Source organism: Notamacropus eugenii, chromosome 2, assembly GCF_028372415.1.
Source record: "Notamacropus eugenii isolate mMacEug1 chromosome 2, mMacEug1.pri_v2, whole genome shotgun sequence".
Lineage (NCBI taxonomy): Eukaryota > Metazoa > Chordata > Mammalia > Diprotodontia > Macropodidae > Notamacropus > Notamacropus eugenii.
The window spans coordinates 278,333,168-278,477,346 of NC_092873.1; the positions used below are offsets into that span (position 1 = coordinate 278,333,168).

At 36.4% G+C, this 144,179-nt stretch overlaps 1 protein-coding gene across 1 annotated transcript; it reads right to left on the reverse strand.

Moving 5' to 3' along the window:
• Positions 1-11,998: 11,998 nt before the first annotated feature.
• On the reverse strand, positions 11,999-87,553 carry OLFM3 (olfactomedin 3). Its single transcript, XM_072644154.1, has 6 exons — positions 87,415-87,553; positions 76,035-76,181; positions 50,995-51,150; positions 38,831-39,050; positions 15,744-15,850; positions 11,999-13,380 (listed from the first exon to the last, which is right to left on the reverse strand). The coding sequence occupies exons 1-6, from the start codon at positions 87,541-87,543 to the stop codon at positions 12,703-12,705; spliced, it is 1,437 nt and encodes a 478-aa protein (XP_072500255.1). The 5' UTR covers positions 87,544-87,553; the 3' UTR covers positions 11,999-12,702.
• Positions 87,554-144,179: the final 56,626 nt, after the last annotated feature.

Below are 144,179 nucleotides of genomic sequence, written 5' to 3' on the forward strand. Positions count from 1 at the left end.
AGAAACCAATGATTTGGATAATAATAATAATTAATAAATGTTTTACCTCTTTTAATTATTCTCTTTATCCTGTATATATAGCTTGCTTAGTATATATTTTTTTGCCTCCACTAGATTATGAGCTCCTTGAGGGCTAGGTCTGTCTTTTGCCTCTTTTTGTATCCCTAGTGCCAGACACATAATGGGCACTTAATGAATGTTTATTGAATTCAATTAATAACAATAATTCATGTATATTTATACATAATATATACTTGCATATATATGATATATTTGTATATATTTATACAAAAACATTTATATAGTGCTTAATATGTGCCAGATACTATGCTAAGTACTTTGTAATTATTATGTCATGTGATACAACCCTGTGAGGTAAATATTATTATTTCCATCTTAAAGATGAAAAAACTGAGGCAGGTGGAAGTTGAGTGACATGACCAGGAGTCACCCAGCTTGAATTATGAGAGGCTAGATTTGTACTAAGGTTTTCCTGATCCCAGGCCCAGCACTGTGCTACCTAGATGTCCCTAGGATACATACAAAGATAACATTGATTGTTTTCAGTGTCCCAGTCTTCAAACCCCATTTGGAATTATCTTAGCAGAGATATTGTAGTGGTTTACCATTTCCTTCTCCAGCTCATTTTATAGATGAATAAACTGAAACAAGCAGGGTTAAGTGACTTGTCCAGGATCACACAGCTAATAAGTGTTTGAGGCTGGATTGGAACTCAGGAAGTCTTCCTGATTCCAGAACTGGCACTCCATCTACTGTGCCACCTAGCCGCCCAAGAGATAGCACACTTATCTAATTTGCAGATGAAACAAAGTTGGGAAAGATCATGTCCTCAGGAAGACAGTGCCAATATTAAAAAAAAAAAAGATCTTGACAGACCAAAAATATTCATGAGAATCAAGTAATATTTGACTTTAGGGAAATTATTTAACTTCTCTGGGTCTTAGATTTATCACCTGTAAGATGAGGGCATTGAAACATAATATTTTGGTGTGTGGTAGAAAGGAACTGGAAACAAAATAAATATACATTATTTGGGAATTGGCAAAACAAATTATAATATTCTGTCCCATAATAGATGTGGTAAGAAATGAAGAATATAATGAATATAAAAAAAATTGGAAAAACTCACATGAAATGATGCAAAGGAAAGTAAGCAAAGCCAAGAAAACAATATACAAAATGTCTATAACCATTTAAATGGAAAGAACAACTATCTCATATTTGTCAGGCAACAAATAATTTTCATAAGTAATAAGGACTTTTGGAATATTTACTAAAATTCTTTGGTAATTTATCATGCTTTTTTCATTTCTCTCCTGAAACTTAGCAGAGATAAGACAAATCTATAAAGAGAGTTATATACACATCTTGGTCTTACTCAAAGACAACAAATACTAGTTTGAATCTCATGTCAATTTGAAAAAGAACAGTAACCCATCCAAATATAAATAGCGAATCATTATTGGTTCAAATCTAGGTTTCCTATCATTTTTTCTTGCTTTCGGTATTTATTGATAGACAAAAAACAGGGCAGTGGTGAGGAAGATGGGAGACAAGACCTAGTTGGGTAAGAATGGAGAATCAAGAGGTCTAGCAATTGGCCACCCACTCAGTGATAGAGATTAGTCCTTTAACTGAATCCTTTTCTAGCTGTAACATGCACAAATCACATTTATAGAGTTAGTCATGAAGTCTTAGGTTCAGATCCCATCTCAGCTACTTACTAGGTGTGTGATCTTAATTTTTAGTGCTCTAGTTCTGTAAAAATGAGAGTGTTGGATTCAATAACCTCTAAGTTACCTTCCATCTTTAGATCTGTGATTTATGATTTAGAGAGATCAGACAGCCAACAACTTGAATGTTGTTTTAATTCAGGAGGAAAAATAATTAGATTGTGAAGGAAGGAATTATGTGAGAGAAACATTTAACTTTATTTTCTTTACAGAATGGGAATGGACAAAAGTAATATAGAGGAAGGGGGATTATACAAAGTTGTTATTATCGTTGAGTCAGTTCAGTCATTTCTGACTCTTTGTGACCCTATTTGGGATTTTCTTTGCAGAAGTACGAGAGTGATTTATCTTTTCCTTCTCCAGTTCATTTTACAGATAGAGAAACTAAGGCAAACAGTGTTAAGTTACTTGCTCAGGGTCACACAGCTACTAAGAGTCTCAGGCTGGATTTGAATAAGTCTTCCTGATTCCAGGCCATGGTCCTCTCTATCCATCGTGGCACCTAATTACCTTTCAAAAAGTCATATAAGTAACTTTACTCACTTCTGAATGGGATAGAATGCATCATAAAGAGCCTAATTCATTCCCTTGTAGTAAATTGAATGTCGTTTTGCTTTCTTAAAAGTTTGTTATTTCAGCAATTATACCATTATAAAAGATGAATAATTCTTTCTCAAAGTAGAACTATAAGACCGCAAGTTTGGCTTTCTTTAGAAAATTTCCAAAATACACATTGTTAGTGTATAAAGTTGTTGGAATGTTATTTATGTTCTCAGCTTTTTTCTTATAGAATGTTCTAGTTTATCCCTTTTCCTGAGATGACTGTTTATAAAGCACTGAACTTTTTGGAGAGCTCTAATCCTCATTCTGATGCTATCTGAGTGACCTTGAGTAAGCCTTTGAAATCAAGCTTTGTGTCCCAACTTGCTTATTTGAAAAAAAATGGAGCTTGATAACACCTGGTCTGTGTGTCTCAAAATTCCACATGGCCAGCTTGTTGGTGACAAACTCCTCCTCGCTTAGTCCTCAGAATATAGACTCAATCTGGCGTTAAGACATACTGGAAGCGTTTCCACTGTGGCAGAACCTGTCCTAGCTCACTCTCTGTTTGCATAAGCTTTGAAAAACCAAGGTCACCTCCACAACTTGATGAGACATTCAAGCAGGATGATAAAATAAGGAAATAGATATAAAGACTCTTTGAAGGACATAAAGAACGCTCAAAATATAAGGTATCTAAATGGAGAGCCACAGGAGGTTAAAAAAATACTTTTAAGTATGGAGTGAAGGCACCACATAGGATATATTTAGATGAAAATATGGGACAGTCATTCTGTGAGAATGAGAATAACAAAAATGCTCCATGATACACTGCTACTCTTGAGATAAAAAAGGGAGTGGAGAGAGCCCATTGGTTTTCTGAGGAATTTCTCTGGGAAGGCTTTAAGGTAAAAACAAAGATTTGTACATAGATAGAAGATAATTTATATTGTTGGAAGGAATACTCACAGATGAGATCATAGATGACTAAAAGTATCAAAGAAACTCCACCAGGATGCCAATTGGAAGAGAGTACCCCTGGCATAGGAAAGTCTGGACTCCATTTTAAGTTGTTCAGTTGTATCTGACTCTTCAGGACCCTGTGGACCATACTGCACAGAGGGTTTTCTTGACAAGGTTTTGGAGAGGTTTGCTGTTTCCTTCTCCAGTGGATTAAGGTAAACAGAGATTAAATCACTAGTCCAAGGTCACACAGCTAGTAAGTATCTGAGGCTGGATTTGAATTCCAGTCTCCCTGACTCCAGGTCCAGCACTTTATCCACAGACCCACCCAGCTGTCCCTTTTCAGTACACATAGCAAATTCAAGATCAATTGCTAATGAAGGTTAGTGAAGACCTCTGTGAGAAAGAAAATGTTTATTTACATTCATTATTTGGGTGTCAAAATAAAATGATGACCTGGAGGTATGTGTGACCAATCTAAGATTTTTAAAAAATAAAAAAGTACTATCCATGTTGGAAGCAGCCTTGATTTAATGCTAACCATTGCAGTTCACTCTGTAAAGATTCCTGTAGTTTTTTTTAAAAAACAAAATAAAACCAAACAAACACCTTTTATTTATTTTCTTCTTCTGGAGATTGTATATGTCAAATATAATCATTTCTAAGATACAAGAAACATTCTAGGCATCGTTGTTGCTTGTGGGTTTGTAGAGCATCTAATTTCAGAAGTCTGGAGTTAAATTTGATGGGCGACATCACTCTGCTCAGTACTACCAGCGTCTAATGGTGTTGACAAAAAACTAACATAGAATTTCTAAAGACTGCTCCTAAAGCCCCACAAGATGGTGGCCAAGCTTCATTTTGATAAATTCTAGGTCACTCAACTCTAGAGAAAACAGACCCCCCCTTCTACTTCTTCTGTAATAATTCAGTGACTCTGTTCTAAATGCTGAAAGCCTGGTTGGAGGGGAGTTATATCCCTTTTCCAGAGAGCTATTAAAGGGGAAAAACTCTTATTTTTAAAAGTTATATCATAGAACAAACAGCCCAAACTATGAAAACTTTCTTTTTTTGCCCATTGAAGCAAGCTGATATTCTGAGAAATTAGTGGGCAGAATATAGGAATGTTACTGGGAGAAATAAGGTAATATTCATTGACGGAGAAAGAGAAATCTATTTGTATAGATTAGACAGTCATTTATTTAGAGGAAACATGGCATAGAGATGGATTGATGGACTTGAAGGTAGGAAATCTGGAAAACCCAACACTAGGACTTACTGGTTGTTTATTCTTAGGCAAGTCATTTAATTTTATTCTTTCGATTTCTCCATCTGTATAATAGGTATGATATGTACTTTACAGAATAGATATGAACCTGAAATAATATTATATTTGTAAAATGCTTTACAGACCTTAAAACATAAGATAAATGACAATCATTATTGTTATTCTTTGAATGTCCTTCCATTTGGAACTATCTCATTTAAAAGTTGTTGAAATGGACCCTAACGCCAAAAACATCAATATATTTCATGTGATAAATGTTTGGGAGTTGGGAGTTGGTATATTACTTCATAACTTGGCAACGCTAGATCTATTTAGGTTGGTTTAAAGAACTCCAACCTTGAAGGAAAGGAGCTTTTTTTTCATTAATGGAATTTAATATTGTAAAGCCTATAATATATCAATTTCTATTTCTAAAATGTGCAGTGACATACATTGTTTTGAGTGTGCACCGTATGTTTGCTGCTAACAAACTAGCATTGCCCTTTTGGATGGTATTGACCTACTCTTTTACAATATTTTGGTCATGGTCTATTTCAAATGGCAGCGAACACCATTGACCATATTCTAGCATCAAATATGAAAACACAGAATGTACCAAGTTAGATGATTTTGTATATTTGCCAGGATACACACACACACACACACACACACACACACACACACACACACACACACACACACACACACACACACACACTCCTGTACCCACACATAGATCTGAGGGAGAGGAACCTAGTCATATGATTTTCATCATCATCATTATTACCACCATCATCTATCTAAGACCAAAAATTACACAGAGAAGTAAAGACATGTGGTGGGGGTGGGGGTGATGATGATGATGAAATCCTGTGACTAGGTGAGTATATATAGACATTCTTTGAAGGACTATGCACACATACACACACACACACACGCACACACTCACACACTCAATTGCAAAAGCTTGGAAACTTTATTATATGTAAATCAGGTATAATAATACCTATAATAATACCCCAAACCTGTTAAACAGTTAAATGAAGGCGAGATTTTGGCTAACCAGTTTGATCTTGCATTTTTGGAGAAATGAAACATTTCTGGAGAAAAGTTCATACATTTGAAAAATGTCAGATTAACTTTATAGTTAATAAATTGGGATAAGTTGTATTGCTATATTTTCCATCTATGATTTAGTAAATAAGATCTAAGGCAAGTAAGTGTTCTTAACTGGGGGTGGAGGCTGGAGGTGGTATCTGTTAACTTATTTTTATATTATTATTTTGATAATTCTACTTAAGTGAAATTCCTTTACTTTATAATCCTATATATTTTATGCATTTAAAACATTATTTTCTTGGCCTTACAACACTTCCAAAGAGGTCCATCACACACACACACGCACGCATGCACGCAAGCACGCACACACAGATTGAGGTTAAGAATTGGTGACCTAGAGTATTGTCTAAGGCACAGAGAAGTTGGGTAATTCCTCAGTAAGTGACAGAAGTGGGAACTGATCTCCAGCCTTCCTCACTCCATGCACAGTGTAACAACCATCATTGCTTACTATCTCTAACTTTGGACATGAAGGAATTGAGGAAATTAGGACAGCAAATGGTAAATTGTGGGAACTGAGTGAATCAAACTGCCTCCATTTTGTGGTTCAATTCTGCTCAGTTGCCATTTTATTCAATTATGGGTACAATTCAACTTCTATCTTGTAAGAAAATTTTATTCAGTTGTGGGATTTGGGAGAAAACCTTACTGCATTGTTTAAACCTATCCCTTCATGGCTAGAAATTTGGACCACCTCTACCTGCTTCTTAGAGACATTTAACCAAAGGCTTAGGTTATGCAGACCAGAAATCTGGTCGGATTCAAAGATTGATGCAAGGAGATTTCTCACAATTGTACACCTCAAGCTATTCACGTATCCTATCCGAAAACTAGTTTCATGCTGATAAATTAGTTATTGTTTCCATATTCTTTGATTATTTACAGACACTTGGCATAAATGGGATACTTCTTTTTCTGAATTCAGGGAATTGTACCTGTTTTCTCTTCCCCTCCCAACTTGAAAAGTCCTAATCTTTCATCCATGAGATGACCAAATCTTGTATTGTTTTCTTTTAATTAATTGACCTTATATGATTAATTGTTTTGAATATATAAAAGTCTGTCTCCTTCTGTATTTGGGATCCAGGACTAAATTGAGGAAAGGGGCTTGGGGTCTGGTCCTCATTTGTTAGACAATTGCCATGCATTGCTTAATAAATCAATATGCTCAGAAGTTTGAACCTTTATTTCCACAATTGTTTGGAATCTTTGTTTCCTCAATTGGTGCCTTTCACCACCAAAGGCACTAAAGAATTCATTTTTTTATACCCCAGGTTTAGAGTTTATATACTACTCTACTTGTCTAAATAGAGTACACATTAATTCAGGATACCTCATTTTGTTGAGTCCCAAACCTATTTTGAGTAATTATTGACCATAAGAAATTATTACCTATCAGATTTAAGGGAGATGTAGACAAATGTTAAACAAAGCTATCACACCACAAAGTTGTTTTCATTGTGAATACAGCCTATTGAACTAAATGGCTTTTATTACCTCTAGGTCTCTATGGAAATGAATATTCCCCAATAGAAGCAGCCAAGGATTAACACATTGCATCATCCTGTCTCACCATACTTTTAATTGATTATCATATAGAATTCAGAATATTCAGAGTTCCAGGAAACTCCCCTCAGTAACTCTTCCCATGGTCTGCTTATGAATTCATCTATGATTGTGCTATTAAAATATGTATTAGGAATATTAAATGTACAGTTAACTATGAGAATGAATCAAATCCCCCCACCCCCCAAGAAGTCAGTTGAATATCTCCTGTGCTGACTTGAAGAAATATGCAGATCATAAGCAGACAGGTTGGAATTCTTTCCCATGGTGGGTCTGTCTTGAGTGACAGATTTTCAGTTTGCCACCAATAACATCCATATTAGGGTTCTTGCAAAGACAATTTGATGTTTTTGTTTTACAAGGAGGCCAGGGAAGCTTTTTTTAAAAACCTGTCTTTCAAAGTGGACAAAATTTAGGGATTTTAGTAGACAACTAGGTAATGGAATGGATACAAGATAGGATTTACAATCAGGAGAACTTGAGTTCAAATACTGACTCATGCATTTATTATGTGACCTTGGGAAAGCTGCTTAATTAACCTCATTGTTTATCAGGAAAATGTTTATCTGAAAAACACCACAGGGTGTTTGTGAGTACGAGAAGTTAGAATATATAAAGAGCTTTGCAAACTGTAAAGTGATATATGAATGCTACCAATTACTAGATATTACGATTAATAGTAAGTGTCAAACTTACCTTTATTAAAATGCTGTTTATTTTGAGGGAACATAAAAAAACTTCAAGCTAACATTTTGGAATTATAAAACAAATCTTCAGGCTAGATCATCTATTTCTACTTAATAAATTTCTTTTGTAAGTTGGGTGTTACTTAGGACTTTCAGGAATGTAGAATTTTTACTTAATAGGAAAGAATAATGATTGGAATTCTGACTTCATTGATACAGGAAACTCTTAAGACAAGATGATTGCCTATACTGGTTGGCTTCTCAGCAACTTGCAGGCTTAGACAGTTGTCCATGGCATTGAGAAGTGATTCAGTTTCTTCAGGGTTACAAAGACAGTATTTGACACGTGAGCATCTCTACCCCAAATACTTCTGTCTAGTAGGCCAGATATCTATTGCTGCCTTTGGGAAAGGGAGCTAGAAAGACGTTGCCATCTTTTCCCCTTATTTCTAAAAAAACAAAAAAAAAACCCGAATATGGATTCATTATCAAGAATGTCACTGATATCATAATTAAGAGAAATTCGATGCTATCTGATTAAATGAACTGATTGACATATACAGTATAAGTATAAAACATCTTGGGTTATTTTAATTTCTTTATCTCCTTTCATATTACTTCTAAGTAATTATCATTTTATTTCTGTTTTGGTCTACATGTTAGGAATATATTATAAGATGAAAATCTTTTTCACAGCTGTCTTGTGTGGACTGATAAGCCACCAAACACAAAATAGTCATCCGCATCATTGTTCTATTGTGTCTTGGGAGGCAATGTTAGAACTGGAAGCAAAAGACATAGGTTTTAATGCATACCTCTTGCTCATAATCATTATTTGACCTTGGGAAAACACATGACCTTTGTGAATTCCAGTTTCCTGAGATGATTAGTATCTCCCAAGGTTTTTACGAACCTCAAAATGAATCCTATATTTAAAGTGCTTTGCACACTTTGAAGTATTATATGAATGACAGGACAGGGAACCAGTCTTGTGGAGTCAATGAAATTACTACCTCTGACACATATTGACTATATAACCCTAGGCAAGTCATTTAAGCTTACTGTGCACTGGGTAATTCTCCAAGACTGAAAGTTGCAAAGAAGATCAACCTGAATTAGTAAAAGAGGTTCCCTCATGCAGGAGTCCTTTACATAGAGATGTCAAATGTGTAGATCTGCATTACCCACAACACTCTTGAGAGCTAGAAATATAATTGGGAAATATTTAACAAAATAAATAAAAAAATAACAGGACATAAATAATGTTCATAAGTGGTTTTCTAAGTAAATATGTGGTTCTCAGAGATCCTTTTACATGATATAATGGCCCCCATTTCTATTTGATACCACTGCTCTATACTAATGAAATCATAGGTGCAGGCAATAATGGGAATATGATAACTTTGTGAAATGATCACTTATTAAATAGCGATTGTTATTGTTTCCTATGCTACCATTATACACCTCATTATGACATAGATATTTACCAATTATGCAGGTAATTTGATTTATTTCAACAGGGACATCAGTAAGGAGACAGTCAAAATGATTCATTCTAGGCTATGAATTACCTGGCACTACTGTTACACTGATTAGTGTGGCACAGTAGATCAAGTCCTGAACTTGGAGTCAGGAAAACTGGTACTCAAATCCTAACTTATATTAGCAAGGTTGCCATGGGCAAGTCACATAATCTCTCTCAGTATAAAATGGGGGTAATATACAGAATTATTATGAAGATCAAATGAAGTAATCTACCTATCCGTCTAAACATATATGTAAAGGGTTTTACAAACCTTAAAGTGCCATATAAATGTTAGATATTGTTAAATATCCATTTCTATCAACTCAGCTTTCAGAAATTTTGAATCATTCTCTATTAAGTGAATTCACTTGGTTAAATGTTTTAGAGTATCAGGTTTTTGAGTAAGTTGCTTTTATCTCACATTCTGACATGATAATCATTCATTGAGAAAAATTGAATTTCTATTTGAGTTTAATACAAATCACACAAAAGCTCATGTTATCCCCACTCAATGTAACAAGGAAGAAGTCTTAAATTGAGATCCTAAAGTGCTTTAAGAATTGTGCACCTGGCAAATGAACTGCAATTATCTTGGACTTGAATGTACCACATGATAGCAATTCTGGAAAAGGAAATGAAGCATCATATATCCAACTAAAGCCACACACTTAGAAAGCTTTTGTTTCAGAAGTTGATGCAGCTTTCTGCTTTCCTTATACAAAGGTTTGTTATCCCTAGTCGTCTATATCTGATGATTTTTAATTGGGCTAAATATAAATCCCTTGGTTGCATCTTCCAGGATTTTTCAAGTCTTACTACCAGGTATCCCACATTATTAACAATAAATCTTTTGAAAGAGAAGCCATTGATCTCTAATATAGAGTAGGGGAAGAAATTTTCAAATACAAGTGATTAGAATTTTCCCAAATTGAAAACTACAGACCATTCACTGAAATTTATGCTAGCTTCATATAAGCAGGGATACAATCTTCATTAAGGAATGAAGAACCAGTCTAATACAAGTAAAAAGATTTACACCTATAATTTCCAGTGTTAAAATATTACTAAATGATTATTTTTGTTGATGAAATTTAACTGTAGTTTGAGATGTTAAGTTTAAACATTAACATTTATTATACTTTGCATGGCTATCACAATTTGTTAGTGTAAATATGGAATTATGTTTATCTGAATCTAGCATATTGTTTTGTGTATTTTTATACCATATGTATAACATATATATGCATATATACGGTTTTAAAATTACAAAACAAAAGACCATGTGAAGTCCTTTATGTCTGACACTGGCAATATATTTCAGTTTCCCAAAACTGTATTTTTTAAGATGAGTAATGGTTATACGGAGGCATGTTAGCTATCTTGAAGTATCTGTAGGGCTGTCACCTAGAAAGATTGGACTTTTCTGCTTGATCTCAGAAGGAAAAACTAAAAGTAATGTTTGGAGGCTAAAAGAAGATCCTCACAATTCAATCTATCACAAAGTGGAATAAATGGTTTGCCTTTAAAAGTAGCATCTTTCCCCAAAAAGTAGGTCTTCCAATAAAGGCTAAATGATTACCTATCAGATGTATTTTAACAGAGATTCTTATTCAAATATGAACTGGGTAAAAGATCCCTGCTAATACCAAATTTCTATGATTCTATGATGTTTAGTTTTGTAGAATTATAGTTAAACTGTAATTATTCTATCTGTTTACATTAATTGCAAGTTCTGCATTTTAGCATAGGAAAATAGTACTGAAGTTTTTCTCTTGAGAGGGGTAAATTCACTCAGGAAAGATAATGGATTGTGTAAGATAAGCAAGTGGTGCTATACTCCTCCACTCTCTGTTGGAAACCTATATAATTGAAAGTCCAAATAATAAGCAAGACTTCAATTTTTGATTTCTATGGACCTGCTGCATGTCTTCCCAAAGCTCACATTACATTTCTTGAGAATATTTTGAGAAATCTGTATTCACAATGGTGTTATGTTCTTCCTGAAGAATGAGAATCTGTGTGTGTGTAATTATCCTCTTGCTCCTGCTTTGTTAACAGTCAATTAAGGGGTAAAATATTTGACCATAAAGAGTAAACTTTCCTGTTTGCCTGAGATATGGGACAATTAATTCCAATATATGATTCGCAGACTCAGCAGATTCTGCAGACAACCACAATGAATGGTAGAAAATAAATATTATATCAAACCAGCTATACTGGGCTACTTTTATCATTCTTGGTTGTTAATGATCCATTATACACAGGGAGGGGAAAATTCCTGTTTTGAAATTATCTTTTGTTTTATCTGTATATATCAAGTATCCTCCAGTAGACTTTAAGGTCCTTACGGGCAGAGTTGGTTTTTCATTTTTGCTTTTGTATCCCCAGCACAATGTCTTGCATGTGCTACCTAATTAGATGATGTTCCTTGAATCCGTTTGAATTGAAATGAATTGATGGAAAGGGAATTTTTCTCATTATCTTTTTGAGGTTTACAATGCTTACAGAAAGGGACCAAGCTGAGAACATAATCCCTTCTTGACTGTACTTCCAAACCCATCCATAGTCATCACTGAGATTCAACTTCAATGTATTTTATAAAAAATAGTACTTAGTTTACTTTCACAGAAGTGAAGAGATACAATTGCACAATGGTGGTTACAATGGTAGAAATACATATTGCCAGTAAAATGTTAGCAAGAGGTTTAAAAATGTACTTTACAGCACCTCATCAGAGAGTTAGGTAACAGCAAAATGATGGATAGTAATTTTTCCAAGTAAATCAGATCTTTGATTTTTTTATCTTTTAAGAAATAAATGGAGGGAAAAGTATTCTTTTCAGTTCCAGTTACTACCAAACATTTCCTGATGTGGAGCAACAAGTTGACAGATTAAAAAAGGACAGAAGTTAAAAAAAGACATTCATGCATTTAAACCACCATTAATTTCTGACTCAAATATAAGGCAGATCATTAATCTTTTGAAAACCATGACTTTAGTCACTCAAACTCTCTTTAGTGCTTTTCACACAAGGTCGTAATAGGCCTTGTAGATCCAATAATTAAGATGCATTTCCAACAGGTCATTTTAGGACAGTCTTGGGTGTTGGTTTGTTTCTTGTTTCTGTTTTTTTGATACACTCTATAGTATAAAATGCTTTTTGGCAAATGATGGAAAAAAAACACATACTACAGAAAGAAGTGAGATGCTTTAGAGTTTATCACAAATGACACTAAGATAATTGGAAAAATTAAAAAAAATAAAATAAAACTAAAGCAACACTTATGTGTCATCCTCAGTTTTAATGATGTGGAAAAGAGTGACATTGAACAGGACCTGATGTCCATTATTCCAGGCATATAGAGCTCTATCTCTTGCATTGTAGTCAAGCATGGATATGTGAAAGTACTGATTATGGAAGGGGATGTCTGTGTACTCGTAGGTGGAGGTTTTGGTGGAGTAAGAGTAATAAACCTTGGCTCCAGTTAAATGGGAGTTGGTGACATATAAGGTCCCACAGATCATGAAGGATTCTCCAGCACTCCTCTTGGGATAGCCAGTACTCCAGCTCTTCATCACCTCCAAGGTATCTTGGTTAAGCTGACTGATTACAATGTTGCCCGCATTCTGGTTGGTTGCGTACACTGCCCACAGTCCAATCTCATCAGCCATCAGATCAATATCAGAGAAGCCACCCCATGTGTAAGGGTAGACATTATGAAAACCAGCATACTCCAGGCTCCGCTGGGCCAGTACTCTCCCTGTGTCGAAGCTGTACTTGATAATGATATTACTCTGATACTTGTTAAAATAGAGGGAGCCATTGTAGACCACATGGTTAGTCCCTGCCCATTTGAAAGGGAGGTTGTATGTCCTTGATTCAGCTCCACTGACAAAGTCTGCAATTGATTTATATTCACGGACAATCTTATTGTTAGTGTAACTATCCATGTACCAAACCTGGAAAGAATAAAAAAAAAATTCAACTCAACTTATTTGTATACCCATCACAGAATCTAAAAACATGAAAATCAATAGATATTAATAAAGATTAATACGTATATCTGAAGATTTTGAAAATCAAAATTTTTTTCTTCCTTTGATCTACTATTTTATCTTCCCCTTGTAGAATATAGGCTCTTTAAGGGCAGGAACCTAGCCTTAGTATCTAGATAGTAGATGTTTAATAGATTTTTTGAAATCATTGAAATTAATTATTATGTTATAAGAAAGATCTGAGACATATTATACCTTAGTAGATGGCATTAGAGTCAGGAAGACCTGGATTCAATTCTTGCCTATGACACATTCTGGTTATGTGACCATAGGTAAGTCATATAACCTTTTAGTGTCTGTCAGCTCTCTAAGATACAGTTCATGATCTGCACTGGTATAGAAATTTGTTTCATTAATTGTTTTCCCTATGTCAATGAAATCACAATTCTTGATCCTCTTCAAAAAAAAAAAAAAGCATTTACAGACATTTTAGCCATCCCTGTGTTGAGAGGGGTGACAACAAGTGTTGGGAAGGGGAACAAGCATTTATTAAGCACCTACTATGTATCAGATACTGTGCTAATTGTTTTTACAAATATCTCATTTGATATGTATACTGAATAATTGATTGATAGCAAAATTTTCTCTTCTTTGCTATTGCCATTTCACATCTCACAGAACTGATCTTATGATAGATAGTACATTAAAGATGGAAAGGACCTCAAGGGTTATATGATCTAGTCCAGGGTGGGGAATCTGCAACCTTAAGGCCACATGTCACCCAGTGGGTCCTCAAGTATGGTCCTTTGATTGAACCCAAACTCCATAGAACAAATGCTCTTAATAAAAGGATTTTGTTGAACTCAGTCAAAAGGTCACACTTGAGGACTTAGAAGGCCACATGTGGCCTCAGATCCATAAGCTTCCCATCGCTGGCCTAGCCCCTTTATTTTCTAGATAAAGAATGTTAGGTCTTGGATGCTGACTTATGTACAGTTGCACAAACAATGCATGTAAGAAATACAACTTGAACCCAGGTCCCCTGACTCATAGCTGTTCATATAAAATTACATCCAAAATACCCGAGGTGATCATTTTCACTTGCATAATTCAAATGTGTTGACATAGTCATTGATGATTATGGGGGAAAAATATTACCTTGAATGATTTATATTTATTCTATCTCCTTGTCTGGAGCAAGAACCTGCACTTTACAAAAATGTCTAAGACTTCATTGTCTAAGGCCTATTTTTCAAGTGTCTTGTTTGCCTTAGGATTATGAATACATTGAAGCACCAACTCTAACACTTACTTTATGGTGCATTAGATGAGTTTTTTATGAGAAAATGCCTTATGATGAATATTTTTCCCTTTTTGTCCAGTAACTAAGACACCTTTTATCAGGTCCCCAAAGGGATAAATTATACTGAATTCAAAAATCCAGATAGCATTTTTCCAAAGTTCCAGCGTAGTGGTTTGTCATTCGCAATTCATAAAAATATCAGAGGGAAGAACACCAAAACCTTCAACACTGTTGAACTTCATACTACCTCAATACTTCTTCTGTAACCTTTCACCTGGAATTCTATCATAGCCTTAGAGCTGGAAGGCACCTTAGAGGTGAATTAGTCCAGCCCTCCGATGTTATAGGTGAGAAAACATAGGTCTATTGATAGTAAATGTCTTGGTCAAGGCCATTCAGATAGTGAGTGGTAGAGACAGTATTCATTCTCATATGCTCTGATTCTACCTTTATCACTCTTTTCACTGCATCTCTTTTTCTCACTTGTTGAGCATCATCTATTATCCTGTCATTTCTTCACTGTGTAAGTTCATTGGAGCCTGTAGAACTTTATAAAAAATATAGATCTGGGAGAGACCTTAGAAGTCATGCAGTCCAACCGCCTCATTTTACAGATAGGGAAACTCAGGTCTCAAATGACTTTGCTAAAAGCAAGTGCAGAGGCAGGTTTTGAACCTACATCCTGACTATCTCACTTTCCCCTGCAACAGGCAATTTCTCCTTCAATGAATTTGAATTTTAGAAATATAAATATAAACAATCTATATAATTTTTATGAGCTGTTTCCAAGGATTATTCATGCAATAAGACTAATGAAAACTAGATTCAATGAGATTGCAGATTTCTAGGGAGGCATATTGTGCCACAGTAATTTTGACATTCTCCTTTGGAGTGGCTACTATCATGATTAAGCAAAATATGCAAAAGAATTATATAACCCAGTAGAAAGTTTATATCCTTGTAAGTTAGAGTGTGAAGAAAATTTAAAAAAAAAAAAGGCAAAGGCATGGGGGTAGCAACTTACTCGGTTATTTTTCTCTGATGCTAAAGGATCTGTCATCCAAGCTCCAAATCGGGTTCCAGATGTCTTGACTGTAATAGGACCTGTGATTTTCATCAACTTGCCACATGCTGAAATTAGAAGAAATATAAATACATGTCATGGACATGGTCAACAATTCACACTCACGTACAGAGCAGGAACAAAAGGAAAATGTCCAGATACAATCATGAGTTTTTCTTTGAAATATCATACATGGAAAACACATGGAGCTTTGAGTTTACATTTTACCATTTTAGTTTTTGACCATTTATATTTTCATTGCTCAAGGGGTGGGGCTTCAGAGTTGACTTTAGGCTGAGAAGACTTGAAAGTAATTTGTTGTACTTTCTGGACAAATGAAAGAGGAGACTTATGCCAGCTCATCAACTCTCTTCTGATGTGCTCAATTCAAAAAGTACTCTTTGATCTTTCCCATTCTTTGCCATCCCATTAACCACTGACCACCACTACAAAGGATCAAAAAGTCCTCAATGATCCTGTGATTTTTCAGTTAGCAAATATACATTTCCTGAGAAGGATATCCCTGAAATAGAATTCTATGTAATTTCCCTTCTAGAGTACCTGAAACAGATGCTAGATTTTTGCAGCATAGAGAAGTCTAAACAGAATAGTGCAGAATAAGTAAGAAAACCCTCAAAATATAAGACTTGTGACTTTATATATTGCATAACAGTGTATTAGATTGCCAGGAGATGCTGAATGGTGAAAACGTAATGACTTGGCTGGAACTATGTAGTACCATCCAAGAAGGAGCTCAAGGGGAAAAAAATCCTTCAGAAATACCGAAGTCTAAGCAAACAACATAAACAGAAATCTGAAATATTTATTCTGAGACTGAAGAAGTGATTTTTAATAAAATCTGTGTAGTGAATTTATTTTTACCCAGTGGTATGTGGCAGTTAATGTAGACTTTCATCTCAATTTAAGGTATCTCATTTCTCTTTTATTCTCCTGTAACCTCTTGTCTGCATTAAACCTCTTTATTGCTTCCTTGTTCTCCTCTCCTTTCATCAAATAATGCTGCTTTCTTCATTACCACAGCAAAAAGTTTAACTATTTCTCACAATTTGAAAAAATGAAGTGACCAGATTCTAAAAACAAGGAGGGAACTATTTTACTTGGCATGATATCCATCATGGTGTGGAATTATCCTTCATTGTTTTCCCAAAAGAAATCAGTTTATTACGGGAAGAATCGGGAGTTGTGAATTCATGAGTGCTATGCAGAAGTGTTATTTCTTTCCACACACATATAGAGCAAGAACAAAGGAAAACATTTAGTAATTTTCATGCGTTTTTCATAGTAATGGCAGATAGCAAACAAATCAAACATTGAGATGGGGAGTTCAAATTTTAACAGTTTTGGACTTAGGCATTTATATTTTATTTGCTCAAGAGGTTACAAAGTGGACTTTAGGTTGGTGTGAATTTTTCCCTCATTGCTCTCCCCAAAGGATCAATTTTTTAGTGGAAGAATTTTGAGTTGTACATTCTTCAGTGTTATGTAGAAGTGTTATGTTTTTGGCCCATTACTTCCATCATAATTGATCAGTTCGGTCATTTCTAGTAACTCAAAATAACGAAACTGAGCTTCCAAAACATACCCATCATCCTAATGAAACGACTTATGCTGGCATATTTTTAAACCATTTTTTTCCTAGTTTCCTTGAGGTGAGAGATTCTGTGACAAATGAATATTTCTTCCTTAGAACTCTCCTAAGACTTTGCATTTTTCTTATCATGTATTGTCAACAACAGCTGATCACTGGCACATCATTGCTTGGTAGGCAGAGCAAGCCTGAAACAGCTAGATGCCCACAGCACAAGGTTGTCTATATCGTTAACTAGAGTTGCCAGTTGTGCAAAACACCTACAAATCCTGCTGATTTATTATGTTTATATAACTGGTTGATACTTGCTTGATTCATCTCACTATGTTCCATCCCCCTTAATATGCACACACACACACACACACACACATATACACACACACATAAAACACGCACACACCACTGCTATTGATAAATCTCCTACACACAAGTTGATGTTTTTCTTCTGCATCCCAATTTCGCTCAGGTTTTCCCCCCTATCACCAAGGCCTAATTTCCCCATCAAAATCTGACTCCACAGCACTAGGCAATTGAAATAACTTTATTACCATGAAGAAACGCTATGCTGATCCAAGTTTTCATACCCATAATTTAAAATTTTTCTATCTGAATTATTTGTGCACATATTTCATCTCCTCAAGAAAACTTGTATTGTGTATTTTTTTATCTTTTTAGATACCTCAGTAATGTGCATTTCCAGTAGTAGCTAATAAATCTTGATTTGAATTGAATAAGTATGGATTATGAACTTGAGCTATATTAAGAATGATAATAATAGCTGGTATTTATGTAAGGCTTTAACGTTTACAAAGTGCTTCATGTATATTATCTTATTTGCAACCCCACAACAATCCTGTGAATTAGGTGCTATTACTATTCCCACTAAAATTTGCTATATTTTCATTAATAGTCTTTTTTTCCTCTCTTTCTTTCTACGTGTTTGTCCTAAAGGTTTTGTACAATTTTTCTTGTAAGTTTTAATAGATAAAATATAAGTATTAGAATAGAATTCTGAGAAGCTACCAAATGATTCACTCACATATTTAATCATTTAATATTAGGATTTGCCTTCTGATGTGCTTTATTTAGTTTTTAACTAATGAGCCAGAAGTCTACAGCCTTTGGGTTTTTTCTGTTCTATTTCACAGTCTGAACTACCTACAGCTCTTCAGGATCCATGTCCCCAATGGAGACAGAGCCAGAATATCCTCAGTTATTGCCATTGTGGAAGCTATTTGGAAATGTGAATGAGATAAGATTCAGGCAATGGATACTATTCCCAGGGATCATGACCATTCAAGCTTCCCTCTGGGGATTTTAAAATGATTTTCTCATTGGAAAGCAATTCTTAGCATGCAATAGCTTGAAATGCTTTATAGAAAGTCATCACATGGACCTCACATGGAGGCTATGTCTCCCTATCCAGATATATTGAAGTAGAAATCTCTTTAAATTAATACCACTTCTTAAAATATCAAAATAATTGAGTTAATGTGTACTGCCTGACTGTGTCTAATTCAGATAGTGACTGTAATATTCACTTGGGGAAGGGGAGCAAGGAGAATACATCCAGTGGTGTCTATTCTTTCCTGGAAGCTGATCTTCAGTCTGGTTAAGGAAAACCATAGAACACTCTTTTAATTTACCATTCTTTACTGGTTTTGAAAATTATTTTAGGTTTGATAATTACAGATGACAAAACTGCTTTGCCTATTGCCCATATCACCTTACTGTCCTTCACTTCATTTTTCATCTTCCTTCCCTTGTCAAGAGTCAAAGCCCTCTTCCTTTAGCAAACAGATTCAAAGGGTATCCATGTCTGTTGATGGTCATTTCTTTTATATTAAAAGACAGTGATAATGATGATGGCAATGATGATGTTCTGTGCTCAACAGGTTCAACACCCTTCAAAACTCTTATTGTAGAATCAACTTCAAGATATACAGGGGCAAGGCAGTTGAGTATCTATTAGAGTTTTTCCTTTCTTGATCCTGAACCATGATTCCCAGTCTATGTTTTTATATCTTTCACTGAACTTGCTTTTACAATGAATTATCATGTATTAAAGTATATGTTGATTTAATATAGAGGACCTTTTCAAGATCTTCATGGAACATTGATGCTTCTTTCTCTTCTCAATTCATGTTTGTATGTTCAACCACAATTACCTTCATGGTTTTCTGTTTGCTTATTATTCATCAGAAACATTGCAAAGTGGATTGAACAAAAGTTTCATGATATGATGTTCCTTGTTCTCTTTGGGTACATGTGGTGTACTGGAAACAGCACTGGCATGGAGGTCTGGAAGCTGATTTCAAATCTTGCTGCTGATATTATTACCTAGGTAACCTTAAGAGAGTTACTTCTCTTTCTTAGACCTCAGTTTTCTTATCTAGAAAATGAAAGTGGTCTGATTAGATGGCTTCTGAGATCCCTTCCAACTCCAAATCTTTGCTATTTCTCCTGTGACTTTTTTATTTGCTTCTCAGAGGTAAACTTGAGAACCAATCTTCCATTTATCAGCACCTTTTTTTTGCAACTTTTCTTCTTCATATATGACAAGAAAGGGTAGCGCTCTGTTCTGGCATTGATGTGTCAACCTACCACCCACTAAAAAAACATGCCACTATAAATTAAAAAATTGTGATTTTGTGTATACCCTCTACCTACTTTTTGCCATTCCAGCAGTGCCATTACAGGAGCAAGAGCTGGCTGCACAGATTTAAGAGCTATTTTATGATTTCATTTGGCTCATGGATCACTACAGAATCACTTTACAGGCAACATTTTGTTGATCAGCCTGTAGCCCTTACCTAGGAAGATCCTTGGACTGCAAAATCTGTCACTGGGCCTGTACCCAAAGCCTTATAACATGGTAGATAGAACATGTTAGAGCCTTTGCACCACTGCCATAGGTTTCAAGGTACCTGGATCACCTCCTTGTCATAATGAAAAATTAGAATAATGTTTTCTGTACATAATTATTTATTTTTGGAAGGAGAATGATTTACCAGGCATACAGAAGTTGTTGATGAGGGAACTCTTTCTCCCAATGCAACTCAATACCTTCTTTGCAACTTACGGTCCTAGAGAACTGGTCAGAGCACTAAGCTTATAAATGGTTTTTCCAGGTTCATATTGTAACATGTGACATGGGCAATACTTGACATCAGGTCTTCCTCAGTCTGAGGTTGGCTCTCTATTTCTATATGATTCTGCTTCTCATAATGAACACCTGACAAATATTTGTTCACATTGGAGTTTAAAGGAATGAAGAGGCTCAGTAAACAGAACCCTAGCTAAGGCAATCCGTAGTCAGATTTTAAACTTGATTGCTGTGGTTCAGTTGTTTCAGTCATTTCTGACTCTTTGTGACCCCATTTGGAGTTTTCTTGCAAAGATACTGGAGTGGTTTATCTGTTCCTTTTCTAGCTCATTTTACAGATGAGGAGACTGAGGCAAACAGGGTTGAGTGGCTTGCCCAGGATCACACAGCTAATATGTACCTGAAGCCAGATTTGAAATCAGGAAGATGAGTCTTCCTAACTCCAGGTCTGGCACTCTATCCACTGTGCCACCTAGTTGCCCTTTAAACTTTATGACTTTTACATTTTTTGTTTGTTTTCCACTCAGTTTCCCCATAACAGTTCCTTTAAAAAAATTCTAATTCTGTCTTCCCACCAGAAGTTGGGAGACTTAGATTAAGGAAGAGACAACTCAGCGGAGAAGAATATGATACTTACTTGTCTTAAAGTAAAGGGTATCACATGGAAGAAAAAAGACTTATTTTGATTGATCAGAAGGCAGAATGATAGAACTAATAGATAAAAGCCCCAAAGAGGCAGTTTCTGGTTCAGTATGTAGAAAAACTCCCTGACAGTTAAAGTTGTCCAAAGAAACCAGCGGCTGCTTCAAAGGTGGTGATCTCCCTGTCAAGAGAGGTCTTCTAACAGAGGGTATGTGGCCCCTTTTGGCAAATGTTGTAGAATAACATTCATACTTCAGGTAAAGGCTTGACTAGATAGTAGCTATAAGCTTTTTAAAGTAAAAAAAAATAATAATCTATGAACTCAGGAAGGAAGTCTTGCTGGCAACTGTGAACATGGATCCCTTCTCTCGTCGAATGGGCATTGATGACTAATTATAATTATTCAGTATTTGGAAGTAATAAAGCTATACTAATAATGTGTAAGAAACAATTAAATCAGCACTTTTTAAAATCTGGTCCTTGATAGACTGCTATACTAATTATCAACAGAATGGCATTGAGGAAATATCTAGGTATGGAGTTAGGAGACTTAGTTTTGGAATCCTGGGTGCACATTTTCCATGGGGCCATAAGCAAATAACTTAACCCTTCTCAGTTTGTTCATCAATAAAATGGAGAAGATAATATTTGTATTGCCTAATTCATAGGGTTGCTGTGACTAGAGTACTTTGAAAACCTTAGAGTATTATATCAAGATGAGTTATTATTTCCTGTCCATTGATACAGAACATAAATGTTTAAAAAAAAAAGGCAGGGAAATCACTTTTTTTCTTTCTTTCAGTGTATTTAGCCAACTATCAATTATTAAACACCTGTTATGCACAAGGCACTGTGCCAAATACTGGGATTCAAAGAAAGACAAAAATCAGTCCCTCCTCCTAAGGAACTCACAGTTTAATGGAGGGGGCTCACAGTGGAATTAAAAAAAAATAGTTTCTGTTCCAATAAGTGAAAGAATACTTTATTACCAAACTCTCACATCCTGCGCAGGAAGAGAAATGAAAGAGAGAGATATGTACAAAAATGGCCTGGGGAACAAATGTTCCCACAAAGGTAGAAGGCCAAAACCTGAGGTTTTTCTTGCTTCATTGCTTTCCTGCTGAGCCACCCAATTAGATATGAAATAAATAAAAATATTACCATCTTGTTAGACATTGGAACTGTATAAATTTGATATTTGAAAAACCCCACACAGACAGTGATGAGTTCATTTCTTATTTGATTGTTTGGTTTTTATAACATAAGATCAGATGTGAGAGACTTGTCAATCAGTTGTTTAGAAGAAATTTTTTAAAAGTCTAGTATAATGGTAAGTTGCAGGATCAGTCAAGCAAACCAACCATCTGTTTCCTTTCTTTTTTTTTCAACATATAATTGTACCAAACTACTTTGAAATATTCGCAAAATTATAAAATCTCAGAATCTCAGAGATGTAAGGGGAGTTAGAGGAAATATAGTCCCAATGTGTCCAAGAATAATCCCCTCTACATTATTCCCAAGAGACCATTCCATTTCCAATTGAAGAAGCCCAGTAAATGGGATTTTATTGCCTCCTCCAATAACATCCTAATTTGGGGCTGTCCTTATTGTAAGGAAGAGGGGTTTTTGGTTTTTTTTTTGGTTTTTAATATCTTGATAGTAAGTTTGAATTTGCCTTTTTGGAACTTCCACACATTGTTACTACTTGTATCATCTGTGGCCATGCAGAATAAATCTAATCTCACTTTCACAGATGTTGCCTACAGGTGTTGAAGATAGTTATACCCCTCTCCAAATATTATCTCCTTCAGCCTATAAGACTCCAGTTAATTCATCTAAACCTCACATGGCATGGTATCCTATCCACTTGCTATCTTAGTGGCCTAGACAAGCTAAAATTCTCTCCATTCAAAACCCAAGCTCATGTCCATATCATCATCATCATCATCTTCATCATCACCATCCTAATCATTTGTTGAGTACCTCTTCGTTTTCAGATACTTCTGGACACCATGGATCCAGAGAAGACAAAGTCCTTTTCTTAAAGGATTCACAACATATTAAACATTTATTTTCAAACAAAGCAGAGGCTAAGTATACAGTGAGTGGTTCAGGGGTTCCAGGTCAGAGTGATCACTTGATCTCTTGGGGAGAGTCTCACAAAGGTTCTGAGATCATATGAGAGATCCACAATGTACCTGAGGCTTTGATGATATTAGATTTAGAGGTGGAAGAGGGCTTTGAGATTGCCTAATCCAATCCATTCACCTTTTACATCAAGAAATTGAGACCTAATAAACTTGTCTAAGGCCATACAGGTAATAAATAGTAGAATCAAGTTTTTATCCCTGAGTTCTCTGATTCACATCCAGAGGTATTTCCATTGCACCTAATCATTTAGACCTGGAATAAAGAGCAGAGTAAGATTTTCAGTTTCAAAGGTTTTTGCTTTTTGTGTTTTTTTTGCAAAACAAAAACTTTTGCCATACATTATTGGTTAAAAGAGGAACTCATTCTCATTTTCACACTTCAAACTGAGGATTTTTCAAATTTCCTCCTTTTGAATGTATTGGTTAGCTCTGATCTTTGGCTTCATTCTTTAATTCTTATATATCTTCCTTCTCCTGAGATTTCTAGGATCTCATGATTAGAGTGGTTGGACTCGGTGTAATATCAGGTATCTTGACAAGACACTTTGGAGCCCCATTGTAGGAAAGAAAGAACAATGGTCATAAAAATAGAAGAGATAAAAAGCTTACATTTCCAAACTTCGTTAGGTTAAAAAAAAGATTTAGGCAACTTTTTTTTTCATTTACTGCATATTGTTTTTCTAGCTTGGAAATGATGGTAATTTTTTTTAAAAATAGGACTATTGTTTTTCCTATCCACAAGAATAAGGCCATTACAATAAATAATATTTAGGTCCTTTACTATATTTGATTACTGGCTACAAATAGAAATGACAAGGCCACAAATCAGACCAGTAAGCAGAAGCCTTTATAAAGTTATGAGGTTCCTCTCTACTTTCTAATTGCTACTTATATTCCTATTAAATATTAATTTTCATGAACTTCTATGTAGATGGAAAGATATATATGGGGACTCACTAGGTGGCACCAAACCATTGCCCTAACACAGTACTATGAAGTGTAAATTATTGGAGATAAAAAAAGTGAAATAGAAAGCCTGAGTCGCATCTTTTAAATACACACAGACACACAGACACAGATACACAGACACACAGACACACAGACACACACGCACGCACAACCCAAAAGGGGAAAACTTAAATCGTTGTGTTTTAGCTAAATTTTCAAAACTATGTAATTATAATATTTGTTTCAAAAAAATCTCACACCATTGAATGAATCACTCAGTCCATCCAGGGCAGTAAGCTGGGCACTTACGGAGTGGTGAAAGGATTATAATGACAATAGATTTAGAATTCAAAAGAACCTTAGATAGAAACTGCTCTTACTCTGTGGTTTCAAACCTGTGGGAAATGAGTCCTACACATTTTAAAGGATTCATTCAAGGAGACAAAAGTAGAAAGAGGCAGAAGCAGGAATGATACCAGGTGTTTTGTTTCCAAGTATGTTACCCTTTACTTTGCATTATGTTATCTCATTGTGTTTTCTCTTTTGGGTCAACAGGGAATATTGCTGCTAGAGTATTTATTTTATACTTTCCCCCAAAATCTTTAATTTCACAACAAAAATGAACAAGATAGTTATGTTGTTAACTAAATGTCATTAGTACTGATAGTAGCTTAAATTTCTATATGCATGATCCTCACAATAAGCATGTGAGGTACATAGTATAAATATTATATTTATCTTTCATAAGAGGAAATTGATATTTAGAACAATTAAGTGACACAGCTAGTGGATTTGAACGCACATCTCTTCTTACTCCAGTGCAGGGCTTTTGGGCTAACTTACAAAGACTGTCAATAAAAAACCAAAACAACAAAAGCAAAATAAAAACTGGTAGAACCATGGTTTTGAAATTTGAAATTACATTTGAAATGTAAATAATAAATAGTAACTGTTCTCTTTTACCCAGGAACCCTGAGGGTCTTCCCCTTTCAGTTTGATTTTTTTTTTTTTAATTAAAGGAACGATCACTTAAGTAACTACTTAAAGAAGCCTATTCATTGAATGGATGTATCTCACTCAAAATGAGAATCTGATGAGACCTACATCCTGGGCCATCTTTAGTTGTCCTGATGAATATCTGGCCTCTGGACCCAGATGGCTCTGGAGGAGAAAGTGAGGCTGGTGACCTTGCACAGCCCTTCTTCACTCAAATCAAAGTCAACTGCAAGTCATGTCATCATCTTGATGTGATGGTCCTTTTCAAGAACGAAGGATAAACACAACTGACCTTGGTCAAGTCATTTAACTTTTCTGATCCTCAGTTTCCCTCTCTATGCAGTAAATGGGTTGGATTAGATGATGTCTAAGCTATATTTCAGTTCTAAATATGCCACCTTCCCTCCTTTGATACTGCCACTGCTCTGCTCTGTTACAGCCCTTATTATCTCATGCCTAGACTACTTCAATGACTTGATGATAAGTCTGTGAGCTTCACTTTGATCTATCTTCCCCAAAGTGATTTTCTAGGTCCCATCATGTCAAACACTCCCCCTACTCAATAAACTCCAGTGTTTCCAAGATCAAATACAAAATCCTGCTTGGCATTCAAAGCCCCAATAACCTGTTTCCTTCCTATCTTTCCAGTCTTACACTTTCCTCTCCATCAGATACTCTTCTATTCAATGAAACTGGTCTCCTGGCTGTTTGTGAACAAGACATTCCATCTTTCTTGTCTTGACATTTTCTCTGACTGTTCCTCATGCTTAGAATATTCTCCCTCCTCATCTCTGCCTATTGACCTTCTTGAACTCCTTTAAGTTTTTACTAAAATTCCTCTTTTATAGAAATCTTTCCCACCCCCTCCTTAATTCCAGTTTCTTCTCTCTTTCTTTCTTACTATTTATTATGTATATAGCTTGTTTGTATATATCATTTTGTTGTCTCCCCCATTAGATTGTGATTTCCTTGACTGCCTTTTGCTTTATCTATCTGTCTATCATCCATCTATCTATCTATCTATCTATCTATCTATCTATCTATCTATCTATCTATCTATCTATCTCTGTCTATCTATCCATCTATCTATCTCCACTGCTTAGCACAGTGCCTGGTACGTAGTAGGTGCTTAATAAATGTTTATTGATTGACTACATACCAGCATCCTATGGTTTTAACAACATTAAACTCTATGAGGATATTTTGTTACACAGTACAAACTGTGAGTGGAATAGGTGATGGGTAGGAGCCCAGATACATTGGTTATACATTCTTTCTCTATGTTTCTGGGAAGTCTCTGACAGTTGAGCACTCCAACTGGTATCTACCAAGTTAATTGGAATTCCTTTGGTGAACTGCACACTGAATGGCAAAATGTTCATATCAGAAATTGTTCAAGTTATTCCTCACTACTGGGCCCATGAATATGGGATAGAGCAAAAGCTAATATCTCTATGTATTTAAACAGGGACATTTCCCCATTCCTAAAATGCATATATTTAGCTTCTTACATTGTTGTCTATACTCTCAGTATTATAATATCCTCTCTTTTGGCAGGGAAGGTATTTATTTGGTTAGTGGCTATTGTGAAGAGGAATTCCAGCTCTAGTTTCTTGGGACATGCACATTTGTATTTTAAATGAATACAAATACCTGTTTGTATTTGACTGTGTTTTGTATAATTATAGCCAATGGCTATATCCCACCCTACAGATGTGTCCTACACCTGGAAGGTGTTCAGTGTCACTTTAGAATTGACACACAGACTATAAGTCATATGAAGAAAAATATTTGCATAGTTCTATTTCTCTTCATAAAACAGAGATGACTTGAATCAAATGCTGATGGACACCATTAACCTTATGACTATGTTATTATAAGATATAAAGATCTTACAGCAACACTATTTCAAGAAAAGGAATATAAAATTCTTACCTTTTGCATTTAAAACCTTTCATGGTGTGGCCCACATCTACCTTTCTGACTTATTTCATAGCTTTCCCCTTTACACACTCTGCATTCCAATTGCACTGGCCTACTCATAACTGGCTTTTATGATCCTAACCACCATGCTTTTGGAGAGGCTAGCCCTTGTGTTTGGAACCTATTCTCTCTTTGCCTTCACCTCTTAAAATTCATCAGTTTTCTGATGTTAATTAGATCTTTCCTGATTTTCCCCAGTTGCTAGTGCTCTTTTACCCCATCTGATGTGCTGTGTCACCCCTAGACCTGTCATTGACCAACTCCAGATACCAGCTGAGGAAATGACCCCTCTTGCAGTAGGGACAGCTTTACATCCAATCTCAGCAGGAAGTAGCTATAGAAGAAAAAGACCTTCAACCTCTTACCCTAAGATTTTCGGCCTCATTCTGTTGAGGAGGGAGTGATGGGGTGCTTGTGTTCAAGTTCTACACTAAGATATTGTTCTGTTTGTTTATTTTGTGTAATGCCTGTTATATTATAAAATTCTGTTGACACCAGTTGCTTAAGATATTGTTCTATATGCTTATTTTCTCTTATTCCTGTTATAATGCTTTTGATACCAGTTGCCCCATCGAACCTGACCTATGTAATGAATAAGAAAGATCTTGGGGCTGCATGTAATGGTAATTTAAATGAAAAATCTTTCATACTCATTAATAGGCCCATGTAGCCTGCCTGGGTCACATGGAAGCCTGAGTAGCCTGTGGTAGGAGGAGTTTGCTGAATGGGGAAGAGGCAGAGCTAGAGCAGACCTGAGAGGAAGTTAGTCATGAGAGCAGTCAGAGCTAGAAAGGATGCAGGGAGCTGGCTAGTGTGAGTGAAAGAGCTTGTTTGTGATTTTGTTTGATGGAGCTGGTATGTGGGAAGCCTAGCAGGGAGAAGGCTTGGGGATGGTGCTGTTCTCTGCATTGTTACTGGGTATAGATTATGATGGATTTGGCTTTCTGGTATCTGAATAAATGTTTTGGTTCTGCCTTCCATGTGGAGAGTGGTATTTCGCGATTCAGAATTGCTCAGGGATATTCATGGCCACCATGAGTGCTGTGAATATTGCAGTGGTGCTACAGTGGGCAACACTTGAACCTCGTTCTAATATGTTCAGAGTTCTTAAATACTGGCTCAAAGATGGAAAAATATAAATATACACTCAGTTGGATCTAAATCCTTTTATCCAATAGTGAATTCTGAGGGCAAGAGGCTAAGAAAAATGGGGAAGGATGAAAAGAAGAAAGATAAATTAAGGATAGCAGTGGTCTTTGCTTCCAGTGAAACAGATTTTGATGAAGAACAGGAAGAGAAAGAGAGAGAGAGAGGGAGAGAGAGAGAGAGAGAGAGAGAGAGAGAGAGAGAGAGAGAGAGAGAGAGAGAGAGAGAGAGAGAAGCATAGAGTTATACCCAGTTATCAATCATAACTGTGAATTAATTGGATGAACTCATTTATAAAATTGAAGCATATAGCAGAATGCATTAGAAACCAGAATCCACTAAGAAAATAACACTTGTAAAAAAGAAGACATGCACAGAATTAAAATAAAGAACTTTTATCAGAGACACCTGCTACAAAATTTCTGCCTCTCCCTCTCCTTTGTGCAAAGTTTTGTTTAGTTTTGTTTGTGCAAATCTTTATAATTTTATGCAATCAAAATGATCCATTTTAAATCTTATACTACTCTCTATTTCTTACTTGGACATTAATTTTTCCTTAATCCATGGATCTGACAGGTAGACTATTCCTTGCTCTTCTAATTTGTTCCTTTCCTTTCTTTTCCTTTCCCAGAACCTTAATCCTACTGCACTCTGAAGCCCATAGATTGGACAACACTAGGCCCCTGCCCAACTCCACTTAAGGGGTGTTTTCTGGACCCTCCTGGCTTAAGAGTGATTACCAATAATAACTGGTGCTGTTGCCCTCCCAGTTTGATTTAGCTATTTTTCTTTGCCTCATTAAAGGGGCCATCCCCTGACTACTTCTTAAACAGGCCTATTCACTGAATGGGTGTTACCTCACCCTAAGTGAGTACATGAATAGGCCTTGGCCTAAAGGGGTCAAGGTCTCCCATTGCATTCTGGGCCATCTCCAGTCATCCTGATGAATATCTGGTCACTGGATCCAGATGGCTCCAGAGGAGAAAGTGAGGTTGGTGACCTTGCACAGCCCTCCCTCACTCAAAACAAAGTCAAGTTCAAGTTACGTCATAATTTCTCTAATGGCATGGTCTTCTTTGGCAATGAAGGGTGAACACAGCAGCTATGTGTGCTTTTACATTTTGTCAGGAAAAGAACTATGGGCTGGTGACAAGTTGAGTAAGAGATAATACTTGGATGGCTTATACATTTCATGGCTATCCTTGCAATGTCAAGATAACACAAGCAAGGACTTCAGCACGCTCTGCAATGACTTTGGGGGATGTGGAAAAGAGTTACACAGGACAGGGAGGCATGAATAGATTATGATCATCATTAAAGGAAACATTTATATTATTGGAACCACAGTGTTGTATGTTAGAGATTTAGAGCTGGAAGGGGCTTTAGAGCATTGAATTGTTGGACTGATGAAACTGAAACTTATAGATGATAATAGTTTGGAATCCTTGATCCAGAGTTGGAAGGACTCTCAGCCATCGGTTCTGGAAATTGAGATAGAGGGAGATTAAGTGACTTACCCAATTTTGCACAGGTAATAAGCAGGATTTGAATCTAGGTCCATGGATTTCAAACCTTTTCTTCTGTACTCATATACCCATTTATGTGAGTGTTTGAGTACTGCATTCTCCACTCTGCCCATTGAGGAATATGGAAACTTCATGAAGGCAAAGGCTATTTTATTTTTCTGTTTATGTCCCCAGGACCTGGTAAATGCTTAGTCATTTGCTGAATTATTGAACTGAAAGAGCCTTACTCCCAATAATAATTGAAACAACTTGGAAGTGGTGGCTACACAGGTTATCCCTTTTCATGCCTAAATACCCAATGCATCTAGTAAATACCAGAGCAGAGGCAGAGGGCTAGAGATGCATTGCCTTGAGGCTGTAATGCTGAGAGGTATGCCGGATGACCAAACACACAAAAGGCAGAACTTCCAGGACAATAAGGCTAGGTAAGTCCAAAGTGAACTGTTAGAATTCAGTCCAACGTTCATACTAAAAACCTGTGCACTCCAATATCCCACTAACCTTCACATACCTTCCTCTAAATCTCAGGATCTTTCTAGGTTAGTGCATTCTATTGTCTGCCACACTGTTTTAGGAGAGTCCATCTGTCCATAACAGATGCCTAGGCTCTACATGGTGGGAGGGGCTGTGGGCTAGGATTTATGGTATGAATCCAAGAAACAAACAATGAAGTCATTGCCACAGCCTGAGCTCTCACACTGGTGACAACAAATCCATGGGAAGCAAAAAAAAAGGTTCTTATATGGCAAATCAACAAGGACAGCAGCCAATATGGACCAATATTCTGTATTAGTATTAACTGAAAATATAGCCAGATACCTTAGCCTGTAATAGTTTTATGATCTCCACACCACTTGACAAGGACTTACTCACAGTAGGCACTCTATGTAGGTTTTTTTTTTTTTGTTTGATTTGAGAGTCTCCTCTTTCCCCCTTGGTGTGATGCCAGTTACATTGGAACAAAAGGGAAAAAAAAAAACCACATCCAACTAGATGATAGGGATAGGTCATTTCAGGACATTTGCCTGTGCTTCAAAAAGGAAGATAGTTTAGATTTGTTAAGCTGGCACTGAAAGGCAGAATTGGGAACAAAGATCAGATGTTACAAAGAGGTGGATTTTTAACATGGTATAAGGATAAACTCCCTAATGATTAGAACTATCCAAAAATAATTCAGATAGAGTTCTTTATCACTGAAGATCTTCAAATAGAGATTGATTAAACTTATCCTTAGTGTTATAGAGGGGATTTCTGCCCAGTAGACTAGAAAACTTTTGAGGCCCCTTCTAAACCTTAACTTTTGGGATTTTATAAATATGCAATTTTCCTTTTTATTTTAGACTGAATCTGTGATTTTATTGATGTAGGAAAACCATAGTGAGGAATCTCTCTGTACAAGTGCAAGCTGTTATTGGATTTGGAATTTATAGTCTTAGAGAGATACTGGGGGCACTAAGTGGGTAAGAGATGTCCATGAATACAGGATGAAGTTATAGCTAGCATCTCTATGTGTTTAAACATGTCATTTCCTCATTCCTGGAAGGCATATATTTAACTTCTTATATTGTTATTTATACTCTCAGTATTATATTGTTTTCTCTTTTGACAGAGAAGGGATTTATTTGGTTGGTGGTGGTTGTGAAGACGCATGTCTCTTGGGACATGCACAGTGCTCACATAGTCATATGTCAGAGGCAGGAGAGAGTGGCAAGAGCACTGATCCTAGAGGCAGAGGACCTAGGCTCAAATCTTACCATTGACCCCCAATACTTATATGAGCTTGGGCAAATCCTTTAATATTCCCTAGTCTCAGTTTCTTCATTTGTAAAATGTGGTGATTGTAATAAATATCCTCAAAGGTTCTTCCTATCTACATCAATGAACCCAAGTGTTCCCATGTCTGAGGCTGTATCTCTAGTATGTCATGATGATGCTCATATTTTTTCTTCATCCCAGCTAAAAATAGCATAACTTAACAAGTAATCCAGGCTATTCTTATCATGAAGACATGATAACAAAGAATTATTTAGTTTAAATCATTCTATGATAGATACAAATTCTCTTGTTTTTTCCTGCTATTGCATTTCTGCTGAAAATGAATGGATAAATATATATTATATAAATATATGTATGTATACACACATACACATACATGCACAAACTCACATATATATATATATATATATATATATATATATATATATATATATATATATATATTACAAGCTTGGCAATTATTCCCTTATTTCTATAAACAATAATTATAAAAGGCAATCTATACAGGCTTTCCCTACAAAATGATGACCACTGATATGGGATAAGAACTTGCATGATTTTTATTACTATTTTAGGGTTTCTCTTTATATTTTTTATTTCAGTGATGTCATTTCTCATAATTCATAATGGAAAACAATGTTCTGTAATGGCTTTAATAGAGAGTGTTCTATTGCACTAGAAATCAGTATAAAGTAAAGCTTCTAGATTTCATTTTATTGATGAAAGTGGAATACATGTGACATCTAAGGAATAGACTACTCTGCAACTGTCTCCTCCTATGGTGACACCACATTTTATTTATAACAATTTGCCTAGGTCTTTATCAGTGTGGTGTTATGGATGTTGCCTTGGCTTTGGAATCAGGAAGATCTTGGTTGGAAACTTACTCAGACACTCAGATCTCCCTGGGTCTCAATATCCTCATCAGCAAAATGAAATTTATCAGACGATGAGGTGTAAGATCTAAATTTTTCATCCTATATCTATGGCCATTCTTTAAAGTTGAAATACCATTTATACCCAAACAACTGCTATTTAACCTTTGATTATATAAGAGGAACATATGTAATATTGATTTAAACAAGACCATTTAAAAAATTTATCTCTAGGATGGAAAAGGTATCAAATTCATGCTTATGGGGATCAGTAGATTAGGGACTGGGGAAAAGGAGATTCAGTGGGAACATGGTAGCTATTGTGAAATATTTTAAGGACTGTCACATGGGAAAGTGATCAGGCTTATTTTGTTTAACCCCAGGCACCATGGATAGAGTGCTGGACCTGGAGCCAGGACGACTCATCTTCCTGAGTTCAAATCCAACCTCAGACAATCAACAGCTTTGTGACCCTGGTAAAATCACTTAACTCTGTCTCAGTTTCCTCATCTGTAAAACAAGATAGAGAAGGAAAGGGCAAACCATTTCCATTATCTTTGCCAATAAAACCCCAAATGGGGCAGGAAGAGTGGGACATGATTGAAAATGACTGAAGACAACAATAAAAGGAAAGACTAAAATAGGAGGAAATTGCAGAGACATACTTTGTCTTGCTTGTCTGAAAACGAAGTGACTTCCAAAACTGACACAGTTATGAACAGTTCAGAGAGGATTCCTCCAAACTGTTTGGAGGCAGCTGAATCTGAATGACCATTCATTTGCCATTTTGTAGTGAGATTTTTATTTATCTAATGGTCAATCTAACTAGTTTCATTGCACCCTTACAACTCTGAAATTCTGTGCATATTCTTTTTTTTCTCTTTTTCAGGTATTTCTAGTAACCACAGCTACAATTCATATAGCACTTTGAGGTTGGCAAAATGCTTTGCAAGTGTTAACTCATTTTCTTCTCAGCAATCTGGGATAGAGGTATTAGTATCATCTCCTGTTGGGATTGGAAGTTCAAATCCGTGTGGACGGTCTCGGGCAGGTAAAAGTGGGACTTCTAAATCTTAGAGTCTTACGAGGCCCTCCATGAACAGCGGGGATTCGAGAAGGTCAGACTGAGCTAGCTCGGCTAGCTCGGGTATTTCCGCCTCTCCCCGGGAGATACGTGATGGGTGGAGTCTCCCTGCCCTTGAGGTCGTCCCGGATCTGGGCACACTATTGTTATCTAACAGCACGGTATTCAGATGCAAACTGTGTGGCTGAAGGTTAAGTAGGATTGAGGAAGCCTGAAAGCTCTCTTAGCACGTGAGGAGCCAAGAGGACAGTAGGCTCCGCTTTTCTTCTTTCCTCTCTCCCCTCCCCCTCTCTCCCCGCTTGTACTTCTACTTCCAATCCCTTAAGATCCTAGCTTCCTTAGGAAATCTCCCCCTCTTCCTCCTAAGGAAGACCCCCCTGCACTTGTAACTAGACCCTGAAATAAAGCTCAACCCTTGTTCGACTCTGGAACGTCCTTTCTCTCATATGAGCATCCGGTTTTGGCCAACCAAAGACCTCGGAGGTGAGGTAAGAAGACTCGGGTAGCCCACACAGGCCTCTAGGCCTGGCAGTTGGCGTCTCCGAACAGGGACAGGAGCGCAGATATCCTGGGTGTTTTTGGGGAACACCCGGAAGGGGCTGTGAAAGAAGCGAGTCCCGAATCCTAGATTCGGAAGGAGAGAAAGAGTGAGAGAAGCTTCCCACACCCATGGGAAAAGGGCAGAGATGGGGAATCTATTGCCAGTAATAAAGCCAGAGGAACAGGAGGTCTGGGCTGAGAAACTTCACAGGGAATGCAGAAAGGCGAGCAGAAAGTTAAGGAGTGTAGAGAAAAAATAGGTTCGGAGCTCCATCTAGCAGATAGGACCTGCCTTAGCGGTCGCTCAGTACCCCGGCCCTGGAAGCTCAAAGAAAGCCAGAGACCAGTGTGGGGAATAGGAGGGTGCCAAAATACCTTAGAGACAATGCACCCAGTAAAGTGGGAGGCAGAGGATCACCAAGGGACCGTATGGCCGTTGGTGATTCCAGGACTTAGTTTTAACATCTGGGGCAGAGACATCATGAGCCGCCTGGGGATGAAGCTATCAAATTTTTAGTAAGGGCCATTGCTGTTGCTCTGGAGTCCCCACCCTTGAATTGGAAGTCAGACACCCCAATTTGGGTGGAGCAATGGCCCCTGACTCCAGAAAAACTCCAGGCACTACAACTACTGGTTAAGGAGCAATCAGCACCCTGGAATGCTCCTGTGTTTGTTATAAAGAAAAAATCCGTAAAGTTCAGGTTCCTTACAGATGTTAATCAAGCATTTGTAAGTACCTGGCAGCAGCTATACCAAAATAAACAGCCACTATGCATTCTTATCAATTTTACCTTAAAGGCGATCCTCGCTAAACAAAGAAGGGGAAAAGGTCGCCTAATACAATCAGAGCTAAGATCAAGAGGCCTAATACAATCAGAGCTTGATACAGCTGTCTCAAAAAGCGCACATACTACTCCAGCTATTAGACATTTTAAGATACTAATATGGGGTCGAGGGTATGTTTGTGTCTCCACAGGAAAAGGTAACGCGTGGATTCCCATTAGAAGGATCCGTAGGTGGGAACCGATGTCGGAGACGGCGGAGACGCAGGAGGCGGAGACCCCGGAGAGCCCGGAGACCCCGGAGAAGGATCATACACCACCTGAGCCTGCTGCTGACAGCTTTAACTTTGCTGCCCAGAGAGGAGGCAGCCCTCATCACAACTGCAGACACTGCTGCTGACAGCTTCCCATCTAGGCATCTCTTTCCACCGGCTGAAGGAGGACTTTGATATCACAAACCCAGGACATTGGGGGGGGAAGGGGTGACCAACTTTTCGCCTGTATACCACAGGCTTGGCCATTCAGGCTTGGCCGTTGAGATCCATTTGCATGACTGAGGGAGTGGTGATGTGTAGGCGCCAGCACTAGCTGCTTCTCTTAAAATATGCTTTGGGATTAGTTGATTGCACTTCCCCTGTTGTAACTCAGCCATTTAGTTTCATCTTTGTTTTATTTGATGCCTCCCTTTGTCAGTTGTGCTAGCTTCAGATTTCTGTGTGAATGAAGTCTTGTTGTAGGGTACTCATATGCTAAAGGCCTTCCTAATCCACTCAGCCTCCAGCCACTGTTTGCTCTAGAGCCAGGTGCGCTCCGCGCATAACAAAGAAGGGGAGATGTTGGGATTGGAAGTTCAAATCCTTGTGGACGGTCTCGGGCGGGTAAAAGTGGGACTTCTAAATCTTAGAGTCTTACGAGGCCCTCCATGAACAGCGGGGATTCGAGAAGGTCAGACTGAGCTAGCTCGGCTAGCTCGGGTATTTCCGCCTCTCCCCGGGAGATACGTGATGGGTGGAGTCTCCCTGCCCTTGAGGTCGTCCCGGATCTGGGCACACTATTGTTATCTAACAGCACGGTATTCAGATGCAAACTGTGTGGCTGAAGGTTAAGTAGGATTGAGGAAGCCTGAAAGCTCTCTTAGCACGTGAGGAGCCAAGAGGACAGTAGGCTCCGCTTTTCTTCTTTCCTCTCTCCCCTCCCCCTCTCTCCCCGCTTGTACTTCTACTTCCAATCCCTTCAGATCCTAGCCTCCTTAGGAAATCTCCCCCTCTTCCTCCTAAGGAAGACCCCCCTGCACTTGTAACTAGACCCTGAAATAAAGCTCAACCCTTGTTCGACTCTGGAACGTCCTTTCTCTCATATGAGCATCCGGTTTTGGCCAACCGAAGACCTCGGAGGTGAGGTAAGAAGACTCGGGTAGCCCACACAGGCCTCTAGGCCTGGCAATCTCCATTTTAGAGATGAAGAAACTGAATCAAAGATTATATTGCTAGCCTAGACAATTACACAGATACTAAGGGTTTGAGGCCATATTTGAAATAAGGTCTTCCTAACTCCAGGCTCAGCCATCTATTTTTCCCAAACTGTTATTTCTTCCCTGTGTTCACTCCCTCTATTGGCACATAGTCTTACTCTCCTCAGGGGAAACATTTTTCTGAAGTTAATGAGGAACCAAGTACTCCCTTGAGTGCCTTCTATGTGCAAGCATCCCTTTTTCTTAACAGCATAGAGTTAGTTCCTGAAGGGGTTTCACCTTCCCTCCCACTTCAGTCCATGGCCAACTGCTCATTTTATATCTGTGTTGTTGACATGAATCCCAGGAGGGCCTAAGTAAAATCATGAACTCGTAAAGTTTATGAAGTAGTCATGATTGCGTCTTGATATAGATACCAACAAAATTCAAGCCACATCCTACTATAGAAGAGAGTAATGGTTCTTTAGTCAACTCATGGACAAATACGTTGGTAAGTCAGGAATATTCTCTTTGGCTTTTATCCCCTCCCATGGATTTGGACCACTGACACCACCATTCTGAGGTGAGTATATTTTGATGGAGTATATTTTGGTGGAGAAGTTTTGCCCACTGCTGTTTTCCTGAGAGTTATAGGATATCGTCCTTCATTCTCTACATGACAGCTTGCCCACTATTTCAGTCACCTTCCAGCCAATGGGTCATTGGCTATATCTATCATATTCTTTTCCATTAACAGGGCTATTAGAGAGATTATACAGGTATAGTGATTCCTTCATTGTTTGTGGATTGAGTCCTGGCACTAACACTTCTGAGTGGCATGAACCTAGACAACTCACTTCACTTATCACTTACCTAAGTTTTATTTCTCTCATCAGTAAAGGAGTATCACAGAATCTTAAATGCAGAGGTGGAATGGACCTCATGAGCCACCTGCCCCATTCCCTTCACCTTACAAATCAGGAAAGTAGGATTCAGGGAGGATAGGTGACTTTCCAGAGTCACAAAGATATGTGTCAAAAGTAAAATTTTAATCCAGGCCTCTGATTTTAGAGTCGATACTTCTTTTCCCATATACATTGATATTTTCACTCCCTACCTCCCACAAATCTGTGAGAAAAGCACTTTATAAAGCTTAAATCATTGAACAAATTTATTGTATCTGTATTATTAAAGATACTTAGAGCTGGAAGAGACTTCAAAGGTTATATAGTACAAGCACAGATCTTCATTCTATTCTGTATTTAATTGTATTTGTGATCTTTGTACTAAAATGGTACCCAACTTCCCAGAAAATCAGTCATTTTCTAATCAAATATCATTAAGGACTCAAGTATACTTAATTCATTTCTCAGAAACGGACATAGATATGTTGGAGGATGTCTAGAAGAGGGCAATTAGGATGGTGAAGAGCCTTGAGTTAATGCTCATATAGTGATCATTTGAAAGACCTGGGCTAATTTAACCTGGAGAAGAGAAAACTCGGGGAAGATAGAACACCTGTTCTCAAAAATTTGTAGGCTTGTCTGCTGGGCTCCTCTAGGCAGAACTAGGAACAGTGCTTGCAAGATACAAAGAGGCATATTTAGGACTCATGACACAACAAAATTACCAAGCATTAAAGTTATCCAAAAGACTTTTGGGGGAGGTAGTGGGTTCACAAGGCTACAAGAAGAGGGGTCATTGCTCCCCTGATGAGACAATAACCTCACCTTGTACCAGTTGTAATGAGACTAAGATCAGAAATACATATCTCTGTGGAATAACAGAGAGGCACAAGGAGTCTGTCTACTGACTGTAGATAGCTATTGAAGCTGATCTTGCAACTTGCTCTGTGTTTGCCAGCTATATCCATATCAACCTCCTGTGGCCCTAAGGGGCTGGATCATTTTCCCAAGGTCATCCAACCAGTATGTGTCAGAGGCAGTATCTGAACTCAAATCTTCTGACTCAGAGACTGGATTGCTATCCACTCCTCCAGGATGACTCTCAAGGAACATTTGAGAAGAAGCAATGGGACATTATTCTGTTATTAAAAATGAAACAAAACAGTTTGCTTTTGAAAATGTTTAAATTAAAAGGTCTTCTGGAGTAACTCAATGGTACAGTGGATAGAGCATGGACCCTGGAGTCAGCAGGACCTGAATTCAAATCAGACCTCAGACACTTACTAGCTTTGTGACCCTGGGCAAGTCACTTAACCCTGATTGCCTCAAAAAAAAAATCAGAGGGACTTTCTTTTACCAGTCATATAGCCTCTGCTTGTGTTGAGTAAATTATTTTCATTATCTCAATACCCAAGGTTAATAAGGCTTTCATTACTTCTTAGCATGGCTATATTCAGTATTACAAAAGCAAAAACATTTAGTAAAGGTAAACACATAACTCAGAAAAGTAAATAAAATCATTCAACTTACTCAGCTTCTTCATGCAGTCTCGAAGTCTGGTTTCTAAGCTGAGCACCCTCTGATGCAATTCTTCATAGTCATAGGCCCCAATTTCTTCCTGAATTCCTGTGAGGACTGCAGACAGATTCCTAATTTCCTCTTTGAACTGGGTGATTAACTTGGCATCCGTTTTGTACTGTTCCAGGACTGGGATCAAGGGCAGGAGCTCATCCATCTTTTCTTTCAACTCCTGTGAAAAGCAGCCAATTGTTCATGAGAGTAGTTTAAAACAGATCACCCAGCTAAATCCCTCTAATATGATACTTAAGGGTGATTATGGGAATGGCTTCAGAATTCTTTATTGATTTTAGGTAGAAATTGGTGTTTAGGGAAAATGTAAGTGACCCCAGGATTATGAGCCATAAATCCACTTTTCCTAGTATGGCAGTACAAGAAGCTTCTTAGTTTGTTTTTTTAATAAAAAAAAAGATAAAATAAAACTTTTCTGAAAAAATCAATCTTTATTGTAATTAGAAAAATATGTGGTGGCAGAAATTAAGGATTCGTGTATTGGGTCCAAATTTTTCTTTGGTTTTGTGTTTTTCATGCTTTGTAAAATGAAGGCATTAAGAGAGAGCATAATATTGTAATTAGAGCTTGGGCCTTGAAGTCAAGAAGACTTGGGTTCATAGTCTGCCTCTGTCAATTACTAGATGCATAACACTGGTCAAGTCTTTGAACCTTTCAGTGTCTCCAGACACCAAAGTTTCTGGCAATTGCCTATCTGTATCTGAGCAAGGTGTTTCTGTACTGGGAGTTCTACAAACTGATGAAATCATAGATACGGACTGGACCGATCATTGTTCATTCAAGCAAAAGAAAAAAAAAATAAACAAAAAACCCCAAACAATCCTCCCCTCTCCCCGCAAACAACACCAAAATAAAGTTCTTGATTTTCTTTTAATTTGTGATTTGGGAACAAGTTTGGCATAAACTATTTCTAGACACAAAAGATTTATAGCTGATTATCAGTTATCCACTCTGAGTTGCACATTTTGGTAGACAACCTCTTGAAAATCTTGACAGGTCCAGCTTCCTCTTTCATCTCTCTACAAACGACTTCTCTCCCACAACTCCCCCCCTTTACTGTGACCTTCTCCCTCCAATACACACATACTGTCAAAGTATGTTATCAATGTATGTACTGAAATAAGACTATTTTTATATTAGGTTAAGTAAAACGTCAGCAGTAAGTCTGCCACAAACATATAAAAATCATGCAGTATTTCCCAAGGAGAGGCAACATGGCTTGTTAGATAGAGGATTGGCCTTGGGGTGAAGAAGGTCTAGGTTTAAGTTCTATTTTTGATAGAACTAATTGTGTGACTTGTGGGTAAATCACTTAATAGTACCTTAGGCAATTCCCTAAAGACTGTAAATTATAATCAAGCTATTTTTTTTCTTTTTCAGCTCTGTCATATCTATTTCCCCCCAAATAATTATTCCTTTGTCCAGGTTTCTCCTTGCTTTAGCACATAGTCTTGCTCCACTCTGGGGAAACACTTTTATGAAGTTATTGAACTACCCAATTCTCTGTGGAGTACCTGCGGTATACAATCACTTATTATTATTTTTACTATTAACAATTTAGAAGTAGTTCTTAAGGGTACTTCGCCATCCCTCCCATTTCAGTGCTTGACCAACTGTTCATTTTGTCCCTCTGTTACAGATAAGAATTCTAGGAGGGCTTAAGTCACTAAATTATCAAATTTATGAAGTAGTCGTGACTAGTTGGTTGACATTTGAAGCAAATGTCAACAAAATCTAAGCCATATACTACAGTAAAAGAGAGAAATGGTTCTAGGGTTAACCTGTGGCTCCACGCTCACAGAATGCTACAAATTATGTCTTTGGCCCAGGAACATCTTTTAGTCATTGGATCTGAACTACCGACACCCTCATCCCCCAAAGGACCCAGAAAGCTTTGGTGGAGCAGTTATGACCATTGCTAGTTCCCAATAAGTTTCCACATCAGTGGAGGGAATTTTCCAACTGGATGATAGACCTATATGAACTGTTTAGATGATAATAAAGCAGAACACAACTTTCCCAAGTCTTAAGAAATTATTGTTCATGGTGATGTATCTTTTTAATCCCCATTACTGAGGGAAGTTAAATAAAACTTGAATATGGGGATTCTGAGCTACAGTAGAACTAAAGCTGTTTGAGTGTCCACATTAAGTCTGGCACAAATATGGTGAGCTCCTGGGAGGTGGGGAGGAGGTAGGTGATGTACCAGGCTGCTGAAGAGCAGTGAGATGCTTCAGGCTAGGAATGGAGCAGGTGAAAGCTTCTGCTGTCATCAGCAGTATGATTGGGCTCATGAGTAGAGAGGGAGAAAGAAAGGAAGGGGGAGAGAGAGAGAGAGAGAGAGAGAGAGAGAGAGAGAGAGAGAGAGAGAGAGAGAGAGAGAGAGAAAAGAAGAAGAAGAAGAAGAAGAAAAAGAAGAAGAAGAAGAAGAAGAAGAAAAAGAAGAAGAAGAAGAAATGGTGGAAAAGAAGAGAAAAGGAAGTAAGAAATGGAAAAAAAGGAGAAAAAGAAATAAGACAATTGATTTTTGTACTATTTGAAATGACTTTTCCTCCATTTGCATGGGGAGCTGAAAGCTAACTGCATTTAGAATGACTGTTTGTCCTTTTGAGATAAATTAACTCTTTTAGGACACTAGTTTACTGCTCCCACTGATGGAAATTATTTTAGCCAACTGAGCACTCAGCATTTCAAATGTGTCGATTTGCCTCTCTAGATCAAGATACCTTTTATGTCAAATAAACCTCACTCCCTTTGCCTCATTTTAAGGGCCAGTCCCAATTCATTTTTTCAACAAGTATTTAAGAATTGTCGCTGCCAGCCTATCTGCTATACGTTGGGGATACAAAAGCCAATATGATTAGTCACTGTCCTCAAGGTGGTTATATTTTACTGAGGAGAGGGTTTGAGGAGATTAACATATAAATAATTAAGTTCACACAAAACAGGCACAGTAAATAGAAAAGCATTGTTTATTAGAAATATCTAGAAAGACCTCAGAAAGGAGCTCAGTCTTGAGCTGAATCTCAAAGGAAGTTCAGATTTCTAAAAGGTGTAGTTGTGACAGAATTGTGTTGAAGGTGTATGGAATAGCCTGTGTAAAAATGTGGTGGTGGTGGAGTATAGAAATGCTGTATACAGAGAGCATTCAGGAGGCCAGTCTGTCTGGTACGTGGACTATGTGAAGGAAAAATAATAAGAAATCAGTCCAGAAAAAATAGGTAGGAACCAAATTGTGACTTTCAATGCAAAACAGAGATGTTTATAACTTAATCCTGGAGAAAATGGGGAGACTCACAATACCTGTAGCTTTCAATAGCATTCCAAGAGAAAGAAAAGCAAAATATTCCTTCTGCTCTCATGAGACTCCGCCTTGTTTTCCTTAACTTTCAAAAACTGGTTGTCAGTTTTCATACAATCTTACAGTTTAAACTTAGCCTTACATTTACTGCAGAACGATATAATTTAGGGCAACAGATCATCATTATTGTGATCACTTGAGAATAATCCATAGGTGCCATCAGAATGCACATTGTACAGCTAGCTAATTTAAGCAGTGGGAAATTGCATTTTTAAATTACATTTAGAAGCTGCTATTACGATAAATGCATTAGAATAGCAGGAGATCCCATTGCTGCCCTGATATATGGATTGATGTTACTTGGGGAAATTTCCACTTACTGTATAGGCTGGGAAATTCTTGAATTTAGGGCATATGTGCAAAATGAGAGGGAGGAAGGAGTTTGCATTAGAAGTGAGATCTCTCAAAACATCAGACTTGAAGGGCCTGAAATGGAGAGCTAGCCTCATTTTTAGTGTCTCATTTGGAAATGCATTTATTAGCTACAGCATCATGTGATTCCTAAAGGATGGAAAGATGGCTCATTATGATTTTAATGAAAATAGTTCTTTTGGTAGCATTCAGCACACATCATAAGCACTATCAGGAAGACAGCATTGTTCTTAAATATGAATATCATTCTCAAGTGGAAATGACCAAGCTCTAAGAAAGGTAGGGGCCTGGGATGGCATGTCACAGTTTTAACAACTCATTTTCTTTCTGAAAGAAAACAGGGTATTTGTATTATTTTGACCTTTTAAATACTCCATAGTTTGATTGCTAGCAATCCATTTTCCAGCTCTGGCAACTTGTCAGAGAGAGGAAGAAAGAACAACCAGAACAAAATTGAATATTTAAAAGGTTGAAGCAGACCAACACAGAGATGGGCTTCATGACCTACGCTGGGCTTTTGTCCTCCTGGAATTTTGCTATTCTGACGAAAGGTGTAATATGAATACCTAATCCATAACCGCATGGCAGAAATCCTCCGGCCTAAAAATAATGACTGCTGGAATGAGCAAGAGTGCAATTGTTCTAACTTAAGTTTAGAAGCATTAATCTTTCTGATGAGCTGAAAGTAGGATACAAGATACTGTCTGCATCAGTTGATTGGGAAAATGAATTCCTTTTTATTTAAAAGTATTTTCAAAAGCAATCTGTCTTTTTTCTTCTTTTAATCAGGAGATACAGGGTCATGATGATAAATGTTTAACAACTAACTCTCAAAAAAAGATAACTGTAACTACAATACACTTTTATGCTTTAACTGCATCATTAACATTTTCTCCATCATTTTCTTGTCTGGACAATGAATAAAATTCCAAATAAAGCACAGATTCTTGTAGCTTTTTCATGTTCACCTTTACAATTTCCAAGATAAAAATTTTCCCAGCTAGATGGCTCAGTGGGTAGAACATTGGGCCTGGAATCAGGAAGTCCTGAGTTTAGATCTTCTAGCGTCAGATACTTCCAGCTGTGTGACCCTGGGCAACTCACCCTCTGTTTGCCTTAATCCATTGGAGAAAGAAATAGCAAATCACTCCAATATCTTTGCCAAGAAAACCCCATTTACAGTCATAAAGAGTCAGACATGACTAAACAACAAGTGTTCACCCTTAAAATTTAACAATTAACTTTCATAAGCCAATTGTAGCACACAGTTGAGGTGATACACTGCCTTTTTCTCTTAAATACATCACGAGCGTCAGCATGTCAAATGGAATAGAAAGTTCCCCTTGGAGCCAGGGAAGACCTGGTTTTAGACCCTGCCTCTGGCACATACCAGCTTTATGACCCTGGGGAAATCAATAAGCCCCTCATTGTTTCTGGAAGTTGCAGAGTGTCATAGAATTGGAGCTTTGAAAAGGAACTCAATGCTCATCTACTCTAACCTGTACTTGAAAGAATCTCCCTCTCTCAAATATCTCATAAATGTTCATCCACCACCTGTTTTAAGGCTCCTAGGATGGGTAACCCACTGCTGATCGAGGCAGACTGTGCCACTTTTGGAGAGATTGAATTATTAGGAGTATTTTTTGACATGGAGTATACACTGACCTCTTTTCAATTTCAACCTATTTGCTCTTGTTCCTGTTTTCTGGAGTCAAATAGAATTAAGTCTAACCCTTCCTCTGCATTGCAGTCTTTCAAATACATAGAGACAGCTATCATGTTCTCTCTGAATCTTCTTTCCTTTGGCTTTAGTGTCCCCAGGTCCTTCATCCATTCTTCATGTGACATTGTCATAGGGCCCTTTGACATTCTGATTTCCATCTTCTGGACAGTCAAAGGTTATCAATATCTTCCTTGCACCTTCTTTCCCAGAACTGAGCATAATACTCCAGATGAAGAATGATGAAGACAGAGTGCAATGGGACTATCACCTCCCTATTTCTAGAAGCTCTGTCCCACTTAATGTAGTCCCAAATCATATTAACTTTTTTGTTTTTGTTGTTGTTGCATTTGTTTTCTAAAATTTATAGATCGGCATTGGTAGTGCAAATTTTATTCTCCAACACCTTTCCATTCCCTTACTAATTATGCTTGACAAAGTATGTGGCACATAATAGATTTTTATTCCAAGCCAAAAAAGTCATAGACCATACTTAGAGATCTAGAGTTGGAGGGACCTTAGGAACCATGTAGTACAAGTTGATTATTTTTACAATGAGTAGAGACAAGAAAATTTAGACATCTCCACTCCAAACTTTCAATCATAAAGGGAAAAAAACAACCAGACTATTATGCCAATGGGAATTGATTTATTGTTAGATTTGGCTATTTTGAACAGTGCATACAGCCAATGTTCATTCATGGGTCTAAATGAAGCTTTCAGCATCTGTATTGATTCTCCAAGGTGCCAAAACATCCCTTTCTTTGGTGCTGGTTAGATTTTAAATCATCTTAAAGGTATTAGAAGAATGTGCCAGAGAAACTAATAGAGTGTCTATAATGTTCTAGTATTCTCTCATTTTCTCCTTCTTCCCTTCCTCCCTCCTTCTCTCTCTCTCTCTCTCTCTCTCTCTCTCTCTCTCTCTCTCTCTCTTTCTCTTTCTCTGCCTGTCTCTCTCTGTCTCTGTCTCTTTGCCTGTCTCTCTCTGTCTCTGTCTCTCTGTCTGTCTGTCTCTGTCTGTCTCTGTCTGTCTCTGTCTGTCTCTCTCTGTCTGTCTGTCTGTCTCTCTCTCTCCCTCCTCTGTCCTCTCTCTTTCTTTCTCTCTTTCTGTTTCAGAATTTTTAGACCACATTTGGAATTCACTTTAGAAACTGATGTAATTCTTTGTTGTGTGCGTGACTGTGTGTTTTAACCTTGAGAATTAGAACTGAAAATTATATTCTCAATTTGTAAATGACATTTTCAATAGATTTATTTTGCATTGAACCAGAAATTTCCCAGAAAAATCTTTGTGCTTGCTAGCTCTGTGACTCCTAAATATCCCTATTGTTCCCAAAGTTATCTGTGTTCTTAGTCCAGCACAAAACTCCAGTTCAAGCTTATGTGGATCAGTAGAATAGACTGGGGAAAAGAAGATTCAGGGGAAACATGGCAGCTACCATGAAATATGGAAAAGACCCTCATATTAAAATGTGCTCCAGCTATAAAGAAAAACTGAGACTGTTGGGGGACCTAGCGGGGAAGAGAAAAACAGACTGAATCTCTGAAACATCCTTACAACCACCATAAAATGGTGGGAAACATACTTTTCCTGTTATTTTGAAAGGGTATTTTCTGGGAAATTCAGATGTTTGAAAGGAATCTGTGAATCTTTTTGACCCATAAAGGAAGTGAGGAAACACTGAACACTTCCTTAGGAAGCTTCTCTCAGAACAATTTCGAAAGCCACTGAGGGAGAGTAGCCTGCTTCATGTGGAATGGCAACAGTCTGACACCCCACAGCAATATGTGCACTGAGTGCTTCCATTGTGGTGGAATATAATACCAGAGACCTCACAATGTAACAGCAAGATATCTGTCTTGGAAGTGGGGCTTCATTGAAAGGTTAGTGACCCTTGAAGGAGAAGATTGATCAAAAGTGTGTGTTATTACCACTTCACAAGTGATTAAAATGCAGTGCTATGAAAAGATTTAGTCAATTCCCATTGGAATAATTGTCTGGTTGTTTTTTTCCACTTTATGATTGAATAAAATGCTTCATTTTTAGGAGACATATTTTATTCTTGAGAGGTGGTGTGTCAGTGGAAAAAAGACTGAACTTTTTTTCCACAAAAGAAAAACAAATAAACAAACAACAAAACTCCAAGTGTCTCCCAAAGAGAACAGTTAGCTTATTAATTATGATAATGTTCAAGACGACCATTCCTTAAATTAAAATATATATATATATATATATATATATATATATATATATATATATATATATATATATATATATTCTCAAATACTCCTTAATGATACCAATGAGATGTTCTGAGCTGTTCTGGCTACTGCTTTCTTTATAGATCTTAACACATAGAAGCTAATAACATTTTCTTCTGTATTTCTTCTTCTTTCAAACACCTCAGATTTTTGCTTTGAGGTTGGCATACAGAATCAGGAGGATACATTTATATTCTCAGTTTTGCCACCAACTGGTTGCTTGACTTTAGACAGGTCACTTAAACCATCTGAGTCTTATTTGTAGAATTGGTTTAATACCTAATACTTAGCTTTGCTTGCTTTTGGTTAGGTTCAGATAAGAAAAATAATTCTAGAATTTCAGAGTTAATGTTGTTTCCTCATATCAAAGTATGGATTCAATCTACAGAATTCCCAAGGAATAATTATCCCTTATCTGCTTAAAGACTTCTGAGACAAAATCATGATTTAGCAAAAAAATTCATTCAATTTTTGGACCATTTCTAATTGTTAGGAAATTTTTTTCTTATATTTGGTCAAAGCATATCTCTTTGCAACTTTACTCATTGGTCTAGCTCCACTTTCTTGTAGGAAACAGGAGAGTGAAAAAGATTAAATCTGTCTATTACGTTGCAAGTAATCAGACATTTGAAGACTGCTCTGATGTTCATCCAAGTCTTCTCTTTTCCAAACCAAATATTCCTTGATCCCTTAAGCTATTCTCATGTGGCATATTCTCATGTCCTTTTCTGAACATGCCCTAGCTTTTCTTTCCTAAAACAAGGTCAACAGAACTGGATATGAAGAAGATAAATATAAGATAAAAACATTTTTCTATTTCTTATTTTAATTTATGACTGGTTACATGTAATATATAATGCATGTTACATGTTTTCTACATAATATATACAATATCCATGTGTGCATGTAGGCAGATAGATGAAAGTTGAAGAGCTATTGAGGTGTATCTACCTAGAAATTGAATGGAACTGACACAACACCAACATCAGAAATCTCCAAACTTGTACAACCATAGAATTCCAGAATTCTGAATACTTTGAAGAGGTATCCTTGGTGACATAACCATTATATTTCTATTATTTTATATTTGATTTATGTTTTATATTTTGTTTCTCTTATGTTTTCTTGTGCTATGAAAGCCTGAAAGACAAAGAGTTTTCCCCCCTTGTACTTAGAAGTCACTGATTGTATTAAGCACTCAAATTTTTTTCCAGTTACCTTCTTGCATTATTAAACAGGAAAGCCAGAAAGCATATTTAAAATTCCCTCAAAGAGGCTTAGTTATAGCCACCAAACTGTTAGAAATTTGGACATCAATATCTGATTATTTGGTCACTTGGTCATCTTATTATTATAGCATATTTAATGGCCTATTTTGACCATATATATCCTCTATGCCAGGGGTTGTCAACCTAGGGTATGAGACTCCAGGTGGTACAGGAAGTTTGTCAAAGCAGCACTGGAAATATTTGGTAAATAATCATATTATCCTATTGAAATATTGAAACGTAGTAGTGTTATTGAGAAAAAAGTGGATTCCAGAGAGAACAATCGGATTGAGGGAACTGAGAGGAAAGTTCATTATGTAGCATCTCTAAATCATGAAAAAGAAAGATGCAGACAGACCATACTGACCAAAAGACAAGTGGATGATTTACAGATTTGTGACATTTTTCATACTGAGCTGGGGAAGAAAGTACTCAGCAATGATCAAGAGTAAGATGATCTAACTGATCTCTGCAATAACCAGAAACTCTGAATTGATTTGCAATCAGTGGGGTTGAGAAATTTGGAGAGTATCCTTGGAGAAACATATTCTGTTCTTACTTAAACTGCTCAGAAGCTGTACTTCCATTTATAAGACTTATCTCTGTGAATCACCATTCTTAGTGCTTTTCTCAATCAAATTCCAAGGGGGAAACAAATCAGAGGCTGAACATGATATTTAGGCATCTCTTTCAAATGCTAAACTGAGAATAAAACTATTGATTAATAAAGCAGTTAGGTGGTGCAGTGATAGAACTCTGGGCTTGGAGTCAAGAATACCTGAATTAAAACCTTGACACAGATATTTACTAGCTATGTGACCTTGGGCAAGTCACTTAACCTCTGTTTGTCTCAGTTTCCTGTAAAATAGAGAGAATAATACCACCTATTTCATGGGGTTGCTGTGATAGTCAAATGAGATAATACAAAACATTTAACATAGTGTCTGCCACATAGTAGGTACAATGTAAATATTAGCTATCATTATTAATTATTCATTAAGAAAAAGAATCAAGTATCTCACTAATTTATTAGACTGTCCTGACTTTGAACAATTTTATAATACTACAAATCTTGTATACTGAATAAATTTTTCATTATGAAAAATAATCTGTATTTTATTTGTGTCCATATGCATATTAAACTTCAGAATTTATTTTTCTTCATTTTGAATATGGTACGTGAGGACAGAAAACCTTTAGTAAGGTTAGCTTTAAGCTAAGGAGTACATGGAATCCAAAAGGCTGGGAACCTTTTCTTCACCCAACTTACAGTTCAATTCTATTTGAAAATAAATCCTTTCTATGAGAGAACCTCCCCAACCAACTGTTTGTGGGAGTGGAAAAGCCACTGGTGTCGCCCATCATTGACATGTTTTCAGACTTCTTCAGTGTATTAATTGGTTGTAATGCTTTTTTTCCTTTTTCTTTCTTTCTTTTTTTTTTTAAAAAAAAACATCATTTTATATGAGTTGACTCTCTGGGAGGAGAGAAACTGGGGAAAGAAAATGTGAGATGTGCAAATCTAGAGACATCATCACTCCATTCATGTGAACTATTTGTGCCCAACCTCTGGTACGGCATTCCAAGCTCATATTGGTCTGATCACCATAGTGAGACATAATGATGTCATTTTGGTTCTCGTTAAGTACAAAAGGACAACAATCAACCAAACAACTGGGGAAAACTATGATGATGAAAAAAAAAAGAATTAACAAAAACTCATTTAAAAAGATAAAAAGAAATATTTGCTATGAGATAAAGCAGTGTGCTAGGTTCTTTGACTACAAAGAGGAAAAACAACATCAACTTTGCTCTTATGATCTATGAGGGGAGATCAGATATGGCTTTATGGAAGTATGATGTGAGGTAGAATGTGAAAACTAGAAAAACTGGAGATCTGAGTAAAATGGTCTAAGAAAACAGATAGAGAGAGACAGAAAGAGACACACACAGAGAGACAGAGAGAGAGAGAGAGACAGAGAGACAGAGAGAGAGACAGAGAGAGACAGAGAGAGAGACAGAGAGAGACAGAGAGAGAGACAGAGAGAGACAGAGAGAGAGACAGAGAGAGACAGAGAGAGAGAGAGACAGAGACAGAGAGAGAGAGACAGAGAGAGAGAGAGAGACAGAAAAAGAGAGAGAGAGAGACAGAAAAGAGAGAGAGAGAGAGAGAGAGAGAGAGAGAGAGAGAGAGAGAGAGAGAGAGGACTTTCAACTGGCATGTGGGAAAGTTTATTGTAAGAGGAGGCAAATGAACTTGAACCTTGAAGTAGGAGGATTTCAACAGAGAGAGCTGAGAAGGGATTATACCTTGGGCATTGAGATGAGAGAAGGCGGGATGAAATCAGAGAACAGCCAATAGTCCTGTTCATCTGGCATAGTGATGTCTATGAAGAGGCATGTTATGAAATAAAGATAGGCCTTATTAATGTAAACTACCACCAGACTCATGTAAACCTGTTGACATTGGGTATAGAATTATAATTTTATTCTAAAGGTATTAGGGAGCCAACCAAGACTTTTGAATAAGGGGAAGACACACTTTCACACCTTTCAGTGTGAAAGAAATAAGCTACGTAAAGAAAAGATTGGAAGGGGGAAGAGACTGGAGGTAAAGAGACCATTTAGGAGGCCATTAGAGTCAAGGTAAAAATTAAAGGAGAGTTGGCCTAAGATATTGGTGAGTCAATAGAAAGGAAGATATAAAGGTGTGAGATAAGATTTGGTCACTGATTGGACTGTGGGCATAATGAAAGAGAAAGAAAGGTCAAAGATGTCTCCATGGTTAGGAACTTAGGTCTTTGACAAGAAGGTGGTACCATATGGCAGAAATAGAAAATCTGGAAGTTAGTAAGAAAAACTTTTAGCAACCTAGTTATTATCACATATATCCAAATACATTTAAATCATGACATACTATCCACATTTCCGTAATGGTTCTATTTATAGAGACCCTTCTCCACCATCTTACAACTAATGGTCACTCTTAGCAGTTAAGCGAATATTTTCCCAAATGAGTCTTTAACATTGTATGAGCACTTATTTCTAGTGGAGATACATGCATCATGTTCAGTGCTTTGCTCCCACCTGCTTTTCCAAAGACTATGGAAGTAAAACCTACCTGAAAATGCTTGGTCATCAACGTCTTCCGGTCATCTTCAATCTGTCGAAACTTGGCCTTCAGTCCTTTCATTTGGGTTTCCATTTTTAAAACATATTGGAAATCCCTCTGAGTCCGTAAGTTTAAGACTTCAATGGACTGGGACATATTCTGAACCTGGTGAGAGAAGAAAATTGGCTGTAGAAATATTGTCCACTAAAAGACATATTACAATTATTGGTTGTTTCATAATGACATTATTATTCTAATAGCTGGTGAGCAATGTTTTCCTGTGGTAAAAGTTTATATCAATGGCTAAAAAAGGCAAGTTTTAGGAATAATAATTTCACATTATAAATATTTAGAAAATTCAAGCAGAAAGAAATTGTATATAGGTGGGAATCAATAGAAAAATTAGGGATTGGCTCCATCATAAATAAGCCTTTAATCAATCAAAATGGCAAACAAATTGGTTAACTAACTGTCAAACTGGTACTAAATTGACAGATGTCAAGTCATATAATTTGATATTCTAGAAGAAACTTAATTTTCCCTTTATTTTAAAATTACATATAGTACTTGGAAAAAGTAATACTTGGTAAAAATAATAGAAAGAAATATGATTGCTTAGGAGTGTGGTTGGTGTTTAGGCATCCAATGAAGGTGACACATATTTTGCTCAGTATATTCATTCCATGACACTCAAAAAAGCAAGAGTGAATTGGTCAGAGGTTGAATGTGATGTTTAATAGTGAATCCCAATAGTTCATCGAGTCTACCAGCTTACCACTAAACAGTATGATAGGATGCTACTTAAGAAAATTGGTAAATATAATCTGTGCATTAGAGGGACAGAAAAAATGCCAATAACTTTTATTAGACAGAGAGGTACTGGGTTCTGCTAATCCATCCTTCCCTGGCCTTTCCCCTAGTTCTTTGTCAACCATCAGTACAACCCCCAATCATGCCTCCTTTTAGCACTTAACAATGAGGTCCATATATATTTAAATGCTGTTATGTGATTTTGTTAAAAATAAAAATTTAATTTCTTTTAAGGAGGAGTATTTCCTTGTTGATAGTAGAAAACTGACTTTTATTTATGAGTTTATATTATCATTTTTCATTTGTCATCATACCCATAAAAGTCTTTATTATTTGCTTTTCTTTAGTAGAAAGCAAATTTGAGAGACAGTTCGGCATAGTGAATAAATATTTGTCTGACCTAAGAGTCATGAAGAATGGGTTCAAGTCCTGTCTTTGATACATATTGGCTGTACAACCTTGGGTAAATCACTTAGGCTCTTGGTATCTCCAGGTAATTCTTTTTTAAAAATTAATGTATTTGTTCTCAGTTTTCAACAATCACTTCCATAAGTTTTAAATTTTCTCCCCCTCTCTTCTGCCTCCCTCCCAAAGACAGAATGCAATCTTATGTGGGTTCTACACATTCATTCTTATTAAACATATTTTCACATGAATCATTTTGCATATAAGAATTAAAATGAAGGGGAGAAACTATGAGAAAACTAAACCAAACCAAAACATAACATAACATAAAAGAAAAAAGTCTACTTCATTCTGCATTCCATCTCCATAGTTCATTCTCTGGGTGTGAATGGCATTTTGTCTCAAGAGTCCATTGGGAATTTTTTAGGTCCTTGCATTGCTGGGAATGGCTAAGTCTATCAAAAACAGTCTTGGCATACTTTGGCTATTACTGTATATAATGTTCTCCTGGTTCTACTCATTTCACTCAGCATCAGTTCATAGAAGTCTTTCCAAGTTTTTCTGAAGTCCACCTCTTCATCATTTCTTATAGCACTATAGTATTCCATTATATTCATATACCACAACTTGTTCAGCCATTCCCCAGTTGATGGGTATTCCCTTGATTTCTAGCTCTTGGCTATCACAAAAAGAGTTGCTATAAATATTTTTGTACTTGTGGACTTTTTACTATTTTTATGATCTCTTTGAGATCCAGTCCTGGAAGTGATATTGCTGGGTTAAAGGGTATGCACATTTTTATAACCCTTTGCTCATAATTTCAAATTGCCCTCCAGAATGGTTAGATCAGCTCACAACTCCACTAGTGTTCCAGTTCTCCCACATCTTCTCCAACATTTATCACCTCCCTGTTTTGTCATGTTAGCCAATCTGATAGGTGTAATGTAGTGCCTCAGAGTTGTTTTAATTTGCATCTCTCTAATCAATAGTAATTTAGAGCATGTTTCATATGACTATAGATAATTTTAATTTCTTCCTCTGAAAACTGCCTGTTCATATTCGTTGACCATTTATCAATTGGGGAATGACTGGTATTATTGTAAGTTTGACTAAGTTCTCTATATATTTTAGAAATAAGTCCTTTATCACAGACACTAGTTGTAAAAATTCTTTGCCAGTTTTCTGCTTCCCTCCTAATCTTGGTTACATTGGATTTGTCTGTGCAAAAACTTTAATCAAATTGACCAAAGGTTTATCAAATTTATTGATTTTTTTCATAAAACCAACTCTTAGTTTTATTTATTTGTTCAATAGTTTTCTTAATTTCACTTTTATTAATCTCTCCTTTGGTTTTCAGTATTTCTAATTTGGCATTTAGTTGGGGATTTTCAATTTGTTCTTTTTCTAGTTTTTTCTGTTGCATGCCCAATTCATTGATCTCCTCTTTCTCTATTTTATTTATGTAGGCATTCAATGATATAAAACTTCCCCTAAGAACTGCTTTTGCAGCATCCCATAAGTTTTATTATGTTTTCTCAATATTGTCATTCTCTTGAAGGAAGTTTTTGATTGTTTCTCTGATTTGTTGTTCAACCCACTCATTCCTTAGGATTAGATCATTTAGTTTTCAATTAATTTTTGATCTATCTTTCCATAGCCTTTTATTACATATAAGGGGCAGCTAGGTGGTGCAGTGGATGGAGCACCAGTGCAAGAGTTAGGAGAACCTGAGCTCAAATCTCACCTCAGTCACTTGACACTCACTAGCTGTGTAACCTTGAGCAAGTCACTTAACCCCAATTGCCTCATCCTGAGTCATCTCCAGTCATCCTGATCAATACCTGGTCACTGGATTCAGATGGCTCTGGAGGAGAAGTGAGGTTTGTGACCTGTACAGCCCTCCTTCACGCAAAACAAAGTCAAGTGCAAGTCATGTCATCATTTCTCTGATGGTATGGTCTTCTTCCGCAATGAAGGACAAATACACATTACATATAATTTATATGGTATCTATGGTATCTAATAAAGATGCATTGACTACTTTTGCCTTTCTGTGCTGGATTGTGAGGTTTTTATATACTTGTACATGGTTAATTTTTGTGTATGTGCCATATACCATTGAGAAAAAGGCATATTACTTTATATCCCCATTCACTTTCTCCAGAGGTCTATCATATCTATTTTATCCAGAATTTTATTCACCTCCTTAACTTCTTTCTTGTTTATTTTGAGTTTAGATTTATCAGGTTCAGAGAGGGAGAGGTTGAGGTCCCACAGTAGTATAGTTTTGCTGTCTATTTCTTCCTGTAACTCCCTTAACTTCTCCTCTAAGAACTGGATGCTATACCACTTGTTGTATATATGTTTAGTAATGATGTTACTAACGTTTAGTAAGTTTAGTAATGTTTAGTAAGTAGATTTTCTTATCTTTAGCAGGATATACTTTCCTTCCTTATCTCTTTTGATTAGATCTATTTCTATTTTTGCCTTGTCTGAGATTAGGATTGCTAACCATGCTTTTTTTTTTTTTTTTACAGTGGCTGAAGTATAATATGTTCTACTCCAACCTTTCACCTATACCTTATGTGTATCCCTCTGTTTCAAATGTTTTTCTTGTAAACAAAACATTGTAAGATTATAGGTTTTATTCCATACTGCCATCCACCTCCGTTTTATGGGAGAGTTCATCCCATTCACATTTACAGTTATGATTACTCTCTGTGTCTTTCTCTCTATCCTATCTCCTCCCTATTTATGCTTTTATTTCTCTCTTCTCCCTTCCCCTCTTCAATAGTTTTACTTTTGACCTTTGCCTCCCTTAATCTTCCCTCATTTCTACCAACCCCCTTCTTTTTATTTCCTTTTTCCCTTACTACTTCTTCCCTCCCTTTTACCCTCTCACTCCTTTTCCTTTCCTCTTTCCCATCCTCCTGCCTGTAGAGCAAGTTAACTTCTAAACTTAACTGAGCATGTTGTTCCCTCCTTGAACCAAATCAGATGAGATTAAAGCTGAAAAAATGCCCATCTCTTTCCCCTCTTTCCTTCTACAGTAATGTTTGTGTGCCCTTTCCTGAGATGTAACTTACCTATTTCTGCCTCTAAATTATGATTTTTCATCATCACATCAGTTAATTTATACCCACCCCCTCTATCTATATATATCCCTCCAGGTAATTATTTAAAAAATGAAATTAAAGGTCTAGACCACCCCTTGTCTTCTCCCCCACTAAAGCAAAATCATACAAACAAATTTGAAAAATATGTTAACAGTACTGGGATTAATGTTATAATTCATATTTTTTCCTCAATTTTTGTTATGATTAGGTATTAATATTTCTTTAAGAAAGATCCTGTGACATATGGAATGACATGACATGACACGACTCTTGAAGGAGGCTAATACGTTCGAAGAATATCTTGATATTATCAATGATGCCATTAAGTTTTCCTGATAACTTCAGAAAATTCCTTATTTCACTATACAGTATTAGAAAATGAAGCCAGAAAGAGATTTGCTGTGAAAGTATTCTATATCTATCAGTAATGCAAAGTCATGTGTATTTAGTAAGGATTACATGCTAGAAAATAAACAGAGATAATTCAAAAGACTTTGGGTTCCATTTTGCTTCTGCTATTGGCCAAAGCTTGATATGATTTATATGCAGCACAGGTCACATAGTTTCACAGACTAGTGACTATTATTAAAAATATAAAGGAATTCACTCCAATCTCAACAAACTTAATGATGAGCTAGACTGGTTATAATGTTAGTTATTTTAGGGGGGGCAGTCTATGATAGTTGCTTGCTTATCCTGGTTATCTCATGAAAAAATGTATCCCTTTAAACTGTCTATTTAAAAACTTTTCATATATTTCCTTGTGCTTAGACTCAGCTGGTATACCTGTTCCTTTGTCTGATAAATCATTTTTTTCCACCATAAATTTAACCAGGTTTTTTGCCTAGAGCTACAAATTTCAGTTTCCTAAATTTAAACTCACATTCTCTTGGATTAGCACTGTCTTCCATAAATAGTAAAATATGGAGGACACCTGGCCTCCTAAATGCTTTAGAGAAACTATAAATGTAAGCATTTGGTTTTTCTGGGAGAATATTTTGAGTCCCCTGTGAAATGAGGTGGTGGGAATAGCTGGCCTGCCTGGGAATTTTCTTCCAGCTCTAGATCTGTGATCCTTTGTGATTCTTTCTGACTACAGAACTTTTAACATTCTTTCAGTTCCAATTTATGATGCTCTGGTTTTAAAGATTAATCCCTGCTATGCCACTCTATGTGGGCACAGCTACAATGTTATCAAAGTGTAAGATTAAATCTATCTTTTGGCTAAAATTGAATCTTTAAAAGATAAAATCCTTAGTTGTAGTTGGTTCTTTTTTTTAGCAGGCTGATTTATGTATTTTGATGGGAGAAGGCATTTGGGGTTGTGACTTGCCCAAGGTCACACAGCTAGTAAACGTCTGAGATCAGATTTGAATTCAGATCCTTCCAACTCTAGAGTTGATGCTCTATCCACTGCACTGCCTAGTTGCCCCACTTATTTCTTATCCTTATGGTACATATGATCAATTTGCTCCCATAATATCAGCGAGTAGTACATCTTCCTGGGAAGCTCTGAAACATATTAAGAACTATATCCCTTTTCAATTCAGCATTACATAATTACAGTATTTTACTATTCCCAGCCTAAGCTGGGTTTATTATGAGTAAGATATTGTTGAGAAACTTTTCTTTCTTCTTATTCCTCAAAAGAGTAGTTTAATACTTCTTCATGAATAATATCTTGGATATTCACAGAATCACATATTCTTAGAGCTGGAGGACACTTTAGAGTTTAACTGGCTTAGATTGTATGTGAATGGGAATCTCTTTTACAACTTTCATGAGGAAGGAATCATCTGACCTCTGCCTGAAGATCCTCATGGATGAGGAACTCATTATCTTATAAAGCAGCTCATTCCACTGAGAGCTCTATTTTTTTTTTTTAAGGAAGGTTTTCCTTACAAAGAGAAAATGTCTTTCTGCAACTTCCATATATCTTTTCTATTTATGCCTTAAAGACCCAAGAGAATCAAGTCTAACCCCTCTTATATTTAGCAATCCTTTAAATACTGGAAGACAGCTATCAAGTACCTCCTCTAAGGCTTTTCTTTTTAAAGCTAAACAGTTCTAGTTCTGTCAATCAATCTTTGTCTCCAATTTCCTCATTCTAGTGGTGATCTTCTTCTATATGGACTCTAGGTTGTCAAACTCCTTCCCAAAATGTGCCACCCAGAGTTGAACATAAGAAACCTAACACAGTCTAAGTAGGACAGAATACTTCAAAAATGATCTCCCTCATCCTGGATATTTTTATTAATACACCTTAAAATTATTTCATATTTCTTTTTAGCTACCATTTTACATACTCTATAAATCATCCTTATAAATCCAAATGTAGTTAGGGAATTCATGACAATTGGAACATACAGTATTTGACATCATTACCAGTCATTTAGTATTAAGCTCTCATAATTCAATGTTATTTTCTTATTCTGTCCTTGAGATAGCAATATTTGAAATCACACCATAGTAGCAGTTTTTGAGCCCAGGACTACCCAACCAAAATGGCACCCTTTATTCAACTGGGAATAGATAAGAATCCTGGGACATAACTGGGGAGGTAGAATATGAAAGTAGAGGGGGGGCGGAGCCAAGATGGCAGAGTAGAAAGACGCACATACACATAGCTCTGAACCCACAACCCACAGAACAGCTACAGGGGAGTAACTCACGGCGAATTCTGCACCCAGAGGCCACGGAATATTGGAGTGAGGGAGATTTCTGTTCCGGAGGGACCTGCAAACCTCTTGCGGGGGGTCCTTCGCATTGCGGACTGGGCGTCGGGATTGGGAGCTGAGGGCAGCCCTGCCGCGGCCGTGGCACCGAGAGGAAAAGATCTGAGCCAGCTTTGGGGATGGGATCTCCAGCAGCCACGCGGGTCCCTCCACCCACAGAGGGACCTGCAAACCTCTCGCAAAAGGTCCATCGCGCTGCAGACGAGGAGCCCAGCCTAGCCCAGACCTGCTGCGGCCACGGCACCAAGAGAAACAGACCCGAGCAGGCTTCAGGGACGGGATCTCCAGCGGCCCCACAAGTCCCTCCACCCACAGGTGACAGGGGTAGGTGAGAGAGTCTCTTTGGCAGGTTGAGAGGGGAGTGGGGTGCCCCCATTGATTCGGGCCCCCCCGGGAGGTAGAAGCTGAGAGGCGGCTGCAGACAGGGGCTCCCCAAGTGGGCGGGAGCCTGAATCCATTGTGGAAGGTCTGTGCATAAACCCCCTGAGGGAACTGAGCCTGAGAGGCGGCGCTGCCGCGACCTGACCACCTGAACTTGATTCTCACACTGAGTAGCAGCCCTGCCCCTGCCAAAAGCCCTAAGGCTGGAAGCATCATTTGAATCTCAGTCCCCAAACGCTGGCTGGGAGGATCTGGAGGCGAGGCAGGTGTGAGGAGAATATTCAGAGATCAAGTCACTGGCTGGGAAAATGCCCAGAAAAGGGAAAAGAAATAAGACTATTGAAGGCTACTTTCTTGGAGAACAGGCATTTCCTCCCTTCCTTTCTGATGAGGAAGAACAATGCTTACCATCAGGCAAAGACACAGAAATCAAGGCTTCTGTGTCCCAGACCACCCAATGGGCTCAGGCCATGGAAGAGCTCAAAAAGAATTTTGAAAATCAAGTTAGAGAGGTGGAGGAAAAACTGGGAAGAGAAATGAGAGAGATGAAAGAAAAGCATGAAAAGCAGATCAGCTCCCTGCTAAAGGAGACCCAAAAAAATGTTGAAGAAATTAACACCTTGAAAACTAGCCTAACTCAATTGGCAAAAGAGGTTCAAAAAGCCAATGAGGAGAAGAATGCTTTCAAAAGCAGAATTAGCCAAATGGAAAAGGAGATTCAAAAGCTCACTGAAGAAAATAGTTCTTTCAAAACTAGAATGGTACAGATGGAGGCTAAGGACTTTGCGAGAAAGCATGATATCACAGAACAAAGAGAGAAGAATGGAAAAATGGAAGATAATGTGAAATATCTCATTGGAAAAACAACTGACCTGGAGAATAGATTCAGGAGAGACAATTTAAAAATTTTGGGACTACCTGAAAGCTATGATCAAAAGAAGAGCCTAGACATCATCTTCCATGAAATTATCAAGGAAAACTGTCTTGAGATTCTAGAACCAGAGGGCAAAATAAATATTCAAGGAATCCACAGAACACCGCCTGAAAGAGATCCAAAAAGAGAAACTCCTAGGAACATTGTGGCCAAATTCCAGAGTTCCCAGGTCAAGGAGAAAATATTGCAAGCAGCTAGAAAGAAACAATTCAAGTATTGTGGAAATATAATCAGGATAACACAAGATCTAGCAGCCTCTGCATTAAGGGATCGAAGGGCATGGAATAGGATATTTCAGAAGTCAAAGGAACTAGGACTAAAACCAAGAATCACGTACCCAGCAAAACTGAGTATAATACTTCAGGGGAAAAAATGGTCTTTCAATGAAATAGAGGATTTTCAAGCATTCTTGATGAAAAGACCAGAGCTGAAAAGAAAATCTGACCTTCAAACACAAGAATGAAGAGAACCATGAAAAGGTGAACAGCAAAGAAAAGTCATAACAGACTTAGTAAAGTTGAACTGTTTACATTCCTACATGGAAAGACAATATTTGTAACTCTTGAAACATTTCAGTATCTGGGTACTGGGTGGGAGTATGCACACACGCACACATACATAGAGGCAGAGTGCACAGAGTGAATTGAAGAGGATGGGATCATATCTTAAAAAAAAAATGAAATCAAGCAGTGAGAGAGAAATATATTGGGAGGAGAAAGGGAGAAATTGAATGGGGCAAATTATCTCTCATAAAAGAGGCAAGCAAAAGACTCATTAGTGGAGGGATAAAGAGGGGAGGTGAGAGAAAAACATGAAGTCTACTCTCATCACATTCCACTAAAGGAAAGAATAAAATGCACACTCATTTTGGTAGGAAAACCTATCTCACAATACAGGAAAGTGGGGGACAAGGGGACAAGCAGGGTGGGGGGGATGACAGAAGGGAGGGCATGGGGAGGAGAATGCAATTCGAGGTCGACGCTCATGGGGAGGGATAGGATCAAAAGAGAATAGAAGTAATGGGGGACAGGATAGGATGGAGGGAAATATAGTTAGTCCTATACAACACAACTATTATGGAAGTCATTTGCAAAACTACACAGATTTGGCCTATATTGAATTGCTTGCCTTCCAAAGGGAAGGGGTGGAGAGGGAGGGAGCTAAAGAAGTTGGAGCTCAAAGTGTTAGGATCAACTGTAATGTTCTTACCACTAGGAAATAAGAAATACAGGTAAAGGGGTATAGGAAGCTATCTGGCCCTACAGGACAAAAGAGAAGACGGAGACAAGGGCAGAGAGGGATGATAGAAGAGAGAGTAGATTGGTCACAGGGGCAATTAGAATGCTTGGTGTTTGGGGGAGGAGGGATAAAAGGGGAGAAAATTTGTAACCCAAAATTTTGTGACAATGAATGTTAAAAGTTAAAAAAAAAAAAACAAAAAACAAAAAACAAATGATCAAAAAGAAAAAAAAAGAAGTCATGAGGTCCAGGAGGCCCTATTTGAGCATCAATCCTTTCTACATTATCCCCACATGATCATCCAACCTCTGCCTCTAGACCTCCAGTAATGGGGAGCCCACTACCTTAAGCCTATTTCTTGGGATAAGTACTCAAGGGTATTCCTCTAGAAAGTGAGTTCCCCCATAAAAAAAAAAAAAGAATATGAAAGTAGAGACTTTGGGGATATTCCTGGATATTCCATAATGGTGGGGAGAAGGCAGGAAGGATATTATAAATACATTATAACATTGCTGAGGAAGTTACAAAAGGAGAGTACAGAAACCAAGAAAGGAAGTGGGCCATTTAGCTTTCTATTCTTGGTGTCTAAGTACTTCACTCTATTGTTTTTGCATTGCAGAAAGATTGCAAATGCTTCCTCAAAAGTCTCCTTTGCACCCTGAGGCAAAGTCCAGTTACTTTTCACTAGCTATAGCTCTCTGTGAAGGTCCAATAGCACTGGTCTCTTGTGGGGCTTGGGCAAGACTGAATGATATGATTGACATTGTCAAGCAAAAGAGGGTGAGACAAGAGCAAAAAACATTATTTTCGCTGAAAATCAGTTCTAGATTTTATGGCAGTGAAAGGAGTGACACTGCCTAAGAGTTAGGTATACTCGTAAATTGATCAAAACGTCATATTTTGGCAAAAGAAAAAAAATAGCTAAATTCCAGAGTGGGGCAGTCCACAAGACTTAATAAGTGGACAACAGAAATGAACCAACATAGAAATACATTACTATTTTGAAACTGTGAAATGAGAAAATGGCAAGGCATAAGATTATATACATATGTAATTTCTCTTTATCTATCTATCTATCTATCTATCTATCTATCTATCTATCTATCTATCTATCTATCTATATGTCTGTTTGTCTGTCTATCTATCTATCTATCTATGGCTATTTGTTCACCAAATATTCTAGAGTGATTGCTGCGGCAAATAAGCAAAATGCATCAGAATAAAGAAGGACCATTGTAAGAGAAAATACATGACCCAAGAGAGACAGCATAGTGTGCTGGAGTTGGACAGAGTTCTGGACTTAGAATGAGAAATACCTAGGTTCGGGTCTATCTCAGATATCTACTAAGTATATGACCTTGATCAAGTCACTTAAAGCCCTTGAGCTTTAGTTGTAAATCTATGAAATGTGTATAACTATGTAACTATGTAAATCTATGAAATGTGTAAGTACTTTCCTTAAAAAGTGGTTGGAATATATAACTCAAAAGATAAAATTTGTGTAAAGTGCCTTGAAACAGATAATAAGTATGATAATAAATTTAATATAATAAATATGATTAATCATAAATATTATTTTTGATTTTATCTTCATCTCTGAATTTATGTGAAACATTCCCCCATGACTTAGTTAACAAATGCTCTACTTTCCACTAAATTTATTACCAGGAGTCCCAATTTACCCACTCTTTGGTCAACAGCTCACAAGATAGAGTGACAGCTTTGTCTCTCAAAGTATTTTTTTATATTTAAAATCTCCTTGCATATTTGGTCATAAAAATATAGGGAACTTCCCACCATTTCTGTTCTCTAATTTTCTGAGTCAAAGGAGTTTCTGATCAAGGTGACTTTTGGCATGTTTATCCTTTCCTGTTCCTACTAATCGTCTAACCAGAAACCCCCAAACCCAGCCAAGAAACAATGGGAATAAGAAGGAAAAGGAGATGGAAGAAAAAGAGAAAGAGCAAAAAAGGAAAAGACACGAGAAGAGGAAAAAATGAAGAGGAAGAGAAAAACACAATGAAGCAAAAGTAAGAGGGAGAACACCTTCTAATGAATGACTATACTGAGTGAAGTGGAAAAATGGTGTACAAAGTTTCTAAAGTATGTTCAGCAGTGAGAAAAGAAAAGAAAGGAAGGAGTTACTGAATTACTACATAACCTTTTCTTTTTTTCAGATAACAGCTGTTATCCAAACAACTGTTATTTTCTCTTTTATTTGTCAGGACTTTGGCAGAAATTGACTAATTTGCAGAATAAATGAGGCTGATTTAGGGGGCAAAAAAAGCAATAAATGATTGTTGAATTGATTTGAAGTCAGAAGCAGGAGGAAAATGACATAAACACTACTTGTGTTGGATGAGATAATAATAGTGTATGATAAGGAGAAGACAGGGCTACTCAATTCTAATTTAGATTTTCTTTTCACTACCCCCAAAATAATCATCTTTAAATTGGATGGAATAGAACATAAAAGGTTAAGAAATTCATCATAATGAAGAAGGTAACTCTGCATGATGATACTCAATTTATTCAATGAATGGTTATTAATGAATGAATAAATATTTAAAAAAAAAACTGTGCCAAGTGCTAAAATGCAAATTTTCAAGAAACGTATAATAGGAGAGGCAACATTAAAGTAAACTTCGTCTCTAGGGCAGACAGAAAGACTTAGAATTCCTAAGGGATGTGGTGATGCTACAAATAGCAAAGTTTAGGAACAAGTCAAATGACAATTACTGAAGTCTGAAAATCACTGAGGGAAGTCAGATGGTAAAACCTACAGGATCTTAGGAAGCAGTTAAAGCACAGATAATAAGACCTGGTTGTCTTCCATCTCACTAGAAGAAATAGATTGATTAGTCCTATGTCATCTGAAATGCTACAGAGTGAAGTGGGAAGAACTAAGGAAACAATTTATTCAAAAACATTATAAAGAGACACCACTTTGAAAGATTTAGAACTCAGATCAATGCAATGATACACCTTAATGACAGAAGATTGTAGATAAGCTATATTACTCACCTTCTGACAAAAATTGATGAACTTAAAATGTAGAGTAGGAAAGCCTTTTTTGATATGGTAAATCTGGGAATTGTTTTTATTACCTTAACTGTGTGTATTTGTTATAAGGGTAATATTTTTATTTTATTGATCAGTTGGAGGGAAGTAGAAGTGATATATGATAAATTCTTGTAAACATAAATAAAATAATGAATAAAATACAAAAAAGAATATACTTCAGTTAAGAAAATGCAAATGTTTATAGCACAATGAATAATCAAGTTTTTTGTATGTGTGAATTAAATGCTTCTGAATTCAAAAAAACCCAAATATTTGCACTTTCCATCTGAAGTCTCAATGAACTTTACAAATAGCATCATACTGTTTTTTCTTTGGAGGTAACTAGGTGGCCCAGTGGATAGAGTGGTAGGCATGGAGACAAGAAAAATGGAATTTAAAGTTGGCCTCAAACACTAGCTGCATGACCCTATCACAGCTAGTCATTTAACCTCTTTTGCCTCAGTTTCCTAATCTGTAAAATGAGGATAGTAATAGCATTTAGCTCCTAGGGTGGTTGTGAAGATCAAATGAAATAATAGCTGTAAAATGCTTACTTAGCACAGTATGTGGCACACAGTAAGTATTCAATAAATGCTTAAAAAAACTAGAAAAACTTAGCATATTGCATTGTGATATTGCAGACAAGTTCAGCCTTTAGCTAAAGAACTGGAGATAATAGATCTTGTACTACCTATATATCACAAGCTTAATTAAAAAGCTTAATGTGGGAGTCAATACGACATATTTTTGTTAGGAGGCAACTTGGTGGTGCAGTAGATAGAGCATAGGGTCTGAAGTTCAAATCTTGTCTAAGACATCTATCTGTGTGACCCTGGTCAAGTCACAACCTATGTATGCCTCAGTTTCTTTATCTGTACTTTATCTGCATTTACCTCCCAAGGGCTGTTGTGGGGATAAATGAGATTCAGTTTATAAAGCACTTTCCAAACCCCAAAACATTATATAAATGCTAGCTACTTATTGTTATAATTTATCCTTCAGTTAAAGAAAAAAATAAAAAAGGAAGCAGTTCAGTAGTAATTTACTGCTCTGGCTACAACATGAGGGCATGAGTTCCTCTTAACTGGAAGTGTTCACACAGAGAGGCTGGAGGGCCATCTGTCAGTGAGGTTACAGAAGGGATTCCTCATTAAAGGGCTGCTTGGATAAGATTATCTTAGGTCCCTGCAACTGTAAAAATGTTATGATTCTATGATTTTTGCTGTAACTAAAATTAGTTCCATCAAACATCAGGTCATATAAATACTAGGATGACTTTTATATTCCTGATGTACACCCTCAACCCCAGCACTTATTAAAGTGATGAACAGAGGGTTAATTACTAACTAGCTAAAGCTGAAAGTTAGGTGGTACTGTGAAAAAGAGTACAGGACATAGAGTCAGGGAGACCTGAATTCAAATTCTACTTAAAACACTTACTAACTATATGACCTTGGTCGTCAGTCAAGAAATATTTATTTAATGCATAGTATATGCAAGGTGTTATGCTAAGCATAGGGTCACCTAGATCTCCATCAGGTTGGTTTCCCCATACATAAAATAAAGATAATAATAATATATACCTCCCAGGGTTGTTATAAAATCAGATGTTTGGAGAGTACTTTGCAAACCTTAAAATGCTATACAGATGCTTTGTTCAGTCATTTCAGTCTTATCCAACCCTTCATGATCCCATTTGGGATTTTCTTGGCAATGATAACTGGAGTGGTTTGCCATTTCTTTCTCCAGCTCTTTTTACAGATGAATAAACTGAGGCAAATAGTGTTACATGACAAATTAGGTGACAAACAGTGCCCAGGACCATACATTTGGTGTCTAAGGATGGATTTGAACTCCAGGTCTTTTTGACTCCAGGCTCAACGGTCTATACACCATGCCACCTAGCTGCCTCATAAAGATGCTAGTTATTCATGAAAACCTATTGATTGACATATTGATTAATTACACAACCAGTAAAGACCTATCCTAATGATGTTTCTGAAAGCAGAGTTATGCTCCCAGAAAGATAAAGATAAATTAAAGAAGAACCAGTAACGATTATGAATGAAAAACCTATCACCATGCAAATCTCTATAAATTAAAACACATTTTGGAAAGCTATGAATAGTTAAAGAAACAAAAACTACGTAAGAACACAATATTCCAAAGACAAAGATTCCTCAAAAGATGGATAATCTAATTACTTCAAGCGTTTATAAAAGTTTAGAGCAAGAAAGGGCCATGGAAATTATCTAGACCAAACTTTAGCTGAACCTTGAGAGCTCTTTACATCTCAGAAAAGTGATCATAGGTCTTCCACTGGACAGCACCCAGGGTTGAGGCACTTACTTCCACCACAGGATCTCTCTTCCAATTTTAGACTGAAGTTCTGATGTTATGGCAAAACTTGCTCTGTCCTCTTGGGGACAAACAGAATAACCTTCATACCTCTCCTTTTTAATCATTCATTTAAAAAGAATGTATTCATCATTTACTATGGGCCAAAGACTGTGCTACATTAGGGGACACAGAGTTCAAAGTGGACACTGTCAGAAACCTATACCTCCATGGAAGAACTGAAGGAGATGTTGGAGAAAGGGCATGTAGCCAACACCAAGTAACAAAAGAGGATAAAATAAATCTAAGTCATGGATTTTCTAAATTGAAAGTCTTTGTGCCACTCCTTCTCAAAAACATGAAGCCCAATGAAGTTGACATTCTTCAAAACTGATATTTTAGAAGATAACCAAATCGTGTCCAGACTAGAAGCATAGTGGCCACTCCTGCCCAATCACACTACTGATTGATTTGATTTACTACATTTCTGAACTGAGTCCATTCACTATTCCTTGGGCAGCCTGGAAACTTTCTGTTCTTCAAGGTTCACCACATTGGTGCCAGACTTAGTTCAGATGCCCTAGATGAATAATCCCACTGGTGCTCAGAATTCCCAAACTCAAGGAATCCACCAGCCTCAGCCTGATCTAATAGCAGAGATTTTAGGACTGCAATAGCATATATAGCATCAGTGCCCTTCCTAATATAATCAGTAAGAACAAGAAATGAATGCAGTACTCAAGATACAATGTGATCAGGCAAGAGCATCATAGAATGACTATAAAACTTAGATTTTGAGAATTTAGACTATTTATTTTAGCATCCTCATACTATGAGAAGAGATGCAAGATTCAAACCTAGGACTCATAGGGTCAAAGATTTGGATGAAGAAGGGGATTTAGAAGTAATTTAATCTAACCTAATTTCTTAGAAATGAAAATGAGGTACAAATAAGTCAAACATTCCTCTCAGGATAAGTAAATATAGCAATTGGCAGAAATCAAATATGAAGCCAGGTTCTCTGACTTCAACTCCATTCATCTTTCCACAGCACTGTCTTCCTCTGCTTCTGAACCCAAGGTTCTTTCTATGATGCCTCCGTGTTTTTCCATTGCTCCTGGCTGCCATGCCACACTTTTAATTAATTTTCATCTTAAAAGATACTAAAATTTTCTGGCCTTTATCTATTTTGTACTTGTAAAGATGGATTTTTTAATGTAAATATATCTTTACATCCTCTCTACTATGTTTGGTAGATTTTAGTAAATTTTTGTCTTCTGTTTAGGACTATCAGAATCGACCAATCATCCAACCAACAAGAAGTAATTAAGTGCCAGACATTGTTACTTCTTCTTGATATATAAATAAAAACCAAAAAAAAATTGGCTGCAGGGAGCTTACATTCTAATGAGATGTTTGTAGATCTCAATTTTGTCATCCAGCATGTTTTATTTTGAGTTGCTATTAAAAATAACCCTCCACTAGATACTTCTTCTACGTCAAGAGCTCTTCACCTGGGGTTCTCAAACTTTTAAACAAACAAAAAAATTGATAATTGGATTCAATATAATTGTCTTTTTAACTCTATACATTTTAATTTATGCACTTGATAATGTTCTGAGATGGTTCTATAGGCTTTACCCTGCTGTCAAAGGGGTACATGATATGCAAAAACATTAAGGATGCCTGCTCTGAGCCAACATTGATCCATTGATTGACACTCTTGGGTTCAACTGTTAAATGTGTATTCTGTAGTTGATAAACCCATATATTTGTTGTACATATTCCAGTTGTATTTCATTTGGGTCTGGGAGGAGGTGACCCTCAAAGAGTCCAGTATAATAAAGTAGCCAAGAAAGATTTAAGGATAACAAAGTCATAGGAATATAGATTTAAATTAGGAAAGAACCTTAGAGCTCATCTACTGCACCCTTCTCATTTTACAGATGAAGAAGCTGACATATAGAGAGGTTAAGGAAGGAACTTGTCCAACGTCATGCAGTAAGCATTAGAAGCAGAATTTGAATCCAGGTCTGCCAATTCCAGAGTCAATGCCCTTTCCACTGAGTAATACTGCCTATGGTGTTCTGCTGTTTTCCACCTTAGTCAGATCATATTCATAATCTTTTGCCAGTTGGGGGGCACCATATATTTGGAAAGATATAGAGAAGCATCATGGCCTTACGAATACAAAGCTAATCCAGGTTCTGATTATTAAACATATTAGCTGTGTGATTTCAAGTAAGTCAAAACTTCTCAGTATTCTAGGCAATTCTAAGATTATTTAGCTGCAGAGATATTTACCCTTATTGGCAGAGGTAGTTTCCTTCCTTGTAGGAGTCTTATACTAATCAATGAGATGTCTTGTCCTTGCCACAATACTTAAGTAAAGAGTGTCCAGAAGAAAAAAATCTCAGTATTTGTAGCAATTATATACCTATTAAAATCAATTTCTCTAAAAATCAAAACAAAAGACAAAGTCTATCGTTTTCAGAACAACCAACACAAAATGAGCCACATTTTCTAAGTGTCAGAATCTGACCATAATGAATTTTGTCATAGCCTAAAAAGGTGTTTGAACTCTGGGCACATGTATAGGAAGCACCTAAATGTTCAAGTCCTATAATATTGTTGGTATGAAATAAAGATAGAGGAACTATGGAAATGCCATCTATCATATAGATGATATTTAAACAGACTTACTAGATGAATCAAGACCATAACTAGAAAGCAAAGGACTATGAAATATTACATAAATAGTACAATAATCTCTCAATAGCACATGGACATGACAAAGATGCTTCAGGAAATTATATAGTTAAGTCAATCATATTGTCTATATATTTTCTTATACTAAAACTGTTAAAACTTTCTATTTTGACATATACTATCCATTTGTATTAGAAGAAGGAGTATGATAATATAACAGAAAGAAGGCATATGTTATCCTAGGGTTAGAAGATACTACACCATTAATAGCTTTGTTGATATCTATACTCCATTGAACAAAAGTCTTAGTGTGAGCTATATTGATCCCCCAAAGCTTATGAGTCATTTCCCATTTCTTTTCTATAAGGGATTCTTCAGCTTCATATGATTTGTTGTTTCATTTCTTATGATATGATAAATTATTTAGAGGAACAGCCTGCAAAAGTATATAGAAGGACAGTCTCAGAAGACCTAGCTTCAAGGCCTGCCTTTGATACATACAAGTAAAGTAACCAAGGACAAGTGACTATTTCAGTAACCTCAAGCAAATTATCTAACTTAGAGATAAGTTACTAATCTGTATTAGCAGACTTTCCATACCAACAGGTCCCTGTACTGAAGAAATCATAACTTGGCTTCTCTCCGCTTTCCCTAGTCCCAGTCCACAAAATGTTCAAATGTATATAAATTAGACAAATATTTTAATTACTACATATAATGTTTTAATTGTTACACATAATATACTATGCATTAATATTTGTAAATAGAATATTATCTTATATCTTTTCAAAACAGGAAAGTATTGCCAAATCAGAGCTATAAATATGAACTGAGATTTCAAAGACCCACTTTGTCCTCTTTAGACTTGCATGGATGGAGCTAAATCCAAAAGTTGATTCTAGTAACATTTTTCAAATAGAAGATGAAGGAAAGTATCATAGTAATGGAAATACGATTTCACCCACATGGCTACCCCTCCCATTGCTGCAAATTTTAGTCATTTCATGCCTTATCTGCTCTGAGTTTTGTCCATGCTTTTTCATTTATCTTCCATAGAGCATCCATCAGACATGTTGAGGTCTTCATCATATCTTGTGGTGATATTTGGCCTGTTTCTTGTCATTCCCACTAAATGAAAACCCCCTCACAACACAGCCTTCTAAATGTACATGACCTAGCCTAGATAATGTCATTCACATTTTTTCATACAAGATATACAATCCAATTGTGCTTACCACATGCCTTTCCACTGTCGTTCAGATTATTTATAAATTTGATTGTTCCAAGATCATGATGCTCCATGATTTGAGATCATGTAGCATCATCAGGAGACTACTTCCACGAAAGAGATAGAGAAGGGGTTTTATAGCAGTGAGCATTTAGGGATCATTGGCATCACTGCACAATTTCCCATATGCAATTGAATACAATTGCCTCCTCCTACTGAATTTGGGGTCCAACTCATTATCCATCTGTAATGTTTGTCTAAGATATACATATTGATGAATTATCTAATGAACTGCCCTCCCAACTGCCTGTCACAGAATGAGAAATACATATTTTTCATTTTCTCTGTGGCATTATAATATTGTTGAAATTGTTGAGGTTTAGTTCTCAAATTTTCATGGGTAAAGGAATTATTAAATGTTGAAGAAAATAACCATAATTGCTCAGTGTATTTCATTAGACCAACAAATCCTTGTAAACAAACCACAAAGCATACTACTCAGTATAAAAGATGTACCCTGGCATAGAGACTTAATTATTGAGAATAGAATAAGAAAGTTTTGGGTGCAAATCCCACTTCTGATATTTACTAGCTATATAGCCCTGGGCAAATCATATAGCCATTATCAGCTTCAGTTTTCTGAATTGTAAAATGGGGACAATAACAGTATCTATCTCCCAGGGTTATTGTAAGGACCAAATGAAATAATATTTTTAAAGTCCTCAGCACAGTTCCTGACACCACACAGCAGACACTTAATTAATGCTTGTTTCCTTCCTCCCTCCTTTCCTTCCTTCCTTTTCATCCTTCATTATTCCCTCCCATCTTCCTTCCTTCCTTCCTTCCTTCCTTCCTTCCTTCCTTCCTTCCTTCCTTCCTTCCTTCCTTCCTTCCTTCCTTCCTCTCTCCCTTTCTTTTTTGTTTCCTTCTTTTCTTCCTTCCTTCCTGTACCTCAGATAACTCCCTAGGACTTATCTACCTGTGTGGACATAGACAAGTCACTGAACTCCTCTAGAAGTCAATTTCTTCTCCTCTAAAATGAGAAGTTTGGACCAGATGGTCTTTAAGGTCATTTCCAACTGGGATCCTATAACCTACTAAGTCAAAGATGGATTGCATTTCATTGGAAGGACTTCTTATAGTAGACATTTCCCCATGCTGATGACATCACAGAATCTTCTCCTAATTTTGAAATCAGAATAACAGCAAGGTATCCTTCTTAGTAGAAGCATGACAAAGTGAATGCAGGAGAACTTCAGCTGAAATGCCCAATAGTTTAACCAAAGTGGTGGAAATTAACATGTTTAGGGGTCCCTGACTAATACTGAGGCTGATGTAAAAGTGGACAGAATGTTTTTCCACAATATGTCCCTGGGTTTTTGTTGATGGGAACACAGTACTAGAGTCGATATGCAATCGACCTGACCCAGAATGGTATTGCTTATGTTCCTTATGTAGAAAAAGAAATAAAATGGATAGTACTACCAGAGAAAGAAAAAAATAAAAAGTGAATATGGAGGGACATCAAAGTTTGCCCAGTTACACTGAGGTGATTCTGCTTATACTTGCTACAGCTGGGAATCTAATACATTCTACAATAATCTGTAAAGTGCTCCTCTAGATTATTTGCTATATCACCAGGAGAATTACATCCCCCAAGTTGCTAATGTTAATGTGCTTGGCCAATTGAACCTATACTGTTGTAATGAGATTATATTGGATTTGTTGAGTAATAAAAACAAAAGTGCAACTATACTAAAAGCTGACATTTGTAGAGGCTTTAAGATTTGCAAAATGCTTTAAGCATAAATAAGCATCCTTAACTGCTTTGTAAGCATTTAGCAAGTTATTTTCTATATCAATACTTTTCAAAGTCTTTTTAAGGTTTTGTAGGTTTAAATAGCTTGGAATCTCAACTTCTTGCATAGAGCTGTCTACAACTGGGAAGCTCTGTAGACACTATCTAGTCCAAACCCCTTATTTTACAGATAAGGAAACTGAGTCCCAGAGAGCTTACCTGACTTGTCCAAGGTCCTACAAGGAGTCTCAGAGTTAAGTTATAAAGTCCTGTTTTCTGCCTCCAAATCTGTTGCTCTTTTCACTACACTGCATGACCCTCATGGGATGTGTCATGGGGTATGAAAGACAAGGAGATGCCATTCTTAGAAAGAAAGAAAGGTCCCTCTATAACTCTTGTCAATTTGGTATTTTTCAGAGAGTAGGAGGGTTTCTAATGTGATTATGTTGGGGTGGCAAGGAGTAGGAAAGCTGTAGGGGTATTCTTCAAGTATCAGGGAAGGCTATTAGTTTGTAAATAATGCTAGAGCCAAAGTCAATTCAGTGTGGCTGTGCAGATGAGGGGAGAATTTATTGATTAGTTAGAGGAAGAGTAAGTAGAGGAGAGCTGACCTTCATTATCTTCCTTGTAGTGTGGTAGGATAATAGATATTGGTATTGGTTAGACCTTGTCTTGCTATGATGATAAAAAGAGGACTATGGGATCTAGTTCTAGAATTGCTGAAATTGCCCCTGCTTTATTCTAGAGCAGGCTATCATCACCTGTAACACTGGATATTTGCAACTTGAGTAACCCAATGCCAGGCAATTTTGAACATGATCTATCGATAATAGAAGTAGAAGGTTAAAATGTGTTTTAGCACCAAGGTCTTTCCTTCCTCACTCCCTTCTTCCAGACCTCAGATGTTTCATGTGGTATTTCAGAGTTGTAGAGGATATAATTTGGAAACCAATAGACTAGGTAATGGACTCCAGTTTGACACAGACATATTATTGTCCCTGGATTCAAATGCAATTTACCATAGCATTAATCCTTCAAGAAAGATGAGGGAGTGACTACTTTTTCATTACTATGTGAAAAATGGTGTAGATTCTCATTGTGTGACCTCACAGTGCTGAACTGACCCCCAGGGTAGAACTATAGGGAATCATCCTGCAATGGAAAGAGTTTCAGTTTTGGAATTAGAAGAAATGATGAACCAAGATTTGGTTTTGAACCATAGCACTGCTCTGAGTCAGTCATGTAATCTCTTTTACACTTTTTTCCTCATCTATTGAGTGAGGGGATAGGATTAGAGGACCTCAAAATTATACTTACATGATTCCATAAAATTCCTGGGAAGTAGTTTTTAGCTCATTTTAAAGAACTCTTTAACAATTATAAGTGTTTCTAATTGAAAATAGATTTTAGGAAGTACTGAGTATTCTGTCATGACAGTATTCAAGAAAATATTGAATGGCTATGTTTTAATGATATTTTAGAGGTTAATCTTGCATTAAGTAGTAGATAGAACTCAGTGACCTTTATGGTATTTTCTAAGTCTGTGATCCTTATAGGTGCAACTAAATGGAATAGTAGATTGAGTACTAAACTGGGAAGAAGGAAATTGAGCTGAAATCCTGCCTTAAACACTTATTGTTGTTATTGCTCAGTTATTTTCAGTTTTGTCCAGCCATTTTCTTCTCCACCACATTTTACAAATGAGGAAACTAAGGCCAACAGGGTTGAGTGACTTGCCCAGGGTCACATAGCTAGTAAGTGTCTGAAGCCAAATTTGAACTCAGCAAGATTAGTCTACCAGACTTCAGGTCCGTTACTCTTCCTGTTGTGCCACTTAGCTGTCCTAGACATTTATAGTGCTATTTAGACAAGTCATTTAACCTCTTTGTGCCTCAGTTTCTTTCTCTGTAAAATAGGCAAAATAATATAACAAAGTTTTTGTGAGAGTCAAATGAGATGATCATATATATACATATGTATGCATGTATGTATATATACACATCTATATAATAATTCAATTTACATATAATATAGAATCATCTATCTACAATCATTTTATAAACCTTAAAGTTCTATGTAAATATTAGCTGTTATTATCCTCATTTTATATACCCATCTTGTTAAAAATTCAGAGAAAAAAATTACAATTGTCATAAATTTATTGGAAAGCTTTATTTTTCAACAAAGTACAGGAAAATGATTATATTTTCATCCAGCAGGAAACAAAATGATTTAAAATGGACTGAACTTGACTTTTAGGATTCTAAGATTCAAGGTATTTCCAGACATTGCTTTGCTTGATTCTTCTCTTGCTAAAATTTTCTCCAAAATCCATGATGGTTATTGTCACACTAGCCTGGCTGAGTCAGTGAAGCCATGTGACATTGAATGACTTCATGTCAGTGACTCAGTGAAGATCATGTCCTCCAAGGCCAGAGTATCTATCTTTTTGAGATTCCCCAAAGTGCTCAAAATTCACACACCCTTTTCTTTGATCACCTACTGCTCTGTTCTACCTAAAGCCTAAGGCAGTATAAGCTGTTAAAAGGGAGAAAACATTTAGTATAAATCCTTGTCTTGATAATTGAAAGAATCTTTCTAGCACAAATATCCTTTTATAAGATTTTTTTTAATCTGTAGAGGGAAATAAATCAAGGGTTCAAGGGTGTTTTGGCATCTAATTGTTATGGTTCTGGTTTAAGCAAATTACAAGAAGGGGAAGACTATTGACTGAAATTGAAGAGTTCTAATGTTCAAAGGAATGACTTAGAGGAAGATGGTAAATACTTGGAATTATTCATTATCTTCCAAATAGCTTGCATACTGAAAGCCATAACTTTATCTCCCTTGCAGAGCTGTTAATATGATTCAAAAGAATGAGCTCAAGGGGCCTACTGTGATCTGAGGCTGAGGCTGAATTCCTGGTGTTGAATCAGACTTGGAGCTCACTCCCCTCACTTCCTTTTTTTTTTTTTTTTTTGAAGGAACAACTGCTTGGATATTGAAACATAAGGTAAAGAGTCACTCCTATTAAGGAAAAGAGTTTGGAGGCAGAGGATGAAGAAATGGATGTGATCACCTTCCTGGAGGAGGGAGCTTAAAGAGCATTTTCATTTAATTTTACTCTAAAGGAGCAGGCTGCACTTTTGGGAAGGAAATCCAAACTCAGCAGGGAATGTTACCAGAGAACCAAAATTTTCTTGTTCACCTTGGACATGAGGGACTCAGGTTTGCAGGAAGGGCAGAGGAACACCCAGAGCTATTATTATCATTATTATTAGTCATTCTGGTACCCTGTATAACAGAGGAAAGGAAGACTCAAATGATTTTTTTAAATTTTGTTTTACATTTTTATTACCATCTTTCATTTTTTATGTCCAATGTGATCTGCCCCTGTCCCACTCAGAGAGTGATTGATTGTGATAAAAATTAAAAAAAGAAGAAAAAGCATTTCACCAAACTCACCAAGCCCAACAGTAAGTGCAGTATTCCAGAGTCATTTTTGCCTTCCCTCAGAGAAGAAATTAGGCTCATTATTATAGCTCTTCTACAGGCTTTGGCTTAAACATCAAGTGACGCTCTAAGACACATTTATATGAGGGATGGAGGAGAAGTCTTGTTTGGGGAAACTTCTAAACTCAGGACATAAAGTACTTCAGAAGACAAAAACTCTAGGGTACTGGTCTTGTGGTGATTAGGAAGACTCTAGTCCACCAAAGCTACTGTTGAGGAGGTCTCCAGAGCAGGGAAGAGATCAGGCAAGGTTTAGAAGAGCCTGGACTGGAGTGAGGCCACTGGGAGAAAGAAGTGAAACTTGGTAGCTTTCTACTGTTTATTCACTTTATGTAACTGTCATCTCCTCACCCCCTACCTTCCCTCTGTAGGACTGGATGTGTCAGTCCCTGGGCAAGTCATTTAACCTGTGATTACCTCAGGTCCTTCTCTTAGACCCTAAGACTATAAGTTGCTGAGAAGGTGTTGATATAAACTGGTGAGGAAGCTCCTCCTGACACTAAGAAATTACAGATCTAGTTAAAAACAAGCAAACATACATACATGCACACACACATACATATATATACACATAAATGGGTAATTGTGTGTATGTGTACAATTTAGAGAGAAGAGATACTGGAGCGAGAGGGGAGGGAGCAGCTGAGGATGAGGGAGAGGGCAAGGAAAAGATCACTTGGTTGTTTCTATCTGCTGAAGGCCTGCATCCTCAAAAATTTTGACACTCCTGGAAAAAAATTTCTGTTTGCTCCACCCTAGTTAAAGGTTCAAATATACATACCTTTTCTAACAGTTGTCGAAGTTGCCTGCTTTTTGCATCCCGGGAACACAGGTTCTGTTCTGGTGCAACCACTGTACAAATGCATCGTCCATCAGGATCCTGGGCTGAACTATACACTTGCCACCCTTCTTTGGGGCTAATCTGGGTCTAGGGAAACCAAGAAATACAGAACTCAGTTGATAGGATGAAGACAGGGCAAAGTTTCCACGGAATAATCAAAGACAAATTGCCATTCTTTGTACCAGATAGGATTGGCACAAGAGCTTTGTCAAGAGCCCAGAAACATTTTCCTCCATACACATCCCTCAAAGTTTGGATTTTCCCTTTTGGACTTAGACTTTCCATTTAACATAGTACAAAGTGTTTACCAATACTAGAGAATTCTCCAGTGATTGACATTTCAATGAATCTTTCAAAGTTTCTGACAAAAGAAGTCTCTAAAGTTTTATGAAGCAAACAAGTACATACAATATAAATGCTTTTACACAAGGAAATGCATCTGCTAAGGCTTTTCAAAGTATGTAGCAACTAATAGTAATTATTTTCTGAGTGATGCAAATGTATGAAATATCCTATAGTCCTCACATCTTTGCCAACAAGAGCTTCCTAGTTCCAATAAAAGTGTGTTTTGTTTCATCTTGATTTTCCTCCTTAAGTTAGATGGCACCAGCTGAGAATATGGGATCATCTGGGATTTTGTTAGATCAACGAAATCACATAGGTCTAGCTCCTATTGATCTCCTTTGGTTTTCTATTATCTTCATTCACTGATTTATGTCTTTCCCCTCCTCTTCCCAGAGAACTAACCCTTATAACAAAGAGTTAAAATAGAAAGGGGGGGCAAGGTAGTTGATTTAGCACATCAATCTTGTCTGACAGTATATTAGATGTTTGCTCAAATACTTTCAGTAGCTCCCCATTGCCAACAAAACAAAGTTCAAATTCCTTGCCCCTCTGTACATAACTCCTTCACAGCTTGGGTCTATATAACTCTCCACTTCTTTTATTATCTACTAATCCCATAAAAAACCCAATGTTTTAAACACCAAACTGATGCACTCATTGTTCCTATGTGCATCACTTTCTCTGGACCTTAGCTAATGACCTTTCTTGTTCCTAAAATGCCTCCCTAACCTCTAACTGCCCTTCTTTCCTCATTTGAATCCTAACTTTTTTTAGAAGGCTCAGCTCAAGTCCCTCCTGCCACAGGATGCCTTACTTAATCACCAAATCTTTGATTTCTCTAGTATTTATTGGCTGTACCACTCATTTGGCCCTTATACTAACTTGTTTTCAACTATTTAATCAATAGTCTTTAAGGCAGCAGAACAGATGATTTAATGAAAATTGAATGGATTCCTGACCTCAATGAGCTTATATTATAATAAGGGATAAAACATTTGCATATATAAGTACAGATGAGATACATACAGAAAATGAATACTAGGTAGTTTGAGAAGGCAAGGCACTAGAAGCTGGAGGATCAGGGAAAACTTTATGTAAAAGAACACTTGAATTGAGTTTTGAAGGACACGAGGATTTTCAAGAGGAGGAAGTAAAAATGAATAGAATCCCAAGTACTGAGGACTGAAAGGAGAAAAAATACTGTGTGTAAGGAACAAGTGGGCCAATATGCTTGGACTGTAGAATTTGTGGGGAGAGTGATATGTAAGAAAATACTGATCTTTTATATAAATGGCTAATCTTCCATAATGGAATTATAAATACATTAACAGTAGAGGCCTAGCTTATGCCATTTTTTTTTGTTTCTGGATTACACAGCCCTATTCATAGCATGATTGAGGAATAGCATTGTATCCCAAGTACTTAGTCCACACCTTTCAGGATCATAGATGGATACCTTAAAATATTTGTTGAATTGAATTTGTTCAGACGATGAGGAGGAGGAGGAAGAAGAGGAGGAGGAGGAGGATGATAATATTGTCATGACAGATACCCTAATACAGTAAGTGAATAGTCATTTTATTCAGCATGCTTTCATTTTTATGTATCAGCCTCCCCAGAAAACATTATAGGTTTTGTTTTTCTTTCCCTCTGGACTCACAGTAAAAGTAGAACAAACCCTCTTATTTCTTCCTGAACTCAAATATAAAGTGATACTACCTTACGTTACAAATTCTTTGACAGTAAAAGTGTTACGTTCTCATAGTTTATAAAATCCATGAGAGTGCCATTTGCATGACAACTTTTTGATACTGGTGTGTGTGTGTGTGTGTGTGTGTGTGTGTGTGTGTGTGTGTGTGTGTGTGTGTGTGTGTGTGTGTGTATGAAGATGGAAATTCCTTCCTTCCCTCACTGGAATCTTTCAATTTTATTTTTGGTGTGGGGGGAAGTAGGGTGGGATAGTGTTGGTAGAAATGGACATGCCTTGCGGTGGCATCCATATAACTCTAAATGCTTAGATGATTTTTCAATCAAAAAACCTAAACAAAGTTAAACAAAAACAAAAAACTTCAGACAGCCATCTGTGTATTTTAAGTACATAGTTGTTTGGATTGTGAAAACTCAACATCCAGATGACATTTCACTTTTCTTTTGAGTGCTTTGGTTTCCTATGGACACAGCCACTGCTTCTGTGCTTTACTCATGTAGTCCTAAAACACATGGTCATTTCTACATAATGAATGGATGGAATGAACATAATGCTGAGTTACCCCCAGCTAGAAAAAATGCATTGTTTTACTTTTGCATCTGCCTGGGTTTCTCCCCTTTTGACTCTTTGAGGAGAACCCATTTCAATGTTTTGAATATATTATAAGTTAAGCACTCACGCTGAGTAGCTATTATAGAGACATATAAAGGCTATGTCTCTGTTTTCATAAATTTTAATGAATTCCATTTGTTATATGAGGCAGTTTCAGAAAGTGGAAAGTGTAATAGACAGAAAGCATTGCTGCAAATTCTAGTTCCACCATTTCTAGCTTTGTGATCTTGGTTTAAAAAATCCATCATAGTCTTAGAAAATAGAATTTAGATTATCTGGCTCTCAGCTTATTATCATTTAATTCATTTGTTTATTTTCTATTTCTATACTGGGCATATATAATAATTTTGCAACCACATATACCATCAACAATTATAATTATCATAATATGGTACATGTCCAATCTACACACACCACACACAAACATTGGCTTCAGTTTATAGAATCACAGAACCATTGTTGGAAATGAGCCTCAGAGGTCATTTGGTCTATTTCTTACTCAAAGCATAAATCACCTGCTCAAGATCACCAACAAATGGTTATCAGCTTTCTTCTTGATCTCCAATGATAAGGAATATACCATCTTTCAAGTTAGTCCATTTAATTTTTTGATAGCTCTAATTGTTAGGAAGCATCCCCTTATATTGAGGCAATACTTGCCTGTCTGTAATTACCACACACTGATCCTAGTTTTTGCCCTTTGGAGACAAGAAGAACAGATCTAATATCTCACATAAGTCAAGTCAAGCCATGTCAATAAATGCTTATCAAGCACATGTTATGTGCCAGGGATTGTAGTTTTGTCTTAAAATCTGTAATATACAAATTGTTCTTCATAGTGTCAGTCAAAGAACAGAAGCCAGAAACTGATAAAAGACTTTTTCTTATTTTCAAGTTATGGACTCAGTAATAGCATATTCAAGAACACATAATTAAATTACTCATACAAATACAAATAATATAGCAATAGATTGATATGTAAACATATATATATTATGGATAATATATAACTACACACATAAATAAGCATCTTCTCTTCTGATAAAGAAGCCAAATCTTACAGTTCTCTCCCAGCTTGTTTTGCATGATCAATTCTCTATTGCTTAATTTAAAGAGGGAGAAAAGGATATGAAAAAATAGTCGCACTGCAGGCATAAAATTGGTTTTACAGTGTAGTTTCAATAAGGTACTTGAAAAAATGTCTCGATAGAAATACTTTTACTTCTGCAAATGCATATTAATATAGTCTATTGAGATAAACATAGGAATGATCATTTTTCTTTGCATGAAAAAGCATGTATTAAGAGTGTACTATGTGTTAGGTATGGTGCACCTTTGGATACAGACACAAAAATACAGATAACTCCCTCAAGGAGCTTAACTTCTAATAGCAAAATACAGCATATATGGGGAAAAGTGGCTAGGAAAAGCAGTTTTAGTCTGGGGAACAGAAATAGTGAGTTGATATATAGGGCAGTCAATTGATATTCACTTTCCAGAATCAATGGTACTATTGATTCCTTTATTGTTTCAAGAGCAAGAAAAAATGGTTCAAATGTGAAGGGAAACAGATATCAAGGTGGCTCAGAAGGCTGACTAGAATGGATGTGAAAGTGAAGCATCATCTGCAACCTAGAGCCACCTAATAGATACAGTGGGCTAAACTGACTAGCATGAGCTCAGTCAAGATAGTTGAGTCCTAAGAAGAGATGAATGAGAATGGGAATGTAGATTCTGGAGGTCCAGGGCACAGAGGTTTGGCATAGAGGGTATTAGTTCTGGGAGGATGAAGACCAGCAGCAGCAAGTAGATGATAATAAGGCATGAGCACATAGCTAGATGCCTGGTAGGAATATGAGGGTGTGGATATCTTTTCCTATAATAAGATATAATTTTTCAAAAACCTCAGAAATAATTATGAGGTATTTGAATATATTTCCTCAGTGAAGAGGGGATAAGAATCACCTAATTATGAATATACAGGTGAGTCCATCAGACAACAATAAATATCAATGCTTACTTGTCAAGTTTTATATCCTTTAGTACACGGCATATTATCCCAAGGGAAAGTAGCAGCTCCTCTCAAGACTGAGGGTAAATGGAAAAGTGGAAAGGTAAATAATGTTCATGTTCATTAATCACTCTCTCAAGTGTCTGCTGAAGAAAGTAATGACCTCATTGGTTCTTCCAAATATCCAACTGTAAAAGTAATTAGTGAAAGCAATGGCCCTTCTTCTATTTAGTTGAATGATCTAAACCAGGTACCTGCAAATTATAGTCCCCCTGGCAATTGTCTGCCAATCTCTAGTCTAGACTAGCCTATTAAAAGAAATCCTCTCTACCAACGGATAGAAAAACTGAGAGAGACAAAGACAGTAAGAAAGAACCTTGACAGTGTTGTGGTCTTTGAGGAAGGGATAAGGCTAGGAATCACCAATAAATACTGACTCATAATCATAGTTACATGATTATAATTAGCCCCCTTTCTTAGGGTACTTATACACTGAAAAGGGGAAAATAAATGAAATCCTGACAAGATTCCAGCTTCAAAGACTTATTCTGTGGATTTTGAGGAGTCAGTAAAACTCTAAGTTCAACTCAGTTTATCTGGCAGAAACAGTTTATCTTCTGATGTAGACAAAACTAGCCACAAGACCTGTCACTCTTTTAGCATTCTCCAAGTGCTTGAGAACTTCTGTCATTGGTGGGTGATGGAATCTCATAGTAGTGTCTGTACTTATGAGGAGCTGGGCATGGTTATCTTTATATATACCTAATCTTTATTATTGCTGATGCTATTTCCCTTGAACCTTGTGTGTTATTTAGAAAAACCAATGAACTATTTAGTAGCTTTTAATATTAAGAAACTCATGAAATATTTAAAGGAGCTCTAAGCAGAATTAAAATGATATTTTTACCCATTGGATTTCGGGTTTGGATTTTTTGCTTGAAGTTTAATTATCAAGCCATACTGCTGAATTCCTAGGTGTTGGTGCCTCACAGTAACTTAGAGGGTGAACTGATACTTGGCCTAAAGCACCACAGAGGGTGGAGTAGATGAGTTCATGAGAGCTTATCAAGGCAGTGGTGACTGCCTCGTATAAAAGACAGCGTTGACTATAACAAGTAGAGAAATCAGAAATGTGTTCAATATGTGTTCATTATTATACCATTATACATGAATGCACTGCTCGTGTTATGTACTCTGCAATCCTGAGTGCTCCTATCAGGAGTTGGGGGTGCCACAATGAATCATTCAGTTCTTTAGGCAGCTTCAAACTTAGACTACTTCCAAAAAGCATTACATAGCCAGGAGACTGAACTTTCCTCACCCTTATTCTTCCTCCTGTTAACTTGTTTAGGACCAGTTTGTTCTACAAGGATACGATGAATCAGCGTGGCGTAGTGGAGAGGAGGCTAGCCTTGGAATCTGCTAGAACTTAGCTTCAAATTTTGTCTCTCATCTTTTCAACATGCATGACTCTTAAGCTCTGTTAGCTTCAGTTTTCTCATCTGTAAGATGTAATACCTGACTTACACGGAGGTGAGGACCAAGTAAAATATGATGTAAATTTTAAAATAAATATCACTTATCTGTCAATCAGGATGCTTTTGCTATTTAACACTGCCTTTTTTTTTAAGACCACCTCAACATCAGTGAGAATATGTATATTTATGATATACTTCATTAATGACAATTTACATTTGTCTGGTCCCTTATGCTTTACAAGCATTTAAAAAATCATTTCATTTTGTCCTCAAAACAGCTTTGAGGGGAATGAAATGTCTACTGTTACCTGTGTGACCTTGGACAAGACATAACTTCTGTGGGTTTGTTTCCTCATCAGTAAAGTGAACAAGTTATCTGGTTAATACAACGGAAAGATCATGGCTCTAGAAGCAGAGGACCTAGCAGAATCAATTACTATCAGTCACTGGGAGTATTACCCATGCGACGTTGGGCAAATCATCTCTTCTCTCTGAGCCTCTGTTTTCTCACCTATAAAATGAGCAGATTGGGTTTGATAGCTTCCCAGATCCAAAGCCCTGGATCTCTGACTAAATGATCTTTAATTTGCCTTCCATTTCCTTATCATTAATAATTATTCATATTTACCTCACATTTTCCTCAAATATCTGGCTTCAGAGGACTTGGGTTCAAAGACCATTTCTCATTCTTATTACCTATTTGACCTTAATAAGTCACCTGACCTCTTTGTGCCTCAGTTTCTTGATTTACAAATAGAAGGGGTTAGACAAGATGGCAACCAAGTTTCCCCTTCTGTTGTAGATCACTGAGCTTACCAAATCCCTAAATCTTACAATTGCAGGGCTCTTTATATCACACCAATGCTGGCTCTTGTATTTGTCCCTAAGAAAACACCTTATGGGGAAGGAAAACTACTACCACTAAATGTATCAAATAAAAATTGAGGGCTTTCCCTCACTAACATTCCTTGCTTCTACATTCACAGGATTTTCCTAATGATTTAGAAAACAAAAGAGTTTCACTATACCTGAAAAAAATGGTAAAGAGAGGCCTGGTGATCTAGAATTGAAGGACCATCAGTGGAAAAAAAAAGAGAGTGGGGGCAGGGATGTTCCTTTGGTTGTTTCCTGGGCACTCTAAACAATTTTTGACCTGTGAAAGTTGTTAAATTCATTAAAATAAAATCGGTTTTAGGTGAAAAGGTATGAAATTCATTAAAAAGGGCAAAATAGATAGAGTTTGCCATTAGGTTTCTCTGAAGACTCTCTTCTCCACAGTGGTATAGCTAGCTTCCTGAAAACAGCTGGCTTCTGCTGAATGTTTGCTCTCTTTTTAATTGCACTTTGCTGGTTCTTTCCCTGTGAGGAGGCCCCAGCATGAGAGCTGGCACAGAGGCCCTGCCTCGAGAGAAAGTTACTCTGCCTTCTGCATGATCACAGACCAGTGCTAAAAGGCAAAAGAGCTGAAGGGTAGCTGCAGAATCCTTCATTCTAATCTCCCCCCTTCCAACATTGATGGAATGCTGATGTACCAGAGTATATAGATGGAAAAATGAATACCCAGTGTCCAACAGAAGGATAAAATAGCCTAGCCAAGTTTTCAAGATGCTGAGAAAGTGAAGAGGAAGGGAAGGAGGGAGAGAGAAAGAGAGGAGAAAGGGAGAAAAAGAGAAGAGAGGGGGAGAGAGGGAGGGAGAGACATTGAGAATGGAGAAAAGGAGGGAGGGATAGAGAGAAAGAGAAGAGGGAGGGAAAGAAGGAAGAGAGACAAATAGGGAGGACAAATAAACGGAGGGAGGAAGATTGTGAGGTGGGCAGGGGGAGGGGGGTAGAGAAAGAGAGAGAAACAGAGAGAGAGAGAGAGAGACAAAGAGAGAGGGACAGAGACAGAGAGAAAGAGAGGTACTAAAGGATTCTATATACTACTGGAAGTTGAAAGTTGACACCATCTTGCCTCCCCTAAAAGTATTTCACTCACTGACATGGCACAGTACCTGAAATTTCTTGACCAGAGATTCATCCCTCCTTTATAAAGCAAATAATAGAAATTATTCCACATTTATCTGTTTTTAGTCAGTTCATATCAGCTGAATGACTTTAGAACCACAGGTTAAAAGTAAGAAGTTACTTGCTTGAATGGTCATCTACTCAAAATATCAAAGCCCTTATTTTACAGATGAGGAAACTGAGACATAGAGAGGTGAAGTGACTACCTTAGGTTCCATAGGTGTCAGAACTGGGATTTGAACTAGGATCTTCTGACTCTTAATCAAGCATCATTTATACAACACAAACCTGTTTCTTATATAAGGTAATATTTGTTTGGAGAGGGATGAGGGAAAAAAAGGAAGAAGGAAGTCAATAATTTTGATATATAAAGAACTGTAGGAGAAGTGCAGATGGTGGAGTAGCCTTTAACACAAGATCGTTTGACTCCAGTCTAAGAGGGAGAGTGAGAGGACACAGTGTCCAGAAAGAAACAACAAAAGATCAGTTCTCCAACCTGCAATTTTGTGTAGGGCAACATTGTTCAGTGAGAAGAATACTAACCTAGTCAGCAAATTTACCTTCTATTAACTAACTAGCTGTGGGATTTGAGGTAAGGCATCTTACTGTGAGTCTGTTTTTTCTTTCCCAAATTGAAGGAATTAGACCGTATGATTTCTCAAATTCTCTTCCAACTCTAGCATTCTGATTCTATGAATAGAGCTATAAGAAAGATTAATTCCTAAATCCCTTTACCATTTGAATCCAAAGATATTTTCTTGATTGGCCAAGATAATTCAACTTCACAGGTGGTATATTTTCACAAGTGGTGTCAACAGAACACTCTTCTAATTTGATATCCCATCTCCAATTCTGACACTGACTACTATCCAGTGTGCCATAGTGAAAAGGCTTTAGAATCAGATGTCCTGGGTTTGAATCATCCCCAATCCTTGGTTCTAATGTCTTTTCTCTATTAATTATTTCCTATTTATCTTGTACATAATTGTCTATTAGCTGTCTAGATTGTGAGCTCCTTGAAGGCAGGGACCTTCTTTTGCCTTTCTTTCCATTTTTAGTGCATAGCAAGTATCTGGCCAATAGGAGGTGCTTAGTAAGCTTATTGACTAATTGACTGCCTGAATTTTACGTTTACCACCTGTGTAATGCTGGACAAATCAGTTAAGCTTCCTGGCCCTCAGCTTTTTCATATGCCAAATGAGGAGGTTGGGCTTTACTATGTGAAATTCCATCCACCACTTAATCCATGCTCCTTTGATTCATGTGTTATTGGTACTTCCTGGCTCGAAGAACTGACATAATTCAAAATTAGTATATGCACAGAAATAATACATTGCTTTTTATTATTCAATCCAAAGGTGAACTACTGAAAAATGAGAGAGAGAAAAAAATAACTCCATGTTGCTTGCAAGTGTCCTAGGGGTTCTAGTCAACTAATGATAGTTAATCATTTTAGAAATTAGTTTTTTCCTTCCTTTGTAGTTTAACATTTCATCCTACCTCTTCTAATCCTTTGTTAGCCTCCCCCTAATCATCCAAGCAAAATAAAACCAGACACACACACACGCACACACACACACGCACACACACACACACACACACACACACACACACACACACACACCCTAAGAACTTAGCTATCAATTTAAAACAGTGGGAAAATATATGGATGACTTTAAGGGTTTATTAAATTACAGACAGCTGGTTAGAAGGAGTTAATTCAGCATTTCATACATTAATCTTGTGATTAAGTGTTTTGGCAATGAGAGAATCTGGTTCAGTAAGTCTTACATTTACTTATCTTGACTTTTAAATTTCAATTACCTCTAACTTAGAACTCTAGTCATTTGGGCCCCCAAACTGTTTTTGGTTCTAGCCCTCTTTATTTCACACTTGTCCATTAGAAAGGTATTTTTTTTCTGCCCAATCTGGATGTACACCTGGCTTTGCTTACCCCAAGTGAACTGAAAGAAAAACTTAAGAGTCCAAGATCTACTAGATACCCAGATTGTGCCTCAAAATCCAGGGGAATTTGAAATATTATGCAATTAGTTTGGTCTGACTGCACTCAATTTTTTAATTAAATATTGATTGATAAATTTATCATCATTAAGCGCTTCTATCACGTCTTGGAAACCACAGGTCACTTTTTTTTGTTTAACTTTTAACTTTTTCTGATAAACTAGATGCCAGAATAGGAACAAAATCCACAAAACTTTCATTGGTTCTTTAGCCTTCATTCAACAACAGGAAAATTGTCTATCCAAAATTTGTGTGTTTGTATAGTTGAGCAGTGGGGGTAGAGAAAGGCTCTATAAGTAATCTGGTTTGAATAAGCTGTAATTTTCATTTTCCCTCTGTAAGATTTACAAGTGTAGCTAATTGAACAATAAAGCACATTTTCAGAGTTTTTGCAAGGATGTGGAAAGGGTGATGAAAATACTTTCCATTTCATTTTAGGTGAATGGAAACTTCTTGTGATTGTAGATGTAAAGAAATTTTTAAAGAGTCAAACATTCATAGGAGATGCTCCTAAAAAGTGAATGAGCTCTCATTTGTATTATTCCTTAGTCTACTTAAAAGTCTTAAGGATAGACAAAGAATTGCTCAGGATTTTAGTTATATTTATTACTATTTACCATGAGTTTGATTAGCTTGAGATCCTTGCAAAGGAATTCAGGCATTATATCCTGTGAAGGAACTTGCTGCAAATAATAAAACTAAATAAAACAGGAGACTGAAAAAAAATCTTCTAAGATATTGTACTATGCCTCACACTCAAAGAAAACAGTATATATTTGTTTGATGAAAAAATGAAGCAAATAATAACACTGTATTTCTTAAAAAAAATAAACATCCAAACTTCCAATCAATATTGCTAAAGCTTTTCATTTGTAAGAATTTAATGAACCTAGGTTAATATTCTCTTTTACAATAAAAAAGCCAGTCCACATTTGTCCATGTGTGTGCGTGTGTGAGTATAAAACTGTAACGTGGTCACAGAGAAACATGCATAAATAGAGTTACAGTCCAGAAATTACCAGCTAGAAAACAGACTTGCAAATAGACAACCTCAATCTTTGTGGTTTACCACAAATCGCAAAAGAGTTGAACAACCAGAAACCCCCTGAGATCTCTAAACACGGCCGAGTTACTTACTAGAGTGTCTGGCGTGGAAAGCCTGGTGGTGTTCAGTCCCACTAAAGATGGGAGAGTTTGGGACATCCAGTTTGATATCATGGCCATGGTGCTGAGGACAGCACCCAGCTTCAGCAGTGGAGGACTCATGGCTGTGGAGCTAATGAGTTTTCATAGTGACTGATTATGATCCTGGTGCGGGGCTGGCAGTGAGAGGCGTGACTGCAGCACTCCACATCTCCAGAATGAAAACAGATTCACTTTCCCAGATCTAATCACCCGGGAAAGCACGCCCCCTCACCCCCAAGTAGAGTAGATAGCTCCCTCCCTTGCCTAAGAAAAATTTGGCTTGACCACCAACCAAGTCCCTCCTAATATAGGCTGGTAATTATCAACACTTGGGTGGAGGGAGGAGAAAAAAAATTCCCCCAAGCTGCACTATATACTCAGTTACCACCAACAGTGTGTCCACACAGGGGGTTATGTGAATCTAAGCAGTTGCTCTTTACCCTTAAAAAAAAAAATCCACCTTTATGGAAGACCGCCAAAGTGCACATTTCATGCTGCAAACTTAATATCTACATTTTGTCTTTGGGGACATAACAAACAGCTTTTAGGCAGAGCACAAAAACAAAAGCTGAAAAAAATGTCTTGGGTAGCTGGAGGTAGATATTATCTATGTATAGATTGTTTTGTATGAGAATGTCAACTTCCTGTATCCTTGCTTCTCCTTTCTTTCTTTTTTTTAAATAGGCAAAGATGAATAGAATAAAATTCAATGCTGACTGGTTAATTGTTCTAGTTATAGAAATTGTTTATTTCTATAACACTAATAAAAATAATAGCTATGTATAGGTGCTCTAGGGAATGGTGGCCCCTGATTATATATTTTCTTTGGGAAACGGTGCCTTAAATTGTTTAATTTTCATAGAGTCAAGGAATTTATGATGTTTGGAGACAATTTCAATCAATCAAGCCCCAAGCATTTATTAAGCACCTGCTATATGCCAGATTATGGTAAGAGTTGGACTACAAAGGCAGAAACAAAATTCTTTCCCCTCAAGGACCTTATAGTCGGTGGAGGGAGATGGGCATATGGATGCATATAAGTACGCACAAATTACATATAAATACATACAAAATAAATATGTAGTTATTTTTTGAGGGGGAGAGGTCACTAGCAGCTGAATGAGGATGAGAAAAGATTTTACATAGGAGATCGTATGTAGGCTACCCTTTGGAGAAAAATGGGGTTTTGAGTCAAATGAGTTCCTATGAGATAACATTTGTAATGTGCTTAGCATGGTTCTGGGCAAATTTTATTGTTATATTTCAGTTGTTTCAGCCATGTTCTACTCTTTGTGACCCCATTTAGGGTTTTCTTGGCAAAGACACTCGAGTGGCTTGCCATTTATTTCTCTAGGTTATTTTATAAAAGAGGAAACTGCAGCCAATAGGGTTGAATGACTTGCCCAGAGTCTCACAGCTAGTAAGTGTCTGAGGGCATATTTAAACTCAAGTCTTCCTGACTCCCTGGCCCTGTGCTCTCTCTACTATGCTGCCTAACTGCCCACTTTGGCATATAGTAGGCTCTATGTAACTACTTATTCCCTTCCCCCTTCCAAGTACTAGAGAAAACCTGTGCAAATGCCTGAAGATGGAAAGAGACAAAATGCTATGTATAAGGAAAAGCAAGAAAAGCACTTTGGCTAGATCAAAATATGCATTAAGGGGATTAATATATAACATGACTAGATAGGTAGATTGGGGTCAATTTGTGAAGACTTAAAATGCCAAACTGGAGAGTTTGTATTTGATCCTAGAGCTAATAGGGAGCTACTGAAGTTTACAGAGAAGCAGCATTATGCAGAGGATAGATCCCTGGATTTGGAGTCCAGAGACAAATGGGTTCCTGGTTCAGATGTTTACTCTGTGACTTGGGGAAAGTTACTTAACATCTTAAAAATTTGTTTCCTCATTGATAAAATAAAGACATTAAACTAGATTAAGGATCTCAAACATGTCTCCCAGGTATACATTCCTATAATCTATTTCATAGAATTCAATTCAGGGAAACCTAGATTTACAACTGGAGGGGTCTTAGAGATCATGCGATCCCTCTCCTCTCATTTTACAGATAAGGAAACTGAGGCCCAGATAGGTTAAGTGATTTATCCAAGGTTACATAGGTAATTGGGCAGCTTCATGGCACATGAATAGCCAGGAATCAGGAAGACTCCTCTTCCTGAGTTCAAATCTTGCCTTAGACTTTTACTAGTTGTATGTCCCTGGGAAAGTCACTTCACCCTATTTGCCTCAATTTCCTCATCTATAAAGTGGTCTGGAGAAGGGAATGGCAAGCCATTTAAGTATCTCTGCCATGAAAACACCAAATGGAGTCATGAAGAATTGGTCATGACTAAAAATGACTCAATAACAACACCACACAGTTAATATATTGTAGAACCACAATGCAAACTCAGGTTTCTAACTTCAAAAATCGAATACTCTTTCCATCATATCACATTATTATTTAATATAATAGCGTGATTAATATATTAGCAACAAACTTCTTGAAAATATCTCATTATACCCAAAGCTTGGGCCCCAAATAAAAGGAATTGTATGCCATTTCTCTCTGTACAGTATGCATATTTTTTTTTAATAAGAATTCAAGCAGAGTACAAGGCATGTATTAATGAAATTCATATGGAAAGGAACCTGGTTACAAGAAGACAGAATATTGTTTTAGTCCCAAAGGAATGTGCAGGAATTGTTTGTTTCAGGATTTTGTTGTTAAAGACATAGATTTTTCTTAAGCGACTCTGGCAGGAGATAGGGACAGAAATCTTCGATGAAATTGAAAGAGATACATATTTATAGACATGTAGATGCCCCTGACTTCTGTAAACATTATTAAGCTAGGTTCACTACTGAAATACTTTCAAATCCTCCCTACTTCTACTCAGAATCTAGCATACATCAAACAAAAATCTCCAAAACCATATTAAACTGAATTCAGATGTTCCCTGTTGTTTTAAGCAAAGATCGAAAGAAAGCCAATTATTGATCCTTTCCCCTTCAAAAAAATTCAAAAAACCCAGAACTCGGTAAAGAGGATAGTATATAATCTGGTAAATCCCCTAGACCTTGAAATAAGTAACAGTGCTTTCTTAGAACTAAATAAGGTTTCATTTGTATCCCAGTGAGTTAACAGCTAAGTCAAAAGTATGTTTCAGATACTGAGTGATTAAAGATTGTACTGGAAGTTCTACCTGACAATAAAAGAAAAAAGGCTTTTTGAAAGCTTAATTTCTAAAATTGCAAATGAATACACAAAGTAATTACTGGATAATTTAAGACGCAACAAGGCAGATGGCAATTACACTTATTAATGAGCTATCAGTCCAAAAAAGAATAGTTTCTTCAGAAGAATATAGGATTGAATGTCATGGGAAAATAGCAGTATCATTACCAATGACAAAAACAACAAAACAAGCAAGAGATTAGTGGAATACCATCAAATTTCACTGAATTGTAAATGGCATCAAAGCAAAGTGAAAAGTCAGTGACCCTAATATCTGACCGACTGCTTATGAACACAGTAACTGGGATTCAGGTGTACATAGCCCAAACGGTCATCTACACAGTTCAAGTTTGGGATAATTTCTAGTTCTCTACTTTACTAAGTGGAAGAATTAGAAACTCTCTTCAATTTAGACTATGCAGATAAGAAACACAGTTAATTCAGGACCATACCATTTTATAATTACCAAAAGTTTTGTGCGGGATCTGAATCAGTATCTCCACTTTATTTAACTACTTCTATATCCACATGTGAAATTTATTTTCCATAAAACCCAAGGCCTAAAAAAAATGGTAGGCAATTAGCCACTGTATCTTATAACTTGGTAAGCCTTTCTTTAAGCCTAAATTATACTAGATATTTATTTTTTTAGAGTCTCCACCCATCAATAAACATATAACCTACTATACAACAGTGCATTAATGCTCTTTGACTGCTTAAATATATAGATTAATATTTTTGCTCATTCAATTTTTTAGAGTAGCCTATCCTTTTATTACCCCCATAGTTTTTCTCACTGTAAATCTCTAATAAATAATTAACAAGCAAATAAAATTGATTGAGAAGAATTAGTAGATAAATGCAAGTAACATTAGCATATGATGTCACAGGAATTTCTTTTCTACTGAATTTGTCACACAATAGAGCAGCACAATTTAATATTAAAAATAACTATTTTACAAAAGGGTATGTGTGTGTGTGTGTGTGTGTGTGTGTGTGTGTGTGTGTGTGTGTGTATGTCTATGTGTTATGCCAGAGGAGAGTTTGAGGGAAGTTAGCTCCTGGAACCCTGAAACCTAGTCTATAAAATGAAATAAAGGCATCTAACACATTGAATATTTGCTTGAGAGTTTGCTGAAAGACTACATATGTAATATTTTACACAGAAGATTCTCTGTCATGTTCTGGTTATACTAGATCACCTCTGAGTTTGCTTACAGCTCTAATATTATGTATGCTTGTATGGCATGCAAAAACTCACTGTTCATTGTGGAACATAAGGTGGAAGAACGATGGCATTTCCATAAGCATTCATAGAGAGTAGGTTAGGTGTACCCTGTTGTGCTGGCACAGCAGGATCATGATCAATGCATGCCTTTAAGGATTACATTCAAATTCTTAGGTAATTTTTTCTTTTCCTCTAATGACCATTCATATATATTTAAACACTTAGAACTTTATTAACTTAAAAGGATGCAGAAAACTAAAACAATGGAAATCATACCAAAAAATGGAGCTAGGATTTATAGGGAGAGTTTATGGTTTAGAATTGGACTGAACAACAAACCATTTACTCACAAAAGAAGTGACTGAGTCAGGGTGCAGAATAAGGTATATATTTTTGGATATAGTCAATGAGGAAATTAATGTTGTTTGCAAATTTTTACAAGGGTTTTTTTTTTTTTAATTTTCAGCAGGTAGGGGAGGCTGTCAGGAGAAAAACAAATGCTTGCCTATTTAAAATAAAAAAAAACAACTACCTAAGAGACCTTTCACAAATATAAATACATGTATATCCCTCATAATTCATGGAACAATATAAATGTAGGGATGAGGAAAGAGATAAAATGAATGTTCAAAAATATGGCTCAAGAGAGTAAACCAGAGGCCAAAGGATTGTAGATAACACAAAAAAATATATGCCCATATATGATGAACAGTTTGAATAAAGTAATGAGGTATTAGAAATAGTAAGCACACAATAACATGCAAAAAAGATGGAGCTAACTATCTTGATAGACAAGTATCAAATAGTTACTAATATTGAAATCACTTCTGAATAAACTATCTGTATATAGTCAGAAAATAGACTTGTGAGAGTAAAGATAAAAATTAGCACCAAGACAGAAAAGTAAAAATGAGAAGATATGGTTCATATTAAAGACAGCTCTGACTAGACTTCTTTAAAGAATTTAATTAACCTTGAAAAATGGGAAACAGATAAAGGAACAAACATTGACATATATTGACATATGTTATTACTATTTCCTAAGGAAATTTATCTGCACTAAGGCAATTCCCACAATGAGAATGCAAAAAAGTCTAAAAAAATACATTTTAAACAGAAAGAAACAGAACAAAATTTCATCTCTGACAATCAAACTAATGCCATTATGGCAACTAAGAGAAATACAAGGTTAGAAAGTAAACTCAGTTGTAAAATCTTATGGATCAGGAGGGTAGGTATGGTCTCATAGAACAGTGAGAAATAGAAAAGAGATTCAAAAATAAGTTTATAGAAAATTATAAGAAGCAGTTATATGTATGGATTCTTTCATGAAAATATAAGGGAATAGGCAGGTCTTAGAAACAGACCAAATCTTTATTGTCACATGAATGAATGGTCCAGAGAAGGTAGTGTTCTGTATATGTATTTGATGACTACAAAAACAAATCATTTGATTCTACAGAATAAATTGTAAGCCTAAAGAATATCCTCTCATATAGTGTTTCTCCTACATATAGTAAGAATAAAAGATTCCTTGTATAAATTCAACCATAGAAATTACTATGTTCAATGATCCTCTGATTATTAATATCATGCCATCACAAGACAGAGTGATTTATGATCAACAAAAGCTTTTGCTCATGCCCCATCTGTAAGATACCCCTGTGCCATGCTAATTGCATCAAGCCCTAAAACTTTTTAGTGTTCTAAATAAGATCCATAAACATTGATGAGAATTCAGTCTAATAATAGCTAACAGTCATATAATGCTTTAAGGTTTGAAAAGAACTTTCCAGATCATATTTCATTTAACGCTTCTAAAGACCCTGTGAGGTAGGAGCTTTTATTGTCCCCATTTTACAAATGAGAAAACTGAGGCTGAGAAAGATAATGAGTGTCAAAAACAGGCTTCAAACTCAACTCAGGTACTCCTGATTTCTGGTATGATGCTCTATCCACTATACTATCTAACTGTCTGCATTAAGCGTAAGGAAAAATGATAAATAAATGAAATAAAGGAATGTTGTGTGAGAAGTACAATTTTGCCTATGTGAAAGTGTAAGTGTTTGCATCTAAGTACATTTGTGGGAGAGGAGAGGAGACAGGAAAGAGAGAGAGACAGAGACAGGGTTAAAACACCTTGATATAGCAGAACTAGACAACAGTATGATCTTAACACTCCCTTAAGTGTCTGAAGATCACTAGTACCCCAAACAAGTAGCCTAGTTAAGCCTACTTGTGGAAAGTTAAACATTTTGTTCAATTCATCAAATATTTATTAAATTCCTATTGTATATAGAACATTGCTAAACACTAGAAAAGACAGAAAGTTTAGAAAACATATTTTCCCTCATAGAGCTATTAGTCTGATAAGGCTGAGACCAACACAGATGACTACAATTTATAATATTAATCTTGTCACACCTAGGGCATCTATGATTTCACGCAAACAACTTATGTACAAGTAAGTTCTATGTAGGAGAAACTGAAAGTAGATCTCAAACTATTCTGTTTGGCATTTACAACTTTTTAATACTATTTTTCCTGCTTACCTTTTCAGGTTTATTTTATGTTTCTTCCCTTCATGAATGTTACAGTTCAGTCAAATGTACTTACTTGTTGTCCTTCACATAGGACTTCCTATCTTCCCCCTCAGTGCCTCAGTGAGCATCAGCTTGAAATTCCCTCTCCCTAATTCCATTTCTTGGAATTGCTAGCCTCCTTTAAAGTTCATCTCAAATGCCACCTCTTACATGAGGTCTTTCCTGATGTTTCCCAAGCTAGTAATGCCTCCATTTGTTTTCTGTCTCTCTCTCTCTCTCTCTCTCTCTCTCTGTCTCTGTCTCTCTCTCTCTCTCTCTCTCTCTCTCTGTCTCTGTCTCTCTCTCCTATGTGTGTGGTTGTGTGTGTGTGTGTGTGTGTGTGTATGTCTGTATAATTGCTCTTTTTCTTCCATAGTATGTAAATTATTTGAGGGCAGGGACTATATCATTATATGTTTCAAAGCTTGATTACTTAATAAGTGGTTGCTGTTTGACTGCTTGAGTGAAGGGAAGACAGGTGAAAGTCCATGGAAGAAAAAGATAACTAAAATGGTAGCTTATTGTACCTCCCTACCTTGGCAATCAGGAAGGTACTGCTCACTGATCCTTGAATTTAACCCTATCTTTAACCTGCCTCAAGCCTTTAGCTCTACAAGGAAAAGAAAAAGTGTCCCTAGTGTAAGAATAATAAAACTATAATGAAAAAAAATTTAGGAAAACACTTTAAAAGAAGAATTTTTGTACTCTTATCTCTGCCTTTTGCTGAGAAACTGATTGATGTTCTTAAAGCCCCAGAGGATTCCCTCAGAGCAGCTGCTGTTCCATTTCAAAGTAAAGGGGAAAAGTAGCAGGGAGAGGGAATTATGTAAGGAAATATTATTTTTTCTTCATTTTTCAACTTAAATTGGAAGGTGGGAAACATAGAAGTAAACTTGTTTAGATGTTTGGATGAAGAGGAAACAGCAGAATGGGGTAGAATCACAGTGGACTGGGAATGGGGGAGATGGTTTCCAGGCTCTGTTCTGCCACTACTTCAGTGGTATTAGGCATGCATGCATCCAATCTGATCCTTAATTTCATCCAAAGTAAAATATGGAAATTTGGCCATCTGTAAGGCCTGTTTCAACTCTAAAATTATCTTTATTTGTTTTTTTGTATCCATAGTAAGGACAAAGGGGGCCGGATTAAAGTTAGAAATGTGGGGAAGAATTCAATGAGAGATTGTACCAGGTAACACAAATGTGTGGCAATAAAATCTCTGTGGGGGCTTGGGCAAGCTAAGATGGTGGAGTAGAAAGATAAATATGCTCTAGCGCTTCCCCCACAGCCCACAAAATACCTATAAAATATGACTTTCAACAAATTCTAGAGCAGCAGAAGCCACAGAACAACAGAAGGAAAGAGGTATCCAGCCAAAGGTAACCTGGAAGGCTTACAGCAAAGGTCTCTCACAGGACACTGAGCAAAGTGGAACCCAGCCCTGGCAAAATGGCACTGGGAGGAATAGGACCTGAACAGACCTCCAGGGCATAATTCCCAGTAGGGAGGGTCCCAGATCCCTCAACTCACAAGCAACAAAGAAAACTTCAAAGGTCAGTGTGGGAGGGCTTTATCAGCTGGGAGAGAGGGGAACAGCGTTCCCCCAGCATTGGACCCAGGTGGCAACAGCAGTGGGCAGTGGGTGGCTATGCAGAAGCAGCCTAGGTCCATTTTCCAGGCAGTTCAGCTTAAAGCCTCTGGGGAAACTGAGCAGATGATCTGAACCTCAGCCCTCAGTGGTGGCCCTGCCCCCACCCAAAGCCCCTACAGGAGTTGAGCAGCTGATCTGAATCTCAGCCTTGAGCAAGGTACTGGGAAGAGGAGGAGCACTAGAACTCTCCTCTTGACAAAGGGTTCAGAAGTCAAGTAACTGTCTGGGAAAATGCCCCCAAAAGGGGAAAAAAATAAGACCAAAGAAGGTTACTTTCTTGGTGAACAGATGTCTCCTTTCATCCTTTCAGATGAGGAAGAACAAAGCATACTATCACAAGAAGTCAAGGTCCCTGTCTCTAGGGCCTCCAAAGGGAACTTAAATTAGGCTCAGGCAATAGAAGAGCTTGAAAAGTGAGTTAGCAGCTTGATAAAGGAGAACCAAAAAATGCTGAGGAAAATAACAGTTTTAAAAAGAGGCTAATTCAATTGGAAAAAGAGGTCCAAAAAGTCAATGAGGAGAAGGAGGCTTTAAAAAGTAGAATCAGCCAAATGGAAAAGAAGTTCCAAAAGCTCACTGAACAAAATAGTTCTTTGAAAGAGAGAATCGAGTCCAGGGAAGCTAATGACTATGAGATAAACCAAGAAGTTAGAAAACGAAACCAAAAGACTGAAAAAATAGAAGATAATGTGAAACATGTCAGTGGAAAAACAACTGACCTGGAAAACACATCCAGGAGAGACAATTTAAAAATTATGGGACTACCTGAAAGCCATGATCAAAAAAAGAGCCTAGACATTATCTTTCATGAAATTATCAAGGAAAACTGCCCTGATATTCTAGAATCAGAGGGCAAAATAAATATTGAAAGAATCCACAGATCACCTCCTGAAAAAGACCCAAAAAGAGAAACTCCTAGAAATATTATGGCCAAATTTCAGAGTTCCCAGGTCAAGGAAAAAATATTACAAGCAGCTAGTAGTAAACAATTTGAGTATTGTGGAAATACAATCAGGATAACACAGAATCTGGCAGCTTCTACATTAAGGGATCAAAGGGTTTAGAATAGGATATTCCAGAAGTCAAAGGAACTGGGATCAAAACCAAGAATCACCTACCCAGCAAAACTGAGTATAATACTTCAAGGGAATAAATGGTTATTCAATGATATAGAGAACTTTCAAACATTCATGATGAAAAGACCAGAAATGGATAGAAAATTTGACTTTCAAACACAAGAATCAAGAGAAGCATGAAAAGGTAATCAGGAAAGAGAAATCATAAAAGATTTTCTAAAGCTGAACTGTTTACATTCCTACATGGAAAGATCATATTTGTAACTCTTGAGACTTTTCTCAGTATTTGGGTAGGTGGAGGGATTATACACACACACACACACACACACACACACACATACACACATATACATATATATAGACAGAGTGTACAGGTTGAGTTGAATTGGAAGAGATGATATCCATAAAAAAAAAAATTAAGGGGTGAGGGAGGAAAATACTGGGAGGAGAAAGGGAGAAATAAAATAGGGCATTCTATAACTCATAAAAGAGATAAGAAAAATCTTGTTCAATGGAGGGGGAAGGTGAGAGGGGGAAAGTGAAGCTTATCCTCTTCACATATGGTTTAAGGAGGGAATAACATGCTCACTCAATTTGGTATAAAAATCTATCTTACACTACGAGGAGGAGGGGGCAAGTGGGGAGAGGGGGATGATATAAGGAGGGCAAATGGGAGAAGGGACTAACTAGAAGTAAACACTTTTGGGAAGGGACAAGGTCAAATGAAAGAATAAAAGGGGGACAGGGTAGGATAGGGGGCAATATAGTTAGTATTACATGACATGGCTATTATGGAAGTCTTTTGCAAAACGACACCTATATAACCTGTATTGGATTGCTTGCCTCTCAGGGGGGATGGGGAGGGAGGGAGGGAGGGAGAGAAGTTGGAATTCAAAGTATTAGAAATGAATGTTGAGAATTATTGCATATAACTGGGAAATAAGAAACACAGGTTATGGGGTATAGAAATGTATCTTGCCCTACAAGAAGAGAGACAAGATGTGGATAAGGGAAGGATGGGATGTGATAGAAGGGAGGGTACATTGAGGGAAGGGGTAATCAGAATTCAAGGCATTATAGGGAGAGGGGAGGGGAGAGATGGGGAGAAAAATTGGAACTCAAAATTTTGTGGAAATGAATGTTGAAATCTAAAAATAAATAAATGCAATAAATAAAATAAAATAAAACCTTTTGTTCCTGAGGTGGTAGTTTTTTGCTTATTTCTGCCATAGAACAAGCTGTTGCTGTTGCTGTTTGATGTTTTTCCAGTTTTATCTGGCTCTTTGTGACTCCATTTGAGGTTTTCTTGGCAAAAATCCTGGATTGGTTTGCTAATTCCTTCTCCAGCTCATTTTACAGATGAAGAAACTGAGGCCAATGGAGTTAAGTGACTTGTCCAGGGTCACACAACTAGCAAGCATCTGAGACCAGATTTGAACTCAGGAAGATTAATATTCTGGCTTCAGGCCTATCCCCTTTTTCAACTATGCCACCTAGCTGCCCTTGTGCTCACCCCCACTCCCATGTTCATCACTTACTTTCCAAACTGCATCCTTCAAAATTTATTTCAAATGCCACCTCCTCTATGAAGCCCTTACTGATCACTCTTAGTTGCTAGCTGCTGCACCTTCCAGATTTCACAGAGTACTTTGTAGACACCAATCTCTCTCATACATTTGTCATATAACATTGTATATTATTTTATTTATATTAAAATTAATTAATTGGTTTTTATTAAAATAATTCCTAATAAACTATAAATTCCTGGGAGGAAAGCACAGCATATTACCCATAATTTTATATTCCCCAATAGTTAGCTCACAATAGATAATTAACATATGTTTTTAATTGAAGTGAATTGAGTTTATGCTTTATGACAACACACCATGACTTTCACTAAGGAGAAAATAACGCACAGCATTTGTGCATCTCATTTTCTTTATCACATCTCTTCCTCTCCATGATTTTTATAAAGATTACTTATATTGCCTTCAATAGTCTCTCACATATACATAGCACTTGAAAGCTTGCACAACTTTTTCCACATTTGATGATCACATAGAAAATGCATGGGGAGGTGCCATTATTGTCAACAATTTTCAGGAAATTGAGGAAAATGAGGCTGACTGATTAAATGATTTGGCCAGGATCACACAGCAAGTTGATGAGGCAGGATCTGAACCCAGGTCTTCCTTATCTAGTCCAACACTCTATTCACTAGGCTTCATATGATTTCACCTGCAAGTATCTCACTATGGAATATAATTCATAAGTCTCTGAAGATAGACATGCAATCTTTCATTATTTTCTTTAGGTTTAAATGGGCCCCAGATTTGTCACCTAGGATACCAGTCCCAAGTCTGATTCACTCCCTTTGACCCAAGTGTTACTACAAGTTCCAGTCTGTAAACTCTTAGCACTGTCTGATGGCATTACTTTGCTCAATACTTTCCGTACTCAAATTAGTTTCCTATCATTACTATAACTGATTTTAATATGGAAGTGGGTGAAGAGAAGAGTTGAAGATCATCACCTGAGGTAACATGAAGGGGAAGGGAAAGAGACATGGATAGAGGAAAGAAAGAAAATCTGTTTTCATTCTTTGATCTTTAACTGTTGGTGTTCAATGTCAGGAAAATTTAGGATTGACAGCTTATCTCATTCTGGGCTGCTGGGGAGAGCTCACTCCATAGTGATGAGATTCCCTGCAGCTTTGCTGGGGTCCAATTATGTCCTTGGTACTGATGCTAAGATTATATATATATATATATATATATATATATATATATGTATGTATGTATATGTATATATATATGTATGTATGTATATGTATATATACATATACATACACACATATATATGTATATATATGTATGTATATGTATATATATACATATACATACATACATATATATGTATATATACACACATATATGTAATTATATATATAATCTTTAGCATCAATACCAAAATCTAAATACTTTTTGAATAAATATATGTATGTATGTATGTATGTGTGTATGTATTCAAAAGGTATTTAGATTTTCCCTGGGAAGTATATCTCTTTTAGCTCTCAGGATGGAAGGCTAAGATTACATCACCTCCAACCTGTGTCCAGGTATTTAGTGATTTTTTGTTGGCTATGAGATCAGTTCCAATTTCCTCGTGCTGATATTCAAAGTTCTCCTTTGTCTAATTCAGTTTAAACTACCTATCCTTATTTCCTATTACTAACCTCTATAAATTCTCTGGTCATAGAGGATTTACAAAAGTGCTTTCTGAATTGAATTGTGATCTAAGCTGTCTGGTTTTTCCACTACTCCACGTGGACGCATTTTCCTCAGCTCTACTTCTGGGTGCACTGCCAAGATGCTCAGCTGTGATTCTCTTCCATATTCCTTTCAACATATCAGAATTCTTCAAAGTTTGGCCTAAGGATCTCCTCCTCCTAAATTCTGAAATTATTCTTGCTTATAATACTAATAAAGAGTTCATCTGAACCCTCTATTCTGAAGCATTTAGTTGCTATGATACATTAATATACCAATTGAGTCAACTTTATAACAATTAGTTAGCCAGCAGTGGAACAGATTGCCTCATGAGGCAATGACTAGAAATATTCAGACTAGATGACTACTTATTAGTCATAGTGTAGATGATGTTCCTGTGCTGAGTAGGAGATAGGATTAGTTGACCTCTAAAATGCTGTCTGAGTTGGGTGTACTATAATACTTTGGTTTCCTGTATATGCATCCTGTCTTTTCAACTAGATTCTTAGCTATTTGAAAATAAGGACATGTTTCTTGTATTCCTGGTGCTTGGCACAATTTATTGCAGATAGTCTGCGCTTAAGACATGTTCATCGTGCTGGTTTTGTTTTCGCTTTTTTTTTTTTTTTTGTAGTATTGTGAAGCCTTCCTGATCCCCCAGTAGTCAATGTACATTTCCGCCTTTAATTACCTTATATTTATTTAGCTCTGTAAAAGTTGTACACTGGCAAAACATAAAGTACTTGAGTATAAGGACTGATCTGTTTTCTTCCTTGTATTCCTAGTGTTGTGCACAGGGTAGCTTCTTAATAAATCATAAGATCATAAATTAAGATAAAAGGAAATTTAGAGACTAACTAGTTAACCCCCTTTTCTACAAATGAGGAAATTTTGTGCAATTCAGTTGAATCTTAATCAATTTGAAACTAAAGAAGATAGACACAAAATAGAAGTTTAGTAATTCCACTTTTTTCACTGTCATTGACCAATGTAACTTCTGTGTGGCATGAATGGCATGGACTCCATGCTGATTCATCCCAGCCTACCTTCATACCTTTCAATCTGGGTTCCTGGAGAAAGATCATAATCATATGGCCATACTCAAAATCTTAGTGTTACCCTTTTGTGGGGGAGGGGCAATATACTCCCTCTTACTTATCATTATAACTCTTGAACCTCCACCAGTACACTTCTGTCTACCCAAATTCAGCCATTCACAATTATAATACATTAGATCTTAAATGTAATCATTTACTTCACACTAAGGAAAAAATAATAGTAATCACAAAAACAAAGATAACCATATAAGTCAAATGAAGGAATATAAATACATCTAAGGAAATATATACAACTGAGTCATACTGTTGCAGTTTGAGGAAGTGTTGTGGTGGAACCATCTCAAAGAGTTGAGCGTCAGACCACCTCTAATTCAAGTATAGGTATTTATGGAGTGGGCTAGGTTCCAAGAGGAACCAGCAGCTTCAGGGAAAGCAAGATGAGTTTTTATAAGGTAAAGATACAATTACATAACAGAAATTGTGAATATTAAAAAGGCAGGAAGGGTTTGTTAAGGGATTAGGTAATAAGGGAGTTGGCATGCGATTACCCACAATGCATACAGAAAAACCCATTTAGAGGGGTATATATACGATAATGATATAATAATAAGCCTCTCTGAATTATAAATTCCCCAATCTAGGTCAGTTCTTTACTATTACTGCACAGGTGCCTACTTAGGGACAGTCCCTTCTATTGATTTGGGGTCCACATCCTGCTCAGGTGTCCTGGTGATGCTGCTTTCTGATTGTCTGAGTGTTGTGGTCCTGCCTGAGTCTAGATGGATGTGGCTGAGTCCATGAACATACTTGCTGTTTCTGTGAGAAATATGAGGAATGGGTCTGGGGGTAGTGGTTAGCTAGAGGCAGTGGCTGGGATCCCATCACATGGACACACCTGCTGTTTCTGTGAGAAATGAGTTCATGGACACACCTGTTCTAGTGTTGTTGTTCTAGTGAGCAGGGAGGTATATATGAGGAAGTTAGGATATTGAGTGTGTGTAGGGGGGTGAGTGGTTAGGTAGGGGCAGTGGGTCTGCTGTTCACTGGGGCCTATAAGGAAGTTAGAATATCAGGGATGGGGGCAACCTTATTAGGATTCTATCAATATACTTTCATTAATATATTCAGTATCTGTAGGTGAAAATGGGTCCTTATCATAGAAAGATAATAGGGAAGCCCATGAGTGAAGAAAACCCATATATTTAGTGTAAATCAACTTACTGGAAATATAAACTTCACTTTCTGTCCTTTCTGTCTCGAAACATTTCATAAAATTTCCTTCATAAACTTAACTTTGTGGTTGAACAGATATTCCATTGCTAAAACCTAGTTAATCCATGTTTTAGTTATCACCTTACTGCAAATGATACCATAGGAAAACCAGTCATTCTGCACTGTGACCTCTCTGATTTTCTGCTTTTAAGTTATTCCTTCATCCAGATGGACTCATTCCTCAATAGAACCTGTAGAAGTAAACATCCTTTCTAGCTTCAGGCTGAAATAGTGTTAAACTCCCTTAGGAAAAAGCATGCAATGGATTCTATTTGAAAGTAGATAAAACTTCTCTAAATCTGATCTTTTGAAGAAGTCTTTCCTTAAGAAACAATGGATGTCAAAGCATAGAATGATCTTTCTCTGTCGTTCATTGTTTATTGTGATCCAGGCACTATGCTAAGCACAGGAGATACAAATAAAGACAAAAATAAAAATAAACTGTCCCTGCTCCCAGGGATCTCTCATTCTACTGGGGAAGACAACATATAAAGAATTATGTGAAAATTATATATATATATATATATATATATATATATATATATATATATATATATATATATATGCATATATATATGTTACATTAGAGATAATCACAGAAGGAAAACTTTAGCATTAAAGGGGATAAGGAAAGAATTCTTTTATAAAATGACATTTTATCTGGGATGTGAAGGAAACTAGGAAACCATGAAGTTGAAAGTAGTAGACAAAGAATTCCAGGCATGGGGGACAGCCAAAATGAAAAGTTAAAGATGGAATATCTTGTGTTCAGAAGAGCAAGATGGTCAGAATATGTGGAAGGGAGTAGGATGTAAAGAGATTGGAAAGATCAGAAGGGGCAATATTATGGACATTTTAAAAATTCAGAGTATTTTATATTTAATTCTGAACTTAATAGGAAGCTATTGGAATTTAATGAATAAGAGAAGACATGGCCAGACCTATGCTTTAGGAAGATCACTTAGCTGAGTGGAGGATAGATTGGAGTGGTGAAAAATTTGAGGCAGGGAGAAAAAACAGAGAAATATTACCATAGTCTAGCCATGAGATTGATCCTGACATGTATAAGCATAGTAAAATTCTCAGTGGAGAGAAGGGGGTGTATATAAGAGAAGTTATCGAGTTAGAATCAATAGAACATGGAAACTGATTTGATATAGATGTGAAAAAGACTAAAGAACTGAAGATGATATACCTAGATTTTGAGTCTATATGACTTCTGTTACATATAGTTTCTTTTTTAAAAATACATAAAACATTTTAAAAATACATATGACATTTAGTATGATAGTAACAAAATGGTTCTGCTTGTCTGTTTCCTTCTACATTTCTTTTTCTCGGTTGTGTTTTTTTAGTTTCATTAATATTATTTTCTTTTCTTATAATTTTTGCATCACTAGCATTATCTACTAAACTGCTTCTTCACCCCTTCTCCCTCCAAAATGAAATTCTCCCTTGTTAAAAATAAGTATATTCAAGAAAACAAAATAATACATTGGGAATATATGTATGATTTTTTCTGCATCTCTAGTTCATCATGTCTCAGCTGAGAGATGGTAAGCATACTTCCTCATCAACTTTCTGATGTCATGATTGATTATTGCATTTGTAAGAGTTTTTGAGCATTTTAAATTTCTTTTCAATTTTATATAATCAAAATAAATCTTTTCTTGGTGAAACATCTCCCCCTCCCACCCATAATTGTGAAGAGCATTGCCTTCTCTTTTCACCTAATTTTTTACCAGTATAGCATTGTATATTTAGGTGAAGTGTTGATTTGGAGCTTAAAGTGGTATATAGTGTAAGGCAGTGCTCTAAGCTTATTTTCTCCCAACTACTTTCTAGTTCTTTGTATCATTTTTAAATAGTGAGTTCTTCCTTCAATAATTGGTGTCCTTGGTTTTTTTCAAAACATTTTTTCAAACATTATACTAACGTTTTATTTATTTACTTAATGGTTTTAATTGATTACCATTTCTATTGTTTAATCAGTATTAACTCGTTTTGACAACTGCTGATTTGTAGTTTATTTCATATCTGGTATTCACAGGTCACCTTTGTTGTTTTATTGCCACTATTTCCATTGAACTTATGAATTTTTCCTACAAATGAATTTTAGATAGAAAAATGAATAAAGAAATTGTTAAGTTACTTGTTTATATATTAGGTACTGTCTTAAGTGTTGGGGAAACATGTGCAAGCAAAAGAGACAGTCCCTTTCCTCAAAGGACTTACAATGGGGGAAAACAAGACATAAAACATAATTAAAAAGCCAGGGAATATGGGGCACCAGGTAAGAGAGAATGACATCTCCATGAGGACTAAGTTCCTGAGAAAAAGGTGAAAAAGTTTGGACAGTGAAGAGTAGGGACAGAATAAGTGATATACATATATACATATATACATACATACATTTTACATATATATATATAAGTTCTATCAAGTAATCCTTTGGTCTTTCTTTCCAGAAATAATTTGAACTATATTGTTAGAATTTCATATTTTGGGAAGCTCACTGTTAGCACAACAAAGAAGTTGGGGCAGTCAAGCTGTGGGAGCAGGAAGGCAGCTACTTGAAGTCACCAGCCCTGGGGAAGCAGATGTCACTTCTCCCATTCTAAGCTTACCTGCAGGTGACACTTAAAATAAAGAAATTAAGGGATTTCCATGGCTGCTTTAGTGACATTGAGATCATAGATTTAGAGCCTCAGACCTAACTGAATCCAAAAGCCCTCATTTTAAAGGTGAGGAAATTGAGGCCCTAAGAGTTGAAGTGTTTTGCCCAGAGTCACAGAGCTAGTGTTTGGGGTGGGAGTCAGAATCTAGGTCTTCCTAAGTTCAAGTCCAAGGTTCTATCAATTAATAGTATTTCCTGTTCAGAGTGTAACCAACCTGAGTGAAGAAAAGTGGCAGACCAAAGTGGATGAATGTAGCTTTGGAGGAAGGATATTCCTGGCCAAGTTTCTCTTTTGAGCGTGGTTATGTTTCCTAATACTATGAAGGATTAACTGTGGAATTTTTGGGCCATGTATTAGGAACAAAGGACACTCAGACAACCTAGCTATGAGGTATATGCAAAACAAGTAGAGGAAAATCAGAGTCTTTGACACCACTTTCTAATCCATTCTTCCTTCTTTAGCTCGTTTGGGATAACTCTCATTGTTCAATGTCCTTCCCTTTTAGAGTTTTGTACATGGGATCATGTTTATTTCTTTTCTGAATTTTTCCAAATCTTTGTTTCCCTAACACCTGAAAATTGATACCTTTCCTACTTCAATAACTAGGGAAAGGCATGCAATCTCATTTATAAAAGATTTTCAACATACTGCTCTTGTCTGATTAATGAAAGTTATCACACACTTGAAAATGTTATCCTATCCATAAGTGATTACAAGTCTGATGAGAAAAAAAAAATTAAAACTGTCAATGTTCAAGTGTTATCTGTTAAAGTCAGGACCCTATGCACAGTGCATGAGAATTTTGTACCTATTCAATAATGATACCATATATTTGAATATGTAGATAAAGGTAATTTTTTCTGATATGCACAAATAAAGTTATGAAATGCATTATATTTTTAGAACCCAGATAAAATGTACTAGTCAGAAGTCTCCCACAAGTGAATCAGAACTTATATAAATCTTATTATCCTATATGACGTATTTCTTCTTTTTCTGATGTTATCTTTCCTTTTCCAGGAAATTTCTGTGGTTGGTGGTTGTTAATAGAGTTCTGAGTGGGTAGGTAAATATAAATGACATTGGTGTGAACTGTCTTTGAGCACTAGTCATCAACACACACACACACACACACACACACACAAGCTGTCTCTGTCTCTCTCTGACAATTTATATGCAATTCAACTCAGATAAATTTGATTAGCATTTATTGGAGGCCAACTATATTCCAGGGATCATGAAAAGAACTTTTTGTTATAATAAATAAGAATTAATAATATAATATTTATATGTAATATAATATTAGAATAAGAATAAAAAATAAAATCCTAATAGTCAATGCCTTCAAGGAGTTTACATTCTTCTCAGAGAAAACAAAATGTACTGATGTAAGCTGACAAAGACAGGGGAAATACTAAGTCATTTGGGGGGAGGGATGGCGCATCAATTAGGGAGATACAGAAAAGCCTTGTGTAGGAAATGGCATTTGTCCTGTGCTTTTAGAGGATGCTGGTGATTCTCTGTGCAAGAGAGGAAGAGGGATGGCATAAAAGAGAGCCACAAACAAAACTGTGGGCAGGCATGGAAGGGGAACAATCATTAGCCCCATTTGGTTGGAACTTTGGGGGGGGGGGAATAGTATGAGGTCATTCTGGAAGAAAAATTTTGAGCCAGGTTGTAAAGTCAGTCAACAGGTATTATTGAATACTTACTAAGTGCTGGATTTGGAGTAAGGAAGATCTGAATTCAAATCTTGCCTCAGAGACTTTCTAAGTGCATGATTCTGGAGAAGTCACTTAATCTTTGTTTGCCTTAATTATATCATCTGTAAAATGGGGATAATAATAGCCCTTAGCTCCCAGAGTTGTTGTGAATATCAAATGAGATAATATTTGTATAGCACTTTGCAAATCTTAAAGTGGTATATAGTTGTTATGATTATATGCTAGTCAGTGTCAAAAATTTTGTAATTTATTTGAGAAGCAATAGGGAACCATTGAAATTTTTGAAGCTAGGGAATGCCATGGTCATACTTTTGCTTTAGGTATATCAGTTTGACAACTTAGTAGAGTATGGATTGGAGAAAGGGGAAGCCTGATGCAGAGTGGCCAACTAGAAAGCTATTACAATCATCTAGACATGAGGTCATAGAGGCTTAAACCAAGGTAGTTTTCTGTGAGAGCTAGAGAAGAGAATGGATATAACAACATTATTGACAAATTATTGCAATGAACATCTATCCAGGTTGTATAGATTCAACTCTGCCACGTATTTCATAATTTTGTATCTGAGTATATTTTTCCATATCCAATGGTGGCTATTGTTTCTTACAAGGACTTACTTCTAATAAATACTTATTCTCCAGAATTTTCTCAAAATTACATATGTATATATATATATGAAGACATATGTATATATTCCTATTCCTATATCCATATATCCCATTTAGAATTACTAGAGATTCTAGGTTAGAATGGGGAAAAAACTATAAAAAACTTTATATATTTTTCTTTTCATATTGATTGGTGAGAGGGGATCACATAATTTATCATAATATTCAAATGGAGAATCATATTCCATAATAACTATGGTAGACTGAGGCCTAACGTTCAGGTGTACAGTGATTCTTGTGCCTTCTTTGTAGGTCTCCAAGTTTTCTGAGTGCAAGGAAGGGTATAATTTTGCTTCCTATTATTATAATCCCCCCAATATATCTAACATTCTTATGGACTAACCTTTTTACTAGAAGACCTTGCTTGCTTCTTTTAATTACCATTCAGTTTAATTCAATGAAAGAGTGTTGTATTTGAAGTTAGATTTAAATCCTGGCTGTGCCTCTTACTATCAGTATGATTTTGGGAAAGTAGCAACTTGTCTACATTACAGTTTCCTTAATTGTAAAAGAGTGTGATTGTACTAAATAATCCTGAAGTCATAACCAGCTCTAAGTAAATTATTCTAGAACCTCGGGTTGTGATGTAAACTAAGAGTTGATAAGTTCATACAGTTCCAAGATTTAAATTCAGCGAATTGTGAGAAATCTCCCTGAAGCCATTTCACCCTAGAATGAGCTATGTAAGTGTTCATTTATTTATTTTGCAAGAGGAGAAGGAAAAGGGAGAGACACACAGAGACAGAGAAAGTCAGAAATAGAGACAAAGTGATACAGAAAAAGAAGGAGGAAGAGGAGGGAGGAGAAGGAAAATGAGGATCAGGAGGAAGGATAGGAGAAGAAAGAAGAGGAAGGGAAGAGATAAAAGAAAAGAAGGAAGGAGAAAGGAGGTTAAAAAAAGAAAAAAATGGGAAAAGGAGGAACTGGAGCAAAAAGGACAAAAGAAAGAGGGAAAGATATAAAGGCAGAAGATGGAAAGAAGGAAGGAAGAAGTGAAAAAAGGAAAGAAAGAAGCAAGAAAAAATGAATGCCTTTTATTAAGTGACTGAACTTCATATTTCATTTCCAGCTATTGTTTTTATAATGTTCCTATTATTTGTGAATAGCCTTGTTGAAAGAGTCAGTTCAATGATCCCTTATTATATTCAATGAAACTGTTTACATTTTAGCTTCCATGCAAAAGGAGAAACAGCAATCATATTTCATAAGCCATCAGCATTTATCAATATTTACAATACTAATAACTGTTTATTCCTGTACTGAAAATATGGTCAGATAAACAAAATGCCTCTGATTTCCAGAAAGCTATATTTAAGGAATGCTGAGTGTACGTAGTAAATTACAATGAGGATAATAGAATTAGTTGTACTTATAAAAAGTAGTTGTTCTGTTGGAAGTAGAAAACTCACTTTCCTGTCTTCATCAAAAGAACCATTGATTTGGGTTAAAATGTATTTTGATATGTGAGAACTAATGCTGAAAAAGAAAATATTTCTTTAAATGGGTCTATTCTGTTAATTTTCTGCCAAAAGACTTGCATTAAGCTTGTTTAAATGTAATAATTTAAATATGGAATCAATAGATATTACAAGAGGGAAAAAGTGTAATGATATATACATTCAGTTTACAGATTAGTACCTTTTGAAATGCTTTGCTTTTACTTAAAAAAATTATATGTAGTTGGTTAAATGTCATAGTATGTTAGGAATGCAATTTGCATTTTAAAATCTGGTAAATGTTAATTAAATATAGTTGCTCTAAAAAGACTTCAAAATTAAAGTGCATCTAATAGTACTTAACTTAAAATCTGTACATTATGCAAATAAGAATTTTTCCACTCATATTAATATTTTATATGTATGCACCCTGTATAACAATTATTACAAGTTAAAGAGCAGCATATAATGATCACTTACGATTGATTTCAATATTAAAGTTGTTTTATATAATGATTTCAACTGAATGCTTGAATGTTGTTTGCTTCATTTGCTTCGTTTATTTTTCTTTCTGACTTAAAGATTTGAGTAAGGACCAAGCATATGTGTTTCATAGAAGAAAAGCAAAATTATTGTATTTTAATAGGTTTAAGGGATAATGGCATTCTGTAAAATCAGCTCACTCTGCCGTGTTGGGGTTAATGTCTTAAGCATGTGAACCTGTAGGGAGCCAGGGGAGGAGTATGAGGGGGGAAACATATGAATTGTGTTTTAATTTACAAAATTCTCCCAGGGTTGGGATATAGGATGTTCAGTTCAACTTTAGATTTTTGGATCCAAGAAGTTGAGGTATGTTAACTTAGCATGTTCTGAATATATTCTGTGTATACTGAAGTATATTTTGTGGAAATGACACAAAGGTGGCTATAAAATCTTCTTTGCACATAAAAATAAACAGAACACTACTTCAGTTTTGCCATGAAAGTATTAATGCTAGAAGAACTGGGATTTAAGCATATTTTGAAAGACCGAACAGATTAAAATTTTTAAACTATTTCCATCAAGCATTTTTGCAAAGGCAGAGAATGCTTATATATGGAACATGTTGAACACTATGGGCAACTTTACCAAATGCTGCTGGATTCACATTAGTCAATATCTGTTTTGATACACTGGCAAATTGAACATGACTATTCAGCCATAATAGAGTCAATGACTCTTGTTTAGAATAGAGATTGACTGAGATTGACCAGTCAACAGTGAAACTCAGATCAGTCAAATGTGGATTGCTAGCCTCTACTTTATCTTTCCCAATGGTCACTGACATTTCAAATAGCAAAATACAGTTGGGAGAATTCCACCCTCCCAACATGTCTCCCTCTGGTCCCCAATCTTTCTTTCAATGTGAGTTAGCTTGGGAAATGCTCAAAAGTTCATCAAGCATGCATGGTGGATAGATCAACTGGCCAGGAGTATGAAAAAAGTAGATTTATTTGAATCACAACTCAGGAACTTATTAGTTGTATGATCCTGGGCAAATCACTTACCATCTTTGAGCTTCAGTTTTCTTCTTTGTAAAATGGAGATAGCAATGACAATAGTGATTCCCTTAAGTTATACTATATTAAGACTCAAATGAACTAATGTACATTAAAGTACTTTAGAAACCTTAAAGTGATATATAAGTGCCAGCTATTTTTAGTGCTGTTATTACTTCCACATGGCTCCATTTTAAATGCCAGTGAGAATTACTGAGGGCTTCGGGAAATTGTAATATGCATATATGCAAACTATGCTTTAAATGACCACCATTTTTCTGTACCTAATTATGACCAATCATCATCACTCCTTTAACAGTCATTCAGCACGGACCCCTTCCTTACCCCAGGGAACCCTGAGTCTTCAAGGAAAAATCACAATAACTCCTCCAGACAAAAGCATTGGTGACCCATGACTGGAGATATTTGTTTCTCTTAGCTATTACTGTCAGTGATCAATATGAAACTATCTGCCCTTTAGTGATTTTTGACCACCACAAACATCACTCTAGGTTTATTTGTTTCCTGACTTTGATGGACTAGATTATATGACTGTCAGGCCTAGAGGCCTAAGGGCTACCCGAGTCTTACCTTACCTGTCGTCCAGGTCTTCGGCTGGCCAAACTGGATAAACATATGAGAGAAGAGACTTTCCAGAGTCGAACAAGGGTTAGGTTTTATTCAGGGTCTTGGTTACATGTGCAGGGGGAATTCTTCCTCAGGAGAGAGAAATCCTCTTCCCAAGGAGACAAAGATCTTACAGTAAGAGATTGGAAATGGGAGAGGGGAGAGGGGAGAGTGGAGAGGGAAGAGGGGGAAGAGGGGCCTTCTGTCCTCTAAGGGCCCCTCAGCGCTAAGAGCACCTTCAGGCTTTCCTGACCCTACTTAAGCTCTTCCACTGCATAGTTTGCACATGAATACCAGGCGTGCTCTCAGCCTTTTGTTAGTCAACAACAGGTGTGCTCAGACCCCGGGCCAATCTTGAGGGCGGGATGCTCTCTCCAGCATGTATCCCATGGAGAAGAGGCAGAGACGCACGAGACAGCCCGTGTCTCACTCCTCAATTCCCAGATGTTCCCTGGGGGGCCTCATGAGAACTCTGAGGTTAGAAGTCCTCACTTTTACCTGCCCGAGACTGTCCACATGGAACTGAGCTTACACCCCCAGCATATGACTACATAAATACTTACTGAGCACAGTGCCTTTCACTTGTCAGAAGACAACTTGTGTGGTAAATTCAACTATGTTGAGGTTCAACAATAAAGAACTTGGAAATGGGGAAAAGTGTATGTATGTGTGAACGTCTTTTCAAAGGAAATATGTAATATACATTCATACCATAAAGTTCTTTAGAATATCCTTACAACTCTTAAGAAGAATATATGTAGTTTAATTTTAAACGTAGTTTTAATAATTTTTTACTACATTTTATAGTATTATAGTCTATAGTTTACAGACTAAGGAATTTCAATCTAGATCCTCCTGAATACAATACTATAAACACATCAGGTGGCTTCTCCCTGGTTTTCAATTTAAAATAACAAATTAAAAAAGTCATTCAGTAGGAGACTGATGGGGGCAAGCACATTGACAGTAACAGGAAGTGGTGATTGAATGAACACATGCACTGCATGTGTAAGGGAGAAGTAGGGTCATCCTTAGAATTAGATTCACTTAGATTCAGTTAGATGTTCTTAGATTCACAAGTTATATCTGAAAAATATTAGTTTGACCATGGATAAATCATTTAATGTCTCCCTAACTCTTTAGGTCTAAATTTTGAATGTTTCAGATCTGTATTCAAGGACATTATTTATTTCCCCCTTTGTCCATACTTGATTGATGCAGGTGTATTAGGACCAGTCTTCTTCCCACTCTGCAAAAAAACCAACAACTCCCAAAATCCCAACAGCTTTGCTGCAATGAAGTCCAAAGTCTATGGACTATTGTAGCACTATGTTTAATGTATGTTTAAGGATATTTTTACTATTTAGAATATTGTAACTGCAAATTCCAGCCTTCTTAAATGAACTAATATTGCCTTTTATAGAAAGAATATGTACATCAGTACTTAACTATATTCACAAGTTGAAGAGCTTATCTCCCTCATGTTAGAATCGTTTTAAAGTTTCTCTCCCTTGTCCCCTACCTCCATCTAGGTCAGTATTCATACACAGAGTTCCAAGGAAAAGTTGTAAGTTTATCTGAGCCAAGGCATTATTGTTCTCTCCAGAGAGAACCAGGTCTCAGGAACAACTGTTTTAGCAATGACAAAAGCTATTTAGAAGATAAGGAGGGTTCATCAGAATTTTTACTATTTTTTTCCAGGTGGCCAATGCATTTCATTGAAATTTCACTATTTTGATTTATATCCCTAAACTATTATTAAGATTTCTCCCTTCTTCTTAAAGTCTAAAGGTGTGAAAATGCTAATGTGTTTTTGTTTGTTTTACCACTTTAGTTTTTATAGACAACAAATTTCTGCATCCTAAGCAGAGATAAGAAAGATTAGCGTTGGGAACTTATCCTCTTCATTCCATCTAACCAATCATCACCACGAATTTTGAGAACTGGAATACTGAAATATTCCTATTTCCATTAAAGGCAGCATCACCCTTCTAAGTAATCTACAAGGTTAGAATTACCCTAAAAGTCAAACTTAATACTATACAACCAATCATTTATTAAGTGTGGTTGATTCTTCCTCCAAATCTTTCTCTACTCACAAGGTGGTAACTTTCATCTAGTTTCTCATAATCTCGCTCCTACATTATTGCAATAGCTTCTTAGCTGGTTCCTGCCTCAAGAGTTTGGAAAGTCTGTCCACTGGAGAGACTTTGAATCTGAGTATGGGCAGAGACTGTGTGTATGTTGTCTGACAATAAGCTTAGTTAAATGTATAGAGACCAGAGTGGCCAATGGGATCATGAATTTTTCTGCCATAGCCCAAGGCCCTCCATCTGCCTGGGTGGAGGGCATATCTACCTAACATCAAAATACCGAGAATAAGGCCATCAGAGTATTGAAGATACTCTGTAGAGGAAGAGCTTCTTAAGTTATTTGTGTCATAGATTCCTTGGCAGTCTGGTAAAACCTGTGGACTCCTCAAAATGTTTTTAAATGCAAAAAAATAAAATACACAGGGTTACAAAAAGAAACCCATGATATTGAAATATATTTATCAAAATATTTTTCTTAGCCAAGTTCATATTCCTAGATTGAGAACAATTGCTTAGGAGGATTTAGACAAGAGATGCAGGCAATGAGAAGGTATGAATGGATTTTAATGTACATTGCTGAGTGATGTGCCCACATCAAAGAAATCATTGATAAATTGGAACACAGACAAAATCCCTCCCTGGATCCCAACCTAAAGTCAAATCATATTGGATGTTACATTCTACTTAACTAGTCTATAAGAACCTCATATCATCTCTATACTAGAACAGAATAGAACTTTAGTGAAGGGACATGTTTTATCTCTATTTACAGTATCATGCAACAGTAGATAAAGCTGTGGTTTAGGCTTTTTAGCAAATGCAAAGGATAATTTACATAACCGAAGAAAACAACAACTTGTTTAAAGACATTTCTTTGACCTCAAGTAGCAGTAACGTTTATTTCATTTCATCCTGTTAGGAAATAAATAAAACCTAAAGTCTACTTGTGAGAATCCACATACATCTCCAACCTTGATATGTAGTGTCAGATGGTCCTGATTACCATAGTAGAATATCTTTGCGAAATTATCTTAAAAATACAGTATGATCTAACTTTATAAATCACATAAGTGCCTTCCTGAAGTTTCACAAATATATGTGTATATTTAAATGTAGAAGTGTATATAAAGAATAGTATTTTCCATTGCTTTCCATTTCCATATTTGTTCCCATGGTAAAAAGAATGTTTGAACTAATGCATGAGTTTTAAGTCACAAATAACCATCTGGCATAATAAGTACTTTACTTCTCAATATCATGCTTTTTTGAATACTTGTGGAGATAATGTCATTTGAAAACTGACCTCTGTAAGTTGGCTCAGTCAGTAAGTCCAATTGGACTGGGTGACACTAAGATGTTCCTCATGTATTCAGAACAAACAAGAAGATCAGAGTAGCCAGAAGGCTCATTTATTTCCTCACCACCCACTCTTCCCCCAAAAAGACTACTCACTTATGGAGTCTAAAACTCTATCCACCAAGGGCTGCACTCCTGACATCTTCTCAGTTGTAATGGATAAAAATCTGCTTGAAGCAAGCACTACATTCTCTTTGAACAGCACAATTTTTAAAAATGGTGAATTAAGTTTATTTCCACTTCTCTTTGTATGGCAAATGTCAGCATGAGCTGTTTATCTCTGCCTCTCCTAAAAGGCTTCCATATTCTAATTTAACCTTAATCTAGTCATAACCACAGCTCTCAGTGTACAATAATGATGAATTATAATTATTGTGCAAAAAAAGCTCAACCTAGCATGCCCCAATTAGTCAGTATGAGGCAAAGAGGTTATTTTTGTTAAAACCCCTGACTTTATTTTCAGGAGGGAAGGATCTATTCATTTCAAGACCACAAGAGCTTGATTCCATCTTCACTATTTTTGCTTGGAATCACTCAAACTATTAAATGTGTCTCTTGATCTATAATCTTGATGGACACAATGCTGAAAATACATATGTTACCGAGTTAATGAGCACAGCAGTGATATTGAGTGAATTTTTTTTTTGAGAGCACACACATTTTAATGACTCCAGAGCCATAAAATGCAGGCAGCTGGGTGGCCATATGGGTTAGGTAATAGCAGAGATCTTAAAAGTCTAATGCCATATGAATAGGTATGCTACTAAGAATACACAGACTTCAGAATATAAGTAGGCTTCCCACAATTATTTTGGGTCTTATTCTCTATTGCTTTGCAGCATTATTTGTGACTGTATTTTTCTCTTGTGAATAAAGTAGTTTCAGGTTTTGTGGAATATAGCCAATTTATAGAATGTATAAGGATACTTTCTTAAATAGTGATACATTGTGTGTGTGTGTGTGTGTGTGTGTGTGTGTGTGTGTGTGTGTGTGTGTGTGTGTATGGTCATGTAGCAGGGGATGGGGTACACTAATCTTATGTGATCCTCATTTCTCACTTGTTTGTATTATTTTGGAAATTTGACTGACTTCTCTATGTCCCAGGAAACTTGTTATGGGGATAATTTCATCATCCTGTAATAGCTCACCAGTCTTGGATCTTTACCTCATCATTATCTCCTAACTGGAGAGTGAGGCTATGAACTTCAAACATCCATTTAGGAGAGACCCCAGCTCAGACTTCTCCTCATTTCTCACCTGACTGCACGATCTTGGGATTCCTCTAACTGGCTTTGCCACTATGCCCCCACTTTGAGTATCTTCCCGAGCTACCAACCCTCCCCCTACCATCTTTCCTCCTTTTCAGCTTTTCCATTAGACTATAAACTCCTTGAGGACAGGGACTGTCTTTTTCATATTTGTATCCCCAGTGGAATAGTGCCTGGATACAGTAGGAACTGAATAAATGTTTATTGATTGCTTGATATGTCTAATTTTAGAATTTCTACTTAGACCAAAGAGACTGGGGACATTGTACTACCTCCTTCCTTGATTAGCAACCCTTCTGTTCTGGACCCATGTTATATGTGTCAGACTTGGGTTGGTCTTGTTTCTATATAGAGAGAAAGGTTCCTTTTTAAAAAAACACTCTTCAAATTGTTATAGTCACTTCCCACTCCCACCAATTGTTTCCAGTAATTACTTACTTAAAATCTAGGTTTAGGGTTTCTCCAAAAGAAGATCAGTAAGGTAATTAATGTAGAATTGACTAAAGGAATACTAAAAACAGGACATTCACTCTCAGTATTGATTTTGGGAATATTTAAAATAGTATTCAGTGACATAATGTTATTTTTGTAACATTTATATAGCACCTACTGCATGCCTGACATTGTAGGAAGTGCTTTTTTTTTTTTATACAAAATATTATCTCATTGGATTCTCACAATAAAATTGGGAGCCCTTCCTAATGATAAAAATCGATTTTACAGATGAGGAAACTGAGACAAACAAGAGGTTAAATGATTTTCCCAGAATTCTGGGCTAATATTTGTCTGAGACTGGATTTGAGTTTAGGTCTTCCTGCCTCTAGGCCATGAACTCTAACCACTCTACCAACTAGCTGCTGAGAAGAAAGCAGTTAGTTTGAAGTCTCACAGTGCTTCTATTTGATTGTTAATAAGTGCCCTGTGTATAAAAGTGGCATTCATCATTCTACTATTACATTTATAAACTGGTTTTCTTACAACAATTCAGTGATATGGTATCAATCTGAATTACATTATCTAAATTTTACACATGAGGAAACTGAAGCTCAAATTCATCCAGATTATATGAACATCTACCATCAACCAACTAATCCGCAAGCCTTTATGTACACCTACTGTGTGTCAGGCACTAGGTATACAAGTACTAACAAGTTACCTCTTGAAAGTCACATAACTACTAAATAGAGATGGAATTTGAACCCAGGTCTACAATCCTAATCCAAGTGCTCTTACTACTTTACAATCCTGACTCTCCTTTCATATGGAGTCACTGTATTCATCTCTTCCTCAGTAGTGAGCCTAGGTGGTGCAGTGGATAGAACACCAGTGTAGCAGTCAGGAGGACCTGAGCTCAAATCTCACCTCAGACACTTGACACTCACTAGCTCTGTGACCTTGGGCAAGTCACTTAAGTTCAATTGCCTCATCCTGGGTCATCTCCAGTCATCCTGATGAATATCTGGTCACTGGATCCAGATGGCTCTGGAGGAAGAGTGAGGCTGGTGACCTGCACAGCCCTCCCTCACTCAAAACAAAGTCAAGTGCAAGCTATGCCATCATTTCTCTGATGGCATGGTCTTCTTCGCAACAAAGGATGAACACACACAGTAGGGAGCCCATGACTATACGAATACTCTCATCTTTCCACTGTCAAATTTTATTATGCTTTCTTTTTTTGCAGCAAACGCAAATCACTTTTACTTTCCCCCCTTTTTAAACCAATCTGTTTTACTGTACTATTTTCCATGTATTCCCAGTTCTCCAAGTTTACCAATTTCAAGGCATAAAGGAAAGGAAGAATCATGTCCATATGACTTTTTTTTCTCACCCAGCTCAGTCCTGCCCATCATTTGCCAACAAATGTCAGGTTACACTCACCCGCTTTCCTGTTTGAGCACCTAAGCATTTGGTACTCAAATCACTTTTCACATAGCACCAGTGGAGCACAAACATGGTCTCCTCTGTCATTTTACTATCTTCCAGAGTGTTAAGCAAACAAACAAACAAGCAAAAAACTTCCCCAAATGGCAAGCTACTGAAAATAACAAGAATCTGAAATAACGAAAGAAAAAAAATGGAAATTAGGAAAGTAAATCAAAATGAAATTGTGCAGGTAATTTATGAACTTCTACCCTGCACAGCAAGATAGTTAATGATGAATGGCAAACTGCAAACTTCCCAAGCCTCTTATCTATTTATATGCATGTTCAAAAGGATTAATTCTTGAAGGCAAATGTGTCTATGCACACACAGAGATACAGCTTATAATAATTATAGAGTTCTTTATACTTTGTAATACAGACACTCACAAACATACATGCCAGACTAATCCAGAGAAAACTGAGGAAGAGAAATTCAACAGCCTTACATGGCTACTTCTTGAGCTGTACTTTCTTCTTCAAGAATTCAGGTGAATTCTATTTCAAAAATGTCATGTCCAACATCAGAACCATAGCATGTAGGCTTTGCTTATCCTTTTTGAGAAGGCAGTCCAAACCTTAAATCTATACACACATACAAACATAGATATATAGATGTGTATTTTATAGAAAAGCAAGGTTGAGTGACAACTCTACTCAACTGTACTCAATCAGAAAATTTGTTTAAATCTTAGCACAGATAATCCCTAGTTGTGTGACTGTGGCCAAGTCATTTCATTTTGGGTAACTTCAATTTTCTTATCAATAAAAATATTTGGAACACTGATATCATAAAGTATTGTGGGGAAAGTAGCAAACTTTGATGTTTATAAATAGGAGACATTTAAATATAAAGGGAAAATGTTCTTCCTTTCTTTGATAGACCTGTGATGTGCAATGGATCAACAAGCATTTATTAAGCATTTATACATTCTAGACTCTGGAATCGATCCATACCTTCTCATTCTGCTTGACATAAGTGCTTTGGAAATTCTTCCCCAAAAGTTCAGTCTATGCTATAGGACATGTGTGTGGATTACTTTAAATTGCATAGTTAATATTGGAGCTCAAGGATTATCCATGAATTCTTCCTTACTTTTTTCACCACCTTTTCAGTTAAACCTCTCTCTGATGTTATATTTTATGACACATCTACACAATCTTTTTTTTTTTTTGGAAAAAAACTAAATATATTCATACCCATCACACACTTCTCCAAGGGAAACCTTAATTCTTCAAAGAGTTGTATTTCATGACTCACTTTCATACAGAAATGTTTGAAGAATATTGATGTTGAAAATGTGGGACTATGTTTCAGATTGGCATCATTTAAAACATGACTTTCCCTCTCCTATTCATTTAAGCTCCTGAAATTCTAAAAAACACATATTCAGAGAATAGGAGTGGTCTAATTCTTACATAATAAATAAGACATGAATAATTACTTAATTAACAAGCATTTATTGAATTCCTACGCTGTATATATTGGGGGCATAAGAAACCAAACAACTATTCCTTGCCTTAGTAATAGTGAAAACATTTACATAATGTTTTAAGGCTTACAAGGCACTTGAGACTCATTTAAAACACTCCTCCAAGGAAGGCATTATCAATATTATCGTACCTATATTACTGATGAGGAAACTTAGAGGTTAAGTGGTTTATACAAGATCACACAACTAACCAGTCTAAGCCATAATTCAAACGGAGAACTTCCTTTACTCTGTATATAAGACAAAATTACACATCACTGCTTCTCTCTGAGAAATTTGTATAGTTGAGAAGATAGCCACAAAAACCATTTCTTCTATGATCCATCCTCTTCCTCTCATTCTGATTTTTTTAATTGTTTCTATGGGAGATTTCAAGTAACTAACCTATTGCTACCTAGATTAAGTATGATTTCCCCTCATCCTCAACTTAATAAAGGTTCATTCATGGTATGATAATGGTGATAGTCTTTAATGGCACAAAGTCAATTATTTCTTTGTATCCTAAGCTTACTATTTAATGAAGATAAGAAAATGAACACGACCTACTCAAGACTTTCTTTTATTGAAACATTTATTAGAAAATGCACTGCATATGGGATCAGAGGGAATGGGTTCCCAAATTAGTTCTGCTATTGTTTTGTCATATTGGCAAAATCACTTCATCTTCTGAACTTCCTCCTGGGTAAAATGATAAAGCTGAACTAGGTGACCTCTAAGGACACATAGAACTCAAAGTTTATGAGTCAATTGTTTTAAGTTAATTTGGGAGGAGGAAGGATAAAATGGAGCTTCTATGTATACCTAACGCCATACTGGTCTTCTCGGTATGTATCTAGTGAATTGTTACTTTTCCTGCCCTTGGATATTATGATGAAGTGAGCAACCCAGAATAAGGAAAATGGGTTCATAGAGATGACTTCCCTCATTTATAACTTTATAGTGATGAAATAAGAAAGTTGAGACAACTAGAAAACTGCTTATTTTAATTAGAGAAACCCCTTAAGAATAATTTTCAAGGGATTATGTCTGTTTTGAAACTCATATATTACAATTGGATTTCATTAGCTCTTATTAATGATAGTAGCTTACAATTTATGTTGCCTTAATATTATAGTGTAATTTACATATATCATTTGTTTCTCAAAAATAACCCTCTCAGTTAGATCGCATTATACATGCCATTATCCTTATTGTAGAAATAAGAAAGCCGAGGCTTAGAAATCATAACAAAAGCCCCAAAGCTCACGTCTATATAGCATTTTAAGGTTTACATAGCATTTTCTTCACAATAACACTGAGATGTGTTACAAATAGTATTACTCTCATTTTATAGATGAGTTTCAGAGAGGTTAATTGACTTGACCAATGCCATACAGATAGCAAAAATTTGTAGTTAAGCTTTCTGATTTATATCTAATGCTTTTTCTACTATAGCATATTTTCTGAAGTTGCTCTTCAAATTCCCACTGACACTGGCTAGCTAGGTAGATCCTTAGAACTTAACTGCTATATCTACACTCAGTTCTCTAGGAGTAGCTCTGAAGGGCTGGAGGAATGTCTTTCTATAGTTCAAGAGTACCCCATCTATGTGCTTCCTCAATGATATTCAGTTAATATCAGTTAATGAAACTCAATTAGTTTTTACAAAGAAAATTTTACTAAAGTAATATGGCAAGAGCAGTTCCAAAATATTCCCCCAAACTCTATGACATACTCATCTACCAGTACATGCAGAGACCAGGGGAAAGAGGGTCCAAGTTCAGAGAGCACATGTGATAAAGTAGTAACTCATAGCTCTTGTAAATCTTCATGATGTTCTCATTGGTATGGTATAGTTGTTTTTTTTTTTCTTCTGGGCTTCTTTTAAATACTGAATCTCATTTTCCTCATCACATGCCATCTATCACTGGTCACCGAGTGTAGACACTGATGCCAGCCTCTACTGTGCCAGGGCTATTGCAATGATACTGATGAAAAGTCCACATTCTTTGTTCCTCCAAAGTTCAAAAGGTCCTCCTGTGATCAGAAAGGTGGAGTGAGGGTATTAAGATTAAAGTGAGTTTCTTCTCACCTCCAGCCTCCCTCTAATATTTCCCTCTCAGAGGTTTTGCTAGTAGATTTCTACCAGTATTTCCATACACTCAAATCCTCTTGTTTGAAAACTAACTTGCATATTTTATGGACAACCCACAGGCCATGACCAAATTTCCTGAACAAATCTGAACACATTTCCTATGTGATGTTACTGCTGTTTACTCAGTGTCTTTCAGGGATAAGTACATTCATTAAAGATGTTTTATTATACCCATTTTAAAACTTAAAATTGATTCAATCTAAAAATGTTCTTTACTAGTTGACATACCAGTGCATAAAATCTCATCTTTTGCTTTAAATCATGAGATTAATTAATTGATCAATTCAATTAGCCCACACCCTTATACTTCCATAAGAGGGACTACAAGTCCTTTCTTTTCTCCTTTGTATATAGATACACATGACTGTTTAAGGAGAAGTTGGCAATGTACTTGCTCCTTTCCCCTGTTTGGGGAAGAAGCCTTGGATAATTTGAATGACTTGGCCCAGTTACTCTTGGAGAAGATGGGAGATGGAAGAGCAATGGGGAAAAGAGTGAAATGATCCTTACAAACCACTGGGCCCAGTATAAAGTGTCAATGTGAATAGAGAATATGTTCCTTGACTGTGGGAAAGAAAACGAAGAAAAAAAAGGAAAAATATAAGCAAATACTTGGAAAGACAGAGAATCATTAAAGCCATCCAAGGAGAAAGTATTTCTATGTTCCAAATAGACTCCAAATGTAAATATATAGAAAAAAAAGAAAACTCAAAAATGATGGAGATGTGTATTTGAGCTATAAACATTAAAAAAGGTTCTTAACAAATGGGCCAATTGTTAGAGAACTGCTTCCCTGGGAGAAGTGATCAGTGCCATTTGCTGGAGGATAGTAAAACTATAGAGAACAAGATAAAAGATTAAGGAGAAAATGGATATCTGCTGTGCCTAAGGAAATCTGCTGAAATGGAAGTTGAGTTGAGTAGTTGGAATGAGAAATGAGGATCTAGATTCAAAGGTAGAAGAGAAATAAGAGATTTTCGGTGCAACAAATTTTACAAAGAGTGAAACCAAGAACAAATGAGGTTAAATTGTTTGACTAAAGTGAAACAGGCTAGAAGTGCTAGAACTTATATTCTAACTCAACTTCCTGATGTTAAATCCATTCTCTCACAGTATTCTGCTGAATAGAATTGTAGAAGCATGGGTTATAGAGAATAGTAGATGGGCTGGTAATGAGATGATTTCAATCTGCATGACATGTGAGACACTGGCAAAGGATTACTCAGCATGGTATTGTGCTCCATGAGCAATATCCAGAAGGTACTGTGCTCTATGAGCAAAGCAGAATGGAAGTCTCTAAAAAGAAATGTGAGGTGTGCAAATTTAGAGATTCCACCCCAAGTGTTCATATAGACTATTTCGCCTGACTTGTGGTTGAACATTCTGAGCTTTTTTGTTCTGATTAGTCACATTCAGACACACTGTAACTTGACTCTAACATAGTGATTTCATTTTGGTTCTCTTCAAGAATGAAGGACAACAACCAATGCCATCTCCACTGGGCAATGGAGGAAAGTGATAGGGAGTCATAGGGACCAGAAATAATTTCTGAGTGTTCCAAGAGGAATAAATGTCTGTGTGTAGGTAATGCAACATATAGAAGAGAATGAGAAGGGTGGCAAGAATGTGAAAGAAGAAATCCTGACCACTCCATACTAGAACCATATCCAAAGCAGCACTGTAGGTCATTGAGACATGCTTACCGGGTTTGCTTACTGGATTTATTAGATTCTACGCATTCAGATGCAAGTCACTCCTGTTTATGTTAATTTATAAATTCTGCCCTTCCCATTTTGAAATTTTCTCAATCTGTGATTGTGAGTTATGATTACCATTAGTAGAATATCCAATACTGAACTCCTAGTTTTGAAAAGCATTCTAATGATCCAGAAATCATACAAAACATTTAGAAATTATCTATAATAATGAAGAGTTCCCTAAAGTACACCCAGATCCTTAACATTAGGAAGGTTCCTCTGATATGTTTCTTATGCTGTTGACAGTGAATTTTTTTTAATGTTGGAATGAGTTACCAAGGGAGCTCATAATGCTCTCTTCTCTAGATGATCTTTAGAAATAATAGAGAGTCTCCTTCGAATGGAATGACTAGACTGGTCTTTTCTGGATGCATGAAAATAGACTAGATGCCTGCTAGATCGACTATAAGTTTCATGAATGCAGGGCATGGTGTAATAGAGAGCTGAACTTGTGAGTCAGGAAGACCTTGAGTTGAATCTCACATCATAGTTATACTGTGTGACCTTGGGAAAGTCACAACCTCCCTCTCACCCTTGGTTTTCTCATATTTAAAATGGGAATGAATAATAATAACAACTATTTCATAAGACTGAGGTTTAAATGAAACAATATTTGAAAAAGAAACACTTTGCAAACTTTGAAGCATTATGTGAATGTTATCTATTACCATGATTTAATCTTCAACTTCCTGTTCAGACTTCTCTTTGTTAAAGAGTTAAAGAATCAAAGGACTAATGCTGGGTCTTCATTTTTCTTCTCTTTACACTGCGTCCCTTGGTGATATCATGAACTAGGACGAGTTCAATAGCAACCTTCAGCCATGTGATTCTCAGATCTATGTATCTAGCCTTCATCTCACCATAGAACTCTACATTTGTATAGCACACTGGACTTTAGCAATCCTGGATACTTCTGCTTCTGTGGTTGCTGCTGGCAATCTCTTAGTAAAACCCTACTTCATTTAAACAAACATTTATTCAACATTCATGGAGTTGCTGGTGGGTGGAAAAGGGAATACACAAATCTACTTCAAAGCTTGACCTAAAAAAGAGCAAAGAAATGAGAAAGCATGTGGGACATCCCCCCCACTCCCATCTGCCATGCTAATTTCTCCAATAAACAGGATAACTTAGTGATTTTCAAGACTAGTTCAAGTAACTCATAGAGGTTCTACAAAAGAGTTGGAGTAAAAGTAATGTCACAAGTCTTGTCTGACTTAGTTCTCCAAAGTCATCCTATTTTAAAGTCTCTTTTGTCCAACAAAATGTAAACAAACAAGGTCGTATCCTAGCTAAAGAAGTTCATAATAAAACATATTTGAAAAACAATTATTTGGTAATAATAACAACATTAATCATGATGATAATAATGATGATAGACAATGAACTGTCAAGTATCATAATGTAACTGTACACATCCAGAAGGCTGGCATGCTCATATCAAAGCTTAATTAAAACTTCTGTCATACGTTCCTTTATTTATACTTTTGGAATTTTAAAATAAACATGTTTAGAAATTATCCAAGCAAAATCTCTATTAATTGAATATAGGACCCATAACCTAAAGATGGGAGGGTCTTAGACTGTATCCATCAAGGACTGAGGGGAGGAGGTAGTCAATATGTGACAAGGAGTGGCATGAACCGACCAGATCACAGCCTGTGTTTCCCTCAGGGGACCTTGCTACTTCATTTAGGCTGTTTTCTCTGCCCTGTGACATTTAATGAAGATAGTGGGTCTTTTCTCTACAGGAGATTACAAATGTGAAAGATAGTCTGGAATTAGTTTGGAAATTGCTTCCACTTCTAGGACTCCTATGAAATATCTAATGCATAGTTCATAATTTGGGACTGGAACTCAGGATGGAGACAAAACCTGCACATATAGTTTTGGATTTCCTCTGTATAAAGAAGATAATTGAACCCACATAAGCTGGTGAGCTGAGAGAGTATAGAGAAAGAAAAGAAGGTTCAGAATAGGCCTGTGGGTTACAATCACAATTAGGGGGCTTTAAGCAAATGATGAGCCAGCAAAGGAGAGTGAGAAGGAGTAGTTGGACAGGAAGAAGAAATTGTTGAGAATAGTATAAAAACACATAGTACAGAGTACCCCAAACAAGAGCAATCAAAAGTATAAAATGCTGCTGCAAGGTCAAGATGGAGAATTCTTGAGAAAGAACATCAAATTAGGCAATAAAGGGATCATTGGTAATGTTGAAATAGAAGATTTCAATTCCATGATTCAGTTGCATCAGGTTGAAAGTCAGACTGCAAATGTTTGCAAAAGGAATGAGAGGACAGAAATAGATAAAATGGGTATAAGAGGCTTCCTTTGGGATATGGGATAAGAAAGGGAAGAGAGATCTAAGATGATGGCTTGGGACATGGTAGGGTCTGGTACAGATCTTTTCTCTGTTTTTGTTTTGTTTTTAGGATAGCAGAGACTTAGGCATGTTTGTGAACAACTAAGAAAAAAAAAAACAGTTCACAGGGAAAGACAATTAGAGTGAGAAGACTGAATATTCGTCTGCTGCCAAAGAAGAAAGAGCATGGGTCTATTGGGTTTGTCTTTGACAATGAAAACTGACAATTTATTATTGGAAAGTAGATGAAAGGAAAAGAATGATCATGTTAGGTGTTTTGAGATAAAGAGAAGGGAAGAAGGTACTCACAAAGAGTTGATTTAATTATCACAGTTTAATAAAAAGCAAGACAGAGAGTAGGGATGGTGAAAGTGGAAGGCTTGAGAAGAGAAGAAAAAATTTAGAATAGTCTTTATTCAAAGTGGGATAGGGAATCAACTAGAGAGAGTAAAAAGATTGCCTTGCTCCAGTGAGGGCCCAGTTATGATTAGATTTAATATATATATTTGCAGTAGATCTCATAAAATTGGTTGTGAGACATTGTATTTCTATTCAATTATACATGAATAGGGGCACTGGAGGTAAATGATCCAAGACTGGGATTTGACAAAGTATTAGTGACCAAAGGATAAGGGAGCAATGAGTCAAAACCAGGGCGGTGTGGAATTGAGCTGAGGGTGGCAAGGGGAGGGGAAAATAAAATCTGAGGAGCCTTAATGGTCTGAGCAATTACTGAGGCATAGATGGTTTATGCTTCATGATGAGGGCAAAGAATGAGTTTAGGAAAGGTGAGCCTAGGGAGAACTAGGGAGAAATTATGTGACCAATTCTTGCCATTCAAGGAAACGGCAGAAACTTTGCAACATATAATGAGAGGCTATGGAAATGAATATCTATCAATAAATAAACTGGTAGCTATATTTAGACATCAGTAGTAGTCTATCTGTCATGAACTAAAAAGATTCCAAATCCCAATACAACAAATTCAGATTTCCAAATATTCCTGAGACTTCAAGAAATGAACCAGAACCAGAACTGAGGAAGAACAGGTACTCACAATCACTTAGAGAAAACATTGATTCATAGAAACTGAAGAATACAGTTTGAAGAGATGCTTCATATCAAACATTCAAAATCTCTTAAATCTCGTAAAATGAAAACTTTCAAAACATGGAGACAAAGTGGAAGAAAAAAATCTTATGGGAATAAAATGAGGTATAGAACATCCTCATGATCCTGTCTACTAATAGAAGTGTCCCAAAGTTGTTTTCAATGAACCTAGAGAAAATGAGCTGACACTCCTCTACTCCTCTTCAGCTATAGAGTACTTATTTTATGCATTTGCACAATAGTTGATAGAAAATTAAGTATAAAACAATAATAGCAGGCCAATTACTTGTCCCAGGACCAATTTTACCCAAATTCCACCAAATAAAAGGAAATTATTGTCATAATAATAGCTATGATAATAAATAATTATGTAATGATTATGTTTTGCAATTCTTGGTCTATATTTCCTCATGTCAACCTCACCACAAATCCATAAAGGTTGATATTATTAAGTACTATTATCTCTATTTTACAGATAGGGAAAATGAAGTTCAATATAAGTGGTCATAAGGTTGAGTAGCCTATAGTCAAAAGATTAGTATCAAAGTTGGAATTTGAAACCAGATTTTTCTGGGTTGGTCTTCCAGGATCAAAATTTATCCATAACAACAGGCAAGACCGAGTAAAAAATGAAAGGAATGCAAATATAGCAAAATTTTAAAATAGATACTCTTTAGACTGAAAGGATAAGACAGTTATTCAGCAATTATTTAAATGATTACTGTTTTTGAAATCTTTGGGGATTCAGAAATAATCAACAAGGAGACATATCACATATATCAAAAGAAGTGCCCTAAGCTGACACTGAACTTCCAATGGTCTGTCTGTTACAGCCTTTCCATTATGTAAATGTCCTCTCCACCTACAGGAGGCAAATGTGGTGCTTTTATTTAAATGAGTGTCACAAATTTGATTTCACCTGAATAGCAAAATGATTTAGTCTTTACTTGAAAAACAATTTGCACAAAATTGGGGAAACCATTTCCATTAATGTCTATTTCACTTCTTTCTCATATCCCTCCACCTTCTGGCAAGTTCCATTTCACTCTTTTAATTTATTTGCTGGTATTTGAGAATAAAGGATTCTAGAAGTAACACAAGATGGCTGGAAATATTTGAAGGTTGGTGATTCAAATCAGTGAGTACTTCATGTTTACTTTTCTTTTTCTTTTTTTTGCTAGAAATGAAAACAAGAATTAAGGCTTTTAAGAGCTAATTTCATAGTTATCATCTTACAATTTACTTTCTGTCAAGACCCATTTGCCTGGCCACATTAAAAGACACCTAAATTTTTGGAGTATAGAGTAAATCACAGAGATGCCTTCTGAATGGATATAGCCCTGCTGTTTCTACCTATGTAACATCTCTTGTATTCACCATTTTCTGACAATGCCACTACTACTGTGCAGGCCACCATCACCTCACATTTAAGCTATTTCAATAGCTTTCTGGCTCTTCTTCTTGCCCAGCTCTAATCCATCTTCCACAAAGCTACCAAAATGATTCTCCTAAAACACAAGTTTGATCAAATACCACCACCCTTCCTTTCCTTATTCAACAAACTCCAGTTTATTAACTCTCTCCACTCTGAGTTTAAATTGGAAATTCTCTGTTTGGCTTTTAAAGCTCTTCATAGCATGGCCCCTTCCTACTTTTCCAGCCTTCTTCCATCTTACTGACTTAACATGTATTTTTGTGTTTGAGCGATACTCCTCTCCTTTACTGACTGCCTCTCATGCTAACAATTCTCACCTCAACCTCCTGGTTTTCTGATTTACTTCAAATCTCAGCAAAAGTTCTTTCTTCTATAAGCAATCTATCCCAGTCCTCCTTAAGGTCTTCTCTCTCAGATTATCTCTGATTTACCTTTATATAAATCTTGTTTGTGTATAGTTGCTTCAATATAGTCTTCTCCATTAATTTGTGAGCAACTTGAGAATAATCATCAGACATTTATTAAGTACCTATGTGCCAAGCACTCTGCTAAGTACTAGGGATACAAGAAAGGCAAAAGACATTTGTTGCCCTTAGGGAACTTATAGTCCAATGAAAAAGATAACATGCAAACAATTATATAGAAAGCAAGCTATTTTGTTTTTTGTTTCACCAGTGTATGACTTTTTGTGATCCCATTTGGACTTTTCTTGGTGTACTTTGATATTTCCTTCTCCAACTCATTTTACAAATGAGAAAATGGAGGCAAAGAGGGTTACATGACTTGCCCAGGGTCATACAAGTAGAAAGTATCTGCATTTGGATTGGAAATCAGATCTTCCTGACTCCAGGTTTAGCACTCTATCCACTACATCACTTAGCTACCTAAAGTAAGCCATATACAGGATAAATTGGAAATATTTAACAGAGGGAGGGCACTAGAAGGGTTGGAGAAGGTTTTCTGTAAAAGATAAGATTTTAGTTGGAACTTAAAGGACTCCAGGGAAGGTAGTAGGCAGAGCTGAGAAGGGAAAGAAGGGACTATTTTAATTTCTTTTGTTGGTTTTTGCCTTTCTCTGTAGCTCTAGTGCTTAACATGGTACCTAGCATAGTAAACATTACATAAATTCTGGTTGATTATAGAAGACCATAGAACTAAGGATTAGAGATCTTGGAGCAATGCATATACATTACCAACTCCTTAGTAATAAACAATTTAGAAATAGGTATGTAGCACTTAATAGGTCCCATGACCAAAAGATGGAGGTCTATATATTTTCTCTCATTTGCACAGATCCTCAAAACTCTCTAAAATAAGAATTATGTGCAAGAGGTCAAGTAATTGTAGCTGTCTTCACAGGTCTAAGCCCCAAGAAGCTAAATAAAGTGACACTGCTGGATTAATATCAGAAAACAGCAATCCATTATTCAGTACCTTCTCCCTCACCAGCTCAACTCTTTGGAAGGGCAGCACAACCTGATTCATCTACTTGGTTCTGGATTTTACTCAACAATTTTGTAGCTGCTGCTACAGTCTATGCCAATACACCCTCCTCCTTCATTCACAACACAACTCTGTGGTGACAAATAGCAGAATTCAGCTCTGACCATTCACCTGGCAGAGTATAGGAAGGTATAGGAAAGTGACAGCTTGCTTTGCCTGGATGACAGTGTGCTTCAACTGTTCTCATTCACTGATCTAAAGAACAGAGGAACTGCCTTAGGGTGCTGTCTTCAATAGAATTTCTTCCTTCTCCAAAGTCACTTGGGCCAGGGAGTGAGGTTGGTGGAAAGTGAATTTCTCAATTTGGGGGACAGCTTTGGAACAAACCCTTGGGACATCTACCATCAAGACAGAAAGAATCAGAAGTGATTGCAATGACCAAAGATACCAGCAGGAAGAAAACTCAGTTAAAAATCTTTTTATACAATAAATATATTAACAAGGAAGATATTAATAACAAAAGGGAGCATGACTACCAAAACATACAAATGAGTCTGAAATTCACTAAATAAGAAAAGAAATTAAAACACTCCCTGATGAGGTGGAAGACCTTGTGGATTTCCCAGAGGAGATCATAACAAGATATCCTCAAATGGTTCAAGAGAAAAATTAGAATCATAAAAGGAGAATTTATGGCCTGCACAGCAGAGATAATTGGAAAACTAGAAATAGTTGAATCCATAGTGGCAAGTCTCTCCAAAGAAGTGGAGATAACAACTGATTGAGAATACAAATATACTGAAGTGCAAGAATATCTGGAAGAAGAGAAATGATGTAATAATGTTAATAGATTACAATCTCTATAATATATACAAAGTAAAATGATCCTATAGACAGGAATATAGAGATGATTTTAATATCATAAGTCACCCAGAAGAAAAAAAAATCTGATCATTAAACAAGAAATAATTTCTGAATACATGAAAAAAGGTATCAGTTGAAAGAATTCACAGATTGCTTCAAGGAAAACAAATAAGAAAATAATCCTTGTACTGCAAAATCTAAGATGTATGGTGTTTAAATTTAACATTTCCAGTGACAACAAATTCTGGAGATACCCAGGAAAAAAGAAATTTGAAGAATATAAGGCTGTTTTTCAACATCCAGAAACTACAGAATGGAAGGAATAAAGTGTTCCAAAGACCAAAGGTGATCAAGATGACTTTCCATGCATGCCTGATCATAATAACCAGCAAAAAAGCATAGATATTTAAAAAAGAGACATTTGAAGAATTCTTAAAATAAAAGCTAAAAATGGTCAGTTTAGTTGCCTTACATGCCTTCCAAAAAACAGAAGCACAAGAGAGGTATATGAAAGCAGTAACCAAGGAGGAAACAAATATAGAAATAAATTACTACAGAATATAAAAATGAAAAAAAAAGTGGGAAGAAAAGGACATTTATGGGCTTTAACAGAAAAAAACACAAGCAAAATCCACAGCAACTTAACAATGGAAGTACCATTAAGAAATTTCTTTCTAGAAGTCTAGAAGGAGACAAAATTAAAAACATACCATAAATAGAAGTGATGGGTGATTAGCAGGTCTATGTAATAGCACTGACTAGACCTCACAATGCCTTTCGTCTTTAGATGAATCTTTTTTTTTAATGATACTAAATTTGAGGATGTGAAGGTACACAAAAACAGAGAGGAAAGGAAGAAGTAATGAAGATATTAATTAGTTTCTCAGAAAGAATAGTGAGACACAAACATAAGTGAGGTTTCAAAGTTAAGTACTGAAATGGGGGAAAATAGGGTAATCTAAATCCAATGATGGGAGAGGGTCTCATTGAAGAACATTCTAGGGGGGTGGAGCCAAGATGGCAGAGTGAAAGCAGAGACATACTTGTGCTCATCCACAAATTCCTTCAGAATTTAATCTGAATGAATTTTAGAGTGACAGAATCCACTGGGAGACAGAATGTGGCAGATTTCCAGCCCAGGCCAACTCAAAAGATCAACTGGAATGATCGATAACACAAAGGGGAGCACAGAGCCCACAGGAGGCACCAGCACAGATGACCAGGACAGGCTGAATCACTAGTGGCAGTTCAGATTTCCAAACAACCCTGCAAAGAATGGGAGTCTAGCAGAACTGGGTGAGACAGAAGTAGCTACAGCTACTCCTGAATCTATCAACCCATAGACTAAATGTTTGAAAGTCACGTACTTGAACTTCCAGGAGCCAAAATAGCAGAGTAAACTGTAAGTGCTCTCACCCTAGATAAACCTTGAAAAACCCAGAGAATATTGCCCCAGGAAACATTCTGGAAAAAGTGAATCCAGTAGAAGGGATAAACAGTCTTTTAGCTCAGGAGGCTAGGGAGACCTCCAGGAAGGGTCATGCTTTCTATGATTGAAAAGGACTGGACTAGAAGTGTCCCAGCATGCCCCATTTGAGGGGACCAACAGGAGACCCTGAGCCCAAGGAGGGGTGGAGCTGGTAAGTGCCAATAGAAGGATGTCAGGCACACCTTAGCACACTCAGGGGAATTGGACAGACACCAGCACAGATGAGAATTCACCAGCAGCTGAGTCTGTCCATGCTCTAGCACAGCCCCAGGGAAGGAGGAGACCTCCCATGGTGGGACCACTCCTCCACCACACCTCCCACCATGAGTTTCAGTGTCACCTCAGAGAAATTCAGCCTTCACCTGACCTTGACCTTGGCATGCACCAACCTGCTTAGAACCAGGTAAACTGCAGCATTATATAGCTTCTAGCTGAAAGAACCAAAGGCCATAGAACATAAAACCCTAGCTCCCAGCACAAGAAACATGGAACAGTACCCCCTGTGCCCCAGAAGCAGAGATCCACTTTAAATACAAGGAAAAAGATAGCCATCATGAGCAAGAAACAAATTAGAAAACCAAAGACCATAGAATCTTATTGTGGGGACAGGAAAGAGCAAAATATGAATTCAGAAGAGGACAGTATTGACACTGTACCCACATCTGAAACCTCAAAAGGGAATATGAACTGGTCTCAAACCCAAAGAGCATCCTTGGAAGAGATGAAGAAGGATTTTAAAAGTCAAATTAAAGAGGTAGAAGAAAAAAATGAGCAATGATTTTAAAAAATACAATCAGCCTCTTAAAAAGTAAAATTGGCCAAATAGATAAGGAAATTCAAAACCTAACTAGACAAAATAACTCTTTAAAAAAAGGAGGTACAAAACCTAACTGAAGAAAACAATTTATTAAAAATTAGAACTGGGCAAGTAGAAACTAATGACTCTATGATGCATCAAGAATCAATCAAACAAAATCTAAAGAATGATAATAGATGAAAATGTAAAGTATCTCAATGAAAAAAAATTGACCTGGAAAATAGATCCAGGAGAGAAAATCTAAGAATTATTGGTCTACTGGAAAGTCATGATTAAAAAAGACCCTAGACAGTATCTTTCAAGAAAGCATCCAGGAAAACTGCCCTGAGGTCCTAGGTTCATAGGGAAAAATAGTGATCAAAAGAATCCATCAATCACCTCCTGAACAATACCCCAAATTGAAAACACCAAGGAATATTGTTGTCATATTCCAGAATTATCAGGTGAAGGAGAAAATACTGCGAGCAGCTAGCAAGAAGCAATTCAAATATCAAAGAACTACAGTCAGGACCACACAGGACCATGCAGCTTCTATATTAAAAGATTAGAGGAATTGGAATATAATATTATGTGAAGCAAAGGAGCTTAGACTACAACCACAGATCAACTACCCAGCAAAACTGAGCATAATCTTTCAGGCAAGAAGATGGACATTCAATGAAATAAGGAATTTCCAGAACTTCTTGAGGTAAAGGCCAGAGCTCAATAGAAAATTTGATCTTCAAATACAAGACTCAGAAAAGGCATAGAAAGATAAATGGGGGGGAAAAAAGTAAGAAAATACTTGTTGTTCAAGATGGGCAAATGGTTTACATCCCTATATGGGAAGACGATACCTGTTAATCTTGAGAACCGTATAATTATTGCAACATTCAAGAGGGATATACATAGATGGTGTGAGTATAAATTAACTGATGTACTGATAAAATAATCTAAATGAGGGTTGGGGAGGGAGAAGAGAAAAGGAGGAGGCAGAAGAGGGTAAATTACATCACATAAAAAGGCACAAAAATATTATAGTAGAGAGAAAGAAGGGAGGGAAATGAGCATTGTTTGAGATTTACTTTCATCAGATTTGGTTCAAGGACTCAATAATATTTGCAGTACAGACAGTAGGAAGGGAAAGGGGAAAGAAAAGGGAGAGGGACTGATAGAAGGGAGAGAAGATTGAGGGAGGTGGTGGTCAAAAGTAAAACTCTTTTTTGGAGGGAAGGGAAAAGGGAGAAATAAAAGCACAAAGGGGTGTGTGTGGGGGGGGATAGAATGGAGACAAAGACACAGAAAGTAACCAAAACTGTGAATGTGAATGGGATGAACCCTCCCCTAAAATGGAGATGGATAGCAAAATGGATTAAAGACCATAATCCTGTAATATGTTGTTTACAAGAAACACATTGGAAAGATGGGGATACATACAGGGTAAAGTTAAAAGGCTGGAGCAGAATATATTATCCTTCACATGAAGTAAAAAAAAAAAAACCAAAAGACAACAGAGGTAGCAATCCTAATCTTAGACAAAGCAAAAGCAAAAATAGATCTAATCAAAGGAAGGAAACTATATCCTGCTAAAAGGCACCCTAGGCAATGAAGTAATATCATTACAAAACATGTATGCACCAAGTGGAATAGCATTCAAATCTTTAGAGGAGAAGTTAATGGAACTGGAGGAAGAAATACGCAGCAGAACTATATTAATGGGGGAACTCAGCCTCCCCTTCTCTGAACTTGATAAATCTAACTTCAAAATAAAGAAGAAAGAAATTAAGGAGGTGAATAGAATTGTGAAAAAGTTAGATATGATAAACATCTGGAGAAAACTGAATGGGAATAGAAAGGAACATACCTTTTCCTTAGCAGCACATGTGCACATGCACAAAAATTGACCTTGTAGTAGTGCATGAAAACCTCACAATCCAGTGCAGAAAGACAGAAATAGTGAATGCATGGTTTTCAGATCATGATGGAATAAAAATTATATGTAATAAAGGACCATGGAAATATTGACCAAAAATTAATTGGAAATTAAATAATCTAATCCTAAAGAATGAGTGGTTCAAACAAGAAATCATGCAATCAATAACTTCATTCAAGAGAATTATAATAATGAGACAACCTATCAAATCTTATGGGATGCAGTGAAATCAGTTCTCAGAGATTCTTAGTCATGCTTACATAAATAAAATAGAGAAAGAGGAGATCAATGAATTGGGTATACAACTGAAAAAAGTAGAAAAAGAATAAATTGAAAATCCCCAATTAAATACCAAATTAGAAATATTGAAAGCCAAAGGAGAAATTAATAAAAGTGAATTATGAATAACATTCCAGTGGTGGGGAAGAGTGATTTTATAATGGGAAATGAGTACCTCAGTAGGTATTATCAAAAAGGATGTCATGGTTTATGATCACAACCTCTGAGAAAGTGAACCTCCATGGATAACACCCTCCCTCAGTAAAGAAATAATCAGAGTTTCTTTAGGTAACTGATACCAGAAGGATGGGAAGGCATAGATGTAGAAAGGATATTTCATATTAAATGGGAGAAAATTGTCATGCAGAAGACAGAGGTTAATGATGAATAATAGTATCAAGGACTCAGGTAATTTATAGCATGGGGTGATACTTCTCCCTATCTCTTGCAGGAAATTATATTTCTAAGAATGCAGCACAACAGAAAGAGAGGTGTAACTGTTTAGAAGATGAAACTCAAAAGAAGTACCATAAAATCTTTAATTTCCTGAGAAATACAAAGACTAGAGGAGGAATACATAAAAATTGGGACCATGAATCAAAAAAAGGGAAGGTAATTAATGTAAAAAATGAGAGAAACACATTTTATATTTAAAATCTTCAGAAAATAGAGGGGAAGAATTAATCACTGGATAAAATGAATATGGAAAAAAAAATCAACATGTGAAACAGTACTCCAAACCTAGATAAAAGGGATGACAAACAGAAAAAATGAAATTTGACAGTGAGGGAGAGAGAGGCAGTCAGAGAAGGGGTGCTTTAAAGTAGATTAAGCAAAAATAACTGAAGAAAAACAAAGTATTTCCTTTATAGATGAAAATCAACCAAAAGATCTTAATTTGGAAAAAAAAATAAGACAGGAATTTCTAAACCTTTAATAACTACAAATGAAATTAGATTAAATAATCCAACAAAATGAGAGTGATATATTAGATAAGAAAAAATCCCACAAACTACTGCATATGTGTTTCATAAAACACACCTGAAAACAAAGACACACATAAACATAGAAAGCTGTTATAAAATTTAGTATTTATAAAAAATGCTATGCATTTCATGAAAAAATTAAGTTGCAATTATCTAATCAAAGAAAATCAAAACAATAATGCACAGCATAAAAATAACCAAGGAAACTAATTATAAACAACAAAGCGATATCAAAATTAAACTTATATGCTCCATATGCCTTCATAGCTAAATTCATAAAGGGAAAATGAACAAAATTACAAAAAAACAAAGGCATTATTTCAATATGAGTATGAGAATTAAATTTTCCCCTCATTTTTTGGCAAAGCTAATACAGACACACAAAAGTAAAGATAATATCAAACAGGTTATGAAAGAAACTAGAGCTAAAAGACTTTTGGCATTTTTCTAAATGGGATTACTAAGGAATGTATCTATTTCTCAGCACCTATGGATTTTTTTTTTTTTTTACCAAAATTGACCATTAGGAAAAAAAGATACTGCAAATACATCTAAAAAGGCAGTGATCATAAAATCACTGTTCATAGATCAAAATGCAATAAAAAAATAATGATCAGCTCAGGCAGCACAAACAAAAAGCATAGGTGGAAAATGAGATAAACATGAAATCCTAAACAATGATTTGTTCAAAGAAGAAATCATAGAAACAATTAATAATTTTGCAAAGGTTACATAGATGAAAAGACATACCAAAGTTTCTGGAACCCAGCTAATAATTATGTTCCTAAGAACAGACATTTGTGAAATATGAAATGAGAATACTGTGACATGAATATTCATTTATTAAATAGAAAACCAAAATAACAAAACCCTCAAACACAAAGTGAGTGATATTGGAAATTAGAGGAGAAATAGATAAACAGGAAATCAAACAGTCAATGAACAGAACTAAAAGCTGGCAAATTGAAAAGACTAACATAATTGATACAAATTTACCTACCTAATTAAACAAAGAAAAAAAAATCCACAAAAAAGAAAATGACCCAAGTAAAAATCAAAACTGAAGCCAGAAGAAATAAAAAGAATTTGTATGATGTACAATTATATTCTAGCAAAATTGAAATATCATCCAACCTCAGAAAATAAAATAAAACCAGCTACAAATGGAACTATAAAATGAAAAAAACAAAACTACTATCCCTGATGGGTTTCTAGAAGAATTCAATCAGTCTCTTAAGGAATGATCACTGCTAAAACTATACACATTATTCTCAAAAATTGAAAAAAAAAAAACACTCTACCAGAATCCTTTTATGAGATAAATATAATCTTAACATCTATATCACAAAAGGTAATCAAAGAAGAACTATTGCTCAATATCGTTAATTAAAGCAATTCAAAATATTTTTAATCCTGTAAAACAGACTATAACGATTAAGTTTTAAAAAATCATTCATTCTGAGCACATTGGATTCATACCAGGAATCAAGGATTATTCATCACTAAAAACCCTGAACATAATTATTCATATATAAACATCCAAGACAACATGGTTGTATCTATATATCTATCTGCGGAAAAATCCTTTGACAAAGTATAATACTCATTTATGCTGAAAACCTTATGAAGTATAGACATAAAGGCACCTATGAACAGTTATCTAAACCCCCAAATAAGCACAGTTTGCCATAGGCATGCACTAGAAGCATTCTGAGGAAACTCAATAATAAAGCAAGAATATCCACTCTCACTTCTATTATTTGGTATAGTTTTAGAAGTGCTAACAGTATCAGACAAGAGAAAGAGATTACAAGGTTAAAGAGAATCAATGAGTGGGAAAAATGATCCCTATTTGTTGATAACATGATATTTTACTTAGAAAATCCTAAATCAAAAGTCAGCAAAGGTACCAAGTGAGGCAATAGCTCAGGCAAAGTTGCAGGCTAAAATTTAACTCCCCACAGATAATCAACAGCACTTCTACTTAATAATAACAAAATCCAAGGTACAATAATAGAAAAGGAAATTCCTTTCAAATTAACTACAATATTCATCAAATATTTGGGGATCAATCTATAAAAACACATAAAATACTTGTATAAATTCAATTACAGAATGTTCCTATAAAGCAATATAGGACAACTTAAACAGCTGAAGGAACATTAAGACCTCATGCAATAGGTCTCATGCAAACATCACAAAAATAACACTGCCAAAGTTAATTTACAGTTTTCATGCTACACCCTTAAAAATGTCAGAGGATAACAAAAATAATTCAATAAAATATCAAAAACATTTACAGAAATATAAGCTCTAGAATAAAAAGGGGAATAATTTTTAAAATGTTGCAATGAATGGTCAATAGTACTTCCAAATTTAAGCTCTAGTTTAAATCAGTAGTTATCAATGATATTTCATTTGGTTAAAAGATAGAGTAGATCAATGTAACAGACTAGACAAGGTAGAATCACAAACAATGGAACTCCATAACCTAATGTTCACTGAGTATCAAAATATAAATTATTTAGCAAAGAACTCTATTTGGTAGAAATTCTTGGAAAACTAGAAAACAGTTTATCAAAAAAATTGACTTAGATCAACCTCTTGTATCATATTCCACCACACATTCTAATTAGATACTTTGCCTTCATAACAAAGATCAGATGATCAAAAATTAGGAGAAGCAGATACACACGCACACACACACACACACACACACACACACAATATTCATAGCTATTTGTAGAAGAGGTATTCTTTACTATGTAAGAGATAGGTACCATTCGAACCATTCATTTTCCCTAAATAGAATGTAAACTTCTTAAGATCAGTGTTTCACTTGTTTATATCCATTCCTATTGCTTAACACAATGTAAGTTTTTAATAAATGAATTTTCATTCATTCATTTATTTTACCATGAAATTAATTGCTATAATTTTATTTCTTCTTTCCAAATGATAATATATACAGTGACATTCATACAGTAAAAGCTAAGTACATCACTGTTTAATTTAATTGAATGGAAAGGTATCTATTTATACCTATTTCAGAGACATATTTTAAATACTCTGGGGAAAGAAAACACATGATGAATGAAGAAAAGCATGGAAAAAACCACATGAAGTGATGCAAAATGAAGTAAACTGAGTCAGTAAAATTACATATATAATGAATGCAACAATATAAATGGAAAAACTGTAAGAACCAAATAATCAAAGGTCAAGTCAATGTCTCAAAATTAAAAAGAACAAAAGTGTCCCCAAAGTAAAGATCCTGAAATTTAGAAGATGTAAAAAGTAAAAATATCAACAAAATTTATTCTTAATAACCTGTATTTCCCAAGGTATTTAGATATCCTTTGGGATTAAGTATGTCTTGATAGTGCTTTAGTCTTAGAAACCAGTAAGCTGGAGGAGCCAAGATGGTAGAGTAGAAAGACACACATATGCTAGCTCTTACCCTACAGCCCATAAAATATCTGTAAAGAAGAACTCTCAACAAATTCTAGAGCAGCAGAAGCCACAGAACAATTGAGTGGAGGAGATTTCTATCCCAGAGAGACGTGAAAGAGCAATAGGAAAGGTCTGTTCCACACCCAATGCAGAGCAGAGCCCAGCCCTGCCTTGGCCACTAGGCACCAGAAAGAGCAGATCCGAGCAGGCTTCAGGGACAGAATCTCCAGTGGCAGCACAGATCCTTCAATGCACAGGCACCAAAGGTCATTGAGAGGGTCTTTTTGACTGGCCCAGAAGGGAGCAGGGTGTCCCCATAACTCAGGCCTCCTCAGGAGGCAGCAGCCAAAGGGGGCTCCCAAAGCAGGAAGTAGCCTGAATCCAGTGTTGAAGGTCTCATCATAAACCCCCTGAGGGAACTGAGGCCTGTGTGGAGGCCCTGCCCCCACCTGAGCAGCTGATCTTAATCTCACACTGAATAGTAGCCCTATCCCCACCAAAAGCCCCTGATGCTTTGGAGCAGCTCATCTGAATCTAAGCCCCCAGTGCTGGCTTGGAGAAACTGGAGGCCAGGTGGTTGTGGAGAGAAAACTCAGAAGTCAAGTAACTGGCTGGGAAAATGCCCAAAAAAGGGAAGAAAAATAAGATCATAGAAGGTTACTTTCTTGGGGAATAGGTGTCTCCCCCCATCCTTTCACATGAGGAAGAACAAAGCATACTGTCAGAGGAAGTCAAGGCCTCTGCCTCCAAAGGGAACCTAAACAGGACTCAGGCAACAGGAGACCTTAAAAAACAAGTTAGCAGCTTACTAAAGAGAACCAAAAAAAAATACTGAGGAAAATAACAGCTTTAAAAAGAGGCTAATTCAATTCGACAAAGAGGTCCAAAAAAGTCAATGAGGAGAAGGAGGTTTTAAAAAGCAGAATTAGCCAAATGGAGGAGAAGGTTCAAAAGCTCACTGAACAAAATAATTCGTTGAAAGAGAGAATTGAGTCCAGGAAAATGGATGACTTTCAGTTAACCAAGCAGTTAGTAATCAAAACCAAAAATTTGAAAAAAATAGAAGAAAATGTAAAACATTTCATTGGAAAAACAACTGACCTGGAAAACAGATCCAGGAGAAACAGTTTAAAAATTATGGGACTACCTGAAAGCCATGATCAAAAAAAGAAACTAGACATTATCTTCCATGAAATTATCAAGGAAAACTGCCCTGATGTTATAGAATCAGAGGGCAAAATAAATATTGAAAGAATTCAACGATCACCTCCTAAAAAAGACCCAAACAGAGAAACTCCTAGGAATATTGTGGCCAAATTTCAGAGTTCCCAGATCAAGGAGAAAATATTGCAAGCAGCTAGAAAGAAACAATTTGAATACTGTGGAAATACAATCAGGATAACACAGGATCTGGCAGCTTCAACATTAAGGGATCAAAGGGCTTGGAGTGGGATATTTCAGAGGTCAAAGGAACTGGGATTGAAACCAAGAATCACCTACCCAGCAAATCTGAGTATAATACTTCAAGGGAATAAATGGTAATTCAATGATATAGATGACTTTCAATCATTCATATTGAGGAAAAGACCAGATCGGTATAGAAAAATTTGACTTCCCAGGATAAGAATCAAGAGAAGCATGAAAAGGTAAACAGGAAAGAAAAATCATAAAAGACTCTCTAAAGCTGAACTGTTTACATTACTACATGGAAAGAAAATATTTTTATATGAAAACCTATCTTACAATACAGGAAAGTGGGGGAGAAGGAGATAAGCAGGGTAGGGGGGATGATGGAAGGAAGGGCAATGGGAGGACGGAACAATCCGAGGTCAAGACTCTTGGGGAGGGACAGGATCAAAAGAGAGAATAGAAGCAATGGGGGGCAGGATAGGATGGAGGGAAATATAGTTAGTCTTACACAACACGACTATTATGGAAGTCATTTGCAAAACTACACAGATATGGCCTATATTGAATTGCTTGCCTTCCAAAGGGAATGGGTGGGGAGGGAAGGATGAAGAGAAGTTGGAACTCAAAGTTATAGGAACAACTCTCGCGTACTGTTCTTGCTACTAGGAAATAAGAAATACAGGTAATGGGGTACAGAAAGCTATCTGGCCCTACAGGACAAAAGAGAAGATGGGGACAAGGGAAGGGAGGGATGATAGAAGAGAGGGCAGATTGGTGATAGGGGCAATCAGAATGTTCAGTGTTTTGGGGTGGGGGGAGGGGACAAATGGGGAGAAAATTTGGAATCCAAAATTTTGTGAAAATGAATATTAAAAGTTAAATAAATAAATTAAAAATATATTTTTAACTCTTGAATCTTTTCTCAGTTTTTGAGTAGATGGAGAGATTGTACATACACACACATACACATATATAGATAGAGAGTACAGGGTGTGTTATATCAGAAGAGATGATATCTACACAAAAAAATAAAGTAAAAATTAAGGGGTGAAGGAGGAAAATTCCAGGAAGAGAAAGGGAGAAATGGCATGGCATAGGCTATAACTCATAAGAGAGGTAAGAAAAATCTTATTAAATGGGGGAGAAAAGGGAGAAGGGGAGAGGGGAAAAATGAAGCTACTCTCTCCACATGTGGCTGAAGGAGGCAATAACATGCTCACTAAATTTGATATGAAAATTTATATCACACCATAAGAATGTAGGAGAGAAGGTGACAAGTAGGGTGAGGGGAATGTTAGAAGGAAGGGCAAATGGGAGAAGGGAGTCACTAGAAATAAACACTTTCAAGAAGGGACAAGGTAAATTGTAGGGAAAAAATAAGGGGGGGGGTAGGATAGGACAGAAGGCAATATAATTAGTATTACACAACATGATTATTATGGAAGTCTTTTGCAAAATGGCACATATTTAGTCTATATTGAATTGCTTGCCTTCTCAGTGGGGCTGGGCAGGGAGGGTGGGAGGCAGAGAAGTTGGAATTCAAAGTATTAGAAACAAATGTTGAGAATTTTTATTGCATATAATCCGGAAATAAGAACTACAGGGAATAGGGTATGGAAATTTATCTTGCCCTACAAGAAAAGAGAGAAGATGGGGATAAGGGAAGGGTGGGATGTGATAGAAGGGAGGGTACATTGAGGGAAGGAGTAATCAGAATGCAAGGTATTAGGAAGTAGGGGGAGGGGAGTGATGGGGAGAAAAATTGGACATGTTACAAAGTGAGGTAAAAGCAACCAGTATTAAAACAAGTGACTGAATTAATTATTGAGAATAAATCAATGACATCTTTAGTTTGGGGGAAAGAATTTCAGTCTAAATTTCCTAGAGGAAGGTAACCTCAGGTAAAATTTGGCATTGATGAAAAAATTAAGGTTTTAATAGTAAATTTGATTTTATGATTGCTATTTAATCAGGAACTAGAACATGTATAGAGACTCATGTAAGCCACTTAAGACTTAACTTAAAAGATGTTCCTTGGCCAAAGTGAAATTATAATCATATTTGAAACCTGGTTTTTGGAACTTGTCATTTTTAGATGCTATGGGACTATTAAGTGACTGTTCTTCTGAGTTTAACTCCAGGTAGCAAGAAAGGTGATCTGAGCCTCCAACCCATGATGCCAGTAAGCTGATGAGATCCTGGTATGAATTGCAAAAAGTGATCTCATGGAAAGGGTGGGAGAGCAGCTGTTCAGCCTGGGCTGAGGTAGGATTCTCCTGACTCAATTTCCCTTCGAACACCTGGCAGACTTTAAGCCTGACTGAATGCAAGTGGACAATCTAATCCTGCCTGCAAATAACATGAAGCTGGGGAGATATTATTTCCCTGCAATGCCCCTGCTATTGGTGGCAATTTCCTATAGTCAAAAGGTTTGTAAGCTTAATACCAGATCTATTCAATTATAGATTATTGGTAAGGGAACATCAGAGGTTAAGTCTAAAATTAAGCTATTAGACATAGGACTTTAGACCAACAGCAATAGGTTAGGGTCCTTTAACACTTAGTAATACTGTGGAGACAATTAGGTCAAGAGCTTGTGAAGTTCACAACATAAATATTATTTGTGTCTCAGTTGGTTAATGTTTTAAAAAAATTCTTTTGTGGTCCATATTGTAAATGTTTTAAAAAGAAGTATCACCTGACCAAAAGTTTGAATTGTTTTATCTGTTATAAACTGTGTTAAAAATGAAAATAAACATTCAAAAAAAAAAGAAAAATGAAAAAAAGGAAAAAGAAAAAAAGAAAAGAAAAAAAAGAAACCAGTAAGCTTATTTTAAATATATCAAATAACTCCATATTTCCCCCTATAGAACCTTTTTACACTTTAATTTACAGACTAACAAACAGGCACTATGACTTGCATTATGACTGATATCAACCTGTCTAATCATCAAATTTTTAAGTGATATGGTTTTGATGGACTAAAGTCCCAAGATGAATCCTGTTATCCACATAAGTTCTTTAGTGTGTGTTACCAGTTAGTTCTGTGGCAGGGGCTGTTTCACCTGGATCTCTGTATTAATTGACTATAT

Coding starts and splice junctions, on each gene's coding strand:
- OLFM3 (XM_072644154.1), bottom strand. CDS start 87,543: ATGAGTCCTCCACTGCTGAAGCTGGGTGCTGTCCTCAGCACCATGGCC. Junction 51,151..76,034: donor TTCGACAACTGTTAGAAAAG/GTATGTATATTT, acceptor TTCTCTCACCAG/GTTCAGAATATGTCCCAGTC. Junction 15,851..38,830: donor AGACTGCATGAAGAAGCTGA/GTAAGTTGAATG, acceptor TTCTAATTTCAG/CATGTGGCAAGTTGATGAAA.